The following is a 144,179-nucleotide window of genomic DNA, read 5'->3' as shown; positions in this document are numbered from 1 at the left end:
AAAGACCCAATATAATGCAATGCTCTTTTTGAAGGTAAAAGAGAAAACTCTAAACTGTATTATCTTTTTACCTTCTCTTCATATCAGAAATCATTGCGGGAAGCTCATTCCTCTTTCTGCAGGTCCCCATTCTCCTTTCCATTCAGCCCTCCTCCCCCAACACAGGCACTTACAAATTCTGGAAATATCACTGCTTTGAGAAAAAGGTTGTCAGGACGAGCGTCTCTAAGGGGAAAATGGTTTTCCCTGGCGGGATGAAAAACATTAAATCACAAGAATTGCTGTCTATGTGCTACCACCTGAAATGGAAAAGTTTTGTTCATTCCACCAGACAAACAGCTGATGTTTAAGTCCTGACCCCGGGTGCAGTGAGGTCCTAAAGCGTATAGCGGAACCATCAGCATGGCCCACTGTTGGGGGTATGGGGAGGAGTGGAGACCAGGACCCCATGGGCACTAGGGCCTGGGGATCCCGCAGCCAGGTTGTAACCACCCAGGTGTTTCTTCCTGCCCATTGTATAAAGAAAGACCACAGCATTACAGTAAAGAAAGAGTTTAATAGACACGAGGCCGTTCACGACCATGGGAGATGGAGTTTATACTCAAATCGTCTGTGTCCGAAGCTCGTGGGTAGGGGTTTTTGTTTGTTTGTTTGTTTGAGACGGAGTCTCGCTCTTTCGCCCAGGCTGAAGTGTGGTGCGATCTCAGCTCACTGCAACCTCCGCCCCTCGGGTTCAAGCAGTTCTCCTGCCTCAGCCACCTGAGCAGCTGGGATTATAGGCGCCCCCCACCACACCCGGCTAATATTTTTGTATTTTTAGTAGAGACAGGGTTTCGCCATGTTGGCCAGGCCAGTCACCCGCCTAGACCTCCCAAAGCGCTAGGAAGGATTACAGGCATGAGCCACTGTCCCCGGCCAAGGGTTAGGGGGTTTTCTTTTCTTTTTTTTTTTTTTGAGAGGGAGTTTTGCTCGTTTCCCAGGCTGGAGTGCAATGGCGCAGTCTCGGCTCACTGCAACCTCTGCCTCCCGGGTCCAGGTGATTCTCCTGCCTCAGCCTCCTGAGTAGCTGGGATTACAGGTGCCCGCCACCACACCCAGCTAATTTTTTGTATTTTTAGTAGAGATAGGGCTTCATTATGTTGGCCAGGCTGGTCTCGAACTCCTGACCTCAGGTGATCCACCCGCCTCGGCCTCCCAAAGTGCTGGGATGACAGGCGTGAGCCACCATGTCCGGCCAGGGGTTTTTCAAAGGCAGTTTGGGGGAAGGGGTGTGGGTGGCTGCTGATTGGTTGGGGTGGAGATGAAATCATAGCAGGTGGAAGCTGCCCTCCTGCGAGCTCAATAGCTTCTGGTGGGTCCAGGTGGAGCCATAGATGTCAGACATGAAAATAAAACTGAAAAGATATCTTAGGTTCTACAACAGTGATATTATTTGCAGGAGTAATTGGGGAAGTTGCATATCTTAAAACCTCAAGAATAATAGCTGACAATCGTTTATGGCTGCGCCTTAGCAGGACGCAGGCTCCTCTCCACCTCCTAGCCTGATGGCTTCCCATTAGCTTTATAAAAGCGGTTGAATCTGGGGGGAGACCTATTAACACTGTATCCTAAAAGTCTCTCAAAGTTAGCTCAGCCCAATAACCCAGGAATAATTAAGGGGAAGGCAAGACGCAGGGTGGGTTAGCTCAGATCTCTTTCACTGTCATACTTTTCTCACTGATAGAATTTTTGCAAAAGCAGTTTCAAGATCATAGCAAGGGGCAGAAACTAGCTCCGCCCCACATCTGAGCCCCCCAGAGGAATTCAGGTGGGGAGTCAGCATCCACGGCCAGGGTCACTGGAGAATTCAGGCTCAGAAATCCTGCACATGGGTGCATAACATCTGTGGCTGACTTTAGTTCTTATGGAACTGAAGACTTTTCTGAAGGGGAAAGAGGTCCCATAGTGGGTAACCAGCCCCTATTCTGTGCTTCTGCTGAGACGGCCCCTGGATGCCAGTGATCAGGCCAGAACTGGGATCCACTAGTAGGGACATCCTGTCACCGAAAGCAGGGATGTTCCTGAATGTTCCATGATCCCTTTCCTGATGGCTGTGTCTAACCCACGTTTTCTCTACTCTTGGATCCAAGCAAGGGATTAGCTACCTCCCCCCACAAGACATTTTATTCACCTGCCACATCTTCTTAATTGAGATGACCCCTTTTTTATCCATCCATAAACACATTCATGCACCATATGTTTCCGCCAACTACGGATGACATAGACAACGGTGGTCCCATAAGATTATGATACCGTATTTTTACTGTGCCTTTCTATGTTTAGATATGATAGATACACAAATACTTACCACTGTGCTCCAACTGCCTACAGTATCGAGTACAGTCACACACTGTACAGTTTTGTAGCCTAGGAGCAATAGGCTTTATCATATGGCCTCCTAGGTGAGTAGGAGGCCATACCATCTAGGTTTGTGTGAGTACACTCCATGATGTTCACAGGATGACAAAATCGCCCAGCACCACATTTCTCTGAACATATTCCTGTCTGCCAGGCACAGTAGCTCATGCCTGTAATCCCAGCACTTTGTGAGGCTGAGGTGAGTGGATCATCTGAGGTCAGGAGTTCAAGACCAGCCTGGCCAACATGGAGAAACCCCATCTCTGCTTACAAAATAAAACATTAAAAAATAAATAAATAAATAAATTAGCATGGCCAGGTGCGGTGGCTCATGCCTGTAATCCCAGCATTTTGGGAGGCCAAGGTGGGCAGATCACCTGAGGTTGGGAATTCAAGACCAGCCTGACCAACATGGAGAAACCCCATCTCTACTAAAAATACAAAATTAGCCAGACATGGTGGCACATGCCTGTAATCCCAGCTACTCGGGAGGCTGAGGCAGGAGAATCGCTTGAACCCAGGAGGTGGAGGTTGTGGTGAGCCGAGATGGCACCATTGCACTCCTGCAGCCTGGGCAACAAGAGCGAAACTCCGTCACAAAATAAATAAATAAATAAATTAGCTAGGCATGGTGGTGCAACGCCAACTACTTCAGAGACTGAGGCAGGAGAATCACTTGCACCCAGGAGGCAGAGGTTGCAGTGAGGGGAGATCGCGCCATTGCACTCCAGCCTGGGCGACGGAGCAAGACTCTGTCTCAAAAACAAAAACAAAAACAAAAAGCGCATATTCCTGTCATTAACTGACACATGACTGCTCCCCAGTAAGTTATCTCTAAACATATAAGACTCTTTTAAAAAATTTAACTACAGTGCCATTACCACACCTACTAAAAAGTAAAATAATTTTTTAACATCCAATGGCAAACTAGGTTCCAATTTACTCAATGGAAATTCCTCATGTACAAATTCTCCCAAGTTTCAAAGGTTAAAAGGTTAAAAAGTCTTCTTTTTTTTTTTTACACTTGGTTTGCTCAAGTGAGGACCCAAAGAAAACCACTCATTAAATGTGGTTGGTTGAACAAACATATGAAAAAAGTCATCATCACTGGTCATTAGAGAAATGCAAATCAAAACCACAATGAGATACCATCTCACACCAATTTGAATGGCGATCATTAAAAAGTCAGGAAACAACAGATGCTGGAGAGGATGTGGAGAAATAGGAATGCTTTTACACTGTTGGAAGGAGTGTAAATTAGTTCAGCCATGGTGGAAGACAGTGTGGCGATTCCTCGAGGATCTAGAACTAGAATTACCATTTGACCCAGCAATCCCATTACTGGATATATACCCAAAGGATTATAAATAATTCTACTATAAAGACACATGCACATGTATGTTTATTGTGATATTGTTCACAATAGCAAAGACTTGGAACCAACCCAAATGCCCATCAATGATAGACTGGATAAAGAAAATGTGGCACATATATACCATGGAATACTATGCAGCCATAAAAAATGATGAGTTCATGTCTTTTGCAGGGACATGGATGAAGCCAGAAACCATCATTCTCAGCAAATTAACACAAGAACAAAAAACCAAACACCGCATGTTCTCACTCAAAAGTGGGAACTGAACAATGAGAACACATGGACACAGGGAGGGGAACATCACACACTGGGGCTTGTCAAGGGGGTGGGGGACTAGGGAAGGGATAGCATTAGGAGAAATACCTAATGTATATGATGGGTTGACGGGTGCAGCAAACCACGATGGCATGTGTATACCTATGTAACAAACCTGCACGTTCTGCGCATGTACCCCAGAACTTAAAGTATTTAAAAAAAAAAAAAAAGTGGTTGGCTGGGTGAGGTGGCTCACACCTGTAAACCAAACACCTTGGGAGGCCAAGGTGGGTGGATCATTTGAGGTCAGGAGTTCAAGACCAGCCTGGTGTGGTGGCACATGCCTGTAGTCCCAGCTACTCAGGAGGCTGAGGCAGGAGAATGGCTTGAACTTGGGAAGCAGAGGTTGCAGTGAGACTGCACCAATGCACTCCAGCCTGGGTGACTGAGTGAGACCCTGTCTCAAAAAAAAAGGAAGGAAGGGAGGGAGGGAGGGAGGGAGGAAGGAAGGAAGGAAGGGAGGGAGGGAGGGAGGGAGGGAGGAAGGAAGGAAGGGAGGGAGGGATGGAGGGAGGAAGGGACAAAATATGGTTGATCAGTCTCCAGGCCTCTTTCAATGTATTAAAGCCTCCTCCCCCTACTGTTTACTCACTGAAGAAGCCGAGTTGTTTAGCTTAGAGAAGTTTCCAGTTTGGATTTGGCAGATCGTTTCCTTGTGTGTCATTAATTTATCCCTCCATGCCTGGTTTCCTGTAAGACATTAGTTTAAACTAGAGGGTCGGCTGGCACGGTGGCTCACGGCTGTAATCCCAGCACTTTGGGAGGCCGAGGCAGGTGGATCATCTGAGGTTGGGAGTTTGAGACCAGCCTGGCCAACGTGGAGAAACCCCATCTCTACGAAAAATAAAAAATGAGCCAGGCATGGTGGTGCATGCCTGTATTCCCAGCTACTCGGGAGGCTGAGGCAGGAGAATTGCTTGAACTCAAGAGGTGGAGGTTGCTGTGAGTAGAGATTGCGCCATTGCACTCCAGCTCTGCGCAACGAGAGTGAAACTCCATCTCAAAAATAATTAAAATTAAAATTAAAAAAATAAACTAGAGGGTTGATTTTTTTTTCTTTTTTTGGTGAGCTACCTCTTAGGTGATGCTGAGTGCTTCCCACAGCATCGCTTCCATCAAAACTGATCAGTGGTTTCAGGTGTTGTCAACCTGCTCTGTCCTTTAAAAGTTTTCCATCAAAATTTCACCTATGGCTTTAGCATTCACTGATTATTTTTGTCTCAATCTGTTACTTCAGCCTGTTTAACATGGTGACTTCCTAATCCAATCGTCCCTTTAGCTTTCTGTGCTGACATTTTTCCATAAAGAAGACCTTTCCCTCCTCTGGTATGGTTTCCCTGAGGTGCCATTCATGCAGAAAAAGCTGGATACATGTTTGATTCTTTATGAATTTTCAAAATGAGTGACACCCACCAACCTTGAAAGGGAGCTAATGCATTTTATTAAATATTTTTATTAATACGTATGGAATTTTATAAATTTGATGTGCTTTGATCCATTGTAGCAGTTTTTCTTTCTAATGCTCAAATTATTATTTCTTTGGCCAGTAGGACTCCTTTCAAATTAGCTGTGTCCTTCTAAAATGACCCAGAGCCGGGCGTTGTTGTTCATGCCTGTAATCCCAGCACTTTGGGAGGCCAAGGCGGATGGATCACAAGGTCAGGAGTTTGAGACCAGCATGGCCAACATGGTGAAACCACTTCTCTACTAAAGATACAAAAAATTAGCCAGGTATGGTGGGACACACCTGTAATCCCAGCTACTCGGGAGGCTGAGGCAGGAGAATCACTTGAACACAGGAGGTGGACATTGCAGTGAGCCAAGATCACGCCATTGCACTCCAGCCTGGGCGACAGGACGAGACTCCATCTCAAAAAAATAAATAAATAAATAATAAAAAATAAAAAATAAAATGACCCCCCTAGTTTTTGTTGTCTGGCACAAAATGTGCCCCAGGTTTGTCTCGTGCATTTCCTGCCCCAGACCAGAATCAGCCATTGCTTCAAAGAGCCCTACTCTTTTTTTAGAGGAATACAGTATTTAGCAACCAAATCATTAGAGAATTAGAAGTGTTACACGACAGGGGTCCCAATCCACACCCCAAGAGAGGGTTCTTGGATCTCACACAAGAAAGAATTCAGGGAAAGTCCACAGTGCAAAGTGAAAGCAAGTTTGTTAAGAAAGTAAAGGAATAAAAGAATGGCTACTCCAACGGCCGGGTGCGGTGGCTCACACCTGTAACCCCAGCATTTTGGAAGGCTGAGGTGAGCGGATCACGAGGTTAGGAGATCAAGACCAGCCTGACCAACATGCTGAAACCCCATCTCTACTAAAGATACAAAAATTAGCTGGGTGTGGTGGCATGCCTGTAATCCCAGCTACTTGGGAGGCTGAGGCAGGAGAATGTCTTGAACCTGGGAGGCGGAGGTTGCAGTGAGCCGAGATCACGCCACTGGACTCCAGCCTGGACAACAAAAGCAAAATCCGTCTCAAAAAACAAACAAAAAAAAGAATTGCTACTCCATAGACAGCACAGCGCCGAGGGCTGCTGGTTGTCCATTTTTATAGTTATTTTTTGATGATATGCTAAACAAGGGGTGGATTATTCATGCCTCCCCTTTTTAGGCCATATAGGGCAACTTCCTGACGTTACATGGCATTTGTAAACCCCCCGGCGCTGGTGGGAGTGTAGCAGTGAGGATGACCAGAGGTCACTCTCGTCACCATTTCGGTTTTAGTGGGTGTCAGGCCTCTGAACCCAAGCCTGCACGTATACGTCCAGATAGCCTGAAGCAACTGAAGAATCACAAAAGAAGTGAAAATGGCCAGTTTCTGCCTTAACTGATGACATTACCTTGTGAAATTCCTTCTCCTGGCTCAGAAGCTCCTGCCTTAACTGATGACATTACCTTGTGAAATGCCTTCTCCTGGCTCAGAAGCTCCGCCACTGAGTATCTTATGACCCACCCCCCAACTACCTGCCAGAGAACAACCCCCTTAGACTGTAATTTTCCACTACCTACTCAAATCCTATAAAACTGCCCCACCCCTAACTCCCTTTGCTGACTCTCTTTTCGGACTCAGCCTGCCTGCACCCAGGTGATTAAAAAGCTTTATTGCTCACACAAAGCCTGTTTGGTGGTCTCTTCACACAGATGCGCGTGACAGTGGGTTTCGGCCAGCTCTTTTACTGCAAGCTGTTTTACCAGCAAGGCCTTTGTGACCTGTATTTTGGGCTGACCTCCTATCTCATCCTGTGACTCGGAATGCCTTAACCGTCTGGGAATGCAGCCCAGTAGGTTTCAGTCTTATCTCACCCAGCTCCTGTTTAAGATGGGGTTGCTCTGGTTCACACACCTCTGACAGAAGTGCTCATTGCTACCAGGTTATCATGGCTTCTAGGTGTTTTCATGGCCAGAACTAGGTAATATTTATGTTGTAAAAAGAGAAAAATAAATCCTGAGTTCATTCTGATATTTCTAACTCAGATCTAAAATTATAGAGGTTTTACTAAACTTATTTTTTTTTTTTTTGAGACAGGGTCTTACTCTGTCGCCCAGGCTAGAGTGCAGTGGCGCAATCTCGCTCACTGCAACCCCCACCTCCCCGGGTTCAAGTGATTCTCTTGCCTCAGCCTACCGAGGAGCTGGGACTACAGGCGCATGCCACCACGCCCGGCTAATTTTTGTATTTTTAGTAGAGATGGGATTTAATTAAGGCAGGAGACCACCCCTCATATTGTCTTATGCCCAATTTCTGCCTCCAAAGAAAGAAGAAGTAAAAACTAAAAGGCAGAAATGAAATCCACAAGCAGACAGCCCAGCGCCACACCCTGCGCCTGGTAGTTAAAGATCAACCCCTGACCTAACCGGTTATGTTATCTATAGATTACAGATACTGTATGGAAAAGCACTGTGAAAATCCCTGTCCTGTTCTCTTCTGTTCTAATTACCGGTGCATGCAGCCCCCAGTCACGTACCCCCTGCTTGCTCAATGGATCACGACCCTCTCACGCAGACCCCCTTAGAGTTGTGAGCCCTTAAAAGGGGCAGGAATTGCTCACTCGGGGAGCTTGGTTGTCGGAGACGTGAGTCTTGCCGAAGCTCCCGGCCGAATAAAGCCCTTCCTTCTTTAACTCGGTGTCTGAGGGGTTTTGTCTGTGGCTTGTCCTGCTACATCACCATGTTGGCCAGCCTGGTCTCAAACTCCTGACCTCAGGTGATCCACCTGCCTCAGCTTCCCAAAGTGCTGGGATTACAGGCATGAGCCACCACACCTGGCCCTAAACTTAAAATCTTATACCTGTATCTGTCTTCTTTTACACTGTAAAGTTTCATTATAAATGATCAAAAATTACTGATTTATTTTATTCTACAGTATAAATGTAATAGTTTCCAAATAACAATAGCAATCTTACTACTAAAATTAAGTCATGGGAATACAACTTAAAATTTCTTTATGGTTCTTTAGTCCTTAGGATCTATCCTACTGCAGATCAAAATATTGTTTTCAAGAGATAAGACTTTAGAAATCTTTTACTTAAAAAAAAAAATCTAAGCCAACTGAATTAAAAACTTTAAAATGCTTTTATTCATTTATTCTTCCCCTACACCTTCTCCTCAACCCTTAGGTTCAAATCCTTCATTCTCTATAAACAAAGATGTTCAAAGGCTATTAGCACCTCTGTTTATAAGTAACAGGAACATAAGAGGTACCCCTAGACTGTCACTATTCACTTGGCATCAAGAAAATCTTAGCCTCGGCCAGGCGCGGTGGCTTACGCCAGTAATCCCAGTACTCTGGGAGGCTGAGGGGGGCGGATCATGAGGTCAGGAGATCGAGACCATCCTGGCTAACACGGTGAAACCCCGTATTTTGTAAAAATACAAAAAAAATTAGCCGGGCGTGATGGTGGGCACCTGTGGTCCCAGCTACTCGGGAGGCTGAGGCAGGAGAATGGCGTGAACCTAGGAGACAGAGCTTGCAGTGAGCCAAGATTGCGCCACTGCACTCCAGCCTGGGCATCACAGCAAGACTCCGTCTCGAAAAAAAAGAAAAAAAGAAAATCTTAGCCTCATGGAATGAATTGGAAACTGCCTTTGCAGAAATTATAACTGAGAAAATTATGACAGTGAAAAAGATCTGACCTAATCGAATCTATCTTGCTTCTAACCTCTAAGTTGTCCTTGTTCAATCCTGGGAGAAGGCTGAACTAACTTTGGGAGGAATTTAGTTTATAGTTCAACTTTGAAACAAAGAAGATAATAGTACTTTCCCCAAATAAACCCCCTTCTTGCCTGGGTACCAGTCTGCCTTTGTAGGACTAACAAATTAAGCTACAAAATTAGAAATTGTGGTTTAGAAGCTAGGCAGCCTCCAGCTGCAATGTCGGACCCTCCACAAATTGCTCTTGGGATGTTAATCCCTGTTGTAAAACCTAAAATCAGTGCTTGAGATATTTTGCAAACCCTGTATTCCAATGCACAAGCTGAGGCCACCCAGACTGGTAATCTGGCTCAAGTTGTTCTGCAATCCCACCCAGGAATAGAAGACAGCAAGAAAAACTCACTTCAATCCCCTATGATTTCATCTCCAACCTAACCAATCAGCATTCCCCACTTTCCCACCCCCATCCACCAAACTATCCTTAAAAACTCCAATTCAAATCAGGAGACTGATTTGAATAAAAATAAAACTCCAGTCTCCTGTAGAGCCAGCTCTGCGTGAATTAAACCTCTTCTCAGGGCCGGGAACGGTGGCTCACGCCTGTAATCCCAGCACTTTGGAAGGCCGAGGCAGGCGGATCATGAGGTCAGGAGATCGAGACCATACTGGCTAACACAGTGAAACCCCGTCTCTACTAAAAAATACAAAAAAAATTAGCTGGGTGTGGTGGCGGGCGCCTGTAGTCCCAGCTACTCAGGAGGCTGAGGCAGGAGAATGGTGTGAACCCGGGAGGCAGAGCTTGCAGTGAGCTGAGATCACGCCACTGCACTACAGCCTGGGCAACACAACAAGACTCCGTCCCCAAAAAACAAAACAAAACAAAACAAAAAAACCTCTTTCTCTATTACAATCCCCCTGTCTAGGCAGCGGGCAAGGAGAACCCCTTGGGCGGTTACAAATTGAAGGGCTTTCTCTCTTTTATTCTTCTTAGGTGCAACTGTATAAAGTAGAGATGATCTGTTCCTTGAAGGGTTTGGTAGGTCACATCTGCAAAATCATCTTGGCTTGCCTTTTGTTTTGTTTCTGTGGATACATTTTTGGCGATTCCGTTCATTTAACAGTTAAAGGTCTATTCAGGTTTTCTGTTTTATTCAATGAGTTTTGGCCACTGATTTTTCTAGAAAGCTGTCCATTTTGTCTAAGGCTTTAATTCAAAGGTATAAAATATTCATAGTATTCTCTCATAACTATTAAAATATTTACTTTATCCATAATCGGATACTCTTCTTTAAATTGTTTGTTTCTTCTATCAGCTTGCCTGACTTTGGTACCCTGTAGATACTGAGTGTTATATATAAAGTTTTGGTGCCGCAAAATAAATAGCACTCGAATATAAAATTTTGTTTTTAGTTCTCAGCAAGGCAAGGTACTTCTATAGAAGGGTGCACCCTTACAGATGGAGCAATGGTGAGCGTATACTTGGACAAGGGAGGGGAAGGGGTTCTTATCCCTGAGGCACGTGGCCCCTGCTGCTGTGTCCTTCTCCTGCTGGCTAGGGTTAGACTGCACAGGCTAAACTAATTCCAATTGGCTAATTTAAAGAGAATGACAGAGTGAGTGCTTTGGTGGGAGTCAGGGCAGAGCAGGTAGCTGGTAATCGTAATGAGTTAGGGTGCAGCAGGTGATTGGAATGAGTTAGGGTGGAGCAGGTGATTGGAATGAGTTAGGGTGGAGTAGGTAATCGAAAAAGGTTGCTTTACAAGGAAGTTAAGTTTAAAAGTAGAAGGCAAAGAATTGAACATACTGACATATTAATTATTTGAAAAGAAATTTAGAACTCATCTCTAATAGGGACAATTGTGTATGTTACCTACATATAATTAATATATGAGCTACATATAATGAATGAGCTTGATATAAGAACAGGCGTAGATCCCTTTTGGTGCAGGGATCTATGCCTGTCCTTATACTAAGCTCATTCATTATATTGTTCAAATCTTCTGTACCCTTTTTGATTTCTCTCTGCTGATCTCTCAATTTCTCAAAGAATTATGTTCCATTTTCCCATTGTGATAGCTGACTCGGCAATTTCTTTGTATTCTGTCCTTTTTTGTTTTATATATTTTATCAGAATTTTTTTTTTTTTTGAGATGGTGTCTCGCTCCATCGCCCAGACTAAAGTGCAGTGTTGAGATCTCAGCTCACTGCAACCTCCGCCTCTCAGATTCAAGCAATTCTTCTGCCTCAGCCTCCCAAGTAGCCGGAACTACAGGCACCCACCACCATGCCTGGCTAATTTTTGTAGTTTTAGTAGAGACGGGGTTTCGCCATATTGGCCAAGCTGTTCTCAAACTCCTGACCTCGTGATCTGCCCGCCTTGGGCTGCCAAAGTGCTGGGATTACAGGCGTGAGCCACAGCACCTGGCCTGTTTTATATATTTTGAAGGTATATTTTGTATCTACAGATAGGATTATTATATATTCTTTACAAGGTGCTCCTTTTTATCATCGACTAATGAAGTCATTACTTTCTTCATTCTTTTATGCTTATTGATGCTTTTTACTTTAAGGAATAAACTTTTCCTGATGTTAATTTTGGGCCACCCTGCTATCCCTCTATCCTCTTCACCCCAGTCCCAGACTGCAGAGCCCTCCAGTGGGGGATCTGGCTTGGGAACATGGCTGGGGATTGAGGAACTGGGTGGGAGGTATCCCGGGAGCTGGCACTGTGCTCTGTACCTGGCAGGCATTTAATAAATGGGGGTTGTTAAGGCTATTTACAAATTTTCCAAAAATGCACAAAAGCAGAGGGCAGGGATCCCAGTTATCCCTTCCGTAGCTTCAACCACCAACTGTACCTTGCTATATGGCTTCATCTCCTCTACCCCCACCCATCCTGGATTCCTCTTGAGTACTCCTGCACCATTTATGTATCTGCTTATTGATGCATTTTGCTGGAACATTCTTTTTCTTTTCTTTCTTTTTTTTTTTTTTTTTGAGACAGGGTCTCACTGTGTTGCCCAGGCTGGTCTTGAACTTCTGGGCTCAAGCAGAATTGAGGCCAGGACCCTCTGCCTTGGATTCTCGAGTGGCTAGGATTACAGGCACATGCCAACATGTTGCTGGAACATTCTAAAGCAAATCCCAGACATGTTGTCATTCCACCCATTGATACTTCTTATAAAATTGTTAACTTTTCACACATAACAAAAATAGCCAATTTGCAAAGCTCCAAAAACAGAGCGCAATATTATATTATTGCCCCAACTGTCTGTGAAATATGTTTTTACAATTGATTTGTTCAAATTAGGATTCAAACAAGGTCCACCCTTTGTGTTTGGTTTGTATACCTCCAAAGCCTCTTTTTTTTAGGTTTGTAATCTATAAGAGTCTCCACTGCCCCCATTCCTGCCCCCCGTTATTTATGCCACAGACTTGTGGACACTTCCTTGGTGGTTGCCCAAAAGCCTTGTTCACACTAGGAATCTGGCCAGTTACTTCCTCTAGGTGTACTTTAACCTGTTTCTCTCTCCCCATCCTTACTTTTTCACTAACTCACAAACCACCTGGCCCTAAGAAAGAGAAGCCACGCTTTGCTGGCTTTGATGACCAGGACACAGGCCAGACAACTGGCAGCCCAGTGGGAGAGGCCAGCAGTGTTTTCATGCTAGAGGTTAAACTGAGTTTCAATTGTTTTGTCACAAATGGGGATTTTTATTAATAAAAATAACCAGGACACTCGTTCTGGCCATCAATTTAACTCTTATTGGCTTCATTCCATTTTCATTCCTGTTGAAAATACCTGTATTTTCACACATATAAATAGCATTAGGACTTTAAAATGGTGGTTTCTTCTTAAAACACTGGATTACTATGTATGTGCATTAGAGTAATTTCATATTCTTCTGTTTGTAAAATGACTTAGTGAGAGTTGCTATAAAAATTTCCGTTACTTCTGTATGTTTAAAATCACTACTATTTTGTGGTATTAACATACTTTGGGCATTCTGATTTTCCCCACTCCTTTTACTTTTTTTTTTTTTTTCGAGATGGAGTCCCGCTCTGTTGCCCAGGCTGGAGTGCAGTGGCGTGATCTTGGCTCACTGCAACCTCCACCTCCCGGGTTCAAGTGATTCTCCTGTCTCAGCCTCCTGAGTAGCTAGGGTTACAGGCACGTGCCACCACGTCTTGCTAATTTTTGTATTTTTAGCAGAGATGGGGTTTTTCCATGTTGGCCAGGCTGGTCTTGAACTCCTGACCTCAAGTGATCAGCCTGCCTTGGCCTCCCAAAGTGCTGGGATTATCGGCATGAGCCACTGCACCCAACCTCCCCAATCCTTTTTGTATAAGACCATGATTAACAGCATTGAGATTAAAAACAGTGACACATTTCTCTGGGTGCTAGATTAAAGTTAACAAAAATGACCCGAGTGTCTTTATTCTTAAGCAAGTCATGAAAATAAACAGGGTTTCTTTCAATTTGCAAAGCTCCAAAAACAGAGCACAAGGCTAACCAACTCCCTAAACTGTGTCCACTGTGGGGGAGCCTACTGCACAATCCCAGTGCCTCAGGATGCATCCAGGGGCTTCTGCACATTTGAAGGGGCTTCTACATGGAAAAGAAGTGCATTGAATGACACAGGTTTTTTGTTTGTTTGTTTGTTTGTTTTGAGACATAGTCTCGCTCTGTTGCCCCAGCTGGAGTGCAGTGGTGCAATCTTGGCTCACTGCAACCTCCACCTCCTGGGTTCAAGAGATTCTCCTACCTCAGCCTCCCAAGTAGCTGAGACTACAGGCATGCGCCACCACACCTGGCTAATTTTGTTGTATTTTTAGTAGAGACGAGGTTTCACCATGTTGGTCGGGCTAGTCTCGAACTCCTGACCTCAAATGACCCATCTGCCTCAGCCTCCCAAAGTGCTGGGATTACAGGCGCGAGCCACTGCGCCCAGCCAAATGACACCGTTTTTTTGGTTTTTTTTTTTAACACAGAGATAATTCTCCTCTAGGGGTCTTCTTAAGTGCATAGGAAAAGCTAAATTGAAATGACAGTTGTTAAGACCAATTTGTAAGGGTGCAGGATGTTATAACATTTAACGAACAAAGTGAAAAGACAAATAGGGCACTTTATAAAATCAAGGCACACTTAAATATTCAGATGAGAAAAAGTGTTTTAGGGTCAAGTTATTTTAGGATTTCCTTGCAAAATTGCCATTTTTGTCTGTGTGTGGTAAAATTAAACAAGAGTTGACAATTTTGTCTTTATCATAAAAATATGAAGTAGATTTTTAAAAGGAAGTATTTATTCTTATGATCCTCATTCTCCAGAAAACTATTTGAAGTTACTGAGAAAATGACCAGATTTCTTAAAATTATGAATATTTTCCAAAAGTTGTTTAGAAGTCACAGTGGGTAGCTTATATCTAACAACTTTTTATACACACACGGCCAGGCGCGGTGGCTCACGCCCGTAATCCCAGCACTTTGGGAGTCCGAGGTAGGCAGATTACCTTAAGTCAGGAGTTCAAGACCAGACTGGACAACATGGTGAAACCCCATCTCTACTGAAAATAGAAAAATTAGCCGGGAGTGGTGGCACATGCCTGTAATCCTAGCTACTCGGGAGGCTGAGGCAAGAGAATTTTTTGCGCCCGGGAGAAGAAGGTTGCAGTGAGCCAAGATCGTGACACTGCACTCCAGCCTGGGCAACAGAGTGAGACTCTCTCAAAATATATATACATACACATATTGATCTAGCAATCCTTCATCTCTAATTTTATTCTGCAGATCTACTCACAAATGCCCCAAATTGTGCCTAAGGACATTCATTGAAGCATTTTTATAATAACAAACAAAATTAAATGTCTATTAGTGGGAAACTGCTTAAAAATTTGGGGAGGAGCATCCATTCACACTATCACAGAGTTGTTTTGTTTTGTTTGAGATGGAGTTTCGCTTTTGTCGCCCAGGCTGGAGTATAATGGCATGATCTTGGCTCACTGCAACCTCCACCTCCCGGGTTCAAGTGATTCTCCTGCCTCAGAGTCCTGAGTAGCAGGGATTACAGGCACGTGCCACCATGCCCGGCTAATTTTGTATTTTTAGTAGAAACAGGTTTTCACCATGTTGGCTAGGCTGGGCTGGAACTCTTGACCTCAGGTGATCTGCCTGCCTTGGCCTCCCAAAGTGCTGAAATTACAGGCGTGAGCCACCACCCCTGGCCTATCACAGAGTTTTGATCAGAAAAGAAGAGAAATCTATTGTATTTTGGCAGAAAAATGCCTGAGTGAGCTGGTAAAAATGGAAGGTGAACAGTCAGAATTCAAGAGGCTATGCCCAGGTCACCTAGACATCCTAGACTAGGTCAGCAAGAGGAGGAGGGAGGGAGTATACATTTACATTCTTGCAACAGCAAGGGGCAGGAAAGGCAAGATTGCACGTGGTGCGAGGCCAGAGGGAACGGAAGACATAGCTGCGCAGCCCCACGCAGGCCCTCTCTGCAGCCCCGGCAGAGACCCTCTTCAGGGTCATGGTCTCCAGCTGAACAAAGCCACGTGCAACCGAAGCAAATGAAGTGAAGGAACTGGGGCTCTGGTTAGCTCCTCCTAAGGAAGTGTGGACTGGACAAGGAGTAGTTTGGGAAGGGTTTGTGTACCAGATGAATGAGAAAACCACAAAGGGGCTGGCACTAGGCTGCAAACAAGGACAGTAGTGTGCCTGTGGGCCTGTTAGCGGACAAACAGCACCCAGTTACATGGACACCAGCACAGCCCCCAGAAAGAGAATGCAAGCCACAAATGTAAATTTAAATTTTCCCGTAGCCACATTAAACACAGAAAGTATACACAGGTAACACTGATTTTTAAAATATAGCACAGTGAGACTAATGTGCCAAAAATACTATCATTTAAACATCTAACCAACAGTACGTAATTACTGAGATATTTTGTGTGCCGAGTCTTCCAGTTCTCACACTGGTAGCACGTCTGCATTCAGATCAGCCACATTGCCAGTGCTCACTGCCACACGTGGCTGTGGCTACCATGGTGGATGAGGCAGGTCTAGAGGCAGCATGAGCTGGTTATCATACCCAAAAAAATTATTTCTCTTTATGGGATACGGCCACTAGACCAACTAGATCAACTGCTCATCAACGGCATCCACATGCACCGTCCACACACATTGTTACATAATTCTCTGAAACAGCCGAGACCAAACATACTTATTTAATGATCTGTGGGTGAGAGTCTTTGTGGTAGACCCAACCATGTTCATTCCATGCACAATGATTCAACTAAAGTAGAACTTTTCAAAGGTTTGTGGAACATGACCCCAATGAGAATTTATTTTATGTCAATCCCGAACACATAAGTAGGTAATAAACTTTGGTGGGGATTCTGCCCTTCCGAGCTCTCAGTCATGTGCTGTCTGTGAGGCTCTGGGGTGTTTTCTCAGTGTGGCTTGAGGTCTGCTGAACCCACACAGGACCCAGCAGGGGCCCCAGCGTCACTGCGAAAGCCCGGGTCATGTTTGGGTTTGTGGTGTGAGCTCCTTCCCTGAGGGAGAGGCTCCCCGATTCCAGCATGACACAGGACAGGCGGGGACAGAGGACACCACACACAAACACACACGCACCACACACAACACACGTGCCACACACCATACACAACACACACATACCACATACACATCACACATACACCACAATATATACAACACACCTACCACACACACCACATATACACATATCACACCACGTGCCACATGCACCACATACACATACCACACACACACCACATATACCACACACCACCTACACCATACACCACATATACCACACACTACATATACATACCACAAACACCACATGCACCATACCACATATACACATACCACATACACACCACACGCACAACACCAGACACACCACACACACACACCCCTCGCACACTGCACACATACACTGGACTCACATCACATATACTGTACATAAAATAAACACACAGCACACACCACCCAAACACACACACACCACACACCAGGAGCCGGGCCCAGGGTCTGTCCTTGTGTCCCCGTAGCTGCACTATCTCGCTAGTACTTTGCCTGCACAGAGTGTGGGTTCTTCAGCTGCCCTGTTGCTCACAGGGTCCAGCTTTCGAGCCTCCCACTGCAATGACTTTGTCAGCTGGGGTGGTGACTTGCCAAACAAGATAATGGGTGGCCCAGTCCCCAGCATTTGTGAAGGCAAGTTCACATCCCTGTGAGGCCCTTGAATGAGGTGGCAGAGCGCATAAAGGGTCCTCTCTGGCGGACACAACTGCACGGTGTGACATAGCAGGGACACCCGCATGAGAAGACCTCACAGGGAAGTCTGTTGGTGACAGAATGAAGACAAACACCAGTGCATGTGCATGCATGCTGTGTGCATGTGCCTGTGTTTGACAAGGAGGAGAGGATACGAGGACACGAGTACATATACATGACACACACACACCACGCACGACTCTTGCCTCTAGCGCTGGGTGAGGCCAGGCTCCCCGGGCTGGCCCTACCCTTCTCCTGGCACTCTGTCCCTCTGACGGAAGCAGCTGCGGCTGCCTGGCCCAGGGCCTCTGCCCCTTCCCTAACCCACTCTTCCCGCTCCCTGGGCCTCACTGCAGTGTCCTCTCCACAGGTGGATCTTTCTTCCCGGCCTCCATCAGGCCGGTTTAGCTCAAATGGCGCCCTGTACTATTGGCACTCAGCATGTTTTGCACGTGCAGCAAAGCAGCCAAATCTCTATGTTACGTGTATTTGTCTAAGGGTTTCCACGTGTGCAGCATAATGAGGAGTGTGACATTCATCCCCCCATGGTTCTGAGCATCACGAAGGGGCTGGTGGCTGTCGCTAAGTGCTGGCCGGGTGGCCTGCTGTAGAGCCTGCGGTGAGAGTGGACGGGTCCCGCCCCTCTTTCCTCTGCCTGAGGACATCCAGGTAAGTCCAGCTACAAAGCTCAAACGTTTGAAACGACAGCAGTGAGGATGAAGCAGCCCACTGTCACCCAGGGCCTGGGTCAGGAAAAGGCAGACACCCTCAGAGGTGAAAGCCTCAGACAGTGGCCTGGACATTCGTGTCTCTCTCAACTTTGCTGTTTGCAGAGAAACCGGCCTCAGCCACTCTGCAGTCCAGTCCTGCTGTGGCCCCATCCACACAGGCCTCCTTTGCTTCAAGCCTATCAATACATTGCTGCACTTAACTTTACCCCAGCTTCATCCTTCTCCCCAATCCTAGAAGGGTTGTCTCTTCCTGTTTCCTAAAGATGCCAGAAGTTCTCTTAGTGAGCAGTCTCCCTCAGTCTCACTGTAATAGGTCAATAAATCAGAGGACAGACTTGTCCCAGAGCAAGCCTCTGGGGCTCCCAGTAAGAGTCTCGGCTCAGATGTCACCTCCCCAGGAGGTCCCAAAGTACCATCCCCACCCCGGGCCCACTGCCCTCCTGTCCATCTTGCTTGTGACTTGCTGACTTACTGTCTCCTCGCCAGGCCATGAGCCTCAAGGGCCAGCCCACATCCTACTCACCATGTACGCAGGACTAGAGCAGAGCCCAGCACTCCGGAAGGCCTCGGTAAACCCGGAACTGTGGGTGGGCACATATGAGTGTAAATGGAGCGGTGGAGTGAGGAACAAAGGGAGGAGGTGTGGCCTGGGGGACACAAGGAGGATGGCAGCCTCCTGTGTGCTGACTCGGCTATCCAGGCCACAGTGTGAATCTGTTCAAGTCCCCAGGACACAGGCAGCACCAGGTCAGGATGCTGGCATGACAAAGGGGCTGCAGCCTTTCTCCTCCAGGCTAGATCATGGAGATCTTAAAAACTGAGAGATAACTGACACACTGTAAAATTCACCCACTGAGAGCATTCTTCAATGGGTTTTAGTAGATTCACAAAGTCAGACTCCCATCACCACCAATGAGCTCCAGAACATTTTCATAGTCTCCAAGAGAAACCCCAGATCCACTGAACAGTTACTCTCCCTTCCCACCTGCCCCTCCCAGGACCCGGAAACCATGAATCTACTTTCTGCCTCTACAGATTTGCCAATTCTGGACATTTAATATCAGTGGAGTCATATGAAATGTGGCCTCTTGTGACTTCTTTCACTTAGTACTTTTTTTTTTTGAGAGAAGGCCTTGCTCTGTTGCCCAGGCTGTAGTATATATAGTGGCATGATCTCGGTTCACTGCAACCTCCACCTCCCGGGTTCAAGAGATTCTCCTGCCTCAGCCTCCTGAGTAGCTGGGATTACAGGTGCACACCACCACGCCTGGCTGATTTTTGTATTTTTAGTAGAGACAGGGTTTCGCCATGTTGGCCAGGCTGGTCTCGAACTCCTGTCCTTAGGTGATCCGCCTGCCTCGGCCTCCCAAAGTGCTGGGATTATAGGTTTGAGCCACAATGTCTGGCTACACTTAGTATATTTTTAAAATGCATTTATCTTATAGGATATATCAGAATGTCATTCCTTTTTATGGCCCAAATAATATTCCGTGCTACAGATAAACCACGTATCCATTCGTCAGCCAATGGACATTTAGCTTGTTTCTGCTTTTTGGCTATTGCGGATAACGCTGCTGTGAACATTTGTGTGGATATGTCTTTTCATTTCCACTGAGGAGAAGAATTGCTGGGTCACTTGGTAATCCTGTGCTTAACTTTTTGAGGAACCTCCTGTTTTCCACAGCAGCTGCACTACTTTATTTTAATTTTTTGAATCTTCATTTTATTTTTATTTTTAGAGACAGAGTCTCACTCTGTCACCCAGGCTGGAATGCAGTGGCACAATCATGGCTCTCTTGCAGCCTTGACCTCCAAGGCTCAAATGATTCTACCCCCTCAGCCTCCCTGGGACTACAGGCACATGCCAGCACACCCAGCTAATTTTTGTATTTTTTGTAGAGATGAGGTTTTGCCATGTGGCCTAGGCTGGTTTCCAATCCCTGGGCTCAAGCCATCCACTCACCTTGGCCTCCCAAATTGTTGGGATTACAGGCGTGAGCCACCGCACCAGGCACAGCTGTGCCCCTTTGTATTGCTTCCCACCAGCAGGGTAGAAGGATGCCAATTTCTCTTCCTCCTCGCCAGTGCCTGTTATTGTCTTTTTTACTAGAGTCATTCTAGAGGGTATGAAGCAAGTATGAATACAGATCTTTTGAAAGCAAATACATCTCTCCTATCATCCCAAAATTTTAAAACCCTTTCAGTGACACATAATAATAAACAGATTCCAGCTGGGTGCAGTGGTTCACGCCCGTAATCCCAGCACTTTGAGGAGGCCTAGGTGGGCAGATCACCTAAGGTCGGGAGTTCGAGACCAGCCTGACCAACATGGAGAAACCCTGTCTCTACCAAAATGCAAAATTAGCTGGATGTGGTGGCACATGCCTATAATCCCAGCTACTTGGGAGGCTGAGGCTGAGAATCCCTTGAACCTGGGAGGCGGAGGTTGCAGTGAGCCGAGATCACGCCATTGTACTCCAGCCCGGGTGACAAGAGCAAAACTCTGTCTCTAAATAAATAAATAAATAAAATAAACAGATTCTAATGCCCCAAAGTGTTGTGGCTCAAGAGGTGTGGACACACGGGTGAGGCAGACCAATTCCTACTAACTGTGCTAGTTATTTACCATCCCTCTGCCTCAATTTCCAGATCTATAAAAAGGTGACAGTAGTATCTGTTAAATGAGGAATGAGATGACATACGTAAACCATCCTGAAAAGCGCCTGCAAACAGTAAACTGTCATTTCTTATTATTACTTTGAAATAAGCTCCTATTAGCAACAGAGACACTTTTTTTTTTGAGAAAGAGTCTCACTCTATCACCTACACTGCATTCAGTGGTGCAGTCAGAGCTCACTGCAGTCTCGACCTCTCAGGCTCAAGTGATTCTCCCACTTCAGCCTCCCAAGTAGCTGGGATGACAGGCGCACAGCATCATGCCTGGCTAATTTTGTTCTGTTTTGTTTTTTGTAGAGACAGAGTCTTGCTGTGTTGTCCAGGCTGGTCTTGAGCTCCTGGCCTCAACTGAACCCCCACCTCAGCCTCCCAAGTAGCTGGGATTACGGGCATGAGCCACTGTACCCAGCAGAGCAACTTCATTTTTTGCAGCAAATTAGAAACAGTGATCCACTGGCTATTGTGTGATCTAATCAAGGGATAAATAAAACAGTGACAATCTTAAAGACAGCTGGCTGGGGTACAGGGCCCCAGCCAGAGACCCTCTTATACATGTGACTGACTTCAAATCGTGGCATCACTGAGCAAGAGGAGTAAGATGGCCTGGACTGATGTGAACAGAAGCCACCAATAAAGTCACACTCAGAGACTAATGGGACAGACTGGAGGAGGCGGACCACAACCTTTCAAAGTGTGGGATTTACCATGCATACTAATGAGTATTAACACTTAGCTGCACAACTTAAAGAACAGCAATAAACAGATGACCCCCAGGTTAAGACACAGAGTGGCACCTTGCCTGCACTGACACAAGAGCTACTGGCCACACATGGCTATTTAAATTAAGTGAAATAAATCTTTTTTTTTTTTTTTTTTTTTGAGACAAAGTCTCGCTCTTTTGCCCAGCCTGGAGTGCAATGGCGCAATCTTGGCTCACTGCAACCTCTGCCTCTCTGGTTCAAGCGATTCTCCTGCCTCAGCCTCCTGAGTAGCTGGAACTACAGGCGCCCACCACCACGCCTGGCTAATTTTTTGTATTTTTAATAGAGACGGGGTTTCACCGTGTTAGCCAGGATGGTCTTGATCTCCTGACCTCGTGATCTACCTGCCTCGGCCTCCCAAAGTGCTGGGATTACAGGCGTGAGCCACCGTGCCCGGCCCAAAGTGAAATAAATCTTAAAATTCAGCTCCACCGTCTCATGAGCCCCATTTCCAGCCCTCTGAAGCCACGTGTGGCTCATGGCTACCATCCTGGCCAGCGCAGACCAAACATTTTCTCCACTGCAGGGAGCTCTATGGAGCTTCCTTAGATCCTCAGACCACAAGCTAAGTTCCCCCCCAACACACTCAGCCTGCCCCTTCTGTAACACGGGTGCAGTAACAATGCCTGTCAGGGTAAGGTGACTGTGAAGAATTTTATGCTCTATATAGAAAACATACACATGGATCGAAGTCCCTGTGTGTGCCTGTGTTCTGTGGTTCATTAAATTTGAGCTCCTACTACAATGAGGAGGGCATGACTTGGGCTTCTGCCCAGTGCCCTTGGGCAGGCACAGTTCTCCTTGAGTCCTTATTTTGTTGGGTGTTAGTAAGATATGCTCAGCTAAAGGGCTGAGGTAGTCTTTGGCTCCCAGGTGTTTGGAACGTTGCCTACACAAAATTTCTCTCCATCTTGACCTCTTCCAAGAGGTGCTTCTAAAATTCCAAGCTGAGGCAGCTTGATCCTGGGGAGGTCCAGCCGGCTTGGTACTCATTTGGAGAGTGTTTATGAGTGGCACTGTCTTGATAGTAGCTATCCCCAGACAACACGAGGGAGGAAATTATAACCGAGGATAAGGTCCTATCCCCATAAGTATGCTCCATGTCAAGACATTTCTGTGCCTGTCTACCCTAAGTGAGAGTTTCCAAGCATCTCTCTAGGTCCCCACATCCACAAATCCAAACAATGCTTTATTCTTAAGAGACTTTCATTCAAAGATACCCTGGTAGATTAGATTCTACTTCTTAACAGCAACTATCAAGTAATCATAATTCTAAGAATTTTTTTTTTTTTTTAGATTGAGTTTCACTCTTGTTCCCCAGGCTGGAAGTGCAGTGGTGCAATCTCAGCTCACCACCACCTCTGCCCCGCAGGTTCAAGCGATTCTCCTGCCTCAGCCTCCCGAGTAGCTGGGATTACAGGCGCACGTCACCACGCCCAGCTAATTTTGTATTTTTGGTAGAGAAGGGGTTTCTCCATGTTGGTCAGGCTGGTCTTGAACTCCCGACTTCAGGTGATCCACCTGCCTTGGCTTCCCAAAGTGCTGGGATTACAGGCGTGAGCCACCATGCCTAGCAATTGTAAGAACTTCTTTGGATCAGTTATCAAATGGAGATTTAAAAAGGCAATCTCAAACTTATAACAAAATCTCTGGGGGCAGGGGTGCACTTTCGGAGGCAGCCTCCCAATCCAGCATGGCTGCTATGTATCCATTAACTGTTATTCATTACTACTATAACCACAATTTCTCCAAAATAGAGAGGAAAACACCCTGCCTAGGCCAGACACTTGGCTTTATTCTTTGGCATGTAATTTAGGTAAGAATATCACTGATACTCAGTGGGGCTAGCACACACGCACACAGACAGACATAAAATCAACCAAAGCAGGTCTGGAATGGCTGCTGCCTGAGTCTTCTGTGACATGGGGTATAACGTCCAGGTTAAGGTTTTCCCTGTTAGAGGCAGACAGTGGCATCATTCTAATTGCCTTTTCCCTTGGCCTCAAGCCCATCTCACAGTTCTTCTGCTGTACAAAGAAAGTAACCAGTTCCCAAGCACAGCCACTCTACCTTCGCTGTAGACCAGGCATTCTTAAAACTTGAATTTGCACATGACACTACAGATTTTCAAATATATACAGAGCATTCAGGTGAAAGCAAAGCTCTCACAACAGAATGAGTGTGGTTGGCATGAACTTGCTCTCCTCAAAAACTGAGAAAGGGCAAACATGGACACATAAGAATGGAGAGTGAGGCCCATTGGAGCCCCAAAGGCACATCTTCCCTTTAGATATGGACCCCTGCTATCATTCTTGGGTGGATCTTGGAGAAAGATGCATGTCCCAAGCCTGAGAGGAGACAGGGCCCTGGCAGTCACTGCCTGTGGGGTCAAGGCTGGAGCTGGCGCTGGACTGACCGCTAGCTCAAAGATGGTGCAGTCCATGGAAACAGTGGGAGGGCCTAGGGTGGCTTGCAAAGGACACCAAAAGGGAAATATAGAGGGGATCCCCAATCACACCAGTAAAGCGAGAATATCCCTTGAATGACAGCAGCGGAACCTGAAATGGAGAAACCTTGTGACCAAAAACACACACGGAAGGCATTAGAACAGCAAAAATAAGGTGCTCCCTCCAGCGAGGGATTCCAGTAGAAGAGACTCTTGAAACCCATACGAATTGTTATCCCAAACAGCCTCCGTAACATCTCGCCTCCAGACTATCCCTGCTAGCATCTGCTCCTGGATGGCATTCTGTTTCACAAATGACTTTCCCTTTCTCCACCCCAAAGGCCTCTGACATGTTTGATCTGTTTCTCCCTCAAAGTCCAGGGACTTTGGCAGCAAAGGATTAAACATACCTTTTGCTCACTTCTCTCATCCATGTCCATTTGGACACGGGAAGGAGGCAGCACAAGGGAACGTGAAGAGCCAGGCCTGACTCTCGGGCGAGCCCCATGCATGGTCTGGTGTTGGTGGACGCACTATGGAGTGCACCCGGCCCGGTGCAGGACCTTGACAGGATATTTTCCCATATAAATTGACCCTGGTGCTGGGCTGACTTGTAAGATTGCCTCCTTACCTAACTTTTCTCAGAAAAACTTTCAAAACACCCCACAGAACCACAGATGTCAGATGACCACCACTGCTTCTGGCTGTCCACACTGTCATCTGTGTGCTCTCACACCACATTTCAAATCCACACAAACGTGGTGCAGGGCATATATGCATGCAGCATGCACAAATGAGTTTCCTCCCATCTCCCAAAGTGGGCTCTGGAAGGTTCTTTGGCAGAGCCGGTTTCTCACAGCAGTAGCCTGAATTTTTTTTTTTCTTTAGACGGAGTCTTGCTCTGATGCCCAGGCTGGAGAGCAGTGGCGTGATCTCAGTTCACTGCAACCTCCACCTCCCAGGTTCAAGTGATTCTCCTGCCTCCCAAGTAGCTGGGATTACAGGTACCCACCACCACGCCCAGCTAATTTTTGTATTTTCACCATGTCGGCCAGGCTAGTCTTGAACTTCTTTTTCTTTTTTTTGAGAGAGTGTTTCACTCTTGTTGCCCAGGCTGGAGTGCAATGGCATGATCTCGGCTCACTGCAACCTCTGCCTCCCAGGTTCAAGCAATTCTCCTGCCTCAGCCTCCCAAGTAGCTGGGATTACAGGCATGCACCACCATGCTGGGCTAATTTTGTATTTTTTAGTAGAGATGAGGTTTCACCATGTTGGTCAGTCTGGTCTCGAACTCCTGACCGCAAATGATCCTCCTGCCTCAGCCTCCCCATTACAAAGTTGGGAATACAGGTGTGAGCCACCACATCTGGCCCGAATTTTGATGCAGGGAAATCCTGGTGAGACCTCTCAATGGTAACAAAAAGGGGGCTCTTGGCCACAGCCCGATGACCCAAGTCCACCTCCTCACAGTTCCCACCCTGAGGGCAGTGCCCTCCCTGGCACAACCAACTTAATTCCCAGCTAAACTCACCTAAAGCAGATTTCAGATAAAGAACTACAGGGAGTGAAAATAAACTGCATGAGGGTCTATACTCAGTCAGCTTAACTGTTTTGCTTGTATTCTCGGGTTTTGGTTTCAGCCTTTTGCACTATGGTCTGTGGGCCGCGTCTTTGGGATCTGCCTTTCTCACCAGCTAACCTTCCTCGAGACTGAGCCCTTCCTAGTCTCTGGGCAGGACTGGACTTCCAGCATCAGGAGGGCCTGCCCAGGGCCAAGGTACTTCATTGAGTGTTTGGTCACTTGTGGGCCTTGCAGCACAGTCTCGCTCACTCAGCCCTGTCCCCTGCAGTGCCCACAGGCCGAGTGACAAGCTGCCTCCGGGAGCGCATCTCCGCGGCTGTGCCTGGATGCCCAGCTCAGCAGCATTTGTAGCTTCTTTTTTTGTGTTCCTGTTATTGATCTCAGCCACTCCTCCCATGCTTTTCAACAAGAGCTTTGCAACTCATGACAACCTCCTCCTCAGGATCTTTTGGTTTTCACCATTTTCTTTCCTAAAAGGGAAACCTTTAGCTTTTCAGGACTTCAGCCCTGTCACTGGTCACCAGATTTTACCCAGAGCACCATGGCGATCAGGGCCCCCCTCAGGCATTCACCTCATTCAGACACAAGAGGATATCCTACTACACAGGGCACTGGGTCTAGTCCCAGGGCTTTGAATGGAAGCAACACGCCACCTGGGAGCTTGTTAGCAATACAAGTGCTAAGGCCCGGCGCGGTGGCTCATACCTGTAACCCCAGCACTTTGGGAGACTGAGATGGGAGGATCACCTGAGGTTGGAAGTTTGAGACCAGCCTGGCCAACATGGTGAAACCCCGTCTCTACTGAAAACACAAAACTTAGCCAGGCATGGTGGCTTGCCCTTGTAATCCCAGCTACTTGGGAGGCTGAGGTGGGAGAATCACTTTAACCCGGGAGGCAGAGGCTGCAGGGAGCTGAGACTGAGCCATTGTACTCTAGCCTGGGTGACAGAGCAAGACCCTGTCTCAAACAAACAAAAACAAAAAACAAATTCTAAGGCACCAGCCCACAACCACAATCATAAACTTCTTCCCACACTTTCCTTTTAGAATTCATGTCTCATCTCAGGAGCCTTGAACAGCTTTATTGAGGTGGAATTTACATACAGGTCATAAAATCACCTATTCTACTTATTTTAGTAAATTTTAACCAATCTTAAATATTCCCCTCATCCCAAAAGGGCTCCTTGTGCCCATTCGCAGCTACTGTCTACAGCCAGCCCAAGTCCCAGCCCCCTGCTAATCCGCTTCCTGTCTCTACAGTTTTCCCTCTTCAGGACATTTCATATAAATGGAACCGTACAATACATGGTATTTTCCCCTTGGCTTCTTTCATTTTATCAGTTTTTGAGGTTCATCCATGTTGTGGCATGTACTTTGTCACTTTTCCTATCTGAGCAAGATTCCATTGTGTGGATATAACCTACTGTGTTTATCAATTCACCAGCTTATGGAAATTTGGGTTATTTCCAGTTTGGCACCAAGAATAGAGATACAAAGATCTATATGAACTACATGATGCAGCTACAGGTATTAGTTTACAAGTTTCCTATAGACATATAATTTAAAATTTACATGGGTCTATTCCTAGGAATATGGTAAATTTGTATTTACCATAGGAAATTGCCAAACTGCTATCCAAAGGGGCTGCAACTAGTTTCTTAGGGGTATATTCTCTCATCATAAGTATAATGTTATTGGTAACTTTTTTTATGGATTTTTTTTTTTTTTTTTTTTGAGACAGAGTCTTGTTCTGTTGCCCAGGCTGGTGTGCAGTGGCGTGATCTTGGCTTACTGCAACCTCTGCCTCCTGGGTTCAAGCGATTCTCCTGCCTCAGCCTCCCACGTAGCTGGGACTACAGGCGCCCGCCACACCTGGCTAATTTTTGTATTTTTAGTAGAGATGGGGTTTCACCATATTGGCCAGGCTGGTCTCAAACTCCTGACCTCAAGAGATCCGCCTGCCTTGGCCTCGCAAAGTGCTGGGATTATGGGCATGAGCCGTCGCACTCGGCTTATGGATGTCTTTTATCAGGCTGAAAAAATTATCTTCTATTCCAATTTTTTTCCATTTTTATCATGAATATGTTAGATTTTGTCAAATGCTTTCCCCATCATTTGAGATGACTCCTGCCTTCTGTCCTTTCATCTATTAATATGGTAAAATACATTAATTGCTTTTCTCGTATTAAACATGTCTCACTTGGCCATGTATCTAAATCTTTCTATATGTTATTTCACTTGTTCATGGTTTTTGGTAACTATTAATATTTTCATGAGAGATTTTCTAGCAGGGTAATACTGGTTTCACAGAATGAGTTGGTAAGTATTCCTTACTCTTCTGCTTCCTGAGTCTGTGAAAAATGGTATGTTTTCTTCTTTAAATGATTGGCAGCATTCTTCTTGTTTTGTATGCTTTCAGGAATAAACCGGAGGTCATCTAAAAGTGACTGAGCTTCATTGCTGATGAAACTACCAACATCATTTGTACTGATGCCTGAAGGTTTTTCCCCATCAAGAATAGTCCCTTCTTAATAACCAAAGGCAGATAAGGGTCACTTGGCTGGGGCTATAGGTAAAACTAAGCCTGGCTCATGAATGGGCAAGTCACAAGTACAGCTGGTCTTCCACATCTGTGGATTCAACCAACCATGGATCAGAAATATTTGGAAGAAAAAAAAAACAACAAAAATAACATTCATTAAGAAGTACATTAGAACAGCTATTTATATAGCATTTACATTGTATTAGGCATTATAAGTAATCTAGAGATGATTTAAAGTATATGGGAAGATGTGTGCAGGTTATATGCAAATACTACACCATGTTATATAAGGAACTTAAGCCTATGTAGTTTTTGGCATCTGTAGGGGTCCTGGAAACTGAGGGACGACTGTAACACTATGTGCTGATAATCTCAGCAATCTGGAAGGCACATTCACAGAACTCCAAACTCACAACTTTAATCAATCCCACAGTTCCAAAGTCTTTTAAGATTCATATATTGATATAAAACTTAATCTGCAGGTTTAAAACAGGAAGATTCAGGTCATTAGGAACATAAAATCATTTTCTCCTCATCCCTGAGATACAGCCTTGCAAATGTTAGAAAATACAAAAACTCCATGACTTTTAACTATCTCTAAAATCTAAAATGGTAGTTCTTAAACCTGAGTGATGGTAGGTCCGTGCCTCTAACATTACTTAAGGGTGGGGGAACGTGCTTCTTAAACTGCAGTTTCCTGGGCCCTAATTTCAGTCTGGGTGAAGCCCAGGAACGTGTACTTTCAATACCCCTCAAACAGCTGCTGTAGCTGGCACTCACACTGCATTCAGCACTGGCCTGAGGTGGGTTAAAAGTATCTGGCCTGAGGACACCTCAGTATGTAAGTCCTTAGGGTAATGAACTGCAATCTAACTTAGTATGTAACTAACTGAAAGCCCAATTTAGGCATACAGTCATGCGTGGTATAATGACATTTTGGTCAACAGTAGACAGCACAAAGACTGTGGTCCCGTAAGATTATAATACTAGGCCAGGCACGGTGGCTCACGCCTGTAATCCCAGCACTTTGGGAGGCCGAGGCGGGCGAATCACAAGATCAGGAGTTTGAGACCAGCCTGACCAACATGGTGAAACCCTGTCTCTACCAAAAATACAAAAATTAGCCGGGCATGGTGGCGCACGCCTGTAATCTCAGCTACTCAGGTGGCTGAGGCAGGAAATCGCTTGAACCTGGGAGGCGGAGGTTGCAGTGAGCTGAGATTGTGCCACTGCACTCCAGCCTGGGCGACAGAGCGAGACTCCATCTCAAAAAAAAAAAAAAAAAATTATAATACTGTATTTTTACTGCACCTTTTCTGTTCGGTATGTTTACATACAAATACCATTGTGTTCCAACAGCCTACTACAGGTACAGTGACACGCTGGACAGGTTGGTAGCCTAGAAGCAACAGGCTATCCCAGGCAGCCTAGGTGTGTAGTAGGCTATACCTTCTAGAACTGTGTAAGTATACTCTAAGATGTTCCCACAACAATGAAATATAAAATTTTGCAAAAAGTGTCCCCATCAAAAGCAATGAGTAACAGTACAATGCATAACAGTGTATGTTTTCATACTTTTGTAACAGTCTCAGACAATCATAGCAGCCAGTCAACACAGGAACTGTTTAAATTACATAAAAAGGTACACATCGACTTGTTATCAATCAAGCTGTCTCTGTATATCATTTGTTTTTCTCTACTTTATTTCTGTTTTCTGTTCATAAATGCTGTCGTGACAGACATTTCTTTGAACCTATCCTGGTTTGGAGGGCTATCCAATTCTAAAATCATGAATAAATGCCTGTTAAGATCTAAGCTAAGTTTGTAATTTTGTCTTTAATAGCAATAACAATCTCACGTTCTTACTGATCACTCTTAAAGACCATCCATATCTGATGAGTAACAAACTTAATGTGCAATAAATTCCTATCTCTTGGATCTTTAATTTCTTTCTGCCCCAGAGGAGTAACTTAATGGTGAGTTAGAAGCACAATGGCAGATACTGATGAACAAAAAGCAAACAAAACACCACTTTTTAAGGATCTAAGGCAGCAACTGAATTTTCTGGAAGGGGTTATTTGGGCTCATGACCTTTTAAAAAGTGTTAATTGTTGATAAGGCAAGGGAAATAAAGGTATGAAAAGACTGGGAGGTCAGGCGCAGTGGCTCACAACTGTAATCCCAGCACTTTGGGAGGCCGAGGCGGGCAGATGACAAGGTCAGGAGTTCGAGACCAGCCTGGCCAATATGCTGAAACCCTGTCTCTCCTAAAAATACAAAGTAGCCGGGAGTGGTAGCATATGCCTGTAATCACAGATACTCGGGAGGCTGAGGCAGAATTGCTTGAACCTGGAAGGCAGAGGTTGCAGTGAGCCGAGATCGTGCCACTGCACTCCAGCCTGGGCAACAGAGCGAGACTCTGTCTCAAAAAAAAAAAAAAAAAAAAAAAGACTGGGGAATAACTTGCATAAGAGAAAACGGTCATGCCAGCCATCAGCTTAAATCAGTTACATGATACCTAGCTAGTTGCCCTGCAATCCTGTCTCCAAGAGGTGGTTAAAGTAGAAGCAGCCAATTAGACCCTGACCGGCCTTCCCTGCTACCACTCATTCTGCTACAACATTAAACCAGGGCAACCTCTGAGGCTATAAATCCAGCCTGGTCCTTTAGGATTCAGATTTGGCTCTTCTCTCTGTACTGTGAGGCCCTTTTCCACAGTCCTGACCATCCACAACAGGAGCATAACCATGGAAAGGTCCAGCCTTCCGTTTATGACTCAATGAGCACCATTTCTCCCACTAGAAAGTAGCCTGAGGGGCGGCCAGGCAGCACGGGCTCCAGGACAAGCAGGTATCTTGACTTTCTGAGGTGTAAGTCATCCCTGCATCCAGCTGACAGGAAATTATCAGTTAAGAGCTGCATTTCTTCACCAGGGACTGTAATTCTTATTGGGCACCAGGCCTAGACTACTTCTTGGATCTTACAGAGGCCTCTGTAGGTGACACCAGCAACACTCAGGCGGCCTGTAACACCAATCATCACATCATAGGAAATGCTGTGCTTAACCAACTCAGCAGTCGGCCAGAGAACCACGATGGAGGGGACCTGGGGTGCCTTGATCAGCACAGCTGGAGGTGCCCCTTAACCACAACCTGGGTCTCAGCACGTGAAAGCCTGACATGGAGACCGACCTAAAGATTGACTCTGCTGAACTTGAGAGGAACTTGCTCAGAGAATTTCTTCTAATGCATAAAAGTACCTTAGGCACTATATTAATTAACTTCCTCGTTTTTTCAATTCTGTACTGTCATACGTTTCTTTTTGGGGAATTTCTTCTCAAACTCATTCAAACCCAGAATGTTTTCACTAGATAGTACTTCCCAAACACTGAACTAGAACTTAATCTGAAAAAAAACTTCATGATATAAGATTCTTAAAATTGTTCCTTTAAATACTAAAAAAAAAAGAAAAGAAAAGAAAAAAAAAACCAGCACAAAATTACACTATCATAAGAATCCTCAATAAAAGTACGACGATTTTACTTTAAGACATTCCGGATTTTACAAAGTGCAAAGGCAGCTGATATTATGGTTAGTTATAAAAGGAACTTTAAAGTCTCATTTTAATACTTTCCCAAAATTTTATGAACATTTTTGAAATCCATTAAATCCCACAATATGCCCATCGGAAAGATAAAGCTGGTATTTTTTCCATGGAAGTAGAGCTCAGAATACAAGATTTTAAGCTGGTGACTCACCCAGATCCTTCAAGATGGTGTCCAACCAGAATCACATCAGCACCTTATTCCCCTGTTCTAATTTGACACTGTAACTACAGCTATTTTTAAAGGGTAGAAAAAGAAAAAAAAAAAAAAAAAAACATAAAAATGATCTTAGGAAATTTTATAGTATAAAGACATAGAAACTAGGAAAGTTTCTGGATATTTTTCTGTGGAATGGGAAGGAACCTGAAACTTAACCTTTCAATTCATGATAAAACTATAGAATAGTGTGCACATAAAACATAAGAAGTAACAGATACAATGACTGACCAGCCAAAGATCTTGACTGCAGCTAAACGAATCATGCTGGAACACAAATCCTGTGCATTTGTGTTGTTCTGGGGCAGATGCAGAAATGGCCTTGGTGGATTCCAAAATATTAACATTCTGTCCGCTAATGCTCAGCTAGGAGAATTATGACTGTAAACTGAGAATATGCTTCAATTTGTATTTCACTTTTTATTTTCTCTTCCTGAAAGCTATACCAAAATGGCAATCTTTAGACCTAAGCTCCTCCATGGATCATCACAGAAGAACACAAGAACAAATGCCTTCATCAGCTTGACGTTTCTAGTCCAAAGCTCAGATGTCATCATTAGTTTTAAGACATAAACAGTGGAAAGTACCTAAACTAAGTGAGCAGCCGGGTGTGATGACTCACGCCTGTAATCCCAGCACTTTGGGGGCTGAGGCAGGTGTATCACTTGAGGTCAATAGTTCGAGACCAGCCTGACCAACATGGTGAAACCCCATCTCTACTAAAAATACAAAATTAGCCGGGCATGGGGGTGCATGCCTGTAATCCCAGCTACTCAGGAGGCTGAGAGTCAGGAAAATCGCTTGAACCTGGGAGGCGGAGACCGCAGTGAGCTGAGACTGCACCTCAGCACTCACACTTAGAATAGACACAAATGATTTATAGACAACAACATGTTAGTGGCTGGGTGCAGTGGCTCACACCTACAATCCCAGCACTTTGGAAGGCTGAGGCGGCTGGATCACTTGAGGCTGGGAGTTCGAGACCAGCCTGACCAACATGGAGTAACTCCATCTCTAATAAAAATACAAAATCAGCCAGGCATGGTGGCGCACGCCTGTAATCCCAGCTACTTGGGAGGCTGAGGCAGGAGAATCACTTGAACCCAGGAGGCAGAGGTTGCGGTGAGCCGAGATTGTGCTATTGCACTCCAGCCTGGGCAACAAGAGTGAAACTCTGTCTCCAAAAAAAAAAAAAAAAAAAAAAGTTAGTGATTCAAATTATGTTGCTAGTTTTATAGGCAATGTAACTGTCACTGAATGTGACACTTTGCAAAACCAAATTAATCTTTCCAAAGTGTTTTAAAAAAATTAGGAAACCATACTATTATTCTAAATAAAGAAATCAGAAGTTCAAACATGTTAAGAAAATCATGCAAGAAAAGAAACTATGGCACAGAGACATTTTAAAACAGAGAACAGACCAGACTCCAAAATCTCTGCCTAAGGCTAATTCTTACCAGAATCTAAGTCCAAATGCCACCTGGCACAGTACTCCCTAAATCCCCCAAATCATAACCACCATATAACTTCATTTACAGGCTTTTTTGAGACAGCATCTCACTCTGTTGCTCGCTCCGTTGCAATGGTGCCATCTCGGCTCACTGCAGCTTCCACCTCCCAGGTTCAAGCGATTCTCCTGCCTCAGCCTCCTAAGTAGCTGGGATTACAGGCACCTGCCACCACGCCTGGCTAATTTTTTTTGTACTTATAGTAGACACAAGGTTTCACCATGTTGCCCAGGTTGGTCTCCAACTCCTGACTTCAAGTGATCCACCCATCTTGGACTCCCAAAGTGCTGGGATGACAGGCGTGAGCCACTGCGCCCCGCCTGACAAATTTTTGTAATGTAAAAGTGACCACAAATTTTAGGAGCCATTTCTGCTAACTGCATCTCTGAGGATAGGTGGTGGAACACCATGTTAATTTACATTTATCTAGGAAGAAAGAATTCTTCAACATGACAGTTTAAACATTTGTAATTATTTCTTTTGGCCCCAACCACCATCTTCCAATAATCTGCCAAAATTATGAACACAAAAGGGAAGAAGAGAGGCACCTGCTATATTTCCTCTAAACCTTTTAGAAAACATGGAGTTGTTCCTTTGCCCACATATATGCGTATCTGTAAAGAAAGGTGATACTGCAGACATTAAGGGAATGGGTACTGTTCAAGAAGGAATGCCCACGGATGTTACCATGGCAAAACTGGAGCAATCTACAACGTTACCCAGCATGCTGTTGGTATTGTTGTAAACAAGGTAAGGGCAAGATTCTTAAGACGATTAATGTGTGTTATGTATAGAGCACTCTTAAGAGCCAGGATAGCTTTCCTCGTGAAGGAAAATGATTGGAAAAAAGGAGGAAGCCAGAGAAAGGTGCCTAGGTTCCACTAAACGCCAGCCTGCTCTACCCAGAGAAGCGCACTTTGTGAGAACCAATGGAAAGGAGCCTGGGCTGCTGGAACTTAGTCCTTATGAATTTATGGCACAATAGATGTTAAAAAATCATAATTAGATGGCAAAGAACTTTCTAAGGACAAAATTATTTACATCCACTTTATTCCATAAAATATTTTAGGTGGGTTATAAAGTTATTTATATATACCCACATTTTAAAAATATGCTAGAAGAAAATACACACTTTAGATACTATCTAAATAGCATTGAAGCCAATTTAAGTTGGAACTGACTTGCTTATAAGTTACAATAAAAACTTGAAGACCGAGTGTGGGTGTCTCATGCCTCAAATCCCAGCACTTTGGGAGGCCGAGGTGGGAGGATGGCTCGAGGCCAGGAGTTCAAGACCAGCATGGGCAACATAGAGAGATCCTGTCTCTGAAAAATCAGCTGGCTGTGGTGGCACTTGTCTGCAGTCTAGCTACTTGGGAGGATCACTTGAGCCCAGGAGTTCAAGGTTACAGTAAGCTGTAACTGTACCACTGCACTCCAGCCTGGAACAAAAAGAGATCCTACCTCTTAACAAAACAAAAGTTGATAGATAAAACATGTGAAATTCCAGTCTAAAGAAGTTTAATTAAACCTTCACCTGCAGTTACATTTTCTTTATTTTTGAGACAGGGTCTCCCTCTGTTGCCCAGGCTGGAGTGCAGTGGTGTGATCTCGGCTCACTGCAACCTCTGCCTCCCGGGTTCAATTCTTGTGCCTCCGCCTCCTGAGTAGCTGGGATTAAAGGTACATGCCACCACACCGAGATAATTTTTGTATTTTTTAGTAGAGACGGGGTTTCACCATGTTGGCCAGGCTGGTTTCGAACTTTTGACCTCAGGTGATCTGCCCACCTCGGCCTCCCAAAGTGTGGGATTACAAGCGTCAGCCATGGTGCCCAGCCAACAGTTACACTTTCTAGACTAGAGGTCCAGAATGTCCCTTAAACTTCTAATCCTTTAGGAAGGCAGCCTACTACCTTCACTTTCTCAGGACCAAAATATGCAAGTTTTCTTTCCACACTATTGACACCACTCACACTCTCTGCTACGTCACAAAGCTCCACATGGAAGAACATACAATGACCCACCTGCCTTTAGAAATCACTCCCGCAATCTTGATAGTTATTTCTTTTCAGCACACATTAAGAGAATGAAATTCTGTTGGAACTGATAAAGCAGCTAGCTTTACTTAGAATCTGAGGACCAATGTTATAAATCCATACCAGAAACGAATCAGTGATGCAATGTCAAAAAAATCTTTTTTTTTTTTTTTTTTTTTTTTTTGAGATAGAGCCTTGCTCTGTTGGTCAGGCTGGAGTGCAGTGGTGCGATCTCAGCTCACGGCAACCTCCATCTCCTGGGCTCAAGCAATTCTCCTGCCTCAGCCTCCCGAGTAGCCGGGATTACAGGTGTGTGCCACCACATCTGGCTATTTTTTTTTGTATATTTAGTAGAGACGGGGTTTCGCCATGTTGGCCAGGCTGGTCTCAAACTCCTGACCTCAGTAATCCGCCCGCCTGGGACTCCCAAAATGCTAGGATTACAGGTGTGAGCCACCACGCCTGGCCAAGATGTCCAAAAATTCAAGGTGAATTTTAACATCTGCAAATTTCTCCCCCTAGAAACATAATCGACTTTTAAAACTTTTCCAAAGACCAACTATTGCAGGTTATATATGAAAGAAAAAGACTAATTAAATATATCACGCATCTAAGGCCTAAAGGTAGAAACAAATATAATGACGGTTACTTTTCTGTAGTATTCAACAGATAAACTTTACTGGGCACAACTGTCCGTTTTAAAAGAATGCAGCCTCCCTCTCTGCAGGAATACATTCTGAAAGCAGACCTGCTATTTAAGTCACTACTCATCTAGCCATGAGCTTAGACTGCAAACTCCAGCACCATGTTTTACACATGAACTAAGAAGACAATTTAGTGTTCATGAACACTAAGACAATGCAAAAGCAAACGTAAAAACACAGATTTGTCCCTTTGAACTGGGCGCAGTGGCTCATGCCCACTGCACTTTGGGAGGCCAAGGCGGATGGATCACCTGAGGTCAGGAATTGGAGACCAGCCTGGCCAACATGGTGAAACCCTGTTTCTATTAAAAATACAAAAATTAGCCAGGTGTGATGGCAGGCACCTGTAATCCCAGCTACTCGAGAGGCTGAAGCAGGAAAATAGCTTGAACCCAGCAGGTGGAGGTTGCAGTGAGCCGAGATCACACCACTGCACTCCAGCATGGGCGACAGAGCGAGACTCCATCTCAAGAAAAAACAAACACAGATGTGTCACTTTATTCATAAAAGTCAGATGTATAATCTTCTCAATCACAATAAAGTAGAAAATGTGAAACATCTTCTACTAAACTTTTAACACTGCTTATTACAATTTTTACATACGCTGGAAGATGCTAGTGTTCTTAAAAAAATTTAACAACTAAAATCTTCCTAAAAACGAACATTATATGACAAGCAAAATCAACTGTGTGGAACTGAAAGTGTAATCTCAAACATCAAAAATAAAGCCAGCCGGGCATGGTTACTCACACCTGTAATCCCAGCACTTTGGGAGGCTGAGGTGGGAGGAACACTTGAGTCTAGAAGTTTAGGACGAGCCTGAGCAACACAGTGAGACCCCTTCTATGAAAAAAAAAAAAAATGAAAGAAAGAAAAAAACAAAGCAAAACATTGTAAGGCCTTAAGTGACGACCAATGATGACAGGCCAGCAGAACGGCAGCATGCCCTGTGCCAGGCATAGGCCTGCACTGTGCTTACTTGTCTTTGACACACTGCTCTCCCCTACAGGACTGCTCTGAAAATGACCAGTTTTGTCCTTAGTAGCATCCATCAGATTTAGATTAAATTAAGAATCTAGTGGCTACTTTCATCTAGTGGTTAAAGCTACTTTACCATAGTATTACAGAAAAACTAGAAGAAATATTTTGTTGAAACCAGGTCCCCAATAAATAAAACAGAGAGTAAACACAGTACACGCACGATAAAGACTGACTTTAGGAAAAAGAGCTACTGCTGATGTCATTTCTCTAACAGTCGTCAGACTTTTCTATGAGAAGGCCAGAGGCTCACACTTGTATACACAGTGTGCAGGTGCAGGGAAGACCAAGGAAAGCAGCTATCCAATTTTTTTACAAAGCCATAGAAAGACAAGTTCGAGAAAAAAGCTTTAGAGTTATTTTCACAATCTGTATCTGAAGACAATTCACAACGCTGCCACTCAACCCTGGGTTGTTAACAACTGTTACTTACATTAACGTCAAGGTTTTTTGTTTGTTTGTTTGTTTGTTTGTTTGTTTGTTTGTTTTGAGACAGAGTCTTGTACAGACTCTGTCGTCCAGGCTGGAGTGCAGTGGCACAGTCTCAACTCACTGCAACCTCTGCCTCCGGGGTTCAAGCTATTCTGCCTCAGCCTCCTGAGTAGCTGGGATTACAGGTGTGCACCACCATACCCGGCTAATTTTTTTGTATTTTTAGTAGAGACAGGGTTTCGCAATATTGGCCAGACTGGTCTCGAACTCCCGAACTTGTGATCCATCCACCTTGGCCTCCCAAAGTCCTGGGATTACAATAGGCATGAGTCACCGCGCCCAGCCCAACATAAAGGTTTTTAAAAGGCTTTCTGTCCTTTCACATTATAATCTGCTTCAGTAATTCCAACATAGAAACAGACAATTTTAAAGTTATGTATAATCTGCTTACCCTATTAAGGATTTTAGGTAGTTTGTGTGGTACATAAAGCTCTTAACTTTCTCCCCAGAAAGCATACGTTGAAAATAATGAGAAAGAGGATGGTAAAAGCAGAGCCAGGAGTAAGCCTCCTCACTCACTGAACAGTCAACATAAAAAAAACAAATGCACAGCAAGGCCCCGCACTTCTGTGTCACCTCAGAGCTCGCAGGGGCCGACGCACCACTTGGTCCAGTGTCCTCACTTAAAAATTAAGCAGAAAGAATGCCAATGTCATGTTTAGGCAAACTTATGTGTCATGACATTATCAAAAAACTGTCTGCTACTTGGCTTACCAAAACCAATCATAAGGGCAGACAGAGACTCTAGGAATGGCTGGAGAAGTAAATTAAAGACTCAATGAATTCTCTCAACTCCGCATGCTGCCTAAAAACTTACCAGTATATGATACAGAACAAACTAATTACTATAATAATTAAATATAAGATTGTAGATTATGAGCAAAAGAAATCTAGGCTTTTTAAGTCTCCTGTGTAGTTAAAAAAATTAGGTTTATGAAGATGATATTACTTTCATGATATATTGAAAGTTGTCTTTAAAATATAGTTATCTGGCTGGGTGCCGTGACTCACGCCTATAATCTCAGCACTTTGGGAGGCTGAGGAGGGAGGATGGCTTGAGCCCAGGAGTTTGAGACCAGCCTTGGCAACATGGTTGAAACTTTGTCTCTACCAAAAATACAAAAATTAGCCAGTCTCATAACCCAGTCTCAAAATAAATAAGCAAATTAATAGATTTAAAAATTAAAATAAAGTATCTATATTCTTGTAATGAAAAATTATTAAAATTTCTTCAGCATACTTTCTCTCCAAAAAAGACATCATTTATTTTTACTTTTTTAGTTATGGAAAAAATATTTTTAAGTTCCAGGATACATGTGCAAAACGTGCAGGTTTGTTACATAAGTATATGTGTGCCATCATGGAGACAAAAATAATTTTGGGTTATAATTCTTAGCATACAGAGACACAGATGCCTACATTCTAATGACTAATATAAAACCTTTTATTTGGCAATTTGGAAATAAACACCTTTTAGATATTAACTTATGAAATAAGGTTACAGAAAATTATTCACAGAAAATATTACACTATAGATTACTCAAATCACTCCAATGAAGTAATTTAATTGAGGTGTTCATAAAGCAGCTCAGAGTCTCGGCACAAAATAGAGATCTGAGTCTTCATTCCTCTATATATAATCCTGCATGAGATACTCAATCTCTGCCTCTTCCTCAAAAGACTGTTAAGAAGAAAACAAAATAGTGTGGAAAGTGCTTGGCAAGGTACTTATTAAGCATTTATGAATGCTTTATTAGTATCAAATGCTTTTGTCATCACAGAGTTTAACTGTACCAAGAGAAAAAACAAAAATTCTCCAACAGAGTGATGACTGCTTTAAATAGGGGAGTTGATTCATTAGTTTACAAATACTAGTCATCAAGCTTCAAACTTCAGACTAAACTTGCTTTGTTATATTTTTGGGGCAATATTTACAGAGCTGTACCCATGACAGATAACACAAACAGACAACGAATAATCTACCTTCAGCAAGGAAGGTCAGAAAATCCAGACTCAAGAGGGGCACCTGTGCTTCCCAATGGCTCATTTCCTCCCTGAACTGCAGCCTTCCTCCACCAAAGCCAGAGTAGACCCTGCCTTCAGTCCACCTCAGTAACCTCCATGGTCTTGGGGCATAGGCATCGCACTGACACAAACCTAGAAGCCCAGCGTCCCAAAGCCCAAGTTTGCATTCATCCCTCGCCAAGTATCAACCATTCTCCCAAAGGCAGGTGAATATCCCAGACTTAAGCACGAGATCCTTTGGCCAAAATGAACTGGGAAACATTAAAAAAAAAAAAAAAAAAAAAAATCTTATTAAAGCATGCCGTAAGTTCCACTTTTTACCTCACTGATTAAAATAATCAAGAAAAACATACATAGGTGTTAATATTAGGTTGGTGCAAAAGTAATTGCATTTTTTGCCATAAAAGCAATGGCAAAACTGCTATTACTTTTGCACCAGCCTATATTACTTTCATTTACTTGTATCTTAGCATTGAGAAATAGTGATTTTTCACTATAGAATCCCATTATTATTTAAGTATGAGTAAAAGCATTATAAGAAATATTCAAAGAATACATGTGAAAGTATAAAATACACATTATTTAATTATATTTAAAAGAATTTTTTTAAGTTTAAGATCTTATAAGTTAAACTTTCGCAATGTCAAATTGCAAACTTCAATATTTAATATATGTGTGATATTGATGATTGCCTCCTCTTCTTTCAGGTATTATTGAATGTTATCAAATAAAAATTCTATTTCTTTTTGTTTCTATGCAATCTGACATTTACATGTGGTGAAAAGGTTACTTGGCCCAAAAAACTTTTCAGAATCAAGTTTAACACATCACATTTTGCTCATGAGCACAAACTTTACAGTCAGGAGTTGCACATAAAGGGTTTATTTTAAATGTTTTAAGGATAAGATAGAGTTACATCATAATTATAAAAATTACTTACAGAATTAACAGATTTATATTGTGTATACTTCTAAATGCAGAGAACAGGGAACTGTCTACACATTGTATAAAATAAAATTAAAATTAAAAATGAATTCAAGCTTGAAAGATGAGGTCATTTACCTAATTTTAAAATGTGAACACGAAGACCTCTGACCTATACACATTCATTCCAACTGCACTAATGATGGAAAAACACAAAGAGCGCAGCATTTCCAAGGAACCACAGACATTTCAACCATAATTATTTTGTTATAATAATTGTTCCTGTTTTGTCTTTGGAGAACTTTCATTTTTTTAAGACAATCAGCTTAAGAGTGTTTTCAGGCACTACAATTTGTGACAATCGGAACAGTCTTCTAATGGGTCTACAGTGTTCAGAGATTCAAGCCCAATGCACTTCGTGGTTTGGCACATAAAACGATAAAAGAAATGAAATCTTTTTAAGAAAACACAGTCCCTTCAAATGCTGCATGACATTTACAACTGGAAAATCACCTTCTGTTGGCACTACATTTGCTTCACCAGTGCATTTTTATCCTAAAACCACTAAAACGGCACAGTAAGCAAATATACAGGAAACTGAAAACAAATAAAAATAAAGAAAACAAAAAAACCTAAATATCTTTAACATGCAATTTTAGTCAGTTACATTGAACATTCTACTTAGAATAGAGCATGCAAAAAAGGATGGTCTGCTTTTAAGATTTTTCTCTGAAGTTTTACGTGGCAGCCTGACATCACACACACACGCACACACAATACAATAATACTAGAGCAGGTAAATGAGAAAGGCCGATAAATTTTATACATAGATTCATGTCTTGTGTTGTCACAAGTCCCATGATACTTTTGGAAGTTAATGTTGAATTCCTGGAACAAGGAACCAACATTCAGATACCAGAAAAATGCAAGCAATGCATGCAGATCTGACACATGAGCCTAAAATGAAGCCCAAGATACAAGGGCTTGGGAGCAGAATTAGTCATAGCGTCATTACATGTGGTGTAAGCCACCAAAAGAAAGACAGAACAGGGGAAAATGGGGAGAAAAAAAACAAACCTTCCCTTTCCCTCAGCCCTAAAGGCAATAAATGGAACAATGATTAAACTCATCGTCATCATCACCGTCATTATGTTGCATTCATCTAGAAACTGGGAGACCATGTGGTATAAAAAAAGTCATTAAAGTTGCTTGCAGAAAAACCACAATGCAAGTCATTAAGTAATGCTAGAAATGTCTCAATTGACCCAACCCTCAAGATACTTCAAAATGTACTTTATTTTTCCACCCAAAGTTACCGAGCCAAGTTCTGCACAGTCCGTGCATGCTGGACACACTTGCAAACTCTTGCGCTGTAATGTCAGTCTGGACTCTGGGAGCCAGGCTCAGCTTTGAGATTTACATGCAGGGACTCTTAAGAGTCAACAGGAAAATACGTAACAGATCTGCAGAATGACACCTGTTCACACACGAGAAGCACCTATGACTTGGGTATCACACTGCTTTCAGAAGCTTGTCCCTGGCTGCCCACAGTGAAGCACCAGGGACAGAGCGACTGCAGCCGTGGACAGAAAACTGAGGTACTGTGTTTACATGGTGAGTGGTCGTTACCATCCAACAGCACAAGGCACAAAAAATGGGCATCAAGCAAACCATGCATAACGAGGCCTGGAAACCATTAAGAACAGCCACAAGAGAGGTCACTCAGACTTCTGATTCAAACTTCTGGTGTTTGAGTGACAAGCATGCACGTTAAGGCTCTGCCCAAATAGCAGGGAGGATTTCCAATCTCCACAAGAGACTAGTTTCACATATGGCCTTTCTCCTGGCTGTCAAACCACCAGGGCTCCTCCAAAACAAAGTGAGAGCAGCTGTTTTGCTGATCAACCAATCACACTAGTAGTTCTATTTCAGTTTAAAACAACCTTGCAGGAATAAACCACATAAAGACTCCGTGGCTAAGGGCTGCTATTACTTACACCCACCAAGCGAACACAAACGGCTGGCTCTTCTATGGTAACGCTTCACTGGCATGCAAACCCCAAGGGGGCACTGAATGGAATGAATCCACATGAACAGCACACCTGGAGCAGGAACATGCACCCCACAAGAGGTGTCAGGAGACTAAGCTGCTATTTGTCTAGACATTCTTTGTGAGGAAAAGCCAGGGGTAGGGGGGAAGGGGTGGGTTGAAAGTTTCTGACCATAATCACATATTAGCAATAATAGTAATAAAACTTTAAAAGTCCCAGAGAGCTTGTTAGAAGGCAACAATGCCACTCAAAACTTATACTTCCAATATAAAAGCATTGTATTCTTCCAGAAACTTACCAAAAACACACAAACCAGTGATGGATTGTTGCCTTTTAAATCCATGTACTGAAATCCAGATTACTGATTTGTACACAATGGACCGTATGTGCTGTCCAAAGTACACCTACATTACACTGTGTGGAACAAGGACCTGGGCTTTGCGAAAAAGAATTTATGATTAAAATGTAACAACAACAACAACAAAAATTCAAAGCTTAGAATTAAAGGTAGCCTTTTACCCAGATTTTTCACCAGATTGTAAAATTCTAATATGGGTTATTAACTGTTCACAAGTAATTCATATTTGGACTTATGGTTTAAGGGCTCCAGACTGAAAAGGTGCTCTGAACTTCTGATTTTTTTTAAACAAGCTGAATGTTACCATATGCTTCCTGTGCCCAAAGTTTACTTTTAAATAAAGAGCAGTGATATCATAACCATGATTGACTTGGGTAAAGCACTCCTGTTAAACTCAAGAAAATTATGTCACCCCCATCCTAATCCACAAAGAAAAGACTGCCAGTGGGGTGTGTGTGGTGTGTGGTGTGTGTGTGTACACATGTATCTGTGTGTATATATTATATATGTATACACACATATAGATATAGGTAGATACAGATACATATATCTCAAAAAAGGCAATAACGAAAACATCAAACTATGCTTGCATTGTGGCGGCAGAATAAGAGTGTTAGGGTGAGGGGGAAAATGGTTAAGATCTATTACAATTTTAAATGACTATGATACTAGCTTAACTTTTACCAAACTTGCCTGTAACTCCCCTCCAAATAGACAGACTTCCTTTAAAAGAAAGGGGTTCTCCTTACACAAAATGCTTTGTGTTCACATCAATCTGTACTATTCAGAACAAAACCAGTTCTGCTGGCAGAGATTGTGGGTTCGCAGGGACATTTAAGCTTTCATTAAACTGGAAAGCAATCAAGTCTTTATGTCTACAAATAATACATTTCACAGTTCCACAAATTTGGCAGAGTTTGTGATGACATCTAGGATGTTTTCACCAAATCGTAGACATAAATATGGAAATCATCATCAAACTTGATGAAATAGACGGAGGGCTTGGCTTCTACTTGATGAATGACCATGCCAGTCCTTTTCGAGCCATCTTCTTTGGCATATTCCACTTGTTTGCCTACCAGGCTGTCCACAACTTCTCCTGGTTCCCTTTCTGCTGGAGGTGAATCATCTATATTTAAAAAAAAAAAAAGAAAATTTCTAAGTCAATTTTTAGATATAAATCAACTCACACATTTATTTTCATAACTAAAATAAAATTTTAATAGCCTGAATTCATGATTATCTAGACCAGGAGTCAGCAAACATTTTCGTAAAAGACAAGACAGTAAATATTTCAGGCTTAGGGGCATATGGTCTCTCTCCCAACTGCTGAACTCTGCCACTGTAGCACAAAAGCAGCCACTGATGATATGTATATAAACAGATGTGGCTGTGTTCCAATAAAATTTTTTTTCATAGTTTGCCGACCCCCATCTAGATATATGAACAATTTTGAAAATCATAACCAAAAATTTCTTTGGCCCATGTTTAATCTGTAGCTGTAATTAAATGAAAATAAGTTTGAGTGGCTTTGAAATATAATTTGAAAGCAGACAATTCCTACAGGGATTACTGAGAATATGGCACACATTTAAAATGCCTAAGTACCATTGGTTTTACTCTGTGAAACCTTAAAACTTCTTTCCCCTCAACTTCACTGCATTTCACATCATCTTCCTAACTCAGTTCCAAAATTTAAGCTTTCCATGCTTTAAAAATTGGTGCTGAATGAACTGCAGCCCAGCACAACTACAAGGGAATCTCTGAGGATGGCGCATGCATCTGTACTGTCTAAAAGGTCCCCAAGATTAATGTACTGCCTCTAGCCTCTAAGAAAACACACAGAAACAGCAAACCATCACCAACAACAACAAAAAAGCAAAGTAAAATAAAAAAAGAGAGGGGGTTTGCTAGGCAGTTATAATTCTATTTTAAGAAACTCTGCATGGGTTCTGAAAAACTCAAAGCTCTTCTCATCGTAGTAGCAGGTGGCCTTCAGGTAGGGCAACCACAAGTTCCACCTACATAAGACAGTCCATGTTATCCTGGCACAATTGGTAGTAATGCCACTTTACTCTCACAGGTATCCTGGTGTGGACCATATAATGTACACGTATTAATAGCAGTCTGCCTCTTCGGTTACAATAAATTCTCTCACTGAATGACAATCCAAAAACTGCTACTGTGATCTCTGGTACTAAGAGTCACAAGCAATAAAAATAAAACAACTGAGCATAATCAGTTCTTTTAAAAGTAATAAAGAAATATAAGCTGAACTCTTTTCTTTAAAAATTCTCTTCCCTTAAGCAGTATCATCATACTGCCACATTTTTGTGGCACGTTTACAAAGGAATTACAAATACACGATCGCACGTGAATTTTATAGTAACTCAGCTAACCAAGCGAGTCATGTGGAGGCCTGTTTTAGCATCAGGGTGGGTACGCGAACAGGACCCTTTCAGAAATCATTAGATCAGAGCATCACCACTGTTTCTAAAGGTAAATAAGCTTCCACAGCACACGTGCGCGTGCACACAGACACACACACACACACACACACATGCACAAATATAAGTTTGGAGAATTAAAGGAGAGGGAAGATCAAAAAATGGCTAGGAAAAGCGATGCAGAATTGCAGACGCCCTTGTATTTCCTATGATTAGGTTAACAGTACTTGCTCTATTTATCTATAAAAAATGTTCAAGTCACCTCACACAGGTTGGAGAAATGCTTTTTAAAGAAATGTTCTCATGACAAATTCCTGAGTGTATAATTTGCATTACCCCTTTATAACAAATGTACACAATATTTTTTTTTTTGTGATATGGAGTCTTGTTCTTGTCGCCCAGGCTGGAGCACAGTGGTGTGATCTCGACTCGCTGCAACTTCCGCCTCCCAGGTTCAAGCAATTCTTCTGCCTCAGCCTCCCGAGTAGCTGGGACTACAGGCGCCCTCCACCACACTTGGCTAATTTTTTTATTTTTAGTAGAGACGGGGTTTCACCATACTGACCAGGTTGGCCTTGAACTCCTGACCTCAGGGGATCCACCCGCCTCAGCCTCCCAAAGTGCTGGGATTACAGGCGTGAGCCACCATGCCCAGCCCAAAAATTTTAAAAATATGTATCTAAGAAGTAGAAATTCAAGGCCAGATGAGCAAATTAGTACGTTAACTAACTTCTTCATAGGAAGAATTTTTTTAAAAAAAGAAATAGAGATGACTGACGCATGGCTAATGTATGGAGAGGGACTACCAGTTACATCTGTCCAAGGCCAGAGATTCATGTGTTTGAAGAAAGGCCACTGAGTAGTTTTTAAAGGAACAAGCTTATCCAAAAGTGAAATTAAGAAAACAATTCAATTCATATGTATAATGGCATCAAAAAGAATAAAATCCTTAGAAGTAAATTTAATAAAAGAAATGTGGAGCCGGGCACAGTGGCTCATGCCTGTAATCCCAGCACTTTGTGAGGCCAAGGCGAGAGACACAAGGTCAGGAGATTGAGACCATCCTGGCCAACATGGTGAAACTCCGTCTCTACTAAAAATACAAAAATTAGATGGGCGTGGTGGCGCGTGCCTGTAATCCCAGCTACTTGGGAGGCTGAGGCAGGAGAATTGCTTGAACCTGGGAGTCGGAGGTTGCAGTGAGCCAAGATCGTGCCACTGCTCACCAGCCTGGCGACAGAGCAAGACTCCATCTCAAAAATAAAAAGTGGCCAGGCGCAGTGGCTCACCTGAGGTCAGGAGTTTGAGACCAGCCTGGTCAACACAGTGAAACCTCGTCTCTACTAAAAATACAAAAATGAGCTAGGCGAGGTGGCGTGTGCCTGTAATCCCAGCTACCCGGGAGGCTGAGGCAGGAGAACTGATGGAACCTGAGAGGCAGAGGCTGCAGTGAGCTGAGATCAAGACATGGATTAGAAGACTTGTAAGGTATTGTTAACATTGTTAAGAGGGCAATACTCTTCAAAACTGATCTACAAATTCAACATAGTCCCTGTCAGAATCCCAGGTGACTTCTTTGTTCTGACAAGTTGATTCTAAAATTTGTATGAAATTGCAAGGGACCCAGAATAGCCAAAACAATCCTGAAAAAGAAAGGAGGGGCTGGTTGCAGTGGCTTACACCTGTAATCCCAGCACTTTGGGAGACTGAGGTGGGCAGATCACTTCACCCCAGGAGTTCGAGACCAGCCTGGCCAATATGGCAAAACCCCATCTCTACTAAAAATACAAAAGTTAGCCGAATGTGGTGGCACATGCCTGGAATCCCAGTTCCTTGGGAGGCGGAGGTTGCAATGAGCCGAGATCGTGCCAGTATACTCCAGCCTGAGCAACAGAGGGCGACTGTCTCAAAAAAAGAAGGAAAAAAAAAGCAGGACTCAAACTTCTTGATCTCAAAATTTACCATGAAGCAACGTAATCAAGACAATGCAGCACTGGCATAGCAACAGACATACAAACTAATGCAACAGAACTGAGAGTCCAGAAACACATCCACATATCTGTGGTCAACTGATTTTTTTTTTTTTTTTTTTTTTTTTGAGACGGTGTCTCGCTCTGTCGCCCAGGCTGGAGTGCAATGGTGCGGTCTTGGCTCACTGCAATGTCCGCTTCCCAGGTTCAAGCGATCCTCCTGCCTCAGCCTCCCAAGTAGCTGGGATTACAGGTGCCCACCACCATGCCTGGCTAATTTTTAGTAGAGACAGGGTTTCCCTACGTTGCCCAGGCTGGTCTCGAACTCCTGACCTCATGATCCACCCACCTTGGCCTCCCAAAGTACTGTGATTACAGGCGTGAGCCACCACGCAACAAGGATGCCAAAACCATTCAATGGGGGAAAGAATAGTCTTTTCAAAACATGGTGCTTGGACAACTAGATAGGCAGTCACAAGCAAAAAAAATGAAGTTGGACCCTTAACTTGAACCACAAACAAAAATTAACTTGAAAATGTATCAAAGATCTCTAAGTAAGAGCTATAAATAAAACTCTTGGAAGAAAACAAGGGTAAATCTTTATGACCTCAGATTTGGCAAAAGATTCTTAGGACATAAAAAGCATACTCAGCAAGAGAAAACGTAACTCGGACTTCAAAGTTTAAAACTTTTGTGCAAAGATCATCATCAAGAAAGTAAAAACAGCCCATGGAATGGGAGAAAATATTTGCAACATATATCTGATAAAGGTCTTGTATTTAAAAAATTGTCGGCCGGGCACGGTGGCTCACGCTTGTAATCCCAGCACTTTGGGAGGCCAAGGCGGGCGGATCACGAGGTCAGGAGATCGAGACCATGGTGAAACCCTGTCTCTACTAAAAATACAAAAAAAAAAAAAAAAAATTAGCCGGGCGTGGTGGCGGGCGCCTGTAGTCCCAGCTACTCGGAGAGGCTGAGGCAGGAGAATGGTGTGAACCCGGGAGGCGGAGCTTGCAGTGAGCCGAGATTGCGCCACTGCACTCCAGCCTGGGCGACAGAGCGAGACTCTGTCTCAAAAAAAAAAAAAAAAAAAAAATGTCACAATGCAATAATGAAAGACAGATAATTCGATTTAAAAATAGGCAGGGGAAATGAATAGACATTTCACCACAGATGATATTAAAAGGGCCAATAGGCCGAGCATGGTGGTTCATGTCTGTAATCTCGGCCCTTTGGGAGGCCAAGGCGGGTGGATCCTTTGAGGTCAGGAGTTCGAGAGGAGCCTGGCCAATACGGTGAAACCCCATCTCCACTAAAAATACAAAAATTAGCCGGGCATGGTGGCACGGGCCTATAGTCCCAGCTACTCAGAAGGCTGAGGCAGGAGAATGGCTTGAACCCAGGAAGCGGAGGCTGCAGTGAGCTGAGATCACACCAATGCACTCCAGCCTGGGCGACAGAGCAAGACTCTGTCTCAAAAAAAAAAAAAAAAAATTTTTTTTCTTTTTTTTTTTTTTTTTTTAAAAAGGGCCAACAAGCATATGAAAGATGCTTAACATTATTACTCATCAGGGAAATGCAAATCAAAGCCACAATAAGATACCACTTCACATCTACTAGGATGGCCAGAATCAAAGTAACAGTAAGAGTTGGTGAGAATGTGGAGAAATCAGAAGTCTCATACACTGCTGTTGGAAATGTAAAATGGTGTATCCGTTTTTAAAATTAGCCTGGCAGCTCCCCCAAACGATTAAACATAGAGTTACCATTATGACCCCGCAACTCCACTCCTAGGTATATACCCAAAGGAAATAAAACATGTCCACACAGAAACTTGTACACAAATGTTTATAGCAGCTTTATTCATAATAACCAAGAGGTGGGGAAACAACTCAGATGTCCTTTATTGGATGAATGGCTAATCAAAATGTAGTATATCCATACAATGGAATCGTATTTGGCCATTAAAAGGAATGAAGTACTGATATATGCTACAGCGTGAATGAAATCTCAAAATATGCTAAGGGAAAGAGGCTAGCACAAAGGACCTCACACCATATAGTTCATTCATATGAACGTCCACAACAGGGAAATTTACACAGCAAGTACTACTGGTTGCTTAAGGCTAGGGGGTTGGAGGAATAAAGGACTGACAGCTAACAGATACAAGGTTTTCTTCTGAAGTGATGAAAATGTTCTAAAATCGACTGTGGTGAGGACTGTACATATCTGTGCATATATTAAAAAGTACAGAGCGCCACTGCACTCCAGCCTGGGCGACAGCGAGACTCCGTCTCAAAAAAAAAAAAGTACAGAAATGCACATTTTAAATGGACTAACTATACGGACTAACATGGCCGTAATGGCTCACGCCTGTAATCCTAACACTTTGGGAGGCCAAGGCTGGTGGACTGCCTGAGTTCAGGAGTTTGAGACCACCCTGGCCAACATGGTGAAACCCCATCTCTACTAAAATATAAAACAAAACAAACAAACAAACAAAAATTAGCCAGGCGTGGTGGTGGGTGCCTGTAGTCCCAGCCACTTGGGAGGCTGGACAGGAGACTCGCTTGAGCCTGGGAGGCGGAGGTTGCAGTGAGCCAAGACCACACCATTGCACTCCAGCCCAGCCTGAGCAACAGAGCAAGACTCTGTCCAAAAACAAAAACCACAATAAAGCTTTTCTAGGCCTAATGAAATTAGCCCAGGTCACATCCTCTTCTACCTTACCTGTGTGAACAGACCAGTTGTGGAAATAGCTAAATCACCTGTCTAAACACTGACTCCGTACTCCAGTTGCTACTGAAAAGTTCCCCCAGTTAACCGTTTTCTGAAATTGATGTTCTCTAAATCAGGAGTCCCAGACACTTGGGCCACGCCGCACAGCACGAGGTGAGCAGTGGCAAAGAGAGCACTGCCATCTGAGCTCTGCCTCCTGTCAGATCAGCAGGGGCATCAGATTCTCACAGAAGCACAAATCTTATTGTGAACTACACATGTGAAGAATCTAGGCTGTGTGTTCCTTATGGGAATCTAACGCCTCCAAAACCACAATATCCACAACCAACCCCCAATCCACAGAAAACTGTCTTCCATGAAACTGGTCCCCGGTGACAAAAAGGCTGAAGATCGCTGCTCTGAAGTTCAAGTATTTACAGATGAAATAATCAATGTCTTGGGATTAGCTTCAAAATAATTGCACTGGGAGGGCTAATAGATAAAACTAGACAGGCAATGAGATAATAGCTGTTAAAGCTGAGCAGGGTATACGGGGACGTATTTTACTGATCCCTATTCCATCATGTTTTTAAATAAAAGCAAGAAGTAATACGTAGTAGTGTTAATAATTATAAAACAACTTGTATCTTATTATAGAAGCCAAGCAGAACTGATTATCAAATATTTTCTTATCTAAAATTCATAACGACTGGATGAAAAATTTCAAAGGCAGTGTTTGTGCATGACTAAAAGAATAATCATATATCCAAAAATAAAAATGTATCTGCAAAAGAGCCAATCGAATATCTTGTACTAAAGTCCAAATCCCTTCTAATTATCAAAAATAAAAGTTGCCAATATATACTTACTGGAATCAGGCATAATGCGAAGGTCGCCTTCTTTGTAATCATCTAAGAGTTGGTACATGTACAAGACAGGGTCTTTCTCATAGGTAATGTAAAACCATGTGTTCATGACAGGTGCACGTGCTAAGACCATTCCCCTCCATTCATCTTTAGAACCATCCTCTGTCTCAAACATATGTTCCACTGCTTTGCCAATCATTGTGTCTGCCAAGTGTGCATCGCTGATTCGAGATGTTGCTGGGGATTTAAAAAAAAAAAAAAAAGAAAAAAAAAAGTTGACAAAGTGTTTCACTGATTACCGACTATGAAGACTGAATTTACTAAAGAAGGCTACACCTGAAATTTTGTCCATGCAATGTATTAGCAAGCATCAGAATCTGGGAAAGCTTTAAAAAGTACAAAAACCAAAGACAAACTACTGGGCCCCAGTTCAGAGATGGATTCAACAGGAATAGAAGTATTCTGTCCCAAGTCAGTTAATTCAAAAAAATATGATTTTTATTTTTTTATTTTTCTGGACTCATCTGCTCTTGGTTCTGTACCCAAATCAAAAGTTTTAATTGTTCATTCAAGGTATAAAATATTTTTTGTTATTGTTTACTTAACAGTTAAATTTTGAGATAATTTCAGACTTACAGAAGAACTGCAAAAATAGTAGAGTTCCTGTATACGGTTCACTTCGCTTCTCTTGTATTAGCATCTTACATAACCACAGAACGTTTATCTAAAACTTAGAAAACTTATTCAAGGCACAGAGGTCTTTTTTTTTTTTTTTTTTTTTTAAGAAATTGGTGTTTGTTTTCCTTCAGTCTTATTTCCATTTTTTTATTAAGGCATAGGTTTTTACTCTCTTGCTCCTACAATCTTATTCTTCACTGCAACCAAAGTAATCACTGTGTCACTGATACCACATTGTGTGATTTAAAATGTTCCCATGCCTTCCCTTCATAATTTGAAAAACAACCAAACTGCTCACCATGGCCCCCAAGCCCCAAGCCATCACACCTCTGCCCTCAAGTTTCCTATCTTCCTCCTCATTGCTCGTGCCTTCTCTACTCTGCTTTTCTTCCTCTCCCATTAGGACACACTCTCCTCTGCCTGATAAGCTCTTCCCCATACCTTCAGAAGAACGGCTCCTTTTGGGGTTCTCCTGACCAACAAGGTAGCCCCACAAATCCCAGTCACATTACCCAATTTTACCTCTTAATAACATTCACTGTGATCTAAAGTTATCCCATTTTATGTTATTTGTGTACTTGTTAGTTGCTTGTATATCCCCATGAAAGCAGAGACCTTCCACCTTCCCTTTCTTGTTTTATACCTAGATAATAGCAGGTGTTTTGTATGATTTAATCAGATGCCCCGTGTGGTTGGGAGCTCAGGTCTCTGAAACGATAGATTAACGGTCCTAGCCCTTAATATTTTTCAAAAGTGGTGAAAATTATCACCTTCATCTTTTTAATACTGGAAAAACTATGAAGGATCCTATTGGTTTTAAGACTTCTCCAGTCCACAATTTTAGATAACTTTCTTTATACAAAATTAAAACAATTATCTTTAAAAAACAAAAAAAAAACAAAAAAAACAATTAGAGACAAGCACGGTGGCTCACGCCTGTAATCCTAGCACTTTTGGAGTCCAAGGCGGGTGAATCACTTGAGCCCAGAAGTTTGAGGCCAGCCTGGGCAACATGACAAAACCCCGTCTCTACTAAAAATACAAAAAATTAGCCAGGTGTAGCAGTGCAGGCCTGTAGTCCCAGCTACTGAAGAGGCTCAGGTGGTGAATCACCTAAACCCAGAATTCGAGGCTGCAGTGAGACAAGATGGCGCCACTGCACTCCAACCTGGGCTATGGGAGTGACACCCTGTCTTAACAACAACAACAACAACAACAAGAGCAATTAGCACTCCTATTTTCCTCATTCAACAGACTTCTATTTCTGTTAAATCGAAAGAAACAAAAAAGTTAGATTTTCTTGATAAATGTATTGCTATTCAATTTTATCAGCATACCCTAAACATATATGGTTGGTTTTAAGTATGCAGTAATAATAAAAAATTACATAGAATTCCCCCGTGTACGACACTGAAAAAACCCCACTAGTTTCTTAAAGCCAGTAGATCTCAGACTACTAGATCTCAGAACTCCATGTGCATTCTTAAAAATTACTGGCTGGGCACAGTGGCTCACGCCTATAATCCTAGCACTTTGAGCCCCAGGCAGGAGGATTGCTTGGGGCCAGGAGTTTGAGACCAGCCCGGGCAACATAATGAGATCTCATCTCTACAAAAAGTTAAAAATTAGCAGGGTACTGTGGTGAGCGCCTGTAGTCCCAGCAACTCGTTGAGACAGCAGTGAGCCCTGATCACACCACTATACTCCAGCCTGGGTGACAACGCGAGATCCTGTCTCTAAAAAAATAATTAAAACATAAATAGAAATTACTACAGACCTAAAAAAGCATCTGTTTACATAGATAATGCCTACCAATATTTACTACTTCAGAAAATAAAAAACAAATCTAGAAACATTTATTTAAAAATACCTACATATCAATGTATTTTAAATTAAAAATAACTATTTCCTATCAAAATATATTAAGAAGAGTGGCTTAATTTTACATTTTTGCAAATCTCCTAATGTCTAGGCTTTAAAAAGAACAAGTAGATTCTCATATCTGCTTTAGCACTCAATCTGTTACGATCTGCTCCTTTCGGTTCATGTATAAAATCCAGCCTCTCAAAGATATGATACGGAAAAGAGTATTCTAATTGTCTTTCAGATAATTCTAGATATTCTTATATGAAACCACAAAATTCAACAGTTAGCTCCTTAAAGGTTAGTTACAATGCAGAATCTGAAACCATTAATAAATCTGTCATACTGTTACATTAAAACTCATGTCTCCAGAACATATAAAGAACTCACAACTCAATAAAAATCAAATAACCTAATTAAAAAATGGTCAAAGGACATGAGTAGGTATTTCCCCAAAGATGATTTATAAGTGGCCAACAAGCACATAAAAAGATGTTCAATATCACTAATCATCACAGAAATGCAAATAAAACAAAATAAGATATCATATCACACCCATCAGGATGACCACTATGACAAAAACAGTAAATAGCAACTGCTGACTAAGGGATGGAGAAGTGGAACCCTTGTATACTGTAGGCAGGACTGGAAAATGGTACAACTGCTGTGGAAAACAGTATGGTAGTTCTACCTAAGAAATCAGAATTACGATATTAAAATTAAAATTATAATTACCATATGATCCAGCAATCCCACTCCTGTGCCTATATCCAAAACAACTGAAAGCAGGATCTCAAAGAAATATCTGCATATCCACGTTCACAGGAGCGCTATTCACAATTTTACATGGTACAATTTTACATTCTACCAAGAGGTAGAAGCAATCCAAATGTCCAGTAATGGGTGAACAGATAAACAAACTGTGGTATATAGATACAATGGAATGTTCTTTTCAGCCTTAAAAAGAAAGGAAATCCTGTCACACGTTACAACATGAACGAACTTTGAGGACATTATGCTAAGTGAAATAAGTTACTCACAAAACAAATCCTGTGTGATTCCACTTCTATGAGATATCTAGAATAGTCAAATTCATAGAGACAGAGTGTAGAATGGTGGCTGCCAGGGGCTGGGAACGGGAGGAAAGGCATGTTGTTTTGTTTAATAGGTAGAGAGTTTCAGATTTGTAAGATGAAGAAATTCTGGAGATCTGTTTCAACAATGTGAATGTACTTAACACACTACTGAACTGTACACTTAAAAATGGTTAGGACAGTAAATTTTATGCTACGTGTTTTTTTGTTTGTTTGTTTGTTTTTTTTTTTTTTTGAGACGGAGTCTTGCTCTGTCACCCAGGCTGGAGTGCAATGGCACGATCTCGGCTCACTGCAAGCTCCGCTTCCCGGGTTCACGCCATTCTCCTGCCTCAGCCTCTCCGAATAGCTGGGACTACAGGCGCCCGCCACCACGCCCAGCTAATTTTTTTTTGTATTTTTACTAGAGACGGGGTTTCACCGTGGTCTCGATCTCCTGACCTCGTGATCCACCCGCCTCGGCCTCCCAAAGTGCTGGGATTACAAGCGTGAGCCACCGCGCCCGGCTACGTGTTTTTCTACAATTAAAAAAAGTAGTTAGTCTTGCACTTTGAATAACTCTTTCACCAATGCATGATCTGGTACCATGCACTGCTCATAAAGAAAATATTGTGTTCACTAAGTTATGCAAATCTTCCAAATAGATAGTGGGAAACTCCATTGTTTAACTGAGAAAAAAAGAGTGAAAAGCGCGAATTACAGCTTAACAATATGAAAATATTTCTGACCTTGCAAATCTCCTGAATGGGCTTCAGAGAACCCAAGGGTCCCCAGACCTTGCTTTGGGAACCACTGCTCTGTGACATCACATGCATTCTGGCTGACTTTTTTCTCCAACTTTAGCTTAAGAAAAACATAATTTTAATTATACTCTAATGTACTGCCTGAAGCAATTGCTTCCTATGTAAAACATAAGTGAAGAGCAAGTAATTTTTTAGACTAAAGTAGTTTGATGCCAAAGTAACTACTGTTTTGGCCATTACTTTCAATTTCAATGTCAAAAACCGCAATTACTTTTGCACCAATCTAATACCGTGAATACTAAAATTAATAGCAACTATTAGCTGAATTAGGCACATATATTGCTGATTTACATAAAAGCTCTTGGGTTTCTTTTTATATTGCTTGACTGTTTACAAAATCACTATTGTTGGAAACTGAGATAATCCCAAACTACAAACAACATGGAACCCTTAGTCCCATCATCAGAGATACCTGTACAGTTTCTAACCTTCGATGACAGAAGGACCAACAACCACAGGTCATGCAGCAATATGCAGGAACCTTCAAGTGAGCTACTTGTCATCTCAGAAGGGGCAGAGACTAAAATTCTGCTAAGATTCTTAGTATGTTAAAGTTTCTTACATGGGAAATGGATTAATGCCATGATCAAGAAGAAATGTAGGATGTGCATCAAGAGGAAGAGCAGGTGTTCAGTCACACTTAAGAATAATGAGAATGTTGAAAATAACAAAGATTTAATATTACTTTTAGGAGTAATAATAAAGATTTAAATTTAAAGAAAGATTTCTTTGAAAACTGAACCATATTTATACAGATGAGCAAAGATTTAGCATTTGATATCTAAAGAGAAGACAAAAACAAATTAACTTGCTATTAAGGCAGAATTAACTTCCTAAGGAAACTCATTATATCCCAAGGACACAATGGCACAGTCTGAAGAAAAACAAAGTGAGGAGACTGAACTAATTTCTTCCTGTGACAATTTGACCCCAAAATTCCTACCTCCCAAGTCTAGATCTGCTGAAACTTTATTATTTAATGGTATAGACTTATGAAGACAATTCTAAAAGTATAAACCAATATTTTAAACAAGAGCAGCATCACTGTAATAAGAAAATATTTCAAAATAAATACTTCAAAAAAAGTAATATTAGTTTGGGTGTGTCCCACCCTACTAATAAAATCAGTAATTATTATTTACCTTAGACCTTATGCCTTAAGGAACACTAGAAAGGCAAAACTGACACTGTATGACATTTAAAAAGAGCCATTCATTTCCATAAACATTGTTCAATCAAACTCTGTGTATAATAAATATCACGTTTTGGTTGTTTAAATTTTGGCTCAAAGTACAATTATCATTTACACTGTACACAAAGATACACTTTCACAGAAAGATTCTAAAGGCACAGCATTCTCTTATCTTTTGTATCTGATGAGATGAGATTAACACATAGGATATTTCAGCTACTGGTAACCTTACCCATCAGAGTCTAGAAAACAGTGAGCAAAAATGTTAGAAATAACCATATTATAAATTATTACATGGCAAACTTCTTCGGGGGAAAATACACATCTCTATATCCCTCACACAGTTCCTTGAACTGCTTAGGATCCGTTTTTGTGGTTTTCGGTGATTTAATACAATGTTTATCAAGAGGGGTGCTTGTGTTCCAACAAAAGTGAAGTACTAATAATGTAAAATAATAAAAAAGCATCCATTTCAATATCATTTTTAAAGCACATAATGCACAAATTATAAAAAGAACTTACCAACTCTATCAGGGAGGACTTCAAGCGCAGAAACTCTTTCATCTTTATTAAGTTCTAGTCCATAAACACAGTCAAATCCATCGTATTTTATAAGATACAAAGAAGGATTTACAGGCACCTGGTCCAGAACGGTTCCTTTCCACTGGGTAACAGGGCCATTCCCCTCTTTCCACCCATGCTGAATCCTGCAGCCTACGATGTTCCGCCGGGGCTGGGAAACAGGTTTGCTCGGACCCACACTGCTCCGATGTTTTCTGTATTCACACATATACACACATAAGGTATTATCTCAAAAGTATGCATGCCTAGATCTAACATAACCACTGGCTAGCATGATCTCATTACAGATGGTCCCAAAATATGTACAAACTCATGTTTGCCACATTCCTGATTCAGGTGACTCAAGGTGGTTGTCTTCTACCCCTCTACCAGTGGTGGTTGAGTGTGTAACATGGTATGTTAGTAACAGGAGCTTGTTGTGCACCTCAACTGTGTACAGGCAGAAAAAACTACTAGTCGATAGCAATTTAAGCCCTACTATTAAGCATCAGGTTATCAGCTTTCTGACTTTATTTTAATTCAATCAACTCAAAATTATCCAAGTTAATTAAAGGACTGATACATGAAATACATGTTATCAATAGTCATACAGGTATATAGCTTTATATAATATCCACTTCAAGTTAAAAAGAAATGTATAACTATTCAATTTCACCCATTCCCGTGCCCAAATAATTCTGCCTGTAGAGGCTTAACTAATAAAAATAAACTAGACAATTTTCTCTTAAACTGAAGTCCAGACTAGCTTGTATCAATGCACTATAGAAACATTACTTGTCTAGAAAACATATAATCTTAAAACTGAAGTTTATAACAAACAATGTAATATTAAAAATTATTGAAACATCAAACTACTTTTTTTCTGGTTTATTATTAGCAATTGAAAAATCTACATAGAATGTTTATAAATAATACACCTGGCTCTTGATATCAGGAAAAAATCTTCATTTCACCTTGAAACCCTGGCTTCTTGGATGCAAGCTGAAGGCCAAAACCAAGATAACAGATGCTGATATATGCCAAGAACAAAAAGAGCTGAAAGGAATTCCCTTCCTACAGTTTTATGGGTATAAAGCTCTCATTTCGTACACCATGAATAAAAGTGATTAATATCTGACATATAACACAAACAACTTTTAAAGAAACAATTTATTGTAGGTTGTAATAGTTAAAACTAAAATTATATATTTTCTAAATAGAAATAATTTACTCTAGACTGGTAACATAAATTTAGCTAAGTCAGAGGGGAACAGGCCATAAGAGACAATAAGGAGTACTCGCCGCAGAAGGGAAGCATCTCCCCTGGGGTGGAAAACTAAGCAAGAGGGTCTGAACCTAACCAAGGAGACTGGGAAGGAGATTCACAAGGTTAAGTGCAAGACTGTAAGGCCAGAAAACCCAGGTCTGCCTAAGCCCCTCGGGACTGTGCAAAAACCTAGCAAACCTTCCTTCCAGAAAGACAAAGCCCCTCTAAGTACACAATCCTTACTGACCAGGACAGGACCACAGGGTGAGGAAAGCAGGATTCAGGCAGAAATGAGGGTGGCAGGTCTCAGAAAGTATGACAGAGGTGGCTACACAGAAAGGTCTTAAGCTAGGAAAGCCTTCTTGGAATCCTCTCATTTACACGGGTCTGGAAGCATCATGGTTGGACAACATACGAAAGTATTTTGAGGAGGAAAGAGACTAACAATGTGACAGATGTTCTGACAGGCAGGAGCAGGCCTCAAAAACAGGCTCATTAAGTAGATGAAAACTACTGTCTAACACTGAGCAAATGACAGAAGCCATGAAATAGAAACTGTGATGATTAATTTTATGTGTCAACTTAACTGTGCCACAGAGTGCCCAGATTAAACACTGTTCGTGGGTGTGTCTGTGCATCTGAATCAGCAGACTGAACAAACAAGATGCCCTCACCAATGTGGGTGGCCATAATCCATTCTGTCAAGGGCTTGAATAGAACAAAAGGTAGAGGATGGAGGAATTCACCCCTTTTTCTTCCTGCTGGCCTGCCTGAGCTGGGACATCAGTCTTCTCCTGCCCTTGGACTGGAACTGGAACCAGGGGACCACTGGGTCCCCTGGTTCTAGGCCTGCAGAATGAATTCCACTTCCAGCTTTCCCGAGGCTTGGCTTACAGACAGCACTCCATGTGACTTCTCAAGTCTTCAAAATAGCATAAACCAATTTCCTCATAATAAATCTCCTTCATATTTTATCTATTTCCCAACGCTTCTACTTCCCTGGAGAACCTTAACGTAAGAACATATATCAGAAACAGAAAAGATGAGAAATGAGATCGCTAGACAAGAGAAGATGTGAGAACTACCAGACAAAGTAAAGAATCAATAATTTGACATTTTTTTTCAGAAATTAAGACTAGAAGAACATGAGAAGAAACAGACACCACGGGAGTATGTGAGGAAAGTGGATGATGAAAAGGGGACAGACGGGGACAAAAGTAAAAAGAATTAAGAGATGGTAATATATATTCCACCTTCTGTATAATAGAAGAACCTAAAAACTAAAATCAAAGTTCACAGAAGAGAGTACTAAAAATCGTAATTGAAGAAAACATTCCTGAAACAAAACACTTGAATGTACTAATGCACCCCATGGGAAAACCCAGAATGACTGGCGCTAAGGCATATCCAAGTCAAATAAATGAATTTTAAAGAAAATAACACCCTTTGGGGCATTTACACAAAAGGACCAAATCATGTGTAAGGGATAGACTCAGAATTTGACAGCAACACTCTATGCCAGAAGGCAACAGAGTAACAAACTTAAGGTTCTCAAGAAAAAGAAAATGTGAGCCAAGGATTTGTTCATCAGCCAAGAATGTACAGACCTTCAAGTATAAAGGCCTCAAACAAAACCGTACGGAACATGTCAGAAGGCAGGGGATACTGTTCTTATAAAGTTACATGACAATGAGCTTCAGATAATCAAGGAACTCACCGAGAAGGTTCAGTACAGCACTGAGAGGAAGCAATGAATACATTTAACTGTAGAACAAATGGTGGCAAGGAGAGACAATAGTGTGTAACTGTTAGCTGTTCTGGTATTTCAAATTTAACACAACTCTCAAAAACAGGAGGAAAGAATATGTAAAGCAGAATAAGTATAGTGAGTGTCTTATAAAACTCAGATCAAAATAGAATTAAAATTAGGATTGTAGAGAGAAAGGAGACGACAAAGAGCTAAATTCAGTATTGTTCACAGTAAGGAACCAATACATCTATGACATAAAAATAAACAAAAAGTCTGTAACTTTACTACTCAGAGGTAGAAGAAAGTTGATTTCTAGACATCTGCATAATCTCTAGGAATATACAATAACATCCAATTGGCCTCTTCAGGAAAACAGCTGGTGAAGGAGATTACATTTCCACTTTAGAATACAAGAATCCTTTGTAGCAACACTTTTTTTCTTAAACTGACAACCAGTTACGTATCTTCTTTTGATTTCTAAGCAAAAGATCCAATGAGTTACTCCCTGTACAGGATCAGGCTTTCTTCATATTTAGTGCAAAGGCTAAGGTTAGTTCCCAAACCTCACTAAGGATAGAATTCAGTCATGTGTCCCATTTTGTAATTTACACAGACATTCCATGATTACTACCAAAATCATAAGCAAATATAGCATCTTCACCCATATAGTGGTTAACTTTGTGTGTCAATTTGGTTACACCACAGTAGTCAGATATGTGGTCAAACACTACTCTAGATGTCTCTGTGAAAGCATTTTTTAGCTGGAATGAACATTTGGATAGCAGACTGAGCACAGCAGACTGCCCTTATAATGTAGGTGGACCTCATCCAAGGAAAAAACTGGCCTCCCCGGAGGAGGAAGGAATTCTGCCTCCAGACTGGCTGTTTGTGCTGCAGCTTCAACTCTTCCCTGGGTCTCCAGATGGCTGGCCTACCCTGCAGATTTTGAACTTGTTCAGTCCCCACAACTGCATTAGCCAATTCCTTAACATAAATCTTCCCCGCTTCCCTCCCCATGTGTTTCTCTTTCTCTCTAGAGGCATGAAATTTTCTACCCTTGATTTTCAAGAAAACCAACAAAAACGTGACCTATGACAGCAGAATTTTTCGTTGTTGCTGCTCCCTCCTACACTTGTTAGCAGCATTCCTCTGTAAATGAGTTATCTGCAGTTGCTCCTGATAATGGCTAGAATCACATTTCAGAATAAGCAGTTTTCATACTAGACACCTCCAAGGAGCAAATAAGGTCTCCTCCCTCTTGAGCATTATACAAGGGGCTTGTATCTGGCCAGGAGTCCTCCTCAAACTGGACCCGGGGTCCTTTAATTCTGAGAATGCATATTCTTCCCTTTTGAACTGATTTTATTTCCTCATCTTCTTATTAAGAGTTAGCTTTTGCTGTGGTAAATGATACTGTGAGTCTCATACTTAACATTTTGTTCTGCGTTGTCTACCTGTATTGTTTTCATTTCTTCACTTTCCTCTCTGTCTTCATCTGCGCCACTAGCATGACTGAAGTTTCTTTCACTAAATAAGGCTTCTAATGCAAATGATGTACCTTATTTCTAATCTTCCAGCAATTATCTTTAACTTTCCATATATTATACCTAACCTTTCATTTTTCTATTAAAAGCCATGATTAATCAAAACCTATACTTTTCATCTCCCAACCAAAGCAACACTAAAACCAAACAAGAAAAAATCCTTAGTACTAAGAAGAAAAACTTAAAACCTTAGTGGCTAATTCTACCGCATTGCTGAAATGTAGACTTTTGTTACAAATTGGTATTTTTCATTTTGCTACTATCTTAAAAACTTTTTAATTTAGAAACAAGAAAGGTTTTTTGGTTGCTTTTTGTGTAGTATTTTCACATTTTTTTCTCATGTATATTCCTAGATACATCCTCTGGTAATTCTTTCAGGTAAAGTTCAGAAATATAAACTTGGTAGATTTTTGCAAGCCTCAAATTATTATTTTGCCCTCATCCCTGAATTGCCTATGTATACAAATCAGGTTCAAAGTCTTTTTCCCCTCAGTACTTTGAGAGAAAAAAAGCTTTCATTTTATCATCTAGAATTACAGACGATAGAAGCCAATCTGATCCTTGCTCCTCTGAGGGGCAATTTTCTCTTCAAGGTGTTTTATTTTATTTATTATTATTTTTTGAGGGAGTCTCACTCAGTCACCCAGGCTGGAGTATAGTGGTGCAATCTCAGCTCACTGCAACCTCCACCTCCCAGGTTCATGTGATTCTTGTGCCTCAGCCTCCCTAGTAGAGTAGCTGGGATTACAGGTGTGCACCACCACACCCGGCTACTTTTTGCATTTTTAGTAGAGACAGGGTTTCACCATGTTGGTCAGGCTGGCTCAAACTCCAGGCCTCAAGTGATCCGCCCCACCTCAGTCTCCCAAAGTGCTGGGTCTTCAAGGTGTTTTAGAATTTTCCTTGTTCCTAGATTCTAAAATGTCACAAAGACTTGTGACATGTGTTTTTAATTATCCCTCACAAGAAGTTGGTCAATCTAAAGACAGCAAAGCAAAATTACCACCCATTTGTAGTCTGGATTATTCTCCTCCTCCACCCCCTTCTGAAATGTCATCAGACAAATGCTAGCACTTCTAGATCAATCCTCCATGATTCAACTGCCCTCTCATACTTCTCATCTTGAAGAAATTTTTAGCTCAATTGTTAGTGAATTAAGTAGACTCTACTTTCAGCCTATTGAATATCTTGCATAATATTTTTAATGTCTTTGTTATTATATCTCGAATGGTTTTTCTTTTTAATGAACAGGCTTTCTGATATCTGAAGATAAGTTTCATTTTTTCCTGATTCTTCTAGGAACTCTTTAGGATCAAGTCTCCTCTGTTTTCTACACACACATGGTGATTCCTGGCTTGTTCTTCTGTTTTGACTAGTGACCGTCTTTTATGCTTTTAGTGCTCTAAGATGCCTCATGATTCTTGGTGTTCGTATTTGTAGATGCAAGTCAAGATGAAGTGGCATTTGTAGATACAATGTATGTCTTCAGCTCAAGTCAGATTCTCTGGCCTCTGAGCAGTAAATGCAGGTTCTGATGACAGAAGCCACGACCCTGGTAGCTGCACCAGAGGCTAAGTGACAGGTATCTTTAAGTCAAGAGGAGGTAAGCTGAGCATCTTCTGTTCCAATGCCAATTCTGTACAATCAATTTTCTTATCCTTTTAATATTTGGTGACTGTACTCAAGCCATTCTATTGTCCAGCCCTTACTATCTCTGATCCTGGCAGTATTCTAAATCTAGTTTATTTACTTGTTGGCATCAGAGTTCCTCAGTGGAGTCTTGATATAAACTTGTTCCAATCTGCTTGAGATCTAGAAATTTCTTAGTGTTCTGGTCTGCCAGCAGGATGACCTTTTTATATTAACAGTAACAAAACAACTTAGAATTTTGATAATTTCATCATAAGTTATACTAAAATTATGATGAAGTACTATTTTCTATCTGTGCATAAAAGGAATAAAACCTTTCTAGTGATTAGTTTGGCAGTTATCTGTCCAAAGCCTTACCATTTGGAGTTTCCATTGTTCCGTGAGTCCACATCTACAAATTTATCAAAAGAAAATAATAATGTGCACAAAGATATTGCTAATACAGGAAACTAAACAAATAAAATGTTTAACAATAGGCCCCATTAATTTAAGAGCTCAGAGTGTATCTCTATGATAACTACATACGTATTAAAAATCATGAAAAAGAATTTAATTTTAAAGAACTGGGGTCTTGCTTTGTTGCCCAAATTGTCCTCAAACTCCTGGGCTCAAGCAATCCTCTTGCTTTAGCCTCCCAAGTAGCTGGAACTACGTAGGGGTGCCTGCCACCATGCCCAGCTAATTTTTAATTTTTTGTACAGACAGGGTCTCACCATGTTGCCCAGCCTGGTCTCAAACTCCTGGGCTCAAGAAATCCTCCCACCTTGGCCTCCCAAAGTGCTGGGATTAGAAGCGTGAACCACTGTACCCAGTCTTAAAATCTTTTTATTTTAAAAACCCACAAGTGTAAAAAATATGACATGAAAAGTTTTTATACACAATCCTTACAGGTACGTAGGAAAAAGTTTTTTTTAAATATACATTAAATTATTAACAATCTCTGGGTGATGGCATTATAAATAAGTTTTCTTCCTCTCTGTTTACCTATGTTTTCAAAATTTTCTACAACTTAAGTATTTCACTCTTGCAGCCACATAAAACACAACTGTTTTTTCTGAGACGGAGTTTTACTCTTGTTGCCCAGGCTGAAGTGCAATGGTGCGATCTCAGCTCACCGCAACCTCTGTCTCCCGGGTTCAACCAATTCTCCTGCCTCAGCCTCCTGAGTAGCTGGGATTACGGGCATGTGCCACCACGCCTGGCTAATTTTGTATTTTTAGTAGAGACGTCATGTTGATCAGGCTGATCTCAAACTCCCAACCGCAGGTCATCCGCCAGCCTTGGCCTCCTGAAGTGTTGGGATTACAGGTGTGAGCCACAGCGCCCGGCAGAACACAATTTTTAATTACTGCTACATTAATGCAATGCGTATACTAATTCGGCAAGAAATTATACATAAAAACATATTTGCATATTTTAAGGATGGCAATTCCTATATTTATTTCTATTGCCTTTTTGTGATTCAAGAGCAATTCTTCTTTCAGAATTAATTTTATTGTTTCCAAAAGAAGGATTAAAGAGTATCTGTTATAGATATTATTTCTGTCCAGTTTGTTTAAAGGCAAAGGAAACAACGGTAATTTTCCCCTCAAGACTGAAGGCAAAAAACGAGTAATTAGAATAATATACTGATTGTTAAAATCAGGAGTCCAGCCTTTCCAGTTATGAGGCTTGAATGCACAAGCTGCTCAGCAGCCAAAGTTCACAAGGAAGAGTATTTAAACCAACCTAGACTGTGCTCACTACTAAGAGCACTGAAATATGGAAGCTGTTAATAAATTTCAGTTCTTCCAACTAGCACCTACTTGAAGACAGGTTTAGATACACTAAGAATATCTGATGTTTGATGTAGATTATTGAAGCTAGGTGAGGAATGCCAAGATTTATGATATATTACTCTATATTTTTATGTATATTTAAAATTTCCCACAGTAAAAAGTTATTTATATATCGAACAAGTTCCTAAAAGAAATTTTAATTTCTAATCACCTATTTGGAGTTCTAAAAAATAAAAAAAAATAAAAAACTATTAACAACAAAAGTTAAAGCTTACTTACATGAGTTGAAATAGTGTATATAAAAGCAAACTACTAGGAATTACTAGAAAGGGAATAAAATAATCAAACACCCTTTGGTCATATCTGCATCATTCAGTCTAAGAATATCCCAAATAGAGAAAAGTGATTAGCAACTTAAATGTGATTTAAAATGAAGGTTCTTTGAATATAGTGATTTTTATTTAAATACTCTCTGGATATATGTATTGTTAAAAGCCCTTCAATCTCTTATATTTTCTTGGGAAAGAGTCTAAAATATTCTTACTCTCATTTACCAGTTAGTAACATCCCCTCACAGAGCAATACGGTAAAACAAATACCAAGATACTTCATTCAATCTAGGATATCTTGAAATGCAGCCAGAATTAAACATCTATAACCTCTTTTCTTGTTTCATAACTCCAGAAGCTATTTCTTGAAACAATTCAGGAAAAAAAATAAAATGATCGAAAGGTATTTAGCATCATTAGGGATAAACTGGTATCTGTGTAATGGCTAAAACTTTTCTTGTAGTTTGAATGTGAGTAAATGGTGAACAATTACACAGCACTGCAACGACCTTTCATTGCTATAATTTTGTGTACTAATTTCCAACCACAATTTAACTTAGTTCTCCGATGTGCTTAAGATACCATTCCAGGGCGGGCGCGGTGGCTCCCGTCTGTAATCCCAGCACTTTGGGAGGCCAAGGCGGATGGATCACCTGAGGTCAGGAGTTTGAGACCAGCCTGACCAACATGGAGAAACCCCGTCTCTACGAAAAATACAAAATCAGTTGGGCGTGGTGGCACATGCCTGTAATCCCAGCCACTCGAAAGGCTGAGGTGGGAGAATCGCTTGAACCCGGGAGGTGGTTGTCGTCGTGAGCCGACTGCACTCCAGTCTGGGCAACAAGAGCAAAACTCCGTCTCAAAAAAAAAAAAAAAAAAGATACCATTCCAACAATGATTTAGGCCAGTGCTTCTCATACTTCAGCTTCAGCATGCATGTGAATCATGTGAAGATCCTCTAATGAGATTCCCCAGACCAGCCCCCAAAGCCTCTTGGATTCAGCAGCATGAAGAGGAACAAAAGAATTCCTATAAGCTCCCAAGTGCCAAACTGATGCTGCAGCCAAACCACAAACCACACCTTGGGTGGCACTGATATAGAACAAACACTATGTGTTCATGTTCTCAAAAAAGTAAACTAAGATTGTAGGAAACATTATGTACTCTTCTCAATACTTCAAAGAAGTTCTGAAAGTACCATCACTTTGTGCTGAAGTCTTGTGTTGAAAAACCTTTTTAGGAGTGCAAAAGGCTTATTGGGAAAATAAAAAATAAAAAATAAAAAAGGAAAGGAAAGGGAAAGGGAAAGGAAAAAGACCTTTCATCTTTTTACCTAGACTTCCTTAATGGCTTGAATTAACTCCTATTCCTAATTAGCATTTAAATATCTAATCTTGGTAGCCAACATTTACAGACATCATACATGTTAAATTTTCAACAGTCACAATTCTACCACATACCTGTAAATGCCTGACTGTCATACACTGTACACTAGGTTGTAAGGATTAATTACTGATACTCTTGGTCTATTTGGTATTGTAACAAAGCAATTCTCCTACTCTGGGCTACAGTAGATTTTAGAAGACTGGTTAAATCAAAATAACTGTCTTTTTGCAAGATGCAAACCAGAAAGAGAGAAAAAAACCTGCTTTGCTGGTAATTGTTATTCAATAAAAGTTCTATACCAAGTACTGTCACTTCCCAGATTAAAATGTCAACAATAAAACAAGATAGACCCTTAAAAAGTCAGTTCTCCATCCACATTAGCATGTTTCCTTTCACTACTTTGTCTACACACTGTGCACTCTGGGAATACCAGAGATGTCCATGGCAAACATTCAAACAGCCTCCAAGTGCTACTCTCATTGCTGGCATGAATGACTTACTGCAAGGTGATTAAAAAGCATTCAATGTTCTGACCAACTTAAGACTGTAAACACCATGGTGCACACAGAAGCCCGCACCAAGAGTTACCCAGTCTTCATGTCCCTGACTGAAATAACCAATTTCTGAGAAGAGGAAACAAAACGTGCGGTTCAGTAAATATGGCGTGGTACTTAATAACATGGGCTCTGGAATCAGACTGTCCTATTTGAGTCCTAGCTCAATCACCTACTAGCTGGATGACCTTGGACAAGTTACTTAATCCCTCCATGCATCAGTTTCCTCATCTGCAATAAGGGGTCAGAGTTCCTACTGACAGGGCTATCATGAAAACTACATGAGAACACACCAGGGACAAGGAGGAGTATAACGACACTTTTGTCAGTCACTAGTATTTGTGTTTATAAAATGGGAGGAAAGAAATCCCTGGAAATACCTCTATTTAGTGTTTAGTAGATTCTAGTCCACTTTCTAAGTTAGTGAAAAATATACCAAAACCCAATCACCCCTTTCAACAGTAGCATGGAATGGAAATCTATTCCCTATTCAAATTGCAGGAGGGGGGAGGGAATTTACATTTGAAAACTGAAACGAAGAACCACTAGAAATAAATTTGTCTTAGACACTCCCCCAACTATATTTTCCCTCCAAGATGTACTTTCAGGACAGGCACAGTGGCTCACGCCTATAATCCCAGCACTTTGGGAGGCTGAGGTAGGTGGATCACTTGAGGTCAGGAGTTCGAGACCGGCCTGGCCAACACAGTGAAGAAACCCTGTCTATACTAAAAATACAAAAATTAGCTGGGCGTGCTGCAGCACGCCTGTAGTCTCAGCTACTTCGGAAGCTGAGGAAGGAGAACCAGATGAACCCAGGAGATGGAGGTTGCAGTGAACCAAGATTGCACCACTGCACTCCAACCTGAGCAACAGAGCAAGACTCCATTTCAAAAAAAAAAAAAACCAGACGTACTTTTAATGCAAATGTTTGTCCCAAATCATGGACAGCCCAGAAAGGTGTATCCACCAGTTTCACCCAAAACACCGCAAGGTACTCGGCCTATAGGAAAAAACAAGCTTGCTTCCATTTTCTCAAAAAAACAAAAACCCAGCTATGTTTCCTGTGTGGTCTCAGTACTTCACACCAGACTCCTTGAACCTTCCTAACACCTTCAGGGACAGCTGCTATTGCTCACTCAGTGCAGTTCTGTGACTTTTCCCTCAAGCAACCAGAAGTTCTTTCTCGGGCCCCCCATACTGACTTGGGAAGAGACAGGAGGAGTGGCCACTGTCATTGAGCCCCAGTGTCAAGCCAGGTGGCCCTTATTCCTTGCAACTCGGGTGAGTCAGAAGTGGAAAAAGTGAAGGGGAGAGGGATGCTATAGTTCTGTGTTTTTTTATATTTGGTTTCCATAAAAATTGCATTTTAGAAAGGAATCTATGCTAAAAAGCTGTAAACCTCATTGTTCTAGTCCAATCCCTTGATTTCAGACAGGATTAAGCCAACCTTAGATACCTTAAGGAACTTCCACAGGCCTAACAGCCAAGCTCCATCAGGCTTCCTAACTCCAAAACCAGCACCTGGGAGAGCCTGCCTCCCCACCAGGCAGCTTCTTCAAAGCTCCATGAAGCCATCCCTGCTCGCTCCATGTGAAAAACATTAATAATCATCATTCATGAATGTGGAAACTTGTTTCAGCCTTTCCTTCCACCCATCTTCAGATTCACATTGAGAATAGGAAAATGGGACTCACACCTTTTCCTTTCCATTTCTCCCTTTTGCTAGATAGTAATATGCTCAAGGCTTCCAGTCTTCAAGACAACTAAGTATGCCTGTGAAAGCACTAAATCAAGGTCCCCAAATGTGGAACATACAGGATGAGAGATTTTTTCAGTTATTATGCACATGAACTTTAGGTGTTTCGTTTCTTATGCTTTAGGGAATCAAACCTATGAACTAATGAACAGTATTGCTTATTAGGATGAGGCAGATGGAATCTTATTGCACAAAACGCATTATAATAACACGCCCAAGAGCTCAAATCTATTAATATCTGAAATCCTAAGTAAATGAACTTTTAATCATAGATGATTAGAAAATATGGAAAAATGATTAGAACACACATTAATATTCTATAAGCCTTTAACTTAATTTGTAAAATCTATTTTGAATGAACTGTTCTGGTCTTGCAAAGTTAAGGTTTAACTTGCCTTTGTCCCCACTGTATTTAAGTTTTTCATCATTACCTAATATTTATGGCTTACATTTGTTTTTATTGTTATGTTTTATCTGTGGCAAGACACAGCTTACCATTTATAGTAATGACATGATAATGAGCAGAAACGTATCACTGGATATGGCAAAACCATGAAGATGATGAGCGCGTGGATAAAATTTGAGAAACTATTAAACCTCAGAGAAACAAGAACTTATGTAGCTTACCTTCACATTTTTACTTTCCAGGTAGTTTCTTAAGCTAAATATTACAAATATTTGTATTATGTATCACGTACACATTTTGGAGACTTTTGTTTGGTCCAATCACTAACAATTACTGAAGGGCATTCATCCAGCCCTTCCTTGAGAGCCAAGAGGCCTCACATCCTCTTCAGCTATTACAATGTGGTGGCTAAGGGGCATACACTTTCAATATAAACATTTTGGGGAAAAAATGTTTTTAAGAGTGCCTCACACGATGGTCAAGGAATGTCTTCTCCATATTTAATAATCTATGACTAAGAAGAGTCTCACAATCAGAACAGATTGTTCGAGTGACATTTCCAGTTTGTAGTGGCATAGTTATCAGTATAGGATAGATAGTTGTGAAATCTATTAGATATAAAAAGTAAAAGTGAATATTATAATTGAAAACATCAATAGAATCTTAATTGCCTTTTTTGGATGTAACTATGTCACACACAAAAAAAAATTTAGGGAAAAAAGTGGCTTCTGTAAGCTGGTATCTATAGAATTTAGGATTGAGAACACACTATCAGTTTACGTACATGGCTATTGCATTATCTTTTAACATGGATATGCCTTCCCTAAATTCATAAGCTTTTCCTTCATTTAAAAATGCTATAAAACAGTGAGCGTGTGACACCATGCTAGGCAGGCCCTCCCTGCACAAGACATGGTCTCTGCCCAAAAGGAGCTCCTTGTCAAACAGCGGACCAAGACCAGGAGAGGAAGCCTGCATGCAAGGCTCACACAGGCATTCCAAGGAGAGAGGAGGGAGCGGTTCACCATGCACCTGCCACACTTAGCGTAACAGTTTTCCTTCCATTGGCCCAGTTCCCAAAGGCTTTTAAAGGCTGAAGGATAGACCTGGCACACTTCAGCCAGGCCAAGGGGAAGGGAACAGCCAGAGAAGATGACTACATACTATTCCTCATCGCACACTACATCTCCTGTGAGCTAGGAAGCCCTCGATCACAGGGGAGGGGGCCTTACCTAGGTGATCTTGTATGCTGCTTAATAAAAGGTCACAGAACACTATCTAGAACCAGTTTCAGAACTGCTTACTTGTGGGATGTCCTCTTCTTCATCATGTTGGCAGATACTCCAGCGTGGCCTGTAAGAGAGATGCGTATACAGTCAACGAAAACCAGATATAAGAATACCTCAGAATGCAGGAAATCTTAACTTCTGAAAAACTGCTATACAGAACATGAAAAGAAAATACACCATTACCAGCAAACATGTAAGAAAGCCATTTGTTTACTAAACTTTTAAAAAGGAGATACAGGCCGGGCACGGTGGCTCACGCTTGTAATCCCAGCACTTTGGGAGGCCGAGGCGGGCGGATCACGAGGTCAGGAGATCAAGACCATCCTGGCTAACACAGTGAAACCCCGTCTCTACTAAAAATAGAAAAAAATTAGCCGGGAGTGGTGGTGGGCACCTGTAGTCCCAGCTACTTGGGAGGCTGAGGCAGGAGAATGGTGTGAACCTGGGAGGCGGAGCTTGCAGTGAGCCGAGATTGAGCCACTGCACTCCAGCCTGGGTGACAGAGCGAGACTCCATCTCAAAAAAAAAATAAAAATAAAAATAAATAAAAATAAAAAGGAGATACACACAAGAGATTCTTGAAAGACAAAACAGCAGAGGCAACAGTTCTCTACCCCCTCAAATCAGCCATAAAAGCACAAAACCAGAATTGCATGGACAAGAACTACAAGAAAAACTAAGTGTCAGCCTGATGTGGAGGCTCATCCCTGTAATCCCAGCACTCTGGGAGGCCAAGGCAGGAGGGTGGCTGAGGCCAGGAGTTCGAGACCAGCCTGGGTAACATAGCAAGACCTTGTCTCTACAAAAAAATAATGAGCCAGGTGTAGTGGTGTGCACCTGTGGTCTCAGCCACTCAGGAGGCTGAGGTGGGGGGAGTGCTTGAGCCCAGGAAGTCAAGGTTGCAGTGAGCTGTGTTTATGCCACTGCAGTCCAGTCTGGGTGACAGAGCAAGACCTTGTCTCAAAAAAGCAAAAACAAACAAAAAAAACCTAACTGGGCACAGTGGCTCACGCCTGTAATCCCAGTATTTTGGGAGGCCAAGTTGGGTGGATTACTTAAAGTCAGGAGTTCGAGACCAGCCTGGCCAAGATGGTGAAACCCTGTCTCTCCTAAAACCACAAAAATTAGCCAGGCGTGGTGGCGTATACCTGTAATCCCAGCTACTTGGGAGGCTGAGGTGGGAGGATCGCTTAAACCCAGGAGGCGGAGGTTGCAGTGAGCCAAGATTGCACTACTGCACTCCAGCCTGGGCAACAGAGTGAGACACTGTCTCCAAAAAAAAAAAGACCAAAACAAGACTAAGTGACAATCCTAGCTATAAAGTCCTAAATGGTACAGAACTGTCTTACTGTCATAAACAACTGAAAAACAGGATGAAATATATGAAACACCTGGTCTCAGATGCTGGCCAACAGGCAGCACAGGTGTATGCGACCTAGGAGCAGAAAACACACACAAGGGAACCCTGCATAGGCCCTGACTTCATTCCTGGAAGCAATTTTTGGGCAATGGTGTATGAAGGGGGACCAAGAACACCATCCTTTTACCATGTTGTGAGTCAGTCTGGCGTTGGGAAGGGTGGGCTGGCTGGAGTTTGTGGAACTACATGTGGGCAAGAAGGGATCTACTCAGAAGGAAAGCTCGAAAGGTCTGCATTTGGGGGAGGATGTCTTAAGTCTTTGGCTAACACAAATCTGCACATAATTCTGAGAAGTCACAAAGGGACAGCTGTTCAGATTCCAACGCCACCTCTTAACACTTGGGGCAATCAATAAAAATGGCAAAAGATGGCTGGCCCTAACTAGGAAATGTGAGGAAGCCTGGAACAAAAGCTCAGCACCTGCTTGCCAAAATAGACTCCAACACTCTCCAAAGGGCATCAACAAAGTCCCAACACTCAACAACACGAGGTTTCAAACGTTCAACACCAATAAAATTAGACACAAAAAAAGTAGCAGATTGTAACTCCATAAGCAAGTAGACTATGAGTGAAATAAAGTATTTAGCAGGCAAGGACATTGATAACATTAATAAATATATTAAAATATTTAAAGGAAAATAAAAATACTTAAAATACAAAATGCGAAATATAAAGAAAAATGAGATTAGTGAAAAATACACGATCTGAAATTTAAAATTCACTGAATGTGAGATACAAAGATCAGTGACCTTGACACACAGCAATACAAACTACTCAAAATAACACACAAAAAAAAAACCTGGAAGAAAACAATGATCACAACCTCAGTGACCTTTAGGACAATATCAACTGGCCTAACACAGAGGAAAGTGGAATCAAAGACAAAGAGTAGAGAGAGGAACGAGGGGAAAATACAATGATAGAAAGTTGTCCAGATGTGATAAAAAGCATATAACCACAGAGCTAGCAAGCTCAACAAAGCCAAAGTAAGATCAAAAACAAAGGAAACCACACCAAGGCACTTCTTCATCAAATTTCTAAAAACCGTTGATACAAATAAGTTTTTTTAAATAGCAAAAGAGGCTGGGCGCGGTGGCTCACGCTTGTAATCCCAGCACTTTGGGAGGCCGAGGTGGGTGGATCACGAGGTCCGGAGATCGAGACCACGGTGAAACCCCGTCTCTACTAAAAATGCAAAAAAAAATTAGCCGGGTGTGGTGGCGGGCGCCTGTAGTCCCAGCTACTCGGAGAGGCTGAGGCAGGAGAATGGCGTGAACCTGGGAGGCGGAGCTTGCAGTGAGCCGAGATCGCGCCACTGCACTCCAGCCTGGGTGCCTGGGTGCCTGAGTGACAGAGCGAGACTCCGTCTCAAAAAATAATAAAAATAAAAATAAATAAATAAACAAATAGCAAAAGAACAGAAGATACATTAAATCAGGAAAACAAAAATAAAACTGGCTCCAAAATTCACGTCAGAAACAACCTAAGCCTGAAGAAAGTGGAATAAATCTTTAAGGTGCTAAAAAATAAGCAAGCCGGGCCGGCAAAGTGGCTCACGCCTGTAATCCCACCACTTTGGGAGACCGAGGGGGGCGGATCACATGAGGTCAGGAGTTCAAGACCAGCCTGGCTAACATGGTGAAACCCTGTTTCTACTAAAAATACAAAAAATTAGCCGGGTGTAGTGGCACACACCTGTAATCCCAGCTACTCGGGAGGCTGAGGCAGGAGAATCGCTTGAACCCAGGAGGTGGAGGTTGCAGTAAGCCGAGATTGTGTCACTGCACTCCAGCTTGGGCAACAAGAGCAAAACTCCGTCAAAAAAAAAAGCAAACCAACTTACCTACAGACTTAAAATACTATATCCAGCAAAAAATACCTTCCACTTGCAACACATTGATAATTAAACTAAATAGAAACAGCCTAATTGTACCAATTAAGACTGTAAAGGGAAAAGCCAAACAAACTAGCTTCAAGACAAACAATATTACCACAAATCAAAGGATAATTCCAAATTCTACAAGAGTGAATTAATTAAAAAGCCATAATAATCTTAAATGCATGTGAACCCAACTACAGAGTAATGAAACACATGAAGCAAATCTGAAAGAAGACAAAGACATATCCATAATTATACTTAATTATACAACTCTCTTCTCTCAGCAGTTGATATAACAAGTGGATAGGAACATCAGAAAGATACATCATGAATATGCCAATCAAAATAATAGAAAAATTTAAAAAAGAAAATCAAAAGGAATATAGAAGACCTGAATAACCAACCTTACTTAGTTGACATTTAAAGAATACTAAACAGTTAATGCCAAAATAGTTTTCCAAGTTCACATGGAAATATTCACTCAGATACATATTTCTGAATCATACAGGTCTCAGGTGGAGCATGGTGGCTCACACCTGTAATCCCAGCACTTTGGGAGAGGCCAAGGCGGGCGGATGACTTGATGTCAGGATTTTAAGACCAGCCTGGCCAACATGGTGAAACGCTGTCTCTGCCAAAAAATACAGGGGGTAAAAAAAAAAAAAAAAAAAAACCGGGCATAGTGGTGGGCGCCTGTAATTCCGGCTAAGGCAGGAGAATTGCTTGAACCCAAGAGGCGGAGGTTGCAGTGAGCCAAGATCACGCCACTGCACTCCAGCCCAGAGCAAGACTCCATCTCAAAATAATAATAATAATAATAATAATAATAATAAAAGTCTCAATACGTTTAAGACAATCTGAAATCAAACAAAAGCTTACTGTTCTACCTTGGAGACTAAAACTGGGAGATGGGCCTGACTGCCAAGAACCGCTCTGCCCACTTCACCCAGCATGTTCATACGCACTGGGACGTGGACAGAGGCTAAATAATGGCTAACGGGTGAAGAATTAAGTATGTGATGGCCTCAAATAGTGAAGACAAGACACTGACAGGAAGCAGGAACAAGTCTACCTGAAGCATCCCTGGAGCATGTCTGGTCTTAGAGTAGACAAGGATGGAAAGAGGTAAGAAATGAAAAAAAAAAGAAAAGTAAAAAGTCTTTCAAGATCTACTGGAATCTCACCAGATGTCAAGAACCCTATTCAATCCCCAACGTACAGACAACCCCACACTGGATGTACTGAGTGCTGGGTTCTAGGAGAGGGTGCCTCAAATGCTAAACATTCCCCTATGTCCCCAGAGTCAACACTCCCATTTAGAAGAAACAGAATCTTGCTATTTGTCACTCAAGAAAAGGGGCCGGGTGCAGTGGCTCACGCCTGTAATCCCAACACTTTGGGAGGCCGAGGCGGGCGGATCACGAGGTCAGGAGATCGAGACCATCCTGGCTAACACAGTGAAACCCCGTCTCTACTAAAAATAGAAAAAAATTAGCCGGGCGTGGTGGTGGGCACCTGTAGTCCCAGCTACTTGGGAGGCTGAGGCAGGAGAATGATGTGAACCCGGGAGGCGGAGCTTGCAGTGAGCCGAGATCGTGCCACTGCACTCTAGCCTGGGCGACCGAGCGAGACTCCATCTCAAAAAAAAAAAAAAAAAAAAAGAAAAGGTAAACCATTCATAATCAAAGAATTGAGAAAAATGAAAGTGAACAGCACCACTATCCCTGAAATGATCTGAGATCTAAAATGATTATAAAGAATTGGCATCTCTAAGGAAACTGAAGATATTATAAAAACAGAATGGGAACAAGAGGCTATGAAAAAGGAAAGCAGCTCCTGAAAATTAAAAAATAAAGAGAATCTGGAATTTAAAAAGCTTGCAAGTTAACTAATTTGTCCATTAAAAGCTAAACAAACTTAAAAAATCAACAACTTCTTAGACTAGTCAGAGAATCAAGGTCACAAGACAAACAACTGTCCCCAAAACTGGAGAGGCAGGCGGAGATAGAGAATCACAACTTACTAGATCAGAAACCTCCACACAGGAACCAGGGCCATGGTAAGAAAACCTAAACTGCAACCAACATTGCTAGAGGATCACCATGGGCAGGTCTGACAAAAACTCCAGGGGTTGTAGGCTCTCTTAAGAGGACCCCTACACTTTCCTGAATTTTTCCTGTACAAGCTGGAGAAGCTGATGAAGCCATCCTGTCCCACAAGGGGTGGGGGTGGGGAGACTGAGAAGCACAAGCAAAGGTCACAACCCAGGGGTACAAGCCTCATGAAAAGATTGACAGGCAATCATAGGACTACAAACTGCTTCCCCTCCCCAGTATACCTTACCACTACCTTGCTAAAGACCTATTACCACAGCTCCTCTTACCCAGACATCATCTGCGCCTTTCAACAAGAAATCACAGGCTTACTGAAATGCAAAAGCAGTATTAACAGACAAAACAAACATCAGAACCAGACTCAACTAGGCAGGGAATTACCAACTAGGTTTCTTAATTCCACCCGGACCAGGAATTTAAATGAACTGTGATTAATATGCTAAATCTCTAACGAGTAATACAGACAACATGAAAGAATAGATGGGACAATATATACAGAGATGGAACTTCTAACAATCAAGAAAAGCTACAGATAAACACTTTAACAGAAGCGAAGAATGCCTTTCAGAGACAGGCTTATTAGTAGACTCTACTGGAATAACCAAAGAACCTCTGAGTTTAAGGGCATGTTAATAAAACTTCCAAAACTGAAAAGCAGAGAGAAAAACCCCAGAATATCCAAGAACTATGGGACAAGTACAAAAGGCATAACTTGCACATTATGGAAATGCAAGTAGGTAAAGGAAGAAAGGAATAGAAGCAATGTAAAGCAAAGACTGAGGTTTGTTTTTTTGTTTTTGAGATGGAGTCTCGCTCTGTCACCCAGGCTGGAGGGCAGTGGCACCACCTCGGCTCACTGCAACCTCTGCCTCCCAGGTTCAAGCGATTCTCCTGCCTCAGCCTCCCAAGTAGCTGGGACTACAGCCGTGTGCCACCACGCCCAGCTAATTTTTGTATTTTTAGTAGAGACGGGGTTACACCATGGTGATCAGGCTGGTCTTGAACTCCTGACCTCATGATTTGCCCACCTCAGCCTCCCAAAGTGCTGGGATTACAGGCGTGTGCCACCACACCCGGCCAAGACTGAGATTTCCCAGAAATTAATGCCAGACAACAAACCACAAATCCAGGAAGCTCAGAGAATGACAAGCCAAATAAATGCCAGAAAAAAACTACACCAAAGAGTATCATATTCAAACTGTAGAAAATCAAAGGTAAAGAAAAAAAAATCTTCGCCAGGCATGGTGGCTCACACCTGTAATCCCAGCACTTTGGGAGGCCGAGGTGGGTGGATCACTTCAGGTCAGGAGTTTGAGACTAACCTGGCCAAAAAGGTGAAACCCCATCTCTACTAAAAATACAAAAATTAACCAGTAATCCCAGCTACTTGGGAAGCTGAGGCAGGAGAACTGCTTGAACCAGGGAAGCAGAGGTTGCAGTGAGCTGAAATCAGGCCACTGCATTCCAGTCCAGGTGACAGAGCAAGACTGTCTTCAAAAAAAAAAAAGAAAGAAAAAGAAAAACATCTTGAAAGAAACCACCTTAGCACAGAGGAATAAAGAATTACATGAGACTTCTCCTCAGAAACCATGCAAAACAAGAAGATAGTAGAAGGAACTATTTAAAGTCTTGAGAGAAAAAAAACTACTAACTTACAGTTTTATAACCTGCAAAACTACTTCAAAGGGAAGGAGAAATAAAAGCCTTTTTCAAACAAAAAGTGATGAAATTTGTCACCAGCAGACCTGCCTTGTAAGAAATGTTAAAAAGAAGATCTTTAGAAAGAAGGAAAATTTAGCTGGGTGTGGTGGTAAGCGCCTGTAATACTAGCTACTTGGGAGGCTGAGGCAGAATTGCTTGAACCCAGGAGGCGGAGGTTGCAGCGAGCCAAGATCGTACCACTGCACTCTAGGCTGGGTGACAAAGCAAGATTCCATCTAAAAAAAAAAAAAAAAAAAAAAAAAGGAAAATATAGGTCAGAAGCTCAGATCTATATAAAGGAAAAACATTAAAGAAGAAATAAGTGAAAATAATATAATAACATACAATCATAACAAAAATATAATATAAAAACTTTTATTTATTTTTTAGACAGGGTCTCACTCTGTCTCCCAGGCTGGAGTGCAGTGGTGCGATTATGGCTCACTACAATCTCAACCTCCCAAGACTCAAGTGGTCCTCCAACCTCAACCTCCCAAGTAGCTGGGACTACAGGAATGCACCTTCATGCCTAGCCATTTTTATTTTTCATAGAGATGGGGTCTCACTACATTACCCAGACTGGTCTCGAACTCCTAGGCTCAAGTGATCCTCCCAACTTAGGCCTTCCAAAATGCTGGGATGATAGGCATGAGCCACAGCATACTGGCCTGGCCTATTTTTCTTAACTGAGCAACAATGTATGTACACACACGCGCGCGCACACACACACACATACACACACACACACATGAATGGCAGCAATGATGATACAACCAGACTGGAGAAAGAATCAAGAATACAGCCATCCCTCTGTATCTATGGGGGACGGGACTGGTTCCAGGACCCCCTTCAACACCAAACTCCATGGATGCCCAAGTCCCTTATAAAAAATGATACAGTATTTGCAAACCTAGGCACATCCCGTCCCATATACTTTAAATCATCTCCAGATTACTAATAATGCCAAATACGAAAGCTATGTAAATAATTGTTATAATGTATCACTTAGAAAAAAAATGACAATAATGTACACGTTTATAGTATAGGCACAATGATGTTTTTCTGGACATTTTCAATCTGTGTTTGGTTGAACCTACAGACGTAAAACCCACGGATACAGAGGGCTAACTAAATTTTATTGTCATAAAGTACGTGGCACTACCCCTAAAGCAATATAGTATTATTTCAAAGTAGGCTTGGGGAGGGGGAGTTTTTTGTTTTTAGTTGTTTTTTTTTTTTTTTTTAAGAAAACAAAAAGGGGAGGGGAGAGGCCAGGCGCGGTGTCATGCCTCTAATCCCAGCACTTTGGGAGGCCAAGGCGAGTGGATCACCTGAGGTTGGGAGTTCAAGACCAGCCTGGCCAACATGGTGAAACCCCATCTCTACAAAAATACAAGAAATAGCTGGGCATGGTGGCGCGCATCGTGTAGTCCCAGCTACTGGGGAGGCTGAGGTGGGAGAATTGCTTGAACCCGGGTGGCAGAGGTTGCAGTGTGCTGAGACCACACCACTGCACTCCAGCCTGGGCGACAGAGCGAGACTCCATCTCAGAGGAAAAAAAAAAAAGGTAGAAAGGAAGCGAGAGAGAGACACAGACAGAGAAAGAAAAGAAAGAAAGTAGACTTGGATTACTTGTAAATATATATTGCAAACTACAGGGCAATCACTAAAAAAGTTTAAAAACTTAACTGGCTGGGCACAGTGGCTCACGCCCGTAATCCCAGCACTGGGAGACCAAGGTGGACGGATCGCTTGAGCTCAGGAATCCGAGACCAGCCTTTGTAACATGGTGAAACTCGGTCTCTGTTTTTAAAAATTTAAAAAAAAAAATATCCTTGATATGCTAAGGAAGGGAAAAAAGTGAAATCATATAAAATGCTCAATTAAAACCAGAGAAGGCAGAAAAGAATGGAAGGCAAAAATTGGAAAAAAGAACAAGGGCAAAGAATAGATAATAGTAACATAAATATGACATGATATTACTCCACCTACATAAATAATCATTTTCTATGTTACTGATCTAAATATACCAATTAAGACAGACTCAGAGTGGATCAAAAACAAGATGCAACTTTATGCTAGATACAAGAAATCTACTTTAACTATAAAGATACACAGATTTAAAGTAAATGGATGAAAAAAAGATACAGCTTGCTACCAATAAGCAAAAGAAAGTGGGAAGCTATATTAATTTTAGAGAAAGCACAGTTTGGAGGAAGAAAAGTTATCAAAGATAAAGGGGGGCATTACATAAAACAAAGGTGTCAACTCTCCAAGAAAACAAAACAATCCTTAATGTGTATGTGCCTAAAAACGGAGCATCAAAATATGTGAGGAAAAAAAACTGATGGAACCATAGGAAGAGACAGATTAACTCCACTAAAGGTTGAGTATCTCTTATTCGAAACACTTGGGACCAGAAGTCTTTCATATTTCAGAATATCTGCGTATAAATTGAGGTATCTTGGGAATGGGACCCAAGTTTAAACACAAAATTTATTTATGTTTCATATAAACCTTCTATATACCCCTGAAAGTAATTTTATGTAATATTTTAAATAATTTTGTGCATGAAACAAAGTTTATACTCATTGAAGTATCAGAAAGCAAAGGTGTCACTAGCTCAACCCATGTGGACAATCTGTGTTTGTTATCATCATTCCTGACACTGAATTTATATGCTACCAACAAGAACCATTCTCTTACACGAATTCACACATAAGTTCTTAATAGTAAAAAATACAGCATACCATTAATACAGTGAAAAAATAATGTGTTCAGGATATCTAAGTAGCACGGTTGCAGCGCCAGAATATCTGTATCAGCTATTAACAGCAACAAACAACAGCTTGCCTTTACTCTCCACCTACAATTCTGTGTTTTGTGTGTTTTATTTTTTTTAGGTGAGAAAAAAATACCAGAAGCAGTTGAGGGGCCAGGAAGTAGGTCCTTAGGAATGAGCAAGCATTCTACTGGATGGTGTTTTAAAGTGTTTCCTCTAGTCAACTGCCTCATGAACAAGTTTTTGTCTTAAAAGTCTCTCTTCGATCGTATAAATTGACATGGTTTCTTGTTGTGTTACAAATGCACCCTGCTCTAGTCATCCAATAAGCCCATCACACATTTTCCCCATGTCGTCAACAGGCACTTTTTCTTTAGTATTAATGTCATCTTCATCACCCAATTGTGGAATCACGTGAGTTACTGAAAAAGTTTCAGATGTTTAAGTATTTCGGATATTAGGTTTTTGGATTAGGGATGCTGAACCTATATTATGGTTATGGATTTCAACATCCTTCTATCAATAATGGACAGATCCAGAAGGCATAAAATCAGTAAGGATGTAGATGAACTCAACAAGCACCATCAAATCTATTTGACTATAGATCAAATCTAATCTATATATTTGATCTGTAGTCAAATCTAAAGACTACTTCGCCCAACAGGAGCAGAATACAAACTCTTCTCAAGTTCACACGGAAAATACACCAAAACAGACCACATTATGAACTGTAAAACAGTTTCACAAATTTAAAAGCATACGAATCATACAGTGTATGCTGTCATATAACGATGTACTTAAACTAGAAATCAGTAACAGAGAGATGGCTGAAAAATCTCAAAATACATGGAGATTGAAAAACATACTTCTAAGCACATGGGTCAAAGAAGAAACTGCAAGAGAAATTTAAATATATTTTGAACTAAGTGAAAATGAAAACATAACTTACCAACATTCAGCAAAAGCAGTGCTTACAGAGAAATTTACAGCAATTAATGAATTAATTTATAGCAATTAAAAATCTTTTTTTTTTTTTGAGACAGGGTCTGGCTCCGTGGCCCAGGCTGGAGTGCAGGCAGGGCATGATCTCGATGCACAGCAAATTCTGCCTCCCAGATTCAAGTGATTCTCCTTCCTCAGCCTCCCGAGTAGCTGGGATTACAGGCGCGCGTCACCACGCCCAGCTAATCTTTCTATTTTTAGTAGAGACAAAGTTTCACCATGTTGGCCAGGCTGGTCTTGAACTCCTGACCCCCGCCCCCCTCAGCCTCCCAAAGTGCTGGGATTGCAGGCTTGAGCCACCATGCCCAGCCAAAGAAAGATCTAAAGTCAATAATCTAAGCTTCTGTCTTAGGAAACTAGAAAAAGAAGAGAATATTAAATCCAAGATAAGGAGAGGAAAATAAAATTATAAAAATTAGAGCAGAAATCACTATAATTGAAAATCAAAATCAATAGAGAAAAATTAATGAAACCAAAAGCCAGTTGCTTGTGGAAATGCAAAATAGTACAGCCGCTTTCGAAGACAGTTTGGCAATTTCTTGCAAAGTAAACATACGTTTAACCATAAACCAGGAGTTGTGCTCAATATTTATCCGAGTTGAAAATATCCCTACACAAAAATCTGCACACAGATATATATAGCAGCTTCATTCATTTTGTTGTGTTGATTCTTTCTTTTTTTTTTTTTTTTTTTTTTTCTTTTCTTGAGACAGGGTCTCACTCTTGCCCAGGCTGGAGTGTGGTAGCATGATCAGTGCTCAGTCCAGCTTCTCCCTCCTTGGCTCAAGCCATCCTCCCGCCTCAGCCTCCTGAGTGGCTAGGACCACATGTGTGAGCCATCACGCTCCGCTACTTTTTGTATTTTTTGTAGAGATAGGGTTTTGCCATGTTGCCCAGGCTGATCTAGAATTCCCAGGCTCAAGAGATCAGCCTACCTTGACCTCCCAAAATACTGGGATTACAGGTGTGAGCCACCACCCCCGGCCTATAGCAGCTTTATTCAAAACCGCCAAAATTTGGAAGCAACCAAGATGTTTCTTCAGTAGATGAATGGATAAATAAACTGGTGCATCCAAACAGTAGAATATTTGGTGCTAAAAAGAAATGAACTATCAAGCCATAAAAAGACACAGAGGAAATTTATGTGCATATTAATTACTTAGTGAACGAACCCAATCTGAAAAGACTCCATGCTGTATGATTCCGACTTTATGACGTTATTCTGGAAAAGACAAAACTAGGGAGACAATAAAAAATCAGCACTTGCCAGGGGTTAAGGGTGAGAGAGAGAAGAATAATGGGAAAACAAGGGATTTTCAGGGTAGTGAAACATCAAGAATGAACCTTAATGTAAACTATGGACTTTGGGTGATAACGACATGTCAAAGAAGGTTCATCAACTTTAACAAATACACCACTCTGTGAGATGCTGGGGCACAGATGGGGGAAGGTGTGCCGCAAATTTGTGAGGGAAAGGAATATATGGGAACTCTGTTATTTTCCACTCCATTTTCCAGAGTACCTAAAACTGCTCTAAAAAAATAGAGCCCGTTATCTCTTGGCAACTCTACAACTGTAGAAAGATTGTAAGTTTAAAAACTGTTAGTCTAGACTTATTCTTCTGTCATCAACACTGAGCTAGAAAGTCAGGCGCTGTGGAGCACACCTGTAGTCCCAGCTACTCAGGTGGCTGAGGCAGGAGGATCACTTGAACCCAGGAGCTCAAGTCCAGCCTGGGCAACACAGTTAGACCCCATCTCTTTAAAACAAACAAAACTGGGCTAGAAAACAGTAAGACGAGAGAGTAATATTGTCAATATTGAAGCAAAATGATTTTGAACTCTGAACTTCATACCTGGGTAAATTATTAACTGACAGTATATACATTTCCATACATATATGGGCTAAAATTTATATTTCATACACATCTTCTTTGGAAGTTATTGAAGGATACCCTTCAGGAAATAAGAAAAGCAACATAAACACATAGGATCTGAGAAACCATAGACATAACCTAGAAGAGCAGAAGGTTCCAAAGCAAGACTTATGTGATACAGGCTGACAGACCCATACAGGTGGGAGAGAGAGACCAGGGACTCAAGAAAAGCTGTTTCCAAGAAACTGACTCCACACAACAGAAGTGTAAGAAGGTAAATGACCCCATCACAGATTAAAGGTTAATAACTCTGATGTAAAAAAACCTTACGCAAGTAATGAAGAAAAATAGATGTAATATCAGAGAAAGGAAGGCCAAGTAGGTCCTTACAAGCCAAGATCACAAATAAAACTGCAGAGAGACAACATTTCTCACCCACAAGACAGACAAAACCACATATTTGACAACATATGTCACTGGCAAGACTGTGAGAAGAGAGAAACTCTTTACATATTTCATTGCTGGTAAGAATGCAAAATGGGCCTGGCGCCATGGCCCACAAAGCTCAGGAAGGAGTTCAAGAACAGCCTGGTCAACATGGTAAAACCCTGTCTCTATAAAAAATACAAAAATCAGCCAGGCGTGGTGGCGCATGCCTGTAGTCCCTGCTACTTGGAGGCTGAGGTGGGAGAATCACTTGAGCCCAGGAGGTCGAGGCTGCAGTGAACCATGATCGTGCCACTGCTCTCCAGCCTGGGTGACGGAGATCCCACCTCCAAAAAAGAAAAAAGAAAAAAAAAAGAATGCAAAATAATACAGAGTCGATGGAGGGGAATCTGGTGAGATTTCACAAAATTATACATGAATTGAAGATCTGACTCAATTCTATTTCCAGAAATTTATCCAGTGACACGACAGCAAGACATACTGACAAAGATAAGCTTTTTTTTTTTTTTTTCTGAGCCAGAGTCTCACACTTTCCCCCAGGCTGGAGTGCAGTGGTGCGATCTTGGCTCACTGCAACCTCCGCCTCCTAGGTTCAGGTGATTCTCCTGCCTCAGCCTCCCAAGCAGTGGGGATTACAGGTACCCACCACCATGCCCAGCTAATTTTTGCATTTTCAGTAGACGTGGGGTTTCGCCATGTTGGCCAGGCTGGTCTCAAACTCCTCAAGTGACCCACCCAACCCACTTCGTCCTCCCAGAGTGTCGGGATTACAGGCATGAGCCACCGTGCCCAGCCCATTGTAGCTATTATCTGTAAGAGCAGAAGAGTAGAGACAACTCACATGTCCAGTAATAATGGATACCAAATGAATATGGTACAGCCACACAATGGAGTACTATTCATCTGTAAAAAACAATGAGGAAGAGCTCTCCATACTGCTAGAGCTCTACATACTGCTTAACACACATGGTTAAGCAGAAAAAGTAAAGAAGAGTAAGTTAATGGGTACATATTAACTGGATACTGTTATCAGTTTGTCACCCAAAGGGGAGTTATACCACCCATCACTGACTTTCCAGTGGAAAACAGAAGATTCTTTAATATATAGCTTTATTATATCTATTTGTTGAAGAAAACAGAACCATAATTTATAAAATAAACCATTCTATGACTCTAAAACAGTTGAACTATACTAAACCATAATATGCAAGAGAAACAAAATACAACCAAAACTGTTTAATAGAGGCTTACTCAGGCACATGTTCCAAAATAAGACCAACTATTTTAAGTGAACTTTGTGCAGACTCAGATGATCCAATGATAAAGACCAATGTCTGATCCAGCAGCTCATTTGAATTAGAAATTCTAAACCAATCCCCATCTACATCCTACTTCCTGACTTCCAACCCTATGACTCACTCCTCCCCTTGAGTTCTCACTTAACTATCGATAGGTTCTTGGAAACTGAGACTTTACACAAAACAACGTAAAGCAGGTCCTCAAACGCTGTCAGTTCAATGTTCAAAGTTGTTTCCTTATAATGTTGATGAGAAAAAAAAAAAAACAACTGGTTTTTTGTTGAAGTCACAGTTTCCAAGAACTTATGGATGACATTAAGTGAGGACCTACGATATCTTTCTTTCTTTGAAAATTTCACTGAGAGTCCACCAAGGTGATACTCTCCTTGTTGCTCTGCAGATTTTATAAGCTCAGCTTGGCATGACAGACAGTCGTCTCTGGGGATGCAGCAGGTAAAGAAATATGACTATGTAAACTTAAAAGAGAAATAAGAAAATATGAGAGATGAGTAATCATCATCTATGGAGGACACGTGACAATCCATCTCCAAAGAAAACACTTCAGACTCCCCAATAAGGCTTAGTCCAGGCAACAAGAGCCATTTCCTCACAGACAGCTTGCCATCATCTTGATGTCTTCCTAGAGGATCATCCTAGGATCAAGAGACTCAAGGAAAGCCTCCAAATGAAACAGAGACTAATAGCAGAGACACAAAGAAACTCGTAAGCAACAAGGCTAACACTAGAAAGGCTGTTTTAAAAGCAATTTATAAGCAGGCACAGTGGTGCATGCCTGCAGTCCCAGCACTTAGGGAGACCAAGGCCAGTGGATCACTTGAGCTCATGAGTTCAAGACCAGCCTGGGCAACAGGGCAAAACCCCATTTCTACAAAAAAATACAAAAATTAGCAGGGCGTGGTGGCACTCACGCCCGTAGTTCCAGCTACTCAGGAGGCTGAGGTGGGAGGATCTCTTGAGCCTGGGAGTTTGAGGCTGCAGTGAACCAAGATCATGCTACTGTGCTCCAGACTGGGTGACACAGCGAGACCCTATCTCAAAACAAACAAAAAGTAATTTATATCCCCAGAAACATAAGCTACTTGTATCTATGAAATAAACAAGTATGAGAATAAAAAAGCTGGGTGCAGTGGTACATGTGCCTGTATTCCCAGCTACCTGAAAGGCTGAGGTGGGGGGATCTCTTGAGCCCAATAGTTTGAAACCAGCCTGTGTAAAAGAAAATGGCAGAGGAAGAGGGAAGGCACTTAGAAATTAAGTTGCTGACTGAAATAAAAAAAAAAAACAAAAAACAAAACAGGAAAGGTGGGAAAATATAAAGTCAATAAGCTCCCCCAGAGAATGGGAAAATGAGTCAGGCGCAGTGGCTCACGCCTGTAATCCCAACACTTTGGGAGGCTGAGGCAGGCAGATCACAAGATCAGGAGTTCGAGACCAGCCTGGCCAACATGGTGAAACCCCGTCTCTACTGAAAGAAAAAAGAAAAAATTAGCTGGGCATGGCAGCATGCACCTGTAATCCCAGTTACTCAGGAGGCTGAGGCAGGAGAACAGCTTAACAGGGGAGGCCGAGGTTACAGTGAGCTGAGATCATCGCGCCACTGCACTCCAGGCTGGGTGGCAGATCAAGACTCTGTCTCAAAGAAAAAAAAAAGGAGCCGGGGTGGCTCACGCCTGTAATCCCAGCACTTTGGGAGGCAGAAGCAGATGGATCACCTGAGGTCAGGAGTTCGAGACCAGCCTGGGCAACATGGTGAAACCCTGTCTCTACTAAAAATACAAAAATTAGCCAGGGCAGTGGCGCGTGACTGTAATTCCACTACTTGGGAGACTGAGATAGGACAATCACTTGAGCCCGGGAGGTGGAGGTTGCAGTGAGCCGAGATCACGCCATTGCACTCAGCCTGGGCGACAGAGCAAGACTCTGTCTCAAAAAAATTACTGGGGGCGGGGTGGGGGGAGGGTGCAGGGGAGGGTGATGGAGATCAATCTAAGAGGCCAAATATCCAAACAGCATACATTTCAGAGAGAAAGAAGAAAAACAGGAGACGGTTAAAGAAGAAACATAAAGGCTGGGCGCGGTGGCTCACGCCTGTAATCCCAGCACTTTGGGAGCCGAGGCAGGCGGATCATGAGGTCAGGAGATCGAGACCATCTTGGCCAACAAGGTGAAACCCCGCCTCTACTAAAAATACAGAAAATTAGCCGGGCGTGGTAGCGGGCGTCTGTAGTCCCAGCTACTCGGGAGGCTGAGGCAGGAGAATGGCATGAACCTGGGAGGTGGAGCTTGCAGTGAGCCAAGATCGGGCCACTGCACTCCAGCCTGGGTGACAGACCAAGACTCCATCTCAGGAAAAAAAAAAAAAAAAAGGCAACATAAAATTCCACACTGTTACAGAATAAATCTATTTTTTTTTTCTGGACAGTCTCTGTCACCCAGGCAGGAATGCAGTGACACAATCAGAGCTCACAGCAGCAACTCCTGAGCTCAAAGTGATCCTCCCACCTCAGCTTCCTGAGTAGCTAAAACTACAAGCACACACCATCACACCCAGCTAATTTTTTGTAGAGAAGGGGTCTCACCATGTTGCCCAGGCAGTCTCACGCTCCTGGTCTCAAATGATCCTTCTACCTCAGCTTCCCAAAGCTGGGTTTATAGTTTATGAGCTACTGTACCTGACCTAAAGGATTAATCTGAAGATTGAAAGCCTAGAACAATAAATGAAAAAGACACACACTAACAGGCACTGTCATAAAGTTTCAGAAGACATAAAAAGCCAATTCTAAAAGTTTCCAAAGAATGGGGAATAAAACCCACTGGACACACACAAAGAATGAGAAATAAAAATGACACTCAAAGCTGGGCACAGTGGCCTACGCCTGTAATCCCAGCACTCTGGGAGGCCGAGGCGGGTGGATCACCTGAGGTTGGGAGTTCAAGACCAGCCTGACCAACATGTTGAAACCCTGTCTCTACTAAAAATACAAAATTGGCTGGACGTGGTGGCGGATGCCTATAATCCCAGCCACTAGGGAGGCTAAGGCAGGAGAATCACTTGAACCCAGGAGGCAGAGGTTGCAACAACAGAGCTCTCGAGACTCTATCTCCAAAAAAAAAAAAAAAAAAAACCAGAAGAGAAATATTTGTTAAATTTGAGTAGTAGGTGCATAAGCATCAATGACTAACATTCCTTGTACCATAAATATGATTAAAATATATCATAAAAGGGGCTGGGCATGGTGGCTCACGCCTATAATCCCAGCACTCTGGGAGGCCGAGGCAGGCAGATCACCTGAGGTTGGGAGTTCGAGATCAGCCTGACCAACATGGAGAAACCCCGTCACTACTAAAAATACAAAAAAGTTAGCCGAGTGTGGTGGTGCATGCCTGTAATCCCAGCTACTTGGGAGGCTGAGGCAGCAGAATCGCTTGAACCTGGGAGGCAGAGGTTGCAGTAAGCCAAGATCGTGCCATTGCACTCCAGCCTGGGCAACAAGAGCAAAACTCCATCTCAAAAAAAAGAAAAAAATATATCATAAAAAGGAAAATATTGCAACCTTTGCTAAAATACTAAAAATGGAGGCTAACACCAGGGGAAAACATGTGAAAAAAAATTTTACCATATACCCTAACAGTACTTGTTACCCAATGTCATTAGGCATAAACTGCTACTTAGCAACCAGTTAAATTTCGACATAATTATAGATAAACGTAAGTTATTTTCAAAATAGAAATTCCTGATATGTGAATGAGATAAAGAAAATATAAAATTATTACTTTCAAATATTTCCTCAATCATTCACCCTCTATGTTAAAGACAGGTACTGGGGGTCATGGCAGATGTTGGAAGTTGTCTACCAATCTATTTACCACTGTAGCAGTTTTAAAACATAGCCACAAATTCTTTGCTACCTCTCCCATCAAGTATAGTGTCTATGCTCCCTCCCTGGAAACTTGGTGAGCCTTTGTGACTGCCTCAATGAATAGAACACAGTAGAGGTGAACCTGTGTAAGTTCCAAGGCTAGATAAAGGCCACACAGCTGTGATAATTTCTCTTAGGGATACTATCTGGAAGCCTCCATATAAAGGTCCCCATAAGAAAAGAGATGCCCCAGGAGGCCGGGTGGCTAAAGCTCCAGGCTTTTTAAGTCCTATCGGCCCATGGGAGTGAAGAAGCCTTTGAGATGACACCTGCCTGAGGGCATAGCTGAACCACCTAACCAACTCTGAAATGCCTACGTGGGCTTCTTGCTGCCTGAGACAAAACTCTTTTTTGGTGATTTTTCTTTCATTTGCAAATAGACACATTGGTAACTGATACAGGGACTTAAAAGCAGCAGAGCATTTGTCTATGCTAACAGGAAGAATGATTAAAACTCTATTTTATAAACCACACTGATCCTGGGGTCAGCAATCCTTCCAAAATAGGGTATACTTCTGTAATACCGTGAAATATATATATTTGGCCTTCCTCCCCCTCTTGACTTACAGTTTCCAATACCCTTGGAAACTCTGGAATGGTAAGTGTCTTCTGTATACTAATGGAATAACCAGAGACAGCTTCAGGATGGGAACTGGTCTCTAGTAGGACCAAGGCATGACTAGAGGATCAGGACTTTCAACCACCCACTGTTATGGGACAGGGGCTGAAGGTTGAGTTGATCATCAATGGCCACTGATGTAATCAATCATGCCTACACAATGAAGCTTCCACAAAAACCACAAAAGACAAGGTTTAGAAGAGCTTCCAGATAGCGCAACACTATCTGGAGGTTCCTGGAGGGCGGTAGATGTGCCAATGCCCCTTCCTGCATGCCTTGCCCTATGCATCTCTCCTTCTTCCATCTGGCTGTTCATCTGTATCCTCTGTAATATCCTTTATAATAAACTAGTAAAAGTTAAGTGTTTCACTGAGTTTTGTGAGTTGCTCTAGCAAATTAATTGAGCCCAAGGACAGGGCTATGGAAACTCCAATTTACAGCTGTTCAGTCCAGAAGTTCCAGAGGCCCAGATATGCATCTGAACTGGCATCAGAAGTAAGGAGCGGTCTTGTGGGACTGAGCCTTCAACCTATGAGATTTGATGCTGTATCCAGGTGGAGAGTATCAGAATTGGATTGAAGTGAAATGACGTCTGCTGCAGAACTGCTTGATTGCTGGTGGGAAGCAACTCCTCCCCTTCACACATTTGGGTGACCAGAGGTGCTGTGTTGTATTGAATTACATAAGAGAATAGGTGGAGGGGCCGGGCGCGGTGGCTCACGCCTGTAATCCCAGCACTTTGGGAGGCCGAGGCGGGCGGATCACAAGGTCAGGAGATCGAGACCATCCTGGCTAACACGGTGAAACCCCGTCTCTACTAAAAATACAAAAAATTAGCCGGGCGAGGTGGCAGGCGCCTGTAGTCCCAGCTACGCGGGAGGCTGAGGCAGGAGAATGGAGTGAACCCTGGGGGGCGGAGCCTGCAGTGAGCCGAGATCGCGCCACTGCACTCCAGCATGGGTGAAAGAGCGAGACTCCGTCTCAAAAAAAAAAAAAAAAGAGAGAGAGAGAATAGGTGGAGGCCGGGCACACTGGTTTGTAAGTGTAATCCCACACTATGGGAGGCTGAGGCAGGAGGACCGCTTGAGCTTAGGAATTGAAGACCAGCCTGGGCAACACTGCGAAACCCTGTCTCTACAAAAAAAATTAGCCAGGCTTGATGGCACACACCTGTGGTCCCAGCTAGTCGGGAGGCTGATGCAGAGACCACCTGAGCTCAGGAGTTCAAGGCCGCAGTGAACTATAATCATACTACCACACTCCAGCCTATGTGAGAGGGAGGGACTCTGTCTCTTTAAAAAAGAGAGACAGCGAGAGAGAAAGAGAGAGAGAGAGAGAGAGAGAAAGAATAGGCAGGAAAAAACACGTTGGTTTGTTTTTCTTGTATCTTCTTACACAACATTAAAAAATAACCTCACAGACTCTTATGCTAAAATATCTAACACGCCAACTAGGATTTACACAGAACCTATTTTGTCTTTAAGCCTATGCCATATGCTATAAAAAAAAAATCAAAGAATAAGAAAATGTAAGATCAAAGTACTTGTTAGGATTAACAATCTCCCCCTTAAATAAAATCTTTTGGTTTAGTTCCTTCAGTTACTTATACCATATTACACACCACTTTACTCAGCCTGCTAGGTTCCTCACAAGATGACTTCAAAATCGATAAAGAAAATAGCAATGTTCACAGCCATGAAAAAGAATGAAATCATGTCCTTTGCAGCAACAAGGATGCAGCTAGAGGCCATTATCCTAAGTGAACTAATGCAGAAAGAGAAAACCAAATATTGCATATTCTCACTCGTAAGTTGGAGCTAAATCTTGGGTTCATGTGGACATAAATATGGAAACTATCAAAACCGGGGACTCCAAAGGGAAGGAGGGATGTAGCAAGGGCTGAAAAACTTCCTGCTGGAACTAGTATGTTCACTATCTGGGTGACAGGATCAATAGAAACCCAAACCTCGGCACCATACAATATACCCTTGTAACAAACCTGAACATGTACCTCCGAATCTAAAGTAAAAATGGAAATTTAAAAAAAGAATGAATGTTGAATTTGGAATGCTGTATGCTGTACATATATGAACACTGGAAAAGGAATTACTATTTCAAATGAGAGACCTGGGAGGCTGCACCAGTCAATAAACACCTGGCAGCAATTTTTTCAATTAACGAGAAGAAATAAAAATATCTTATTCTAAACATTATGATCAATAGTAACACTATTAAAAGTGCCAGGCAACTACCTAAACATTTGACTGACATCTCATTTAGTCCTTAACCCCAATAGGTCCATTAATAGTCCCATTTTTTGGCCAGGGGCAGTGGCCCACACCTGCAACCCCAGCACTTTGGGAGGCCAAGGCAGGAGGATCACTTGAGGTCAGGAGTTCAAGACTGGCCTGGCCAACATGGCAAAACCCCATCTCTACTAAAAATACAAAAAAATTGGCCGGGTATGGTGGCTCATGCCTCTAATCCCAGCTACTGGGCAGACCAGGGCAGGAGAATCACTTGAACCCAGGAGGCAGAGGTTACAGATCACCTGGAGCCAAGATCGCTGGGCGACACAGCGAGACTCCGTCTCAAAAGAAAAAGGAAAGAAAAAGAAAAAGAAAAAAAAGTCCCATTTTTTTAGATGAGAAAAACTAAGGCTCAAGAGGACTAAGAAATGTGTCCATCTTTACACAGCTAATAATAGCTAGGATTCTGAGTAAGCTCTCATATGCCTTAAACTTCAGTCATCACCAACCCAAATTAATCTTACTGACAAATATTAAATATTTAGATGAATATTATCTTTATAAAAGAGAAGCTAAAATAAAGATAAAGGGTACTTAGAAATCTTAATTCTTGTGGTTTTTCTACAACGGAACTCCAAATATTATAGTAAATAAATAGAAGAAATTGTTCTAAATCACTTAAGTTTGTACTATTAATAATAATTTTTAGGCCGGGCGCGGTGGCTCAAGCCTGTAATCCCAGCACTTTGGGAGGCCGAGGCGGGTGGATCACGAGGTCAGGAGATCGAGACCATCCTGGCTAACACGGTGAAACCCCGTCTCTACTAAAAAATACAAAAAAATTAGCCGGGCGTGTTGGTGGGCGCCTGTGGTCCCAGCTACTCGGGAGGCTGAGGCAGGAGAATGGCGTGAATCCAGGAGGTGGAGGTTGCGGTGAGCCGAGATCGCGCCACCGCACTCCAGCCTGGGGGACAGAGAAAGACTCCGTCTCAAAAAAAAAAAAATAAATAAATAAATAAATAAATATAATTTTTATAGAATAATTCTGATTCATTTGTCAAAGAACCCTAAAATGTTCTTTTTCAACGTTCAAATATATGTCTGAAATGGAGAAGAATGCTTTTCAAGTCCCAAAGAAAGTATGACTTACCTATTTTATAGGGTATTCTATAAGATTTTGTTTATCCTTATTGGGGGGGGGCGCGCTAAAAATCAGGCAAAGACTAACTTCTACTCAAGTTATACTAGCTATGTGCCACAAAAATAAGAATGAATGTAATTTTTATTAAAATTTCCACACCAATAAACTTCTTGCAAGTAAACACAAGAAATTCCAAGTTTATCTTTCTTCCTAAAAGCTGCTCTCAGTATACTAAATCTCACTAAATCCAACTCCTGTCACCTCACCTTAACTCTTCCGGAAAAAACTCCTTTTACTATAATCCTATTAACAGATATTTACAATTCACTTGCTAAATTTACTAGACATTTATAACCTGCTAGAGGATTATACAGAAATTTCATGTGACTACTTCCCTTTCAAGAAACTTAAATCTGCTTCTTAATATATGCATATGTGTATAACATACTAGAAATGACAAAGTTTTTCACTAGCTATTATGTGAAAGTACTCAATTTTACACTTGTTCGAAATGTATTATATTAAAGTATATATTTAAATATGCGTAGAACCGCAATGCCTACCTGCATCAGCTCTGGACCGCTGGCCAGGTGTCTTTCCGAATGGGGTCTTCATTCATCTGTATTTAAGTGAGCAGCGGAGCTGCTGGACTAGGGTGAAAATTCAATATTCTCCAATTTGAAACTTTTCACAGAATGTTAGCGTTCTCATTAATCCACCATCCAAGTGTCTTTTTTACGAGTTCAGCAAAAATACGTGAAATCACAAGCACTCTGTAAAATAGTGAAACAGTTCATTACCAGAGCATCAAGAGAGCAAAATTATGCCTAGTGAGCCATTAAACATAAAATTTTAAGCAAAAGTATTAGCTAAAGTGCATTTTGTCCCAAAGCAATTAACTGTATTCCCTAAGACCTGGGTTCTTAGGAAATGACAAAGTAGAAAGGAGAAAAAAAGGTGATAGACTCTTTAAAAAAAGAAGCCGGGGACATGTGCAAGACCCAAAAGTGAAGTTCTTCCAAGATCAACTGGAACACAATACAGCTGCTGTCTGGCATCCCCATTATTATCCTAAAGCATCCTGCTGCTAGAAACCAGAAAAGGGTGGATGCTGGGATTTCACAGAAGATTTAGACAGCATGGCCCATCTCTCTAATGGGACACAAAGGACCAGAAAGTGGGGGGTGGGAGACAGGGGTGTAAGGTCACTGGGGAGGCAGAGTGGAAGGACAGCACGGGGGCAGCACGGGAAATCATGTTCAAGACAGAGTAACAGCAAGGCTGAAGATCAGTAGGCCAGGGTCTTGGGCAGGAGAAAGAATTATAGCCAAACACGTCTCTGCGTTTCCCTTTCTGCTCACAAGCTTCCAGAAACTAAAGAAAAAGGTCGAGGAATTTCAGTGGAGCCTCAAAGAAAGTTCCTCACCCATGCAAATGCCAAAGACATTTTATGGAAGCAGTGTATCTTTTTTTTTTTTTTTTGAGACGGAGTCTCGCTGTGTCACCAGACTGAAATGCAGTGGCGCAATCTTGGCTCACTGTAACCTCCGCCTCCTGGGTTCAAGTAATTCTGCCTCAGCCTCCGGAGTAGCTGAGACTACAGGCGCGCGCCACCATGCCCAGCTAATTTTTGATTTTTAGTAGAGATGGGGTTTCACCATGTTGGTCAGGATGGTCTCAATCTCCTGACCTCGTGATCCACCTGCCTCGGCCTCCCAAAGTGCCGGGATTACAGACGTGAGCCACCGCGCCCTGCCAGAAGCAGTGTTATCTTTTAAACCAAATTCAGTTCCTAGAGATACAGCAGGTCTGTCTCACCACTCAATGATCTAGAGAGACTAGGCCTAAGATGAAGGCTATCAGGACAACTAGTTGCTTACTCACCTTTCCCTGAGAGCCTATCCAGCTGCCACATCAAATCTCATATCCCTCTTTTCCCTCATTAAACTCTCTTCCCACTCAGACCTATCGAATGGGCCCCTATTACTCTCTTCCCCCAGCCTGCCCAAACCTCTCCAGAAGGTAAAGTCGTTCTTCAGCAAAGTGCAGTCTACTTTGATCACATGACCCCACCACCAATAGCTCCCCCAAAAGATAGTTGTTTGTATTTCTCACCGCACACCCTGACACAATCTCTCCTACCCCAATCCTCACCCTAGAAGCACATGCCATAACACTAGTCATAATAGCTATCCCTTTTTGTTACTTTTCTACCTGTGAATCTTCACTCATCTGCACACATTTGTTGAAGATTATGGTATCGGCTTTACTTCTTTTCCTCCATGATTCCCATCAACATTCTTGGCAACCTCAACATCCAACACATATGATCCATTCTACCTCCCGCCTGGCTCTTAGACACCATCCCTTCAAACCACTTACCCTACACTTCATCTATTCTCACAGTCCCAACATAGACCTTTTTCTCAACAATAACTGCAGTAATCCCAAAACCTTTACTTCAAATATCTCATACTCAAAACCATCTCTGATCCTTCTAGTTTTCTTACACTGACACTCCCATTCCAACAATTCTTTGACGCAACCAGTACCAATGTACAGCTTTACTGTTTTTCCAATATTGCATTATCTCCCTCAGGGACTAACTTCCCTCATTATTCTGCTTAGATTTTCATGGATGGTCAATCACATCACGATGATTGCTTTTCTCAATTTTCTTCCCTTCTCTTCTTGTCACTGTTGTATGGCAAAACCCTAACCCAAATCCCTTCCCAGAGTGCTTACAACGTAAAGTGGTTAAACATGGATGGAAAACATAAAAAATTTCACTTCAAATTTGTAATCTAATATCTCAAGTGTGCATTCAACAATACTACCCACAGCCTCAGCAGATAGGCTTGCTATTGGCTAGGAAAACAGAAGCAAAGAGAACTACTCAACTACTCATCACTTCACCACCAAATTGACTAACTGATCAGTACCCTTTGTCTCCACAATAAAAAATGCACTATCTCTGAGCCACATTCAACCCTGTCACTTGCCTGATCAATCCCATCCTTTTTCTCTGTATACATTTACCACTAGCAGAGTCCCATCAACATACAACACACAATGTAAAGGCCAGGAGCAGTGGTTCACACCTGTAAACCCAACACCTTGGGAGGGCGAAGTAGGCAGATCACTTGAGCTCAAGAGTTCGAGACCAGCCTGGCCAACATGGCGAAACCCTGTCTCTACAAAAAACACATAAAAAAATTAGCCAAACGTGGTGGCGTATGCCCTTGGTCCCAGCTACTCGAGACACTGAGGCAGGAGAATCACTTGAACCCGGGAGACAGAGGTTGTAGTGAGCCAAGATCACACCACTGCATTCCAGCCTGGATGACAGAGTGAGACCCCATCTCAAAAAATACAAGAAAGAAAGAAGATCAAGAGCTTTTTATTAAAAAAAAAATACATGATGTAGGCTGGGCGCAGTGGCTCACACTTGTAATCCCAGCACTTTGGGGGACTGAGGCAGGCAGATCACCTGGGGCCAGGAGTTCGAGACCCGGTCTCTACTAAAAATACAAAAATTAGCCAGGTGTGGCGGTGCATACCTGTGATCCCAGCTACTTAGGAGGCTGAGGTAGCAGAACTGCTTGAACTCAGGAGGCAGGGGTTAGAGTAAGCTGAGATCGCACCACTGTAATACAGCTTGGGTGACAGAGCAAGACTGTCACAAAAAAACAAACAAACAAACAAACAAAAAACCACAAACCATAATGTAGTATTTCCCAATTTTAAAAAACATCCCATGACTCCACTCCCTTTCTGTGCTCTTTACAGAACGACTTCAAAGATCAAGAAAAAAAATTTTGCCTGAGCCACTGCGCACAGCCAGATTAAAGAAATTTTAAAACTACATAAAATCAATCTATCCTAACAAATTCATCAAATGAAAATTTTAACTTACTGATATTCTGAAGTATGTACCCTCCTATCAGATTTAAGCTTATCTTTAGCAATATTTTCTGCTGTTTTCCACTTCATTAAAATTTCAAGTTGAACTTGTTAATAAACTAAAAATTTAAGACAGGAGTAGAAGGAAGAGTTGCAGTGGGGGAAGGATACATGGTGGCTATTCAAATAATATTAGAATGCAAAACTCTAGATAAGAGTCCTTCCCTCAGCTGGGTGTGGTGGCTCACACATGTAATCCCAGCATTTTGGGAGGCCAAGGTGGAGGATTACCTGAGGTCAGGAGTTCCTGACCAGCCTGGCCAACATAGTGAAACTCGGTATCCTCTAAAAATACAAAAATTAGCCGGGCATGGTTGTGGGCGCCTGCAATCCCAGCTACTCGGGAGGCTGCGACAGGAGAATCTCCTGAACCCGGCAGGCAGAGGTTGCAGTAAGCTGAGATGGTGCCACTGCACTCCAGCCTGGGCGACAGAGCAAGACTTCGTTTCAAAAAAAAAAAAGAGTCCTTCCCTCATGTTGAGATGTAATCTAAAAAAATAAATAAAATAAAATTTTAGAGTCCTTTCTCTTTTTTGAGTTGCAAGTAATAAATAGTTCAACCACCTGATCTTATCCTAACTCCTGTTAAGAAAGAAATGCAGAGACAGATCAAAAGGAAAACACTAATGCTAACTAATGAAACCCTGGTTTTAACAGCTGCCATGTAAGGCTTTCAAAATTCAGATGAACTAGAGCTTTCCTAAAACAAATCCCACTCTCCTTTGACTGGAAAAGGCTACACTTAATTTGCTCAGGTTTTTTTAAAGATATACTATCTTTACCTTAAGTTATTCTACTAAGTGATTAACTTTGTAAATGAAAACTGACGGAAAAAACTGAAGGAAACAAAAAAATTTTAGATTCAGAGTTAGCATTATTTCTAGGTTAGCAGAACCTAGAAAATATTGTCAAATGGAGCTTAATTATAAGGCCATTAAGAAGAAGGCCATTATAAGGTCCTGCATTCAGAGAGACCCATCAATAGTTGCTAAAACTATCAAGAGAAAGGTTGCTGGAGAACAATAATTGTATGGTATCAAAACAAGTAACTCCACAGGTTACTCGTTAATTATAAAGGGGAAAATGTTGTTGCTTAACAATGGAGCAATCTTGACCCTTCACTACAACGGAATTGAAAGATAAAACAGGCTGGACGCGGTGGCTCATGCCTGTAATCCCAGCACTTTGGGAGGCCGAGGCAGGCGGATCATGAGGTCAGGAGATTGACGCCATCCTGGCTAACACGGTGAAACCCTGTCTCTACTAAAAATACAAAAAATTAGCTGGGCAAGGTGGCAGGCGCCTGTAGTCCCAGCTACTCGGGAGGCTGAGGCAGGGGAATGGCATGAACCCTGGGGGGCGGAGCCTGCAGTGAGCCGAGATCGCGCCACTGCACTCCAGCCTGGGCAACAGCGAGACTCCGTCTCAAAAAAAAAAAAAAAAGATAAAACAATTTGGCATCATTACAAGGGAATCAACCTCGCTTTATCCACTTCTTAATGTGATATGACGCAAAGCAGACTACATCACTTATAAAATACTCCTGCCAAAAATGTTTTACCTCAAGGTGAAATGTGGCAATATAAAATATATTTTTAAAAAATCTAGTCAAGCTTTTAGATCGAATTTCTAGTTTATAGGAAATACAGGTGATGCAGAAGCAACTTGGACAACACCATGAGGAAACAGACAAATTAGAAAGGCGGACTTTGTACATGGAAGGCGGGCCATACTCTTCAAAAAGTCAGTGTCAAAAAAGAAAAATGGTAGACATACTGCTCTAGACTAAAACAGACTAAAGACTCAACAGTAAGACACAATGAATAAACCCTAAACACATGGTTTGTTGGGGAGGGGAGGGGGCTGGTGAAAGCTACAAAAGACACTTAAGGCCAGGCACAATGGCTCACGCCTGTAATCCTAATTTTTTGGAAGGCTGAGGAGTGGATCACTTGAGCCCAGGAGTTCAAGTGATCAACACAGTAAGGATAGCTGGGTGTGGTGGTGTACATCTGTAGTACCAGCTACCAGCTACTCAGGAGGCTGAGGAAGGAGGATCACATGAGACCAGGAGGTCAAGGCTACAGTGAGCCATGATCGAGCCACTGCACTTCAGCCTGGGCAACTGAGTGAGACCCTGTATCAAAACAAAACACACACACACATACACATTTAAGACAACTGGGGAAATTTAAATGCAGACTAAATATTAGATATTGTAAGATTATCATTAAATTTTAAAAGCACAACAAAGACATTGTGGTTATGCCTGAGAATATATTCTTTGGAAACACATGCTGAAATGCTTAAAGAGGCAGACTCACAATTTCTGTAAGTTAACTTCAAATAATTCAGGGAAAGAAAACAATACACACATGAGAGTTAACATAAATATCAAAAGACAAAATTACAATAATGTGGTTTAAGGATCTTAAACAGCTTTATTTATGATTCTAGAATCAAGCAACGCTTTGTTCCATAAAATAGAATGAGCATTCCAATGAGCAGAGCAGAGGCTACATGTACAGACAGAACAGGCCTGAAGAAAGCAGAAACAAAGAACTGTGAAAATAATTCAAAATCAAATCTGCTGAAAGTTTTTAAATTATTTTCAGCCTTAAAAAACTGTGACAATGGGACCTGAGTCACATGACAAGCAGCTTTAGTCCTCTGATAATGAATTAGCCTCTTTACCTACACTGTTTTGTAAAATGTTGGAAAAGACTAAAGCGCTCCAGAGAAGACCCCCATCCCTCTAAACTTAATCTTCATTGTAGATTAACTTCCTTCTTTTACACAAAGACCTCAAGACTACTACACTAAGATGGAATGTTAAATAAACTCTTTTAAATTGGAAAAGGAAAAGAACTCTTAACTAATCAAATTGCTATAACTCATAAACCAACCTTGTATGGAAAATGTGGCAATCCTGTTAAATTTGTTTTCTGCCTACATAAGCAAGACCTTAAACTTTTCAGCTTCAGAGGACTGGCTGGCTCCATTCCTCTGGATTCTGTGCTACCCAGCTGGCTACTCTCAGCTTTGCACTTGAGTAAAACTCTTTTGTTTTTGTTTCTGTTTTGTTTTTTTGAGACGAGGTCTTGTTCTGTCGCTCAGGCTGGAAGTGCAGTGGTGCGATCTCGGCTCACCGCAACCTCCGCCTCCCAGGTTCAAGCTATTCTTCTGCCTCAGCCTTCCGAGTAGCTGGGATTACAGGCATGCACCACCACATTTGGATAATTTTGTAATTTTAGTAGAGACGAGGTTTCTCCATGTTGGTCAGGCTGGTCTCGAACTCCCAACCTCAGGTGATCCACCCGTCTCGGCCTCCCAAAGTGCTGGGATTACAGGCATGAGCCACCACGACTGGCCTGAATAAAACTCTTTGAAACTTGACTGTGATCCTTTTATTACAGGATGGCAGAACAAAAAGCGGATTGCATTGGTCATTTCAAAGTTACTTTCCTTGAAAGGAAGGAATGAAAAAACAGGACAATAGAGAAATCACTGATTGGGAACTGCATTATCATGCTAATTGGAACTGCCTGGTTTGAGAAATTAAGGCTATTCCTCTCTCCTGATTTCTGGGAAGGTCCAATAACACCTCAGTTTGGTGGTCTGGAACCTCAATATGAGTGGCTCCGTTTAGATTTTAGTCTGGTCTATTGTGGCACGGTGCAGATTAGCTCAAAACAATGGCACCATCTAAAATTTCTATTCGACATGAACATGGCAAAATACTTTTTAACGTAGGTGAAGACCATATTAGTGTTCACTAATGTTATTCTTTGAACTTTTATTTCAATTCGAATTTTTCATAAGAAATTAAGAGAAAAAAAGATGCTGGATTTTCCTTTGCTAAGTCCATCTTTATTGAACATAGTTAAGTATTGTTATAAAGTTTCTGTGCCGCAAAATAGCACTCGAATATAAAATTTTCTTTTTTTCCTTCTCAGCAAGGCAATTTACTTCTATAAAAAGGTGCACCCTTACAGATGGAGCAAAGGTGAGCACACTACCTGCACAAGGGAGAGTAAGGGGTTCTTATTCCTGACGCATGTGGCCCCTGCTGCTGTGTCGTTCCCCTACTTGCTAGGGTTAGACTGCACAGGCTAAACTATTTCCAATTGGCTAATTTAAAGACAGTGACGGGGCGAGTGGTTTGTGGGGAAAAATGGTTATGACAGAACAGGAAATCAGAATGAGTCAGGGTGGAGAATGAGTCAGGGTGGAGCAGGTAATCAGAATGAGTCAGGGCGGAGCAGGTAATCGGAATGAGCCAGGGTGGAGCAGGTAATCGGAATGAGGGTGGGAAAGGCTACTTTAAGAGGAAGTTAATTTTAAAAGTAGAAGGCAAAGAATTGAACATATTGACATACACTGATTCTTTGAAGAGAAATTTAGAACTCATATCTAACAGTATCCAGGCTTGCAATTTTACTAATCTTAAAAATGTGTCATGAATTTAAATTCTGAATCTCAAAATTCTCATTCTATTGTAATCTCAAAGGAGATCAAAAAACTCTCCAACTACTTACCAGAAAAATGACCGTTCAATGAGCACTCGCTATGTGTCATGCACTCCTCACAACCGTGAGAAAGATATGCACTATAACTATTCCATCTTGGAAATTGAAAAACTGCAGCACAGACATTAAAATAAATTGGTCAAGGTCACACAGACTGCAACTAGCATTGTCGAGATAAACTTCCTATTTAAAAATAAACACATAGATTACTTCAATAAAGGAATAGGGTATCACAAAATCAATGACAATGTATTGTCTCCAAAAAGGCTAAAACATGAATATTTCAACATTTCGGATATAAAAGCAGTAATTCTCAGGAAGTAGAGTCATATCAAAGTATTTGTTGCATGTTGCTACCACTGAACAGTGCTATTTATAAAAAGAAAATAGACTCCTAAAACTGTTTAAGCAAAAATACTAAGTTCCCAAATCTTAACACCAGGACCACTAATGAAAAAGTATACAGGAGCACTAATAGTGAAACATGTCAACTGTAAACTGAAGCTCGGGCTGTCAACAAGTTGTCTTAAAACTGTTGCCTTGGTATGCAACAAGATCTAAACAAAAAAGAAAAAAAATTGTTGTCACACAAGGTTAAACATGTGAAGAAATATATACTTTGTTCTTCCATTTCCTGGCACCCAAATTCCTAAAACTCTAGAATACCAGTGTCTTTTTTATGCTAATGAGATGAATGATGTCTGAGGGCTTCTGGATAGCCTCAGGAAGTGGCTTGATTGCCAGGGGAACCCACCAATGGTTAGAGGGTTGGAACTTTCAGCCCTACCCTGGGAAGGGAGGCGGGTAGAGGAGAGGGCTAAAAGCTAAGTTGATCACCAGTGAGCAATGACATAATCAATCATGCCGACTTACTGAAGATTACAGAAAAACCCAAAAGGACTGCTGCAGAGAAACTTAAGGTTAGTGAACGCACGGAAGTACTGTGAGGGTGATGAGCCCAGAGTAGGAAGGGGAGTTCCACACTCCTTCTTTGCCTTAAGCATCTCTCTTCCATCTGGCTGCTTCTGAGTTGTATTCTTTATTATAAAATAGTAATCTAGCAAACACAGTGTTTCCCTGAGTTCTGTGAGTGATTCTAGCAAATTATGAAACCTGAAAGAGGAATCACAGGAGCCTCCAATTTATAGCTAGTGTGTCAGAAGCACATAACATAACCTGGACTTGGCTGGGGTGTGGAGGCTTATGCCTGTAATCCCAGCACTTTGCAGGCCAAAGCCAGCGGATCATTTAAGGTCAGGAGTTCGAGCCTAGCCTGGCCAACATGGTGAAACCCCATCTCTATAAAAATACAAAAATTAGCTGGGCATGCTGGCACGCGCCTGTAGTCCCAGCTACAGGGGAGGCTGAGAAAGGAAAATTGCTTGAACCCAGGAGGCGGAGGTTGCAGTGGGCCGAGATCACACCACTGCATTCCAGCCTGGGCGGCAGAGTGAGAACTCCATCTCACAAAAAATAAATAAGTAAATAAATAAAATAAATAACCTGGACTTGCAATTGGCATGAGAAGTGGGGGCAGTCTGGTGGGATATGATGCTATTTCCAGGTGGATACTCTGAGAAGTTAAACTGTAGGACAACCAACTGGAGTCATCAGAGAAAATGAGACACAGATAATGTAGGGAAAACCCACACACATTTGATCACAGAAGTGTTGTGCTGAGTATGAGCATAGAGAATAAGAATTTGTTTTTCCTTTATAACATAATGGGGATTACATAAATTATCACAGACATTTATACGAAAAAACATATAGCTAAAATCTAAATACAGAGCATAGACATTAGATATGAAGGGCTAATTAGCTTTCTTAAACATGGCATGTAGTTACAAAGAATAACAACCTTACTTTAAGAAGTGTCATGATGTCTGCAATTTAATGCAACTTTCAAATGGTTCAATAACAAAAAACAGTAGAGCAAAATGCAAGCAAATTAAAATCTTGATATCGGGTACACAGGTGGGTCACTCTGCTATAGTTTCAACTTTTCTATGTGTAGAAAATTTCATTTAAGGCTGGGCACGGTGGCTCACGCCTGTAATCCCGGCACTTTGGGAGGCCGAGGTGGGTGGATTACCTGAAGTCGGGAGTTCGAGACTAGCCTGACCAACATTGAAAAAACCCTGTCTCTATTAAAAATACAAAATTAGCCAGGTGTGGTGGCGCATGCCTGTAATCCCAGATACTCGGGAGGCTGAGGCGGGAGAATCGCTTGAACTCAGGAGGCGGAGGTTGCAGTGAGCCGAGATCACGCCACTGCACTCCAGCCTGGGCAACAAGAGCGAAACTCCATCTCAAAAAATAAAGAAAGAAAAATAAAGAAAATTTCATTTAAAAAGTTTAGGGAAAAAACAGCAGGGGAAAGGAGTAACTAAGTTTAGAACTAGCAGCAGCATCACAAGAGTTTACCAGTTAAGTTTGTAACTAAGACATTATTATTAAAAGTAGAGAAATGCCAGATGTGGTGGTATACATCTGTAGTTCCAGTTCAGGAGGCTGAGGTGGGAGGATCCCATGAGCCCAAGAATTTGATGCTGCAAAGAGCTATGATCAAGTCACACTGCACTCCAGCCTAGGTGACAGAATGAGACCCCATCTCTAAAAATAAACAAATAAAACAAAAATAGGGTAAGAAAGGATGGTTAGCAGAAAAGAAATTAAAAAACAAAAAAGAGGAAAACACGGCAAAATATCTGCAATTCCTGAATGTAGATGTTGAACGCAGATATTAACTGCCTGTTTCAACTTTTCTATGTTTGAAATGTTTCACAACAAAAATTTAGGGTCAATGGTTTTAGGTTTTATAGTTCTGGAAAGAAAAAACACTCAAGAGTACAATTCAAAACCTTCCAAGGTAACTACAAGAATTTATTAGATATTCCTGGGCCGGGCACGGTGGCTCATGCCTGTAATCGCAGCACTTTGGAAGGCCAAGGCGGGTGGATCACGAGGTCAGGAGATCAAGACCATCCTGGCTAACACAGTGAAACCCGATCTCTACTAAAAATACAAAAAAAAAAAAAAAAAAAAAATTAGCTGGGCATGGTGGCGGGCGCCTGTAGTCCCAGGTACTCAGGAGGCTGAGGCAGGAGACTGGCATGAACCCGGGAGGCAGAGCTTTCAGTGAGCCAAGGTTGCACCACTGCACTCCGGCCTGAGCGACAGAGCTAGACTCCATCCCCAAAAAAAAAATTATTAGATATTCTTATTTAAAATGTTACAATGGGCAGGGTGGGGCTCACACCCATAATCCCAATACTCTGGAAGACCGACGTGGGAAGATCACTTCAGTCCAGGAGTTCCAGACCAGCCTGGGCTACACAGTAAGACCTCATTGCTATAAAAAATAAAAAATAAAAAGCCAAGTGTGGTGGTGCATGCCTGTAGTCCCAGCTAACTGGCAGGCTGGGGTGGGAGGATTACTTAAGCCTGCGAAACAGAGGTTGCAGTGAGCCAGGACTGCATCACTGCACTGGGTGACAGAGCAAGACCTTTCTCAAAAAATAAATGTTACAATGGATGGAACTTAAGGACGATGTTCTAGGGGCCTCTGGTGTAGGTTCTGCCTTTAGCTAAAACTTCAGAGATTAAAATAAAGGGCTCAATCCTTATAAAGTATTGCTAATTACACAATGCTCAGCTACTTAAGGATCCTGGCAAAGCAGCTATCATACATACCAAGTAGGTATCTGAAGGCCTTCAGAGCCCAAATTCTCTTATCAATATAAAAATTATTAGGCCAGGCGCGGTGGCTCACGCCTGTAATCCCAGCACTTTGGGAGGCTGAGGCGGGTGGATCACAAGGTCAGGAGATTCAGACCATCCTGGCTAACATGGTGAAACCCCGTCTCTACTAAAAATACAAAAAATTAGCCAGGCGTGGTAGCATGCACCTTTAGTCTCAGCTACTCGGGAGGCTAAGGCAGGAAAACTGCTTGAACCCAGGAGATGGAGGTTGCAGTGAGCCGAGATCACGCCACTGCACTCCAGCATGGGTGACAGAGCGAGACTCTATCTCAAACAAACAAACAAACAAAAATTATTAAACACCCTAAACCACTAAAGATCTAAACACCAAGTTTTAATGCAAGTGTAATACATGGTCAAAATTTATAAGGACCATGGATTTGGACAAGAGAAAAAATTTTATCTTCGTCTTTCCTAACCTCTACCTGAAGTACAGCACTTCCTTCTATCATAAATGTATGCAACAAACCACAGTATTAGTAGTAGTACTTTCAACTTCTCAACAATAGAAATCACATATATTTCCATCCCATTTCATTTGTTGTAGCTCAAAATACCACTTAAACTCATCAACTGACACTTGACTAGATTTGCCACCAGGACAGAGCATATAGTCTTCTCATGCAGGCTCTCAGGCACAGCTCAGGTCAGCCACGTGATATCACCAGGCCTGGTCCTCAGGCATCAAACTGAAGACAGAATTGCTGACTGTGGTATAACAAAGAGCTTGGATGGCCTTTGTCCCAGCTCCAGTTGGTGCCCTTTAAATCCCTAAAATGTCCTGAGAGGGACAGGGCATCTCCGTGATTCACAGTGAGCACCCAGTTTATGCTAACAAGTTGTCTCAGGATGTGGGAGTGGGGGGCTGGTCAAACCAGAAAGACCAACCATGGCATTGGAAGGTTGGGGCTCTGAGCCCCAGGAAAGCAGCCCAAAGTTCAGAGAGGGGAGCTAGAAATTGAGTTCAAGCTCAAGGCCAATGATTCAATGGATCATGCTGATGTAATTAAGCACCAATAAAAACTCTGGACACAGAGGCTCACATGAGCTTTCCTGGTTAATACTCTGTGCGTGTAGTCACACATGGAGACACCAAGATGATCCACCCTGTCTCCATAGGAGGGCATGAACGCTTCGTATCTGAGACCTTCCCAGACACTGCCCTATATGTCACTTCTTACGGTTGGTCCTAATTTGTATTTTTTTTTTTGCTATTATAAACTGTAAGTACTGGACTTTCTTGAGTTTTGTGAGTCATCCTAACTGAATTATCAAACTTGAGTGTGATGGAAACCTCCGCATTTGTACTTGGTCAGAAATAAAAGTAACATGGGAGCCCCTGAAGTTTGCAGCTGGTATCCAAAGTGAGGGCAGTCTTGTGGAAACCTATTAAACGTTGAACTGTATCACAATCATACATCTACAATGCTCACTAAAATTCCCCATCAGCAATTATTTGTTGATGAATATATAAAAGGAGATAAGCCAAAGACCACCCCACAAGTGATTTTTATTAAACATCAAAACCTTAATTTTGGCCCGGCACAGTGGCTCACACCTTTAGAGTGTGAGGCCTTGGGAGGCCAACACTTTAGGAGGCCAAGGCAGGCAGATTGCTTGAAGTCAGGAGTTTGAGACCAGCCTGGCCAAAATGGTGAAACCCTGTCTCTACTAAAAACTTAGCCAGGTGCGGTGGTGCACACCTGTAGTCCCAGCTACTCAGGAGGCTAAGAATCGCTTGAACCTGGGAGGCTGAGGTTGCAGTAAGCCAAAATCGCACCACTGCACTCCAGCCTGGGTGATACAGAGAGACTGCCTTAAAAAAAAAAAAAAAAAAAAACCTTGGCCAGGCAAGTGGCTCACACCTGTAATCCCAACACTTTAGGAGGCCAAGGCGGGCAGATCACCTGATGTCAAGAGTTTGAGACCAGCCTGGCCAACATGGTGAAAGCCCATCTCTACAAAAATTAGCCCGATGTGGTGGCATGCACCTGTAGTGCCAGCTACTCAGGAGGCTGAGGCAGGAGAATCGCTCAAACCTGGGAGGCAGAGGCTGCAGTGAGCCAAGATCGCACTACTGCACTCTAGCCTGAGCAACAGAGCAAAACTCCGTCTCAAAAATAAAAAAAAAAATTAATTTTAATATCTTAAAAAAATCTGAATTATCTATATACCAACAATATTGTCTTGTCACTTAAATTACTGACAAAGAGGCCGGGCGCGGTGGCTCATGCCTGTAATCTCCACACTTTGGGAGGCCAAGGTGGGCAGATCACGAAGTCAGGAGTTCGAGACCAGCCTGGCCAAAAGAGTGAAACCCCGTCTCTACTAAAAATACAAAAATTACCCGGGTTTGGTGGCATGTGCCTGTAGTCCCAGCTACAAGGGAGGCTGAAGTGGGAGAATTACTTGAACCCGGGAGGTGGAGGTTGCAGTGAGCTGAGACCGCGCGCCGTTTGCACTCCAGCCTGGGTGACAGAGTGAGACTGTCTAAAAAAAAAAAAAAAATTTACTGACAAAGAAAGACGTCACAGTCTTCTGTTTAACAGGGTAGTAATATTTGTATAACCTAAATATAATTGGTTTCTGTTGTGATCCTGTGTATTTCATTCACTGTGTTCAGAAGATTCTGAAAAGGCATCCATAGGTTTCATAAAACTGGCAAACGGTCCATGGCACAACCCTCTCTGCCCAAAACTATGGACAACAAGCAGTCTCTCTGGGTCTTTGATAGGTTTCTGAAGGCCACCCGCAAGGATCAATATAAATGGCCAACTCTTGGTAACAATGGACTGGTCATTTAAACAATCCTCCCAACAGGTACAAAATTAAACTAAAATTTACAAGGATATCCCTAGTAAAAACTATCAGAAACCAGAGTTTCTTAGAGAAATAACCAATTCCAGATGAGGAGAAGGATATTAGAGGAGCCTGGAATATCTTGTCATACCAGAAGCAAGGAAGCTCTATCAACAACTACTGGAATTGTGTTAAGGAAACAAACGGGTTTTTTTTTGTTTTTTGTTTTTTGGTTTTTTTTTTTTTTTTTGAGACGGAGTCTCGCTCAGTCGCCCAGGCTGGAGTGCAGCAGCATGATCTCAGCTCACTGCAAGCTCCGCCTCCTGGGTTCACGCCGTTCTCCTGCCTCAGCCTCCGGAGTAGCTGGGACTACAGGCGCCCACCACCAGGCCTGGCTATTTTTTTTGTATTTTTAGTTGAGATGGGGTTTCACCGTGTTAGCCAGGATGGTCTCGATCTCCTGACCTCGTGATCCACCCGTCTCGGGCCTCCCATAGTGCTGTGATTACAAGCGTCAGCGACCGCGCCCGGCCTCAAACAGGGTTGTTTTGAACTATTTTCTTGACTTCTGTATATAACTGAAAACTACCATGAGAAAAAGCTGAAAATAGGCCAGGCACAGTGGTTCACGCCTGTAATCCCAGCACTTTGGAAGGCAAGGGAGGGAGGATTGCTTGAGTCCAGGCGTTCAAGACCAGCCTGAGCAACATAGTGTGATCTCATCTCTACTAAAAATTTAAAAAATTTGGCATGCCAATGCACGCCTGTAGTCCCGGCTACTAGGGAGGCTGACACAGAAGGACAGCTTGAGCCCAGGAGGCCAAGGCTGCAGTAAGCCAAGATCATGACACTGCACTCTAACCTGGGTGACAAAGTGAGATTCTGTCTCCAAAAAAAAAAAAAACTTTCTGCCCATGGATGACGCCGAAGCATCATTAAAGTCTCTCTTCTCCGTGCCATCATGTCTAAGTCACAAGTCTCCTAAAGAGCCCAAACAGCTGAGGAAGCTCTTCACTGGAGGGTTGAGCTTTGAAACAACCGATGAGAGCCTGAGGAGCCATTCTGAGCAATGGGGGACGCTCACGGACTATGTGGTAATGAGAAATCCAAACACCAAGTGCTCCAGGGGCTTTGGGTTTGTCACATATGCCACTGTGGAGGAGGTGGATGCAGCCACGAATGCAAGGCCACACAAGGTGAACAGAAGAGTTGTGGAACCAAAGAGAGCTGTCTCAAGAGAAGATTCTCAAAGACCAGGTGCCCACTTAACTGTGAAAAAGATATTTGTTGGTGGCATTAAAAAAGACACTAAAGAACACTAAGAGATTATTTTGAACAGTTCTGAAAAACTAAAGTGATTGCAATCATGACTGACTGAGGTAGTGGCAAGAAAAGGGACTCTGCCTTTGTAACATTTGACGACCATGACTCCGTGGATGAGACTGTCATTCAGAAATACTATACTGTGAATGGCGACAACTGTGAAGTTAGGAAAGCCCTGTCAAAGCAAGAGATGGCTAGTGCTTCATCCAGCCAAAGAAGCTAAGTGGTTCTGGAAACGTGGTGGTCGTGGAGGTGGTTTCGGTGAGAATGACAACTCTGGTAGTGGAGGAAACTTCAGTGGTTGTGGTGGCTTTGGTGGCAGTGGGGATGGCTATAATGGATTTAGTAATGGTGGAAGCAATTTTGGAGGTGATGGAAGCTACAATGATTCTGGCAATTACAACAATCAGTCTTCAACTTCTGGACCCATGAAGGGAGGAAACTTTGGAGGCAGAAGCTCTGGCCCCTATGGTGGTGGAGGCCAATACTATGCCAAACCATGAAACCACGGTGGCTACTATGGTGGTTCCAGTAGCAGCAGTAGCTATGGCAGTGGGAGAAGATTTTAATTAGGAAACAAAGCTTAGCAGGGGAGGAGAGCCAGAGAAGTGACAGGGAAGCTACAGGTTACAACAGATCTGTGAATTCAGCCAAGCACAGTGGTGGCAGGGCCTAGATGCTACAAAGAAGACATGTTTTAGACAAATACTCACGTATATGGGCAAAAAACTCGAGGACTGTATTTGTGACTAATTGTATAACAGGTTATTTTAGTTTCTGTTCTGTGGAAAGTTTAAAGCATTCCAACAAAAGGTTTTAATGCAGATTTTTTTTTTGCACCCATGCTGTTGATTGCTAAATGTAATAGTCTGATCATGATGCTGAATAAATGTCTTAAAAAAAAAAGTTGCACACACACACTAAATATATGCATGAAAGCATCAAATAACTTGAAAGATAGTAAAGTATCAGAGAGATAGGATCTAAAGAGGGAAACCCTACATTTATAACCACTTTGGTCCCTGAGAGCAACTGCCAAGTGTTAAGGACCAGCTGAGAACTTGACAGCTTGGTAAGATTAGGAGAAAAGAACTAAAATTCAGAAAATACCAAAGGGGGTTACAGGAGGACTGGTAAACTCACCTCCCTTCGAGCTGGAATCCTGAACTGCTGAACTTAGGAAGCGAGGGAAAAGGGAAGCAGCCAGGCTCTAAGACGTGTAGCTCAATTTCTTTTTTTTGGTTTTTTTGTTTTTTGTTTTTTGAGACGGAGTCTCACTCTGTCCCCCAGGCTGGAGTGCAGTGGCGCAATCTCGGCTCACTGCAAGCTCCGCCTCCCAGGTTCATGCCATTCTCCTGCCTCAGCCTCCCGAGTAGCTGGGACTACGCCCAGCAAATTTTTTTTTTGTATTTTTAGTAGAGATGGGGTTTCACCATGTTGGCCAGGACTGTCTCGATCTCCTGACCTTGTGACGCGCCCACCTTGGTCTCCCAAAGTGCTGGGATTACATGCATGACCCACCGCACCTGGCCAATGTGTAGCTCAATTTCAACTCATCTTTATCCCCAAAACTGAACCAAGGTGATCCCAGACTGCCTATTCCCTAAGATGCCTGAGGTAGAAACAAGCATAAATCCTCTCTGGATATATCATCCTAGACCCCAAATTATTCAAACGATATTTATAATGTGATCTACTAGATGTGCACATGTGTGTATACACACACACACACACACACACACACAGCCAACAAGGAGACAAAATGAATAAAAACCAGCAGAAAAAAAAACAAGAAAAAAGAAAAGCAGGCCGGGCGCAGTGGCTCACGCCTGTAATCCCAGCACTTTGGGAGGCTGAGGCGGGCAGATCACCTGAGGTCAGGAGTTCAAGACCAGCCTGATCAACATGGAAAAACCCCATCTCTACTAAAAATACAAAATTAGCCGGGCGTGGTGGCACATGCCTGCAATCCCAGCTACTCCCGAGGCTGAGTCAGGAGAATCTCTTGAACCCGGGAGGTGGAGGTTGCGGTGAGCCGAGATCACGCCATTGCATTCCAGCCTGGGCAACAAGAGCAAAAATCCGTCTCAAAACACACACACACACACACACACACACACACACACAAGGGCCGGGCGCGGTGGCTCACGCCTGTAATCCCAGCACTTTGGGAGGCCGAGGCAGGTAGATCATGAGGTCGAGGGATTGAGACCACCCTGGCCAACATGGTGAAACCCCGTCTCTACTAAAAATTAGCCAGGCATGGTGGCGCACGCCTGTAGTCCTAGCTACTTGGGAGGCTGAGACAGGAGAATCGCTTGAACCCGGGAGGCGGAGGTTGCAGTGGGCCGAGATCGCGCCATTGCACTCCAGCCTGGGCAAAAAGAGTGAAACTCTGTCTCAAAAAAAAAAGGGGGTGGGGGGGGCCAGGCATGGTGGCTCACACATGTAATCCCAGCCCTTTGGGAGGCCAAGATGGGTGGATCACAAGGTCAGGAGTTCAAGACCAGCCTGCCCAACATGGTGAAACTCTGTCTCTCCTAAAAATACAAAATTAGCGAGGCCTGGTAGCGGGCACCAGCTACTCGGGAGATTGTGGCAGAGAATTGCTTAAACCCAGCAGGCTGAGGCTGCAGTTAGCCAAGATCGCACCACTGCACTCCAGCCTGGGTGACAGAGCGACACTCTGTCTCAAAAAAGACAAGACAAAGACAAAGACAAGACAAGAAAACAAACCAAAACAAAAATATCCAGGATGAAGCATGACAAGGGTAAGAGACTGAGAAGGTCTAAAGTGTTTAAATGGGCTCTCAGAAGGTGGGGGGGGAGAGGGTAAAGGGGGAATAGCAGAAATAGTTTAAAAGATAATGCTTGTCAACTTTCCAAAACTAATGAAAGACACCCCATCATGGGTTCAATAAAACCTAAGAATTCCAAGCAGGATGAATAAAGAAATATATAACCAAACACATCATAGTAAAACTGTTGAAAACCAAAGGCAGAAAAAGAAAACATAAAGCCTGCAGTACCAAGAGATTCCAGGCTGGGCACAGTGGCTTGCCCAAGAGTTCAAGACCAGCCTGGGCAACATGGCAAAACTCTACCTGTCTGTACAAAAACTACAAAAAATAGCCAAGCATGGGGTGGCTTGGGCCTGTGGTCCCAGCTGCTCAAGAGGCTGAGGTAGGAGGATCATTTGAGCCTGGGAGGTTGAGGCTGCAGTAAGTCAAGATCATACAACTGCACTCCAGCCTGGGTGACAGAGCAAGACTCTGTCTCAAAAAAAAAAAAAAGAGATTCCAGTCATCAGAATGATTTTTAAAACTGACAGTTTACTTCTTACAAAAAAAAAAAAAAAGAAAACTGAAGATACAATTCAATAGCTTCTTTTTTTTAATTTAAAAAAAAAAAAAGAGAGATGAGGTCTCACTATGTTGCCCAGGCTGGTCTCAAACTCTTGAGCTCAAGTAATCCTCTTGCCTTGGCCTCCCAAAGTGCTGGGATTACAGATGTGAGCCACTGCACCTGACCACAATTCAATAGCTTATTTTAACACCTTAGAAGAAAACTGACAACTTAGAATTCTGTACACATCAAAAGTATCCTTCAAAAAGGAAGATCAGGCTGGTGGCTCACACCTGTAATCCCAGACTTTGGGAGGCTGAGCAGATGGATCATTAGGGATCAGCAGTTCAAGATCAGCCTGGGCAATATGGCAAAACCCTGTCTCTACTAAAAATAACAAAAAAATTAGCCAAGTGCGGTGGTGCACACCTGTAGTCCCAGCTATTCGGGAGGCTGAGGCAGAAGAATGGCTTGAACTGGGAGGCAGAGGTTGCACTGAGCCAAGATCACACCACTGCACTCAAACCTGGGCAACAGAGTGAGACTCCATCTTTTTTTTTTTTTTTTTAAAGGAAGTTCAATTTGAGGCATGTCTAGACTAACACATATTCAGGAAATTCACTACTAGAAGTTACACAAAAGGTGGGAAGCATAAAGGGTGTTCTTTGGGCAGAAGAAAATGTTACAAGATGGAGGATCTAGTTAGGAAATGAAAAAGATAAATTTTGTGGGTAAATCTAAATGGCTGTTGAAAATACAAATTAATCCTGTCTTAAGATAAAATACAGACAGAATTAAAACAACACAATAATGACAATGTGAATAAAAATGAGCTCAACAGACTATCCAGGAGAGGGGGAGAGTATCAAATAATATCAGATTTTGATAGTAAAAGATTCATGTTTAAGTAACTTCCAAGTTAGAACAGCAGAACAAACATAAAAAGTAAGCATCTAAAGGAAGGCAAGAAAGGACAGGAAAAGGTACAAAACAGGTTTGATAGGCAGAAAGTACTTATTAACAGATTGAACCTAAATGTCACTTTGTCAAATGCCAATAGTCAGATGCTCTAATCATAAGAAACACACAAGATTTTTAAAATTCTAGTATATACTGGCCAGGCAAAGTGGCTCACGCCTGTAATCCCAGCACTTTGGGAGGCTGAGGTGGGTGGATCACAAGGTCAGGAGATGGAGACCATGCTGGCTAACACAGTGAAACCCTATCTCTACTAAAAATACAAAAAAATTAGCCAAGCGTGGTGGCGGGTGCCTGTACTCCCAGCTACTGGAGAGGCTGAGGCAGGAGAATGATGTGAAGCCGGGAGGCGGAGCTTGCAGTGAACCGAGATTGCGCCACTGCCCTCCAGCCTGGGCGACACAGCAAGACTCCAACTCGAAAAAAAAAAAAAAAATTCTAGTATATACTGTTGGCAAGAGAATCTTTCAAAACTTAAGTACAGTCATGCCCCACACAGAGACGTTTCAGTCAATAATGGATCACATATACAACGGTAGTCCCATAATATTATAATAGAGCCAGGCACAGTGGCTCACACCTGTAACCCCAGCACTCTGGGAGGCCAAGGTGGGCAGATCACTTGAGTCCAAAGGTTGGAGATCAGACTAGGCAAGCGGCAAAACCCTATCTCTACACACACATACACACATACACATACAAGCCAGGCATGGTGGCATGCGCCTGTAGTCACAATTACTAGGGAGACTGTGTGATGATCACTTGAACTCTGTCTCAGGGAAAAAAAAAAAAAAAAGTATAGTACAGTCCGGGCATGGTGGCTCACGACTGTAATCACAGCACTTTGGGAGGGCGAGGTGGGTGGATCACGAGGTCAGGAGTTCTGGACCAGCCTGACCAACACGGTGAAACTCCGTCTCTATTAAAAATACAAGAATTAGCCGGGCATGGTGGCGCATGCCTGTAATCCCAGCTACTCAGGAGGCTGAGGCAGGAGAATTGCTTGAACCGGGGAGATGGAGGGTGCAGTGAGCCGAGATCGTGCCACTGCACTCCAGCCTGGGAGACAGAGAGAGACCCTGTCTCAAAAAACAAACAAAAAAAATTATAGTACACACAATTACGTACAGTACATTGTACTTGATAATAAACAACTGTTACTGGTTTATGTATTAACTACATGTTTAATCATTATTTTAGACTGTACTCATACTTATTTTAAAAAAAGTTAACTGTAAAACAGCCTCAGGCAGGTCCTTCAGGAGGTACTCTAGAAGAAAGCGCTGTTATCATAGATGACAACTCCATATGTGTTACTGCACCTGAAGACCTTTCACCTGGACAAGGTGCCGAGGTGGAAGACAGTGATACAGATGATCCTGAGTATCTTAGTTTTTTTTTTTTTTTGAGACGAAATCTCACTCTCGTCCTTCAGGCTGGAGTGCAATGGCACGATCTCAGCTCACTGCAACCTCTGCCTCCCAGGTTCAAGCGATTCTCCTGCCTCAGCCTCCCGAGTAGCTGGGATTACAGGTGCCTGCCGCTACACCCGGCTACTTTTTCTATTTTTAGTAGAGACGGGGTTTCACCATGTTGGCCAGGATGGTCTTGAACTCCTGACCTCAGGTGACCCGCCTGCCTTGGCCTCTCAAAGTGCTGGGATTACAGGCGTGAACCACTGCACCTGGCCAAGTATCTTAGTTTTTAACAAAAAATTTAAAAAGTAAAAATAAAAGTAATAAATTTTTTAAATAGAAAAGGCTTACAAAATAACAGAGGAAGAAAGTATTTCTATACATCTGTACAATGTGTTTGTGTTTTAAGCTAAGTACTGTAAGAGTCAAGAAATTTAAAAATTATGAAATTCATAAAGTAAAAAAGCTACACGGTTTCTAATATAGATGCAAGCAGAAAAAAGTGTCTTCACTGTCTGACTGTAGCAGCAAAGACTGGATTGAAGAATTGGGGGGTAGGGGAGAGTAAGCTAAGGTTAATTTATTATTGAAGAAAAATTTTTCTATAAATTTAGTGTAGCCTAACTGTACAGTGTTTATACACAGTCTACAATAGTGCACAATAATGTCCTAGGCCTTCACATTCACTCACCACTCACTCATCCAGAGCAACTTCCAATCCTGCAAGCTCCATTCATGGTAAGTACCCTAACACAGGTGGACCATTTCTGTATCTTTTATACCATGTTTTCACTGTACTTTCTCTGTGTTTACATACATAATTACTTACCATTGTGTTCCAACTGTCTACAGTATTCAGTTCAGTCACATACTATACAGGTTTGCAGCCTAGGAGCAAATAGGCTTATACCATTTAGCCTAAGCGTGTCAAAGGCTACACCATCTAAGTTTTATGCAAGTATGCTCTATAATGCTCACCTAACAACGCATTTCTCAGAACATATTCTCATCATTAAGCAACACATGCTTGAAAAATTAGTAAGACTGGAAATAAAGGGTAAAAAAGGATATACCCTACACATACTAACCAAAGGAAAACACTGCAGCAACATTAATATCAAGCTAAATAAACTTTACCTCTAATAATACTGGCCCCTTAAAAAGAACGCTTAATAGTGGTTTTCTTTTTTTTTCCCCGCTTTGGAGACAGGATCTTACTCAGTCACCCAAGCTAACTGCAGCGGTACGATCAGGGCTCCTGAGTGCAGCCTTCACCTCTCAGGCTCAGGTGATCCACCCACATCACCCTCCCGAGTAGCTGAGACTACAGGTGTGTGCCACCATACACAGCTAATTTTTTTAAATTTTCTGTAGAGATGGGGTCTAGCATGCTATGTTACCCAGGCTGGTCTCAAACTCTAGACTCAAGTGATCCTCCCGCCTCAAGCCTCCCAAACTGCTGGGATTACAGTGATTTTAAAAGACCTGGTTGATATATAGCTCTAAATACCAATGCATCTAAGAACACACCCTCATAAGATAATGTATAAAGCAAAAAGTATCAGAACTAAGAAGAAACTGACAAATGCAAAATCAGAGTATTAATACATCTCTTTCAATAACCAATAGAACAAGCTGAAAGGCTTCTGCACAGCAAAGGAAACAAATGACAGAGTGAAGAGACAACCTGTTGAATGGGAAATGATGTGTGCAAACCATTCATGACAAAGGACTAAAATCCGGAATATGCAACGAGCTCAAATAACCAACAGTTTAAAAAAAAAAAATAATCCCACTAAAAAGTGGGCAAAGGACATCAAAAAACATACAAATGGCCAAATGATGTATGAAAAAATGCTCACATCAGTAATCATCAGGTAAATGCAAACCAAAACTACAATAAGACAGCACCTTACCACAGTTAGGATAACTATTATTAAAAACACAAACAACAGAAGACAGCCAGGATGCGGAGAAAAGAGAACTCTCATACACACTGGGAATGAAAATTAGTAGAGCCATTATGAAAAACAGTAGGGAGACTTCTCAAAACACTAAAACTAGAACTACTACATACTTCAGCAATCCCACTACTAGCTATTTATCCAAAGGAAAAGACATCAGTATTATCAAAAGGATACATACACTCACCTGTTTATCACAGCACTATTTACAAAAGCAAAGATATAAAATCAACCTAAGTATCCATCAATGAGCAGAGAGATAAAGAAAACGTGGCATATATACACAATGGAATGCTATTCAGCCAGAAAGAAGAATGAAATCATGTTTGCAGCAACATGGATGAAGCTGGAGGTCATTATGTTAAGTGAAATAAGCCAGGCCAGGCATAGAAAGACAAATAACACATGTTCTCACAAATACATGAGAGCTATTTAAAAAAAAAAAAAAAAAGTTGACCTCATGGAAATAGAAAATACAATGACAGGTATCAGAGGCTGGGAAGGGTAAGGAAGAGAGGTTGGTTAATGGGTACAAACATACAGTTAGAAAGTTCTAATGTTCTATAGCAGAGTAGGGTCACCATAGTTAGCAAATATATACTGTATATTTCAAAGTAGCTAAAAGAGAAGGCTTGAAATGTTACCAGCACACAGAAATGATAAATACTCAACCAGTCGCAGTAGTTCACACCTGCAATCCCAGCACTTTGGGAGGCTGAGGCAGGCAGATCACCTGAGGTCAGGGGACCCAAACCAGAATGGCCAACATGGTGAAACCCTGTCTCTACTAAAATTACAAAAATTAGCCCAGCATGGTGGCACACACCTGTAATCCCAGCTTACTCAGAAGGCTGAGGCAGGAGAATTGCTTGAACCCAGGAGGCAGGAGGTTCCAGCAAGCCAAGATCGCACCACCGCACTCCAGCCTGGGCAACAGCACTCCAGCCTGGGCAACAGAGCAAGACTCCATCTCAAAAACAAAAAGATAAAATACTCAAGGTGATGGATGCTCCGGGTACCCTGACTTGATCATCATACATTCTATGCATGTAACAAGTATTCATATGCATCCCATAAAGACGTAAAATATTATGTATTAATAAAAGGAAAAGATTGTTAGGAATTTAGCAATGTATTTTTAGGCAAAGGCTTAAAACAGATACAAAACATCTCAACATAAGCAAGAACATACAGTTCCACAACTTGCTTCTCTTATTAAATGTTACATTTTTTGTGTAATACAGTAGGCCCTTGGCCCTCTTATCCCTTGAGCTCCACATCTGTGGATTCAACTAACCTCAGATTTTCAACATTTGGGGAAAAAATGATGGTTTCATCTGTACCAAGCACATAAAGTTTTTGCCTTGTAGTTATTCCCTAAACAATACAGTATAACTATTTGTACAGCATTTACACTGTATTACATACTATGAGTAATTTAGAGATTAAAGTATACAGAAAGATGTGCATAGATTATATGCAAATACTACACCATTTTATATAAGAAACTTGAGCATCCATGGATTTTGGTATCCACGGGGTGGGAGGGGGGAGGCGGGCGGAGTGTGGGTCCTGGAACCAATTCCCTGATATGGAGGGATGGCTGTATGAATTTTTTTTCCTATCAACCTCTTATTGTTAACAGTGGCAGAATATTCCAGTGTATGGGTATAATGGTCATTTACTCTACCTTAACTCCATTATTGGACAGTTGTTTCTAATTTTTCTCGATTACAAACACTGATATAATGAAAAACCTTACACGTAACGTATTTGTATCCTGTCCAAATTCATCTATACAATAAAATCCTAGCAGTGAAACTGCTGGATCAACAGAGTACCTGCATTTTAAATTCTGTTTTAGTGCAGCCATCCTCCGAAAAGGTCCTAGCAAAGTACAGTTCCACCAATGATGCAAGTTATTTAAGGGCTATGCATTTAGGTGAACCTTTCCTTACGAACTAATATTTTATTAGAGTCTCGCTCTGTTGCCCAGGCTGGAGTGCGGTCGCACGATCACGGCTTACCGCAGCCTCCACTTCCCCAGCTCAACTGATCCTCCTACCTCAGCCTCCCGAGTAACTAAAACTACAAGCACAAGCCACCACACCTGGCTAATTTTTTTTTTTTTTTTTGAGGCACCCCAGCTAGAGTGCAGTGGCATGATCTTGGCTCACTGCAACCTCTGTCTCCTGGGCTCAAGCGATTCTCCTGCCTCAGCCTGCCGAGTAGCTGGGATTAAGGCATGGGCCATGATGTCCGCTTAATTTTTGTATTTTTAGTAGAGATGAAGTATCGCCATGTTGGCCAGGCTGGTCTCAAACTCCTTGCCTCAGGTGATCCTCCTGCCTTGGCCTCCCAAAGTGCTGGGATTACAGGTATTAGCCACCATGCCAGGCCAAATATAGACTCTCATACAAGGTGAGTGAGTGGTCAGTGGAGTTCCTTGTTAGGCCGGAAAAAATCTAATTGAGGCATCAGGCCTTGTGGGATGGGCCTCAGTCAATCATCCCAACTGTTAAGAGTCCTTTCTATCCCCTTGAACTATAACACTGAATCCAGAATCTCTGCTTAGTGAGCCCGTATCAATAAATTCTGCCTGATCCAACTTTATGTTCCTTCCACTGTTATACTACACCCCTAAGATCCATTGCCACAAATACTCCTCCAGGCTCCTGACTATATAGTGGCAAAACTATACAATCTTTTGGAGTGTAGCATACCTTTCTCATGGGTTACCTCACTCTCTGGGGCCTGCTGCAACTACAGTCCAGCCACAGATCTACAAGAAAGAAGGATTACAGGGCAGATTCTGAGGAAGACAGTACAGTGCTGGGCAACTACCCAAAGGGAGGCCAATTACAGGTTTTTCAGGCAAACGGAAATTAAGTTCTTCTGGGAAGGGTTGGAAAGGCTGCTTCTCCGGGAATGGCAGCAGAGCAGCATTTAAGGATTTAAGGTCTCCAGCTTAAACAGAAGCTGACCATATACCTCCAATCCAATTTTCAGGATTCCATTCCTACCAATCAATGATCTCACCCACAAATTAGGAGTTACATTTGCATTTTTAGAGCAGTCACAGAAACCTTCAGGTCCCTTACGTATAACCTGAGCTAAAAATTTAAAAGCCTGAGCTGATCATTCTGCTTTGTATGGTTTGAACTTGGCTGAGCTGAACTACATTCCCCAGAATTTCCTTTCCTTTATGTTTCCAATTTGCATGGCTCACAACAGATTCTTGTGCAGCAGTTGAAGGGTGCAGGAGATAAAGCAACCACCCTGCAGCTTGCACACACTGTTGCTGCTCATCTTCTGACTCACCCCATTCATGTGAGGCAGTGGTTGGCCTAGAATTGCAGCTGCATCCACTCCACCTTCCTCTGGGTTCTCCTTAAGCTTCTCTGCCTCCTGGGCTACATTTGCCAAGGATCCAACTCTTACAGGCCACCCACACAAGCAGGAACAAAGGCAACTAGAACTAGCATGGTTTCCATGTACCTTGCCTGTGGCTTCCTGTCGTCTTCTTCCCCACTTTACATCCATCTTCCTTTCTCAAATGACTGCCCTGTGGACTTCAAACTCCAGCATCAATCACAAAGACAACGGCCTGATAGAAACTGCTTAACGGCCGAGCACGGTGGCTCACACCTGTAATCCCAGCACTTTGGGAGGCCGAGGTGGGTGGATCACGAGGTCAGGAGTTCAAGACCAGCCTGGCCAACACGGTGAAACCCCGTCTCTACTAAAAATACAAAAAAACTAGCTGGGCATGGTGGCACACGCCTGTAGTCCCAGCTATTCGGGAGGCTGAGGCAGGAGAATCGCTTGAACCCAGGAGGCAGAGGTTGCAGTAAGCCAAGATTGTGCCACTGCACTCCAGCCTGGGCAATAGAGGGAGACTCCGTCTCAAAAAAAAAGAAAGAAACTGCTTAGCCAGCTCCTACACTATGTGAACTCAAATCACTGTAACAAATGCCTTAATACATACACACACATATCCCATATACGTTTTTCTTTATGCATCCTAGTGGTTTCATTTTTCTAAACCTTATCTGATCCTGAAAAAAATATTACAATTAAAAGTCAACAAGGCCGGGCATGGTGGCTCACGCCTGTAATCCTAGCACTTTGGGAGGCCAAGGCAGGCAGATCACCTGAGGTCGGGAGTTCGAGACCAGCCTGACCAACATGGAGAAACCCCGTCTCTACTGAAAATACAAAATTAGCTGAATGTGGTGGTGCATGCCTGTAATCCCAGCTACTCGGGAGGCTGAGGCAGGAGAATTGCTTGATCCCAGGAGGCGGACGTTCCAGTGAGCCAACACCACGCCATTGCACGCCAGCCTGGGCAACAAGAGCAAAACTCCGTCTCAAAATAAATAAAAGTCAACAAATTGTTACTTAATAATCACTGTATGACAAATACCTGTGCAGACAAGACATTTAGCCAACTGGACAGCCTCAATTTCCTTATTATTTAATTCTAGCTACTGCACAGGGTAGCTTGAGCCCTCACAATTCAGACACTGAGCTAGATACCAGAAAAGTAATTACAGGCAAAAACAGGAATGGTGCTGCTTTCATGAAACTCAGCCTTTGTGGGAAAACTAAAATTAATTAAATCACATAAACTAATATAACACTGTAATTCTGATAAGCACCAAGAGGACTTGACTGCAGAAAGGTCAAGAAAAAAATTCACGAACTTCAGACAGCCGGGCACGGTGGCTCATGCCTATAATCCCAGCACTTTGGGAGGCTGAGGCAGGTAGACTGCTTGAGTCCAGGAGCTCGAGACCAGCCTGGGCAACAAGGCAAAATCCTGTCTCTATTAAAAAGACAAAAATAAACTAGCCCGGCATGGTGGCACATGCCTGTAGTCTCAGCTACGCGGGAGGCTCAGATAGGAAGATCACCTGAGCTCAGGAAGGTCGAGGCTGCAATGAGCCAAAACTGTGCCACTGCACTACAGCCTAGGCAATTGGAGTGAGACCTTGTCTCAAAAAAACAACTTCAGGCCGGGCACGGTGGCTCACACCTGTAATCTCAACACTTTGGGAGGCAGAGGAGGGCAGATCACTTGAGGTCAAGAGACGGAGACCAGTCTGGCCAACATGGTGAAACCCTGTCTCTAATAAAAATACAAAAAAATTAGCCACGCATGGTGGCACGCACCTGTAGTCCCAGCTACTTGGGAGACTGAGGAGGGAGAATCGCTAGAACCTGGCAAGCGGAGGCTGCAGTGAGCTGAGACCTCACCAATGCACTCCAGCCTGGGAGACAGAGCAAGACTGTCTAAAAAAAAAAAAAAACTTCAGACAACTGATGCTTGTTGGAGTGGGTGATGACTATCAGTACAGTCCAATCTCTTTATCTTATCAAAATGTGCAAGCACACACACAGAAAATTTCATTAAAAGTGATGCTTGAGCCAAACTCTAAAGACCAGGAATAACTGTTAACAAAGAAAGGCATTCCAGGCAGAGGAAAAGAAGTGCCAAGATTCCTGGTGGAGAAGATGGTGAGCACAGGAGAATGAAGGAGGCCTCACACAGCTGGAGCAAAGAAAGCAAGGGGAAAACAGTACAAGATGAGGCTGAGGCCCAAAAGTAATTAGTCATGCACCACCTAATGACGTTTCTGTCAACACAACAGACCACATATACCACAGTGGATCCATATTATGAGGCTGTTTTAAGTTGAGTGTTATTTAAAAAGACAGAAAATTTTAAAAAATTTAAAAGCTTATAAAGTTAAAAAATTACAGTAAGCTAAGGTTAATTACTGAAGAAACTGTTTTTATAAATTTAGTGTAGCCTAACTGTAGTGTTTACATACAGTCTACAATAGTGTACAGTAACGTTCTAGGCCTTCACATTCACTCACCACTCACTCACAGACTCAACCCAGAGCAACTTCCAGTCCTGCCAGCTCCATTCATGGTTAAGTGCCCTACACAGGCATGCCATTTATCTTTTATACCACGTTTCTACTGTACTTTCTCTGTGCTTACATATGTTTAGATATACAAATACCTACACAGCACTGTGTTCCAACAGTCTACAGTATTCAGTTCAGTCACATGCTGTACAGGTTTGTAGCCTAGGAGCATTAAGCCATATTACATAGGCTAGGTGCCTAGTAGGTTGTCCCATATAGGTTTGTGTAAATACACTCTATGAGGTACACAACGAGGTTCTCTGAATGTATCCCCATTGTTAAGGCATGTAAAACTATATGTACACCAACTATATGTATACCCTTGAGGCTACGTTATAAACTTTTGTCCTTAAGACACTGGAAAGCCATTCAGAGTTTTTTGTTTTGTTTTGTTTTCTGAGACGGAGTCTCACTCTGTTGCCCAGTCTGGAGTGCAGCGGCGTGATCTCGGCTCACTGCAGCCTCCGCCTCCCAGGTTCAGGTAATTCTCCTGCCTCAGCCTCCTGAGTAGCTGGGATTACAGGCATGCGCCACCACACCCGGCTAATTTTTGTATATTTAGTAGAGACGGGTTTTCACCATGTTGGCCAGGCTGGTCTCAAACTCCTAGCTTCAGGTAATCCGCCCACCTCGGCCTCCCAAAGTGCTGGGAGTACAGATGTGAGCCACCGCGCCCACCTGGCCACCACTTAGAGTTTTTTTTTTTTTTTTTAATGTTCAAAATATCTTTTTTTTTTATATATACTTTAGGTTTTAGGGTACATGTGCACAATATGCAGGTTTGTTACATATGTATCCGTGTGCCACACTGATTTCCTGCACCCATTAACTCGTCATTTAGCATTAGGTATATCTCCTAATGCTGTCTCTCCCCCCTCCCCCAACCCCATAACAGTCCCTGGAGTGTGATGTTCCCCTTCCTGTGTCCATGAGTTCTCACTGTTCAATTCCCACCTATGAGTGAGAACATGCGGTGTTTGGTTTTTTGTCCTTGTGATAGTTTACTGAGAATGATGTTTTCCAGTTTCATCCATGTCCCTACAAAGGATATGAACTCATCCTTTTTTATGGCTGCATAGTATTCCATGGTGTATATGTGCCACATTTTCTTAATCCAGTCTATCGTTGTTGGACATTTGGGTTGGTTCCAACTCTTTGCTATTGTGAATAAGTAAAAAGCTGACATGGTCAGATCTGCCTTTTAAGAATGTAATTTTTTTTTTTTTTTGAGATAGAGTCTCACTCTGTCACCCAGGCTAGAGTGCAATGGCGCGATCTCAGCTCACTGCAATCTCCACCTCCCAGGTTCAAGTGACTCTCATGAGGAGTAGCTGGGATTACAGGCGCATGCCACCATGCCTGGCCAATTTTTGTATTCTTAGTAGAGACGGGTTTTTTCTTAGTAGAGACGGGTTTGTTGTTGCTATTGTTTTTGAGACGGAGTCTCCCTCTGTCGCTCACGCTGGAGTGCAGTGGCGCAATCTCAGCTCACTGCAGTCTCTGCCTCCCAGGTTCAAGTGATTCTCTTGCCTCAGCCTCCTAAGTAGCTGGGATTACAGGCACGTGCCACCACGCCCAGCTGATTTTTGTATTTTTAGTACAGATGGGGTTTCACCATGTTGGTCAGGCTGTTCTTGAACTCCTGACCTCACGATCAGCCCACCTCACCCTACCAAAGTGCTGGGATTACAGGCGTGAGCCACCACACCCAGCCTGAAAATGTAATTTTTTTAGGCTGTATTGATGCCTGACGCCTGTAATCCCAAGATTTTGGGAAGCCCAGGTAAAAGAACTGCTTGGGGTCAGGAGTTCAAGATCATCCTGGGCAACACTGTGAGACCTCATCTCTACAAAAAATCAAAAAGTTTTAAAAAGAAAATGTAACGTTTTGACACTAACTACAGATGTGTTTACCTTTCACCCCACAATCTATCTTAAAGCTGTATCCGCACAAATAAAAAACAATATACCCACAAGGTTATTCATTGCCGCAATATTTATAACAGCCAAGAGAATATAAACAAACCAAATGTTCATCATTAGGAGATGAGTTGCAAGCACAAAAGAATGCACTTCTATGAAGCAATCTCCAGAATAAATTAAGTAAAAGGAAGCAGAGCAGTGTGCATAGAACGGCAGAGCAGTGTGCACAGAACGCTGCCTATTGTGTAAGAAAGGGAAACAAAAATATACACATATGCTTACATTTGCAAAAATGAAGTATCAGAAAAATAAAGCAGAAACAACTGGGGCAGGAGAGAAATTCGTGGAGGGACAGAATTAAAGTGAAGCTGTTAACATAACTTTTTAACACAAATCAGATTTTTTAACTACATAAATGTTCACACAAATGTTCTACATCTTAAAAAATACATTAAATAGGCCAGGCGCGGTGGCTCACGCCTGTAATCCCAGCACTTTGGGAGGCCGAGGCGGGCGGATCATGAGGTCAGGAGATTGAGACCATCCTGGCTGACACGGCGAAACCCCGTCTCTACTAAAAATACAAAAAATTAGCCGGACGTGGTGGCGGGCGCCTGTAGTCCCAGCTACTCAGGAGGCTGAGACAGGAGAATGGCGTGAACCCGAGAGGCGGAGCTTGCAGTGAGCTGAGATCGCGCCACTGGACTCCACCCTGGGTGACAGAGCGAGACTCCATCTCAAAAAAAAAAAAAAAAAATACATTAAATAAAAAACTAAAGCAATTCTTAAAGGAAGAATTTCAGGCAAACAAACCAAATTAATTATCAAACATATAACATAATCAGAGAAAATCTTTTCAAATGGCCTTCCAAATCAGAATGTCAACTGTACATGCTTATGTGGATACATTTTAAAAACAAAAAGAACCATAACCAAACATAAACCTACAGTTGCTTGTTATTAGTGTTATTTTCAAACTGCTACATTTATACTGTAAGATAATGCAACTATATTAATGTTGCTAAGAATGTAAACTTTCAACGTTAGAGAAAAAAGGATAAGCTCATAGTAAAAACTCTGTGATGTTAAATTCGAACTGGAAATACCAATATAAAAATCAAAATCTGTATGCTTCCCATGGCTGTCCAATAAAAGCATGGGCATTCTAACAGTAAGAACATATAACATCCAGATTTTTGTATCTAAATTCTACTCCTCAATAAAGCAAGCTGAAAGACACGGTTGATAGGTACTTGGCAGGAAAAGCACAAAGTGAACCTCAGACATCTTGTGTCAGAAAGCAAGAAAAGCTTCAGAGATTACGTGTCATGTCAAAGAAAAGAGAACTAGGTTGAAAGGACCTCAACATGTCCAAGTTGTGAAAAGCTAAAGAAAAACAGTGAGTATTTGATTAAACCACATTGGATAAAGCCAGACATGGTGGCTCACACCTGTAATCCCAGCTCTTTGGGAGGCTGAGGTGGGAGGATCACTTGAGATCGGGAGTTTGAGACCACCTAGACCAACAAGGTAAAACCCCATCTCTACTAAAAATTGCCAGGCATGGTGGTGCATGCCTGTAATCCCAGCTGCTTGGGAGGCTGAGCCAGGAGAATAGCTTGAACCCGGGAGGCAGAGATTGTAGTAAGCCAAGGTCACACCACTGTACTCCAGCCTGGGTGACAGAGCAAGACTGTCTCAAAATTAAAAAAACCAAAAACACACATTGGATACGTAAGAATCCATGGGTCTACAATGATGCTAAAGAGAGAAAGAAAAAGGAAAGTAATTCAAGCCCCTCCCTCCAAAAACAATCAGGTCTGGAGAGATGGCTGATGCCTGTAATCCCAACACTTTGGGAGGCCGACGCGGGCGGATCACAATGTCAAGAGATCGAGACCATCTTGGCCAACATGGTGAAACCCCCATCTCTACTAAAAATACAAAAATTAGCTAGGTGTGGTGGCACATACCTGTAGACCCAGCTATTCAGGAGGCTGAGGCAGGAGAATCGCTTGAACCCGGAAGGTGGAGGGTGCAGTCAGCTGAGATTGCGCCACTGCACTCCAGCCTGGTGACAGAGGGAGACTCCGTCTTAAAAAAAAAAAAAAAAAAAAAAACCCAAAAGCAAGAAAAAGGATATTCTTTTCTCTCCTTATTACCTGTGTCAGGTTAAGTAATAGTAATTCAAATATATGATACGATTTGTTAAATCATTTGCGGACAGGCCCAAGCATAAACTACAAAGAAATATAACCTAGTTTTAAAAAAAATTTGCATATTTTGTTAACATGCCACTATAATCTAACATCTCAAATGGTATAAAGATGCCTTACCAGTCTTTTCATCTATTCTCTCACCATTTGGATGAAATAATATTTACACTGAGTAAATTCTTCCTCCTCCCCTCCCTTCAGGAAAAAAAAAAGCACATTTAACATAACATTAAATATTCTGAGTTCAGACCAATACCCCATGCCTTAAATGACTTCACCAGCTTCTCTAACGGGCTAGACTCTGGAGATTAAAGATCCTACACGGAAAGATTCCTCCAATTCACCTTTCATACTGTTCTAAAACACAGGTCCAATCCTGCCCCTGCCTTTCAATGGCTTCCTCCTACCTACAAATTCAACACCAACCACCTTAATGTTATATGCAGAATTTAAAATGTGGCCCCCAAATTCATCCCTAGACAGATCAGCCATAGGAAAGAAACTACAGGTGGTGTAAGCAGTGGTGACATCATCATCAATATCAACTGGGCATTTACTGTATACCAGGAGCCTATGAATCATTTTACTTCATTTAAGCTCACCCCTGATGAGGTAGGTGTTCTCGTCCCCTGCTATACATAAACACACTTACAAAGGAGGATAAATAGAAGATGGTACGTAGGTGGGTAAATAGAAAAAGAAAGAGGAAGGAAGGATGGAAGGAAGGAAGAAGGGAAGGAAGGAGAAAAGAAGAGGAGAGGAGATAGATAACAAGGGGCTAACTTTTGGCTGGGACTGAAATCCCCGATGGCCCCTTTAACTCCTTTCATGCCTCTGTTCCTGCTTTCCCCTCCATCCAGATGTCTTTCCTCTCCCATTCTGATAATCTATAGAATCATCTTCTCTTCCCAGATACCCTTCAGCACAGAATTCCCTCATTATATGCATGTGTATCTCCTCTATCAGACTATAAAGTCTGTAAGGATACATCTGTGTTTATGTATTTAGCCAAACACGACTTGTTCTATAAAGGGTTTATGGCAATTTTAAGGTCATGAATAGGCTCCCAGTAAAGACATAATTTAACATTAAATTGGACTGAATACTGATGCACAACTAAGCCAACTGTTTACCACAACATTAAAAAAATGCTAATAACTACAGCAAAGTTCAAAAGTAGAAAGGAGAAGGAAATCAACATCTACTGGGGTCAGCTGCTATATTTCAGGAACTGTACTGAGAACTCTATAAATCCATTTCATGTAATTCTCACAACAGTCTTACACCATAGGTTTTATCCCAGTTTATAGCTAAGGAATTGAAGGTTTTAAAAGGCTTTGCAGGTTGGCTCTTTCACCATTATTTGCTGGAGTTTGGGTTTTCAGGCTCTTTCTGGGTCATAGATTTATTTCCAGGATACCTTGTAGCAATTTGAGAGCTGGCATCACTTTCCGCTGGGTCCCAAAGATCCAGGAAGAGCTTAGTGCTGTTGACTAGACCGCGGATGGACCCACCACAAAAGTTTAACCCAACCTTGACCCCAGAATCTTCACAAATGCTCAGTGAAGAAAATCCCCACGATGACTCAGGGGCCTCTCTTCTGCTCAGAGATGTCAATAAAGAACTTTAGTAGCGTGACTTTCAACCCTAGTACCAAATTCCCTTCCCTTCTACCAGAAGATTCATTCCAACAACTGGATAGAAGAGAAACGACCTTCCAGGACATCAGAGATGGCTTGCCTTAGGAGTAGAAATAAGAACGCTACTATCTATGCAGAAAGAAAGTATGGTAAAATTCAGATCCCTGTTACTTAACAGATGTTCTTGGCTTGAAAAACTAGTAGACACTGGGCCAAAGGGAGAGTTCAGAATGAATCAAGAAGGGAACCATTCAAATGTGGCTGCAGTTTCTGTTATCATAGATAGCCTGAGAATGCTAGAACAGGGAATCATGACACCAAGCCAATTCAACCATAAACTGTCATTCTTGGACTTTTTCTTCTTGCCGGTAATTTTATGTATTAGGTTGAGAAAGCTACTCTATGTTAGAACAGCCTGTATACCAATAATTTTGATAAACAGTTCTGTGATTTTTTTGGGTATATTTTCATTTCTACCATGATACCAATAATTTATAAGAGAGCTATGTAGCTTGAATGTATTTGAGTAACTTCAACATACTTTAGCTCTCCTCTCTGATGTGACCCAAAGAGCCAGTAGGTTCTAAGTGTCCTATGTGTGTTAGAAGCCTGAAGTCAGTGAGATGAAGCCCAACCCAAGAATTGAAGTAAAGCAACTTGTGGGGCAAGAATATAAAGAAAACATTGGGTAGTTTGGCAAGAGCATAATTATTAAATTTTCTGGTTTTCAAAAATGTGAACTCCAATAAGAGGACCTTCAATGTGCTATTTTTGCAATTTTCAGTAACAAATGTGTGTATAGAGAAAATAAAACTGACATATTTGAGTATCTTTAAAAAAAATTTTTTTTTAAAAAAGGCTGCATGATGAATCAGTTATGTGGCTTTGGACCAGTAAGGAGTCAATTTCAACCCAGATTCTTCTGACTTCGAAGGCCATTGTGACTCTATGTCTAACTCCAGACTATTGTTTGCACAATACCATAATATCTTCTAAACTGAACAAAATACTTGCACGAAATAGTTGATTCTCTTCTTCCAATTTCTTTTTATTCATGGAAAGAGAAAGAAGACACATTGAATTAAGCATCCAACAAATATAAATACAGCATTAACATTTAAATGCTTTCTCAGCAAACATTTTAAAGGATAAACCAAAAGAATGTATATCGAATATACTAGAAAAAAGATGCTAGCAATTAAGGAGTGCAACCAGTAACGCTGTAACTATGTGCAATCAGGTAAGTCACTAGAAGTGAAAACCACTTAAATTTCTGGCAGTTAAAACCAAATTAATAACTCTCGTCAATATGATAGCCAAATTTGAGACACTACCCACGAAATGCAGAGGGGCACACATCAGGCACATCAATATTGTGACCCCTCAGTTCACAAGTAAGGGAGACACACAATTATCTGAGATACACTGTAAGGACACCAATGACCAACATATGGCATCACAATGGCTGTTCCAGGGAACATCCATTTTCACTGTTTCCTGGATTTCAGGCATAAAAAGATGACTGAAGACATATACTGGCCCTTTTGCCTTGACCCAATTCATAACCATTGTAAAAGTAACCATTTCGCTACTCAAAAGATTATAAAGAAACTCTATTTTTCGTAAGAATCTACGATCTACTACCTATAATTCTGGCATACACACACTTTACAACCTTAATACATAATTGTCAAATCTGATAACGAACGTTCTGTAAATTACCAGCTACTACAATATTTTGGTGTTTGCCTTTTAACTAAAGCTGAGGGGGGAGAGTGGGAAGGTTGGAAGAAGCCTCATTTCGCCTGCCCTTTCCAAAATTTCACCTCAAAAGAGTGTTAAAAAACTCAGTATATATACCCAGGTATAAATCTCCAAGTTTAATTTTCACTGCTTAACAAAAGCGATGTAGAAAGCAATTACTGTATCCTCCATCAATCCTTTCGGATTGCATAGAATTCCTTCCAGAAAATTCCAATAGAAACAAAGTTAGACAGGTATTCGCGTTTTGGTACGTATGTCGTCTTTGGCACAAGTCATGTACAGTGAAATCCTTTAAGACATTTAAATGTTCCTGGTATTGTTTTGTGATTAACGTGATAAAATAGCCAAACAATCCATATTTACCAAGAGTGAAAACACTTCCACCACGTACGGAAAATCTCTCCAAAACACAAAATCTGATTCAAAAATTATAAGTAAAAAGAGAATAAATGTAAAAACAATTGCATAAACAAACTTTGAAATGCGTATACGATGACATTACTGAAGCCATTACTCAAAACGAACCTCTGTAAAATCGAGAACGCACAATCAATGCAATAAGATGCTCGAGAAAGCCAAACCCGAGGCGCTGCGCAGTTCCCGCATCGCACAATTCATTTCAACACATTCCTTCACGAATACATCCAAGGTCACTCACGATGGAGAGGAAAAGTGCCTGTCTCTCTCCAGAGCACGCAACCCGTTCGCCGCGCCCCCACGGAGGGCGGCGAGGAGACGGCGCATCAGGAAAGGGGCTGCGCGGGCGCGAGGACTGGCCGGTGGGCGTTCCGGCGCCGCGGAAACCCGCGATCCGCGGAGCCTGCAACTTGCAAGGTCCGCGACCATCCCCCGGGCCTGGGAGGGGTGGCCCCAGGGCAGGCCCGTGTCCCCGGGGTGACCCGACCCGCCGCGCCGGGGTCCCGCCCCTCCCCCCGCCCCGCCCCGCCCCCGGCCCGGGATTATGCAACGTTCCCCCTCCCAGCCTGCATTCTGGCGCAGCGCCCCCTCCCCGCGCCCGACTGCGCAGCGCCGCCGCCCACTGCCCGCGGGCCTCCCCGCCCGGCTCCAAACAAAGCGCGCGCTAAGGGGCCGGCGGCGGCCGGGGAACTGGGAACGGGAGGGTGGCGGCCATGTTGGCGGGGGGCGGCGGGGATGGGGGGACGGAGGAGTGGGGGCCGGCGAACAAAGGAGCGCGCGCCCGCCCCGAGGCCCAGGCCCGCCCCGCCCGGGTCCCCGCCGCGGCCCGGCCGGCAGGGGGCGCTGTGCGGGCGCCGCCCGCTGGACAATGCTCCGCCGGGCCCCGCGCGGGCCGCGCTCACCTGCGCCCCCGGGCAGGCCGCCGCACCGCAGGCGCGCCTGCAGCCCGCACCCCCTCACGATCCACGTCCGCCCTGCGCGGGCCTCACCTGCTGGCCGCTGAGGCTGCAGTCCACAGGCCCACGGGTTCCGCCGTCGCTCGTTCGCGCTCCCGCCGGCCCCAGCCCGAGCCAGACGGCGCCTCCCCGCCCCCGCTCTCTCGCCGCGGACGCCGCCCGCCCCCCAGCAGTCAGGGCGCACGCGCACTGCGCCCGCCGAACTGCGACGGCCGCGCCGCCCCGGCGCCTGGCGCCGACGGCCGACTGCGCAGGCGCAGTGGGGCGGGGCGGGGCCGGCGGGGGCGGGGCCTGGCCCCTCTCACCTGGCTGGCGGCAGGGCGGGGCTCGAGCCGGGGACTGCCAGGTGCGCGCAGGGAATGGGCGGCGGCAGGCGCGCGGAGTACAGGATTCTGAGGGGGCGCAGCTTTCCCGGAAGGCAGGGAGCCTGAGAAGGGCTTGGTTTTTGCGCAGTAGGACGTTGAAGAAAGGACCAGCCCCCTTTGTCCTGGGACGTAAGCCGCAAGTCGTCCTGAGTGGTGCACACCGCGAAGACTGAGGAAACTGGATCACAGGGCTGGGCCGTGAGCCTTGAACCTCGGAGAACGTCGCATTACTGCTCCAGCGCGCCGGTTCAGGGCCGCGGGACGCGAGCCCTTTAAAAGGATGGATTTGCTTCCTGTGACTCCCTGGAAGAGACGTCTTCACCACCGCACTGCGTAGAGGCCGGCATCGTCGCCCGCTCACCCGGCTTGCTGACTCCCCGCACAAAGCCCAGCCCAGGTAGCTCAGGTTAGCTGGAGCCCCGGAGCCTCACCTACAAATACCTGGCCTGGCCTAGGTTGTGTGGGGACGGGATGTGGCTTCTGCAAGCCCAGAAACCTGTTTCCACTACCCCACCACAAATGGAACTCACCCAGCTCTACTCTCAAGGTTAGGAGCCAAAAATTCCCATGATCGCACGCGAATTCATTTGACTTCCGTTTCAGTTAAGATGCCTTTTCAGCATTTTGTTGCTTGTTTGCAGGAGAAGGGAGGTAGGATCAAGAATAGTTTTTACTCATGCAGAGTCGAGTGCGGGACTTGGAGGCTGAGTCCAGGCGCTCTCCCCTCCCCGCCAGCCCCGTGTCCTGGAGCAGGTCACTGACCCGGTTCCTCGAGTGCGACAGCGCAGCCTCATCGTAATAAACCGCCTCCCAAAGCGTTGTCAGATCAAATTTCAGAACATGTTACTGGAAAGCACCTTGAACACTCTAAACTGCAGCACCGTTATTAGTTAGCAATACTCTTTGGGGTTTCACTGGCACCTTTTCTAACAAATAAGATTGATAGATGCCTGCTCAAACAAATTGAAGTGCTTGTCTCAGATGACACACTTGGCAGGCATGGGACGTTCACAGGCCAACTAGAGGGCTAATTTCAAAACTGAGATATAAAAGTGTACCGCTGTACTTACAAGTTCCCAAGTGTTGAGAAATTACTCACTTTCATTTATGTATTTAATGTCTTTTTTGTTTTTTTAGACGGAGTCTCACTGTGTTCCCCAGGCTACAGTGCAGTGGCATGATCTCAGCCCACTGCAACCTCCACTTCCTGGGTTCAAGCAATCCTCACATTTCAGCCTCCCGAGTAGCTGGGATTACAGGCGTGCACCACCATGTCCAGCTAATTTTTAAAAATATTTTTAGTACAGACGGGGTTTTGCCATGTTGGCCAGGCCGGTCTCAAACTCCTGGCCTCAAGCAATCCATTGGCCTCGGCCTCCTAAAGTGCTAGGATTACAGGCGTGAGCCACCGCGCCTGCCCTGTTTAATGTCTTATATATAGTGGGGTCATCTCAGAAACAAAGAGGGATGGAAAGAAGGTAGGTGCCAAGAAGTCTGCTGGTTGGAAGATTTCATCTCATTGGTGAGATCCCTGGGTTTCTCCACCTCAGCACTGTTGGCTTTTGGGATGGGATAATCCTTTCATGTGGGGTCTGTTCCATGCTTTGTAGGACGTTTGACAGCATCCCTGGCCTCCACCCACTAGATGCCAGTAGCACACACAGTCCTCCAAAATTCACAGAAAACATCTTCAAAGTTAAATATGTGGCCCCACCTCCATCTCCATCCCCCAACCCCTGATTTAAAATTTGCCACTAGTGATGGTCACATTGGGAGCTATTGAGAATACACAGGACTGTGGCTTACACCTGTAATCCCAACACTTTGGGAGGCTGAGGCTGGAGGATGGCTTGAGCCCAGGAGTTCGAAACCAGCCTGGGCAACATAGCAAGACCCTAACTCTAAAATAAATAAAATTTTTTAAAATTCTAAAAAGGCCAGCCGGGCGCGGTGGCCCATGCCTGTAATCCCAGCACTTTGGGAGGCCAAGGTGGACAGATCACCTGAGGTCGGGAGTTTGAGACCAGCCTGACCAATATGGAGAAACCCTGTCTCTACTAAAAAAATAGAAAATTAGCCGGGCATGGTGGCGCATGCCTGTAATCCCAGCTACTTGCGAGGCTGAGGCAGGAGAATCGCTTGAACCCAGGAGATGGAGGTTGCAGTGAGCCAAGATCGTGCCACTGCACTCCAGCCTGGGCAACAAGAGTGATCTCTGCCAAAAAAAAAAAAAAAATTTAAAAAGGCCAAGAACAGTGGCTCTCTTTTTTTTTTTTCTTTTTTTGTTTTTCTTTTTTTGAGACGGAGTCTCGCTCTTTCACCCAGGCTGGACTGCAATGGTGCTCTCTCGGCCCACTGCAAGCTCCGCGTCCCGGGCTCACGCCATTCTCCTGCCTCAGCCTCCCGAGTAGCTGGGACTACAGGCGCCTGCCACTGCGCCTGGCTAATTTTTTGTATTTTTAGTAGAGACAGGGTTTCACCGTGTTAGCCAAGATGGACTCGATCTCCTGACCTCGTGATCCACCTGCCTCGGCCTCCCAAAGTGCTGGGATTACAGGCGTGAACCACCGTACCCGGCTTTTTTTTCTTTTTTTCTTTTTCTTTTTTTGAGAACAGTGGCTCTCACCTGTAATCCCAGCACTTTGGGAGGCCGAGGCAAGTGGATCACTTGAGGTCAGGAGTTTGAGACCATCCTGGCCAACACAGTGAAACCCCGTCTCTGCTAAAAATACAAAAATTAGCGAGGCGTGGTGGTGCGCGCCTGTAATCCCAGCTGCTCCAGAGGCTGAGGCAGGAGAATCGCTTGAACCCAGGAGGCAGGGGTTGCAGTGAGTTGAGATTGTGCCACTGCACTCCAGCCTGGGTGACAGAGTCAAACTCCATCTCAAAAAAAAAAAAAAAAAAATACACACGGTTGTGGCTCATGCCTGTAATCCTGGCACTTTGGGAGGCCAAAGTGGGAGGATGGCTTGAGCCCAGGAGTTCAGGACCAGCCTGGGCAACATAGCAAGACCCCAACTCTACAATAAATAAATAAAATTTTTTTAAATTAAAAAAAGGCTGGCCAGGTGCAATGGCTCACGCCTGTAATCCCAGCACTTTGGGAGGCTGAGGCAGGTAGATCACTTGAGGTCAGGAGTTCTAGACAAGCCTGGCCAACATGGTGAAACCCCATTTCTACTAAAAATATAAAAATTAGCCAGCCGTTGTGGCAGGCACCAGTAATCCGAGCTATTTAGGAGGCTGAGGCAGGAGAATCGTTTGAACCCAGGAGGCAGGGGTTACAGTGAGTCGAGATTGCACCACTGCACTCCAGCCTGGGCAACAAAGTGAGACTCCGTCTCAAAAAAATAAATAAATAAAAATAAAAAAAAAAAGAATGCACAGTCCAGTAATGTCACCCAGCCCTGTATCAGAAAAGGTCACACTCTAGAGTGGTACACATCTCAACTGCATCTAAGGCCTTGCTAATTAGCTCATTAGAATGTCACAAATGGGTTTTTGTATTACCCATGTATAGCTGCCAAAAATGTTTAAGTGAAGCTAATCAAAGTTGGAAAAAAAAATAAGAAAAATCCAGGTTGGAAGACATTCAGCAAAACAATTTCCCTGCACTGCACTCTTCAAAAAGTCAAGCTAGGGAATTGGTCCAGACAAATAACACAACTGGGTCGGTCCATCAAGTGACTCCTGATGCAGCACTGCATTGAAGGCAAAAAAGCTGTGAGACAGATTTGAGAGACAACTGGGGAACTTTGTAGTTATATACGGACTATATATTAGACAGTATTATTGTATCATCATTAGATTTTTCAGTGTGACAGTGGCTATTTACAAGAATGCCCTAGTTCTTAGGATGTTAGTGCTGAATCATTAGACAAGAGACCTGATGGCTACAACTGACATATAAATGCCTCAGAGACTGATGTATTTTATATTGAGGTAAAGCAAATGTAACAAAGTGTTAATAGTTGGTGGATCTAAGTGATGAGTCTAAGTATGTTCATTGTGCAGTTTTTTTCAACTTTTCTAGAAAACAAACTTTTCGAAATAATTGGAAAAATAGAATTCAAGTTAATTTATTAATTTCTAGGATACTAAGACACATTGATTCAACTTGCCAGGCAGCTCCTGCTGTCCTCTAAGTTGCTAATGAAATATTTTGAGAAACTTACCTATATAGCAAATTTCTTTTATTTTGCTTTTGTTATATTTTGGAAAAGGAGTCTTGCTATTTCGCCCAGGCCTGGCTTGAACTCTCCATCCTTCACCTTGCCTTCCTGAATAGCTGGGGCTACAAGCATGCACCACCAACCTTGGCATATAGTTAATTTCTTTATAGTTTCTCAATCATACTCAACTTCTAGAGATTGGATCAGAGGTTCTACATATATTTTTCCTCCTATAGCAAGCTTATTAAATACAAATTGGCATGTTAAAAACCTTGGCCGGCTGGGCGCGGTGGCTCATGCCTGTAATCCCAACATTTTGAGAGGCAGAGGTGGGTGGATCACCTGAGGTCAGGAGTTCGAGACCAGCCTGGCCAACATGGTGAAACCACTTCTCTACTAAAAATATACAAAAAAATTAGCCGGGCGTGGTGGTGGGCACCTGTAATCCCAGCTACTTGGGAGGCTGAGACAGAAGAATCGCTTGAACCTGGGAGGCAGAGGTTGCAGTGAGCCGAGATTGCGCCACTGCACTCCAGCCTGGGCAACAAGAGCGAAACTCCATCTCAAAAATAAATAAATAAGTAAATAAATAAATAAAACCCTTGGCCTATACTAGATGTATATCTCTTTTAACTCTGGGTTCCTGGGCTCCTACTTGGGAGGATTTCTGCCCCAAGGATGAATATAATTGTGATTTGGAGTGGAAGAAGGAAGAGATACCAAAGGCATGAGGGGTGGTTATATCTACAGTGAACCTTGATATGTTCATCCCACTGGCATTGATGTAATAATTGGAAACTGACCCTAGGGATCCTTTTCAAATTAGTATATTTATTATAGAATTATTCAACACAGCGAAAAGTATGCAGTATCCAATATATAGCCCAAGCACATGGATAATTATTTGATTGGCTCAACCTCTAGGTGGGTGAGCTTCAAGATACACCTTTAGGAAAGGATGCTGTCTCCCCAGTGGTTGCCTGTGTCATACGCAGGTGGGTCAGGCAGCAGTCATCCAGCTAGGACTGCTCAGGTTCTCCCATTGAATGAATAGTAACATGTTGGCCCTTAATATGATTGAGGTTCATGCTGGTTCTCCCACTCACACTCATGGCTATAGATTTAAGGATGTGCTGATTAGGCAGCTCTAAATGCTGTGGTTTGAATGTTTATCTCCTCCAAACTCATGTTGAAATTCAGTCCCCAATGTGGCAATATTGAGAGGTGGGGCTTTTAAGAGGTATAGTCCATACATGGATTAGTGGATTAATGGGTTATTATGAAAGTGGAACTGATGGTTTTATAAGAGGAAGAGAGACCTGAGCTAGCAAGTGAGCTCACTCAGCCTCTCTCCATGTGATGCCCTGCACAGCCTCAGGACTCTGCAGAGAGTCCCCACTAGCAAGGAGGCCCTCTTGAGCTTGGACTTCCCAGCCTCCATAACTGTAAGAAATTTCCCTTGTGGCCGGGCATGCTGGCTCATGCCTATAATCCCAGCACTTTGGGAGGCGAAGGAGGGCGGATCACCTGAGGTCAGGAGTTTGAGACTAGCCTGGCCAACATGGTGAAACCCTGTCTCTACTAAAAGTACAAAAATTATCTGGGCATGGTGGCACATGCTTGTAGTCCTAGCTATTTGGGAGTCTGAGGCACGAGAATCGCTCGAACCTGGGAGGTGGAGGTTGCAGTGAGTCGAGATCATGCCACTGCACTCCAGCCTAGGCAACAAAGTGAAACTCCATCTCAAAAAAAAAAAAAAAGGAAATTTCCTTTCTTTATAAATTACCCAGTTTCAAGCAACAGAAAATAGACTAAGACACCTAACATGTGAATCCTGATAAGATGGTGACCTCACTGAGACACAGGCAGCTCTTCTGTTTTGGATGTGATGAGGCACTGGGGCCAGATCTCTGACTGAGAGCCACAACTGATACAGGCTCCACATGAGGAAGTGTGGAGTCCATCCTGGCTGTCAGTCAGAACCGAAGTCACCAGCACCTGCCTGGATGGTCAGCATTAGGACCAGAGGAGGGGAACAAATAAGGAAAGCACGAAGAGAGACAGGGTCAGAAACAAACTGAGCACACACAGCCCTGCTGGGAGCCTCTCTGGGTGTTGCCTGCTCGCCTGGGTTCCAGGAGGCTGGCAAGGGTGGGAGCATGCTCCATCCCTCCTCTAGCCCTCTGTCACATTATAGTCTTGTAAGCTCCCAGAGCATACATCCTTTGCTCTATTCTCTGCTGTATATCCACTGCCTAGACAAAAGTCTGGTGAGAGCAGGGGGTCAATAAAGACACTATAAGGGTGGGCACTGTGGCTCACGCCTGTAATCCCAGCACTTTGGGAGGCCTGGGCAGGAGGATTGCTTGAACCCAGGAGTTCCATACCAGCTTGGGCAAGTTCCATACCGGCTCAGGGCTTATTGATGGTTTAGAGCCTGTGGATGGCTTCCCCATGTTCACGCTACAACTTCAATACAGAAGTTATTCTTCCATGGGAAGTAATTGGTTTTAAAAAAACAAACCCAGGTGGTCTGTGGAGGAGCCACACCCAGTCCTAGGCCCAGCCCCCATCCTCTGACCCTTTCTTCCACTATCCCATCACCTTGCTAGAGTGTGAGTCTTGAATGGTGGGGACCTGTTTAGTTTACTTCTCAGGAAGCCTCAGACTACTGGACTCCACACCAAAGCTTCTTCCTGATAAAGAAAAATCTCAAACAAGATAAGTTTAACAGAGTTTATTTGACCAAAGAACAATTCACCAATCACGCAGCCCTCAGAACAAGAAGAGGTTTTGAGAGCTTATCTCCCTAGTGTGGGCAGTGAGTATTTTGGATGGATATGTTGAGAATAAACCTTTAAGAGATTTATTCTGAGCCAAATATGAGTGACCATGGCCCATGACACAGCCCTCAGGTGGTCCTGATGTTAGGTATGAGTTCTAAATTTCTTTTCAAACAATATGTCAGTATGTTCAATTCTTTGCCTTCTACTTTTAAAATTAACTTCCTCATAAATCAACCTTTTGATCAAGTGATTCTCCTGCCTCAGCCTCCGGAGTAGCTGGGATTACAGGCACGCGCCACCACACCCGGAGAATTGTGTATTTTTACAAAATTAACTTCTTCATAAATCAACCTTTTTCCATTACCTACTCCACCCTGACTCATTCGGATTACCTACTCTACTCTGACTCATTCCGATTACCTGCTCCACCCTGATTCATTCTGATTACCTGCTCCACCCTGACTCATTCTGATTACCTGCTCTGTGATAAGCATTTTTCCCGCCAAACCACTCACACTGTCACTCTCTTTAAATTAGCCAGTCGGAATTAGTTTAGCCTATGCTGTCTAACCCTAGCCAATAGGGGAATGACACAGCAGCAGGGATCAGGAATAAGAACCCCTTCCCCTCCCTTGTCCAAGTGTGTGCTCACCATTGCTCCATCTGTGAGGGCACACCCTTCTATAGAAGTACCTTGTCTTGCTGATAATTAAAAGAAAATTTTATATTCGAGTGCTATTTCTTTTGCAGCACCAAAACTTTATTTATAACACTGAGAACATGTGCCCAAGGTGGTTGGGGCACAGCTTGATTTTATATATTTTAGGGAGGCATGAGACATCAATCAAATACATTTAAGAAATACATTGGTTTGGTTCTGAAAGACGGGACAACTCAAAGAGGGGGCTTCGGCCGGGCGCGGTGGCTCAAGCCTGTAATCCCAGCACTTTGGGAGGCCGAGGCGGGTGGATCACGAGGTCAGGAGATCGAGACCATCCTGGCTAACACGGTGAAACCCCGTCTCTACTAAAAAATACAAAAAAAATTAGCCGGGCGTGTTGGTGGGCGCCTGTGGTCCCAGCTACTCGGGAGGCTGAGGCAGGAGAATGGCGTGAATCCTGAATCCAGGAGGTGGAGGTTGCGGTGAGCCAAGATCGCGCCACTGCACTCCAGCCTGGGGGACAGAGAAAGACTCCGTCTCAAAAAAAAAAAAAAAAAAAAAAGGAGGGGGCTTCCAGGCCATAGGTAACTTTAAACAGTTTCTGGTTGACAATTGGTCGAGTTTATCTGAAGACCTGGGATCAATAGAAAGGAAATGTTCAGGTTAAGATAAAGGATTGTGGAGACCAAGTTTTATTGTGCAGAGGAAGCTCTCAGATAGTAGACTTCAGAGAGAGCAGGTTGTAAAATGTTTCTTACTGGACCAAAAAGAGTGCCTGGCTCTTAGTTGATTATCTCCTGGATCTGGAAAGGAAGGAAGGTAAAAAATAAATAAATAAATGAATAAATAAAAGGGGGAAAGGGGATTCTCTGTAGAATGTGAATGTTTCCCATAAGACATGGCTTGACAGGGCCATTTCAAGATATGGCAGAGAAACATGATTTGGGGTAAAATATTTTGATTTTCTTCCTTGTTATGCCAGAGTCAGATTGGAAAGTAAGTCACGATATACAGGGTTAAATAAAACCCATCTGATATGATTTGTAGGCTATGATTCCCCAGACCCCTTAGATAGGAATTTGGGCAAGATAAAAAAAAAATCAGAGCTTAATCCTTAGGTAAAAGGATGGAGAAAGCAGAAACAAAGAACAAAAAGCAAATTAGTACGTTCAAAGTTGCTTTCCTTATAAGGGTTAAAGCAGAGGAGACTCCCTTATCAAGCCAGCTAAAACTGGTCTGTTTGGGAATTTGATTTTCATCTCTCTCTCTCCTGATTTCTCAGGTCAGCTAACTTAGTTTTAGTTTGGTGACATCAAACTTTAGCAGGAGGGACTCCATCTTGCTTTGGTCTGTTGGAGCTGGCACAGGAGCTCAGTGGAAATCAATGGCCTCCTATAAATGTTATTTACATTCCTATTAAAGGGCGAGAGAGCCAATGGTGGAGTTCAGCGCACGCCACCCCAAAACATGTCTGTAGGAGACCAGTATATTGCCATTCCAAATATGCCTCTTTGACAAAGGATTACTTTCTTTTTTTTTTTTTTTTTTTTTTTCGCCCAGGCTGGAGTGCAGTGGCGCAATCTCGGCTCACTGCAAGCTCCGCCTCCTGGGTTCACGCCATTCTCCTGCCTCAGCCTCTCTGAGTAGCTGGGACTACAGGCGCCCGCCACTATGCTCGGCTAATTTTTTGTATTTTTAGTAGAGACGGGGTTTCACCGTGGTCTCGATCTCCTGACCTCGTGATCCGCCCGCCTCGGCCTCCCAAAGTGCTGGGATTACAAGCGTGAGCCACCGCGCCCGGCCGACCAAGGATTACTTTCAACTGGTGATTTTGGGAAACAGCAGACACAGGAGAAGCTCTGAAAACGGTCAACAGTTATCCTTTTATTTTATTTTATTGAGACAGAGTTTCGCTCTTTTTGCCCAGGCTGGAGTGTAATGGCACGATCTGGGCTCACCGCAACCTCCGCCTCCTGGGTTCAAGTAACTCTCCTGCCTCAGCCTCCCTAGTAGCTGGGATTACAGGCATGCACCACCACGCCCGGTTAATTTTGTGTTTTGTTTTTTTTTTTTAAGTAGAGACAGGGTTTCTCCATGTTGGTCAGGCTGATCTCAAACTCCAGACCTCAGGTGATCCGCCCGCCTCGGCCTCCCAAAGTACTGGGATTACAGGCATGAGCCACCATTCGTGGCCTTGGAAACTCTTACTAATGCAAAAAGCACAAGCTCAATCTGCATCACAAACCTGGCTTTTGTTTACCCTGCACCTCTTGGCCAGGTAGTCCTCGCAGAGGATGAGGGTGGTCTGGCCCACGCCTTTCATCATTTGTATCAGGGAATGATGGTACAAAAGTCTGAAGCTGCCTCTTCGAGATCTACTCTTGAGATTGTCTCATTTCTCTGAGTTATCTCCCTTGTATTTATAAGGTAGTCATGTTAATAAACTTGTTTGCTTTTCTCTTGTTAATCTGTATTTTGTTCTAGCAGTCCATCTCAGCAAAGAACTCAGAGAGGGTTGAGAGAAAATATTTTTTTCTTCCCCAAACTAGCCTGCCACTGTCCGCTGGAAGCCAGGCAGCTGTGGGACTACAAGGGGCAAAGAGAACCCAGGAACTGTGTCTCTTGGAAGGCACCCCCTCTCCATACTCATTTATACTGTGGCTTGATGCCATGCTCCTGGAGCCTCAGCAAAATCACAAATTGTAGTGCCATGCCCTTCCAGGCTTCTCTCAAACAACTGTCCCTGTCTGTATAAAAAAAAAAAACAGAGGCCAGGCACGGTGGCTCACACCTGTAATCCCAGCACTTTGGGAGGTTGAGGCGGGCGGATCACCTGAGGTCGGGAGTTTGAGACCACCCTGACCAACGTGGAGAAACCCCATCTCTACTAAAAATACAAAATTCGCCGGGTGTGGTGGCGCATGCCTGTAATCCCAGCTACTCAGGAGGCTGAGGCAGGAGAATCGCTTGAACCCAGAAGGCGGAGGTTGCGGTGAGCCAAGATCGCGCCATTGCACTCCAGCCTGGGTGACAAGAGCGAAACTCCGTGTTAAAAAAAAAAAAAGAAAGAAAAGAAAACCAGAACAGCCCTTCCATTCCCTGGTTCAGCATATATCATCATTCATTAGCCTCTGGAGGGGCACAAAGGGTGTATCCACAAGAACATTTACACATCACGGGGTCAGGGAGCGGGAAGACATCACATGGTGCTCAGGAAATGTTTACTGAATGAAGGACTTGAAGAGAGAAACAGCAGGAGCAGAGTTCAGCCATCTGGTCAACTTACCAGGCTTCTTTCCGTTTCCCTTGGCTGACTCCCCACCTCCCTACAGGTCATTTTCTGCACAGCAGGCAAATAAATGCTTTTAAATGTCACCTCCTCAGAGAAGCCTCCCCTGACCACCCGCACAAGTAGATTGCCCACTATTATTCCCTTTTACTTACGCCCTTATTGTTTCTACTTGTAGCATAGATCCCTTTTTGTAATTGCATAGGTATCAATCTGTTTACTTGTGTATCCTCTGTTCTCCTACCCCATTATCAAGTCCAGAGGGTACAACAAACTCTTGTTTTCATTATCAGTATACTCCTAGAGCACAGTAAGGGTTCAACAACTGTTTATTATGAATAAAT

The 144,179-nt window shown here is 42.8% G+C and overlaps 1 protein-coding gene and 1 pseudogene across 9 annotated transcripts; one reads left to right on the top strand and one right to left on the bottom strand.

Moving 5' to 3' along the window:
* Positions 1 to 40,786: 40,786 nt before the first annotated feature.
* SPIN1 (spindlin 1) lies at positions 40,787 to 132,785 on the bottom strand. Of its 9 annotated transcripts, none has more exons than XM_058444813.1 (7): positions 132,596 to 132,773; positions 94,190 to 94,399; positions 71,173 to 71,221; positions 64,014 to 64,047; positions 57,525 to 57,660; positions 51,258 to 51,491; positions 40,787 to 44,382 (listed from the first exon to the last, which is right to left on the bottom strand). In XM_058444813.1, the coding sequence occupies exons 2-7, from the start codon at positions 94,239 to 94,241 to the stop codon at positions 44,183 to 44,185; spliced, it is 705 nt and encodes a 234-aa protein (XP_058300796.1). In that variant the 5' UTR covers positions 94,242 to 94,399; positions 132,596 to 132,773; the 3' UTR covers positions 40,787 to 44,182. The 9 variants fall into 9 exon arrangements, with proteins under 9 accessions (XP_058300796.1, XP_032020354.1, XP_032020353.1 ...); XM_032164463.3 differs by lacking the exon at positions 64,014 to 64,047 and adding an exon at positions 102,128 to 102,301 and having other exon boundaries at positions 57,407 to 57,660; positions 132,596 to 132,760; XM_032164462.2 differs by lacking the exon at positions 64,014 to 64,047 and having other exon boundaries at positions 57,407 to 57,660; positions 132,596 to 132,760.
* LOC116475216 (heterogeneous nuclear ribonucleoprotein A1-like) lies at positions 109,663 to 110,574 on the top strand (annotated as a pseudogene).
* Positions 132,786 to 144,179: the final 11,394 nt, after the last annotated feature.

The sequence above is a fragment of the Hylobates moloch genome, unplaced genomic scaffold, assembly GCF_009828535.3.
Source record: "Hylobates moloch isolate HMO894 unplaced genomic scaffold, HMol_V3 SCAFFOLD_10, whole genome shotgun sequence".
Lineage (NCBI taxonomy): Eukaryota > Metazoa > Chordata > Mammalia > Primates > Hylobatidae > Hylobates > Hylobates moloch.
This window is presented reverse-complemented; position numbering and strand designations above follow the sequence as displayed.

Bases quoted from the DNA above. Each gene is read 5' to 3' on its own strand.
- SPIN1 (XM_032164463.3), bottom strand. From the start codon at position 94,241: ATGAAGACCCCATTCGGAAAGACACCTGGCCAGCGGTCCAGAGCTGAT. The intron at 51,492-57,406 runs GTAAGTTCTTTT...TTAAATCCCCAG, and splicing joins AGTCCTCCCTGATAGAGTTG to CAACATCTCGAATCAGCGAT. The intron at 44,383-51,257 runs GTAAGTATATAT...TTTTAAATATAG, and splicing joins TCGCATTATGCCTGATTCCA to ATGATTCACCTCCAGCAGAA.